The 135469-nt window shown below is 36.4% G+C and overlaps 8 protein-coding genes across 9 annotated transcripts; 5 read left to right on the forward strand and 3 right to left on the reverse strand.

Annotated features, from left to right (window-relative positions):
• Window positions 1-3251: 3251 nt before the first annotated feature.
• Window positions 3252-6491, reverse strand: LOC118646852. Its single transcript, XM_036290685.1, has 2 exons — window positions 6245-6491; window positions 3252-4994 (listed from the first exon to the last, which is right to left on the reverse strand). Exon 2 carries the CDS (start codon window positions 4991-4993, stop codon window positions 3431-3433), a length of 1563 nt encoding a protein of 520 aa, XP_036146578.1. The 5' UTR covers window position 4994; window positions 6245-6491; the 3' UTR covers window positions 3252-3430.
• Window positions 6492-12730: 6239 nt separating this feature from the next.
• On the forward strand, window positions 12731-16339 carry LOC118646918. Its single transcript, XM_036290865.1, has 5 exons — window positions 12731-12967; window positions 13574-13756; window positions 13820-13928; window positions 14355-15208; window positions 15257-16339. The coding sequence occupies exons 1-5, from the start codon at window positions 12731-12733 to the stop codon at window positions 16337-16339; spliced, it is 2466 nt and encodes an 821-aa protein (XP_036146758.1).
• Window positions 16340-16431: 92 nt separating this feature from the next.
• On the forward strand, window positions 16432-19271 carry LOC105829674 (the record flags this gene model as incomplete). The annotated part of the gene is made up of 2 exons (XM_036290692.1): window positions 16432-16620; window positions 16728-19271. Coding segments are annotated over 2 exons (1170 nt in total), but the record flags the coding sequence as incomplete, so codon positions are not given.
• Window positions 19272-38563: 19292 nt separating this feature from the next.
• On the forward strand, window positions 38564-39364 carry LOC118646919. Its single transcript, XM_036290866.1, has one exon. The coding sequence runs from the start codon at window positions 38564-38566 to the stop codon at window positions 39362-39364; it is 801 nt and encodes a 266-aa protein (XP_036146759.1).
• Window positions 39365-49677: 10313 nt separating this feature from the next.
• On the reverse strand, window positions 49678-60131 carry LOC118646854 (putative nuclease HARBI1). 2 transcript variants are annotated; one of them, XM_036290687.1, is made up of 5 exons: window positions 59011-60131; window positions 58441-58727; window positions 57763-58345; window positions 52683-52924; window positions 49678-49760 (listed from the first exon to the last, which is right to left on the reverse strand). In XM_036290687.1, exons 1-5 carry the CDS (start codon window positions 59223-59225, stop codon window positions 49741-49743), a joined length of 1347 nt encoding a protein of 448 aa, XP_036146580.1. In that variant the 5' UTR covers window positions 59226-60131; the 3' UTR covers window positions 49678-49740. The 2 variants fall into 2 exon arrangements, with proteins under 2 accessions (XP_036146580.1, XP_036146581.1); XM_036290688.1 differs by lacking the exons at window positions 49678-49760; window positions 52683-52924 and adding an exon at window positions 57150-57491.
• LOC118646858 lies at window positions 54675-57583 on the forward strand. Its single transcript, XM_036290693.1, has 4 exons — window positions 54675-55855; window positions 55976-56086; window positions 56293-56360; window positions 56457-57583. The coding sequence occupies exons 2-4, from the start codon at window positions 55987-55989 to the stop codon at window positions 56733-56735; spliced, it is 447 nt and encodes a 148-aa protein (XP_036146586.1). The 5' UTR covers window positions 54675-55855; window positions 55976-55986; the 3' UTR covers window positions 56736-57583.
• Window positions 60132-115428: 55297 nt separating the features above from the next.
• On the forward strand, window positions 115429-117076 carry LOC105840361. The gene has a single exon (XM_036290867.1). It carries the CDS (start codon window positions 115429-115431, stop codon window positions 116509-116511), a length of 1083 nt encoding a protein of 360 aa, XP_036146760.1. The 3' UTR covers window positions 116512-117076.
• A 1858-nt stretch (window positions 117077-118934) lies between these two features.
• On the reverse strand, window positions 118935-122075 carry LOC105828490. The gene has a single exon (XM_012666842.2). It carries the CDS (start codon window positions 122073-122075, stop codon window positions 118935-118937), a length of 3141 nt encoding a protein of 1046 aa, XP_012522296.2.
• Between the last annotated feature and the right edge of the window lie 13394 nt (window positions 122076-135469).

The raw sequence follows: 135469 nt of genomic DNA on the forward strand, positions 1-135469 counted from the left end.
CTGTCCATCTAATTACTTGTTAAGATTTTTGCGAGCGTTATACCGCGGGTGCGGCGGAGATCGGTGGCTATGAAGATCTCGTTGTAGTTGTCGGACGTCTCGTCTCAACGGAAAATCTTCCCGGAGATTGCAGAGGAACGGGCAACGAGGGAGTCAAAGAAGACCCTTTCTAAGCAGGGGTCCGCAGGTAATGCCGCCCTTATCTTGCCTACCGTTTGTGCCATGTAAGAATTCCGATACTGCCGCTGAATCACGCTTTCAGGACCCAGCGACGGTGCGCGATGCCGACATCCCGACGGGGCGATTGCAAACCCGATACCGCGGGAAGTCCGGCGGAAGAATCACGACAACTCAAGATACGCCGACGCCCCGTCGAGGAGGAAATGACGCCCCGATGGCGGAGGATACGCCGGGCGAGGAGAAAAGAGTCGGGCGCGCGAGAAAGCGCCAGGATTCCCGGGACCCATAATCATCGACCGCTGTGCGTGGATCGATCAGCCGGCGACAGCGTGGGCACCGCGCTCTGCGCGAAAATCGATTTTCGCGAAATCAGCCAATAAGGGCCTGTAGCGCCGGAGGCAGGGTGGGGCGCGCCGCCGAGCGGCTCCCGCGAGATCCAGGATTCCTCACTCGTGCTGCGGAAGTAGAGCTAGAAACTGTGTGTGCGTTCCCTAATCCCGAGCCGAGTTGTAAGGAAGGACGCAGGGACGGAAGCCATCCCGACCCGGAGGAGGCCAGCAGGAGAGAGGCGAAGTGGTGAGACGAGCGTCACACTAACTGTAAAGCCACCGATTTCGCGGGTTGGGCGAGCCGCGAGGAAATCGCGTACTTATCGCAAAATCTTTCGGCGTATTTATGAGAATCCCGAACTCGCGGATTCAACGGAGCATCGTCGTCTCGCCCGATCGCGCCCGTCCGCGTGATTTCGCTGCGTGCTGTGTATTTCATGATAGTTTCGCGTTGTGTGTGCGTTCCGATCCGCAGCCGAGTCAATTGTCGTTTCGTCCGGTCGTCGTGTCGCGGGTTATTCCCGCGCTGTACCTTGTCGCGTCGTGGAAAAATTTAGTTGTTACTGTTGTATAATTTGGTCGATCGCACCGTTACTGCGAGCCTCCTCGGGGAGTGTACTCTGATAATTATCGACGCCATCGTCGTATACCGCCGGACTGGCGAATAACTCATAATTGTCGCGCTTATCCTTTGCGAGAATCGTTGGAGCACGGGAGAACACGAGTCCGTCGCGTGTCGCGCGGGCTCAGAGTTGCGATCCGTCCCGTTCGCCCTTGGCGAGGTCATCCTGGCGGGAGTCGGCGTCCTCCAGCGACGCCGGGTTAAGCGTAAGACAAGTCGGAGAGTTCCCGCGTACGCATAACCCGCTCGTTCAATATACCGTTCTCGCACCATTTGATACCCAGCGGACGCCAGCTGGTAACGCGCACGAGCCACTACCGCTCCGCAGAGTCGTCATCTACTGTAATCCTTACGGTCAAATACAACTGTTACTTTTTCTGTTACATTTGTGTCGTGTACGTAATTCTCTCGCCTTCCCGATTCCATCCGCCCGCACCGAACCCCCCCCCCCCCCCTCTGCCATTTGAGGGCTGAGCAGCTGGATCTCGGAGCCGCTAACGCCCCGGTCGCCTAGCGTGTGCCCGTCTTTCCCGAGATTCAAGTATTGTAACATTTGTTTGCGAGTTGGTTCACACAGAGTGGTACGCTTAAGGCGATGCTGGACTGCCTCTCAAACTTGATCGAGGTCGATAATGTAGAGTCATTCATGCACATCATTAATGAGATTTCGTATATATCTCTTTTATAAATTTGGAAATTCTTTTCCAGAATTAAAGTACACATATTAATATCCATCTGTGAATTGGACTTTATATCGAGGACAAAAAATATATTTTTTTATTGCTCTACTTATCGACTTTTTACGCGTATATAACCTAAATTTTCGTTTAACAATTTCGTCTCAATTAGGCACTAAAATCTAATTTTCAAAACTCGACACTGTTTGTTTTCGTCGTCTACTAGTCTGTGAATACAAATTTCGTAGGTACAAACTGTAGATCTTTTATATTAAGCAAACATTGTTATGATGTGATAGCAAATTAACAATTTTTTCTCGTTTTTGGAGGAAATTTCACTCCACAGACTGATAGCAATGCGTATTCTTTTATTCTGGAGAAGGATTTCTAAATCTATAAAAGAAATAAAAAGATATTGTTAAACAAAAATTACTATCTTTTTGTTGGTAAAACAAACAACTCCAGCATCCCCTTAACGTACCTGGCGCCCAACTTACAAGGGAACGGACAGAACTGTCCCTCACCGATTTTAATGAGCTTTGGATATGTTGTAGAACATAAAAAAATATTAGACTCATATTTTTTTTTATCTGCGTATCTCGACGTTTAAGGGTTGAAACCACCCCTCGAAAATAACGCATTTTTTCGTTTTTTGCGAATATCTTTGAAAATATAAGGTTTATGAAAAAATGTTCTATATAAAAGTTTTATGGTATTTTATACTCTTTACAATAGTATATTTATATTTTTTAAAAATTTTAAACTTTTTAATTTATCCCACCCCCCACCCCCTTTTTTCAACATATAAAAAATTTTGTAAGGACAAAAATTAAAGAGCATTAAAAGCCGAATCCACCCATGTATAATAACATATGGGTTCCATCATTCTCAATTATTAGCAAAACGAGATAGTAATCTCGCGCTATAGGTGCCGCGCTAGAAGTAGTGTTGCGTTATTTCTTTAGTCGCGTCACACTCAATAACTGCCACTTCTGCGTATATTTTTATATTAAAACATAAAAATGGATTAATTTTAATTATATAATACGCAACGTATTACTCGATATAAAGCATAAATGTATATATATAACAAAATTAGCATATATATACGTATGTGCCTACGTACATTTTCATTGTTACAAATGCGAAAATAAATTAATATGAAGCAAAATATTTTTTAACATTTATAACTGCAAATACAATATAACAAAATATATAATATCAAGAGGAAAATATAAAATATAAACTGCTATTATATAAATATAATAACTATTTGCATAATTATATTATTTACACTATATGCACGTAGCACGCTCTGATAATAAAGATAATATAATATATAATTTAATAAGTTTGAAATATTAATTAAAAAATATTATTAAATAAAAATGAAAGTATAAATAAAGGAAAAGTGAAAAGAGGTTGAAATAATTGTTACAAATATAATTTTACCAATATAAAATTTTTATTAAACAGAAATAAAAGAATACCAATATTTATTGCATGGGTAAGGAAAACTGCTAAAATCTTACCAAACATGTTTATAAATGTCTTATATTTATGGCACATATTCATTACAAAGATGATGTTCGTGGAAAAAATGTGTTATACAAAGCGATTTTCTACACCAAGAACAAGTTATAAAGATCTATGTGACCTATTTCGTCACAAAGATCGCATTTTACTTTAGAATTCTTTTTAAAACAAAAGTCTACTGGTGTTTCAAATTCTATCGGTATAACTTGCAGGTATTCATCGTATGCATTCTCTACGTACCCACTTTTAGTCCACGCATATTTAAATATATTTTGAAACCTGGGCGACGAGAATTGATGGTGTGTTAATGATTGTAATTTCAAGATATTATTTCTATTATGAAGATCTAAAGCCAGATTTAACAACATAATAGTATCAGAAAAGTATTTAATGAAATTCTTCCACAATCGAAATCCGTATACGTCTAATGGTTGTATTTTTCCCGTTGTACCGGCTGGAATAGTTAGGAAAACAATATCTGTTGCAGAATCTGGTTTAGTTTCTGAAACTATGTTAGGACAATGTCCACTCCACGAATCTAACAACAATACTGATTGTGGCCCGACATTCGGAAAAAATACTTCCTTTAGCCAAGTTTTTACATGATTTGATGTTAATTTGCCTGACTTTGAAGCCGTAACAAAGATATTAGGCGCGTTGAATAATGTTTCTTGTACTCTCGGACCAAATGTTCCTGTAATTTCTTTTAATACTATGAAAAGAGGTGATAATAATCTACCATCAGCCGAAATAGTCGGTTGAATTGTATAGCTATGCGTGGTTGCTGATATAGACTGTACTGTAGATTCTACGTTTTTAATACCTTTTTGAGCTAAAGTACGACCAGAATGAAATTCTAACTGAAATCCACTCTGATCTGAATTATAAATATTTTCCACGCCAAATCGATTAATATAATATTTTACGTTTGCAATAAATGTCTCGCATTTATTTTCTAAATCAGGTTTTGATAATAGAGACTTTTTTGTAACAAATTTTGTTATTTTTCTAGATACAATATTATGTGCTTTTTTAAATCTTTGTACCCATTTCTCTGAAGCTTTAAATCCTGCCACATTTTCTTCATTTTGTGCTTGAAAAGCCCATCGAGCGATGTCAATGTCATGAATGATGATTTTTCTTTCAAGTGCTTCATTAAAATGGTCTAATGTGTATTGAGAAATTTTTTTTAATTTTTCTGGCCTACTACCACCTTGGATGAAATAGTTTTCCCATCGTCGTAATTGTCGTATCGATGTAACTTGTCTAAATTTTTGCTTAACTCCTTCAAGCGATCTTGGTTTTGTCTTACCACTTTTCCAGTATTCCACAGCTTGCCTCTTATAGTCATTTGATATTGTTTTTTCAACTGAATCACAAATAACTTCTTCTGGAAAATAGATTTTTTCTTCATCCGCTTCTAATAAATCAACTTTTTCCGCTTCTGGCACCTCATACTCATCATAAAAATCTAAAGTTTCTTCCTCTTCTAATTGAAATTGTTCTTCATTTTTTATTTCTAATAGCATATGTTCAATTTTTTCATTCACTCGTCTTTCCTGCGATGTTATCGGAGTGTTCGGATAATCCAAACCATTGAAAGTTATAGCGAGTAAAAATATCACATTATATGGATTAAATTGCAGCATTCTGAAATATTAAAATTAAATATATATCTCAATCTTTTATTATATGTAAAAAATAATACACTTCATAATCAATAAATAGAATTGTCTTCCCTGGTGGAAATATTTTTACAATTTTTTATGCATTTCTATAAAAAATTAAAATTTTTTACAACAAATCAAAACTTTCTACAAATTAATGAAAATTGTAAAAATTCATGACAATTTGTAATTAATATAGTATTTTTGAGTTTCTACAATTTTTTACGAGCACTTTCATGAGCGACGTAATTAATTGTAGAAGTTGTACATTGTTGTAAAAATCACAACTATTCACAACTATCTACAACATTTTACGAATATTTTTATGACCGCATGTAATATATATACTTATAATATTTTTATCATTATTTTTATATTTTTACAACATATCTAATATTAGAATTGAATACGTTAATACCACTAATAAAAATATTTTTTAAATTTTTTACGCAAAAAATGCAAACACCACAATTTTTATGATATAATTACAACTTTGTACGATACATTATTTGTATGTCAAACAACGCGATTTGGGCCATGCTTGTAATATTTTATAGATTTGCATAGAAAATTGTAATTTTCTATAATATTACAACGCATCTACGAAAAATTATACTTTTCATAGATGTTTGTAATTTTTCATAAATGTTTGTAAATTTTCATAGATGTTTGCAGTTTTCCATAAATTTTTCTACGTAAATCTATGAAAAATTATAAACATGGCCCAAATCGCGTTGTTTGACATAAAAATGAAGTAGATGTATTGCACAAAGTTATAGTTAAATCATAAAAAATTGTAGTCTTCGCATTTTTTGCGTAAAAAATTGTAAAAATATTTCTACTAGAATTTCTATGATAGTTATGTCGTTTCAAACTCTCTTGATAAAAAAAAAATAATAAGTCAAAATGAATTAAGTCACTAAAACTGAATAATAATTATAGGGAGACTACAGTCAAGACATTAAAATAAATATTTGACATTTAAAGTAAATAAAAAATAATTTTGTAAACGAAATAGTTGTGCTAATACAGATGATTACAAAAAATATGTAGAATTAATCACTACATCAATTACAACATTTATTGTTATGAAAATTGCTCTAAAAAATAATTTTTTTAGAAATATGAAATCGGAGAATAATATGAAAGATGACAAAAAATGAATGACAATGACAGAATTAAACGGCACACATTAAGAGAGTAAAGAGTAATAAATTAAAAGCAGATACTTACATGTTCACGAAAGAACAATACTTGTGACAATACACTATCCAATATACTTGTTCACATTACCAACTACGAACTGAAACGGCAGCTTCTCCTTTATATATTTATACGAATGTATATATGCAATACATTTTGCACACGACACCGGCGTATAAATTTAGCAACAATGATAGACGGATTGGTTGTTCTTGCGCAGGCGTGAGGCTTCAATAAAGTATCTATTAGTAATAGGAAGGAGATGTTTGGTCCCCATACAATTTTGCAAAAAATCTTACCAGTATTTATCAAATAAAATACAATATTTATAAATTATTCTATTTAATACGAGAAAATATACATGCGTGTTTAATATGTGAAATGTGTTCACGTCTTTATAAATTTGCAAAAAATTGTATGGGGATCAAATATCTCCTTCCTATTACTAATAGATGCTTTATTGAAGCCTCACGCCTGCGCGAGAACAACCGATCTGTCTATCACTGTTGCTATATTTATACGTTAGTGTCGTGTGCGAGATGTATGATCAAAGATCTCCTTCCTATTACTAATAGATATTTTACTGAAGCCTCACGTGATGCGCTTGCGCGAAAACAACCGGTCCCTTTATCAACAGTGATATTAAAGTTATTTGTCCGTGTCATATGCAAAATGTATATATACATTCGTATAAATGTATTTTTAAACTTCAAATTAAATTAAATTATATACTTATATTATCTTTATTATCAGAGCGTGCTACGTGCATATAGTGTAAATAATATAATTATGCAAATAGTTATTATATTTATATAATAGCAGTTTATATTTTATATTTTCCTCTTGATATTATATATTTTGTTATATTGTATTTGCAGTTATAAATGTTAAAAAATATTTTGCTTCATATTAATTTATTTTCGCATTTGTAACAATGAAAATGTACGTAGGCACATACGTATATATATGCTAATTTTGTTATATATATACATTTATGCTTTATATCGAGTAATACGTTGCGTATTATATAATTAAAATTAATCCATTTTTATGTTTTAATATAAAAATATACGCAGAAGTGGCAGTTATTGAGTGTGACGCGACTAAAGAAATAACGCAACACTACTTCTAGCGCGGCACCTATAGCGCGAGATTACTATCTCGTTTTGCTAATAATTGAGAATGATGGAACCCATATGTTATTATACATGGGTGGATTCGGCTTTTAATGCTCTTTAATTTTTGTCCTTACAAAATTTTTTATATGTTGAAAAAAGGGGGTAGGGGGTGGGATAAATTAAAAAGTTTAAAATTTTTAAAAAATATAAATATACTATTGTAAAGAGTATAAAATGCCATAAAACTTTTATATAGAACATTTTTTCATAAACCTTATATTTTCAAAGATATTCGCAAAAAACGAAAAAATGCGTTATTTTCGAGGGGTGGTTTCAACCCTTAAACGTCGAGATACGCAGATAAAAAAAAATATGAGTCTAATATTTTTTTATGTTCTACAACATATCCAAAGCTCATTAAAATCGGTGAGGGACAGTTCTGTCCGTTCCCTTGTTAGTGTGACGTCGGGAAACCTCGCGAAGATAGTCACCCCGACACCCGGGCGGCTCAGAGCCGCGACCAGGGACGGAGGCGAAGTTGGCCGTCGCTCGCGAGCGGCGGTTACAACATATATAATATAGTTTGTTCGTAAGATTAATAAGTATGTAAGTTATGTTGATATTCAAAAATTAAGATTTGCCTGGAATCTCTCAATTCTATCAGAAATGGATATTTTAACTAATTTGATCATTGCAATAATCTATGGTAATGTTTATCATAATAATAAAAGATATTTAATGTTTATCATAATAATAAAAGATAATGTAAAAGCGATTCTCTAGTAGAATAATAGAAAATTAATACGAGGGATGAATTTTTATAATACATATTATACTGTTAATAAATATCTAAATTCATTAATGTAAATTAACCCAAGACTACGTTTTAAAGACCGTTAATAACAGTGCGTAACTAGTTAAGCTAAAAAAAACCTTAAATTTTATGCAAATATATTATTTGGAATCTGCTATTGAATTCACCAATTTTTATTTTTTTAGACCGTTTGCAGTTTTACTTTTCTCATTTAAATAATTCAAGATATGGTCAACAATTCATAATTATTATAAACTTATAAAAATTATTATAAATTTGTATTATTAAAAAAAAATGACAAAATAAGTAATAATAAAAGTTTTATAAATAAAATATATAACGTTAAATAATTATTACATAACAATGAAAATTTTAATCAAAAATTGTATACAATTAAAATACATAGGCAGTATAAAAGACATTCTTTACAAACATTATTTTATAAATTTATGTAAATGCAACTTTTAAAAAATATAACTTTACTACTTTTGCAACTTTTACATACAGAAAATGTTACCATATTAACAATAAATTACCACAAATAAATGATATAAAAAATTTATTTGTGGTAATTTATACATTCTTATTCTCCCTATCTTGATCTTAAAAAACCTAAACAATTATAAAATTATTATAAAATTATTTATTAATCTATTCTCTTTAAAGTTTAAAGTTTCCCACAAATAAATGATATTAAAAAATATAGCTATGAAATTGGATATTTATACAAATCAAAAAGTTTTTTACTTTACTAATCTTTGCAATATTATCATTTGACGATTAACTTATTATAGTTTAACAGAAGGTAAAGAAATGTAATAAAAATAAATGTTTAAATATATAATATATACACAATATTACAAGCAATAATATGAATATTATTTAATTTATTATAAAATATAAAAATATTGTATATTGAGTGTTTTTATATTAAATTTTATATTACAATAAATTAATGTGCTTTATTTATATTGTTATTTAATGTTATATTTTAAAAATATTTTCTAAAAAATTATTTATTTTTATCTTTTACAAATTAATTATAGATAAACATTATGTGATTTACTTTGTAATATTACATTAAATTTTTTAACAATAAATATTCATACGGTTTTAATGTACTGTAATGTACATAAAGGAAAGAGATTCTTTCTTACTTTTGACTCTTCTGTAATTCTTCTCTATTAGAGGCTCCTCCCTCGCTTTATTTTTTTTCTCAAGTGAAAGATTTCTTTCTTATTTGCTTCTTTTTTTTTTAATGAAATTTTTCTTTATAGTATCCTTTGTTTTCTCTATAAAAGAAGTTGATATTATATTTTATAGTATTAAGTTTTATCAGATATTTTAAATATGTAAATAATTTACTTTATTTTACTCACACACACACACACACACACACACACACACACACACACACATGCATAATATAAAAAAATAGTAATTGAAATTAATTTATTTAACACACGCACGCACACACACACACACACGCGCATAATATAAAAAAATAGTAATTAAAATTAATTAATTTATACACACGCATGCACGCGCAGCACACAAATTAAAATTAATTACCTTTTTTACAAACTGCTATTATGCAAAATGTTTACTTCACTCACAAACAGTTATCGTCACGTTAGCACAACTTTTCAAGTAATACTGCTAATTCCGTTTTATTTACATCACGTTACTATGTTACATTGCTATGTTACCCATAAGTTTGTTTATATTTTATAATAAAAATTGAATTACTGTATTATTATACAAGGTGTCAAATAGCGCGTCTGTGGTCTAATAATATATATAAAATAATAAATATAAAATACAATTGAATCATGCACATGCACAGGCACAGCCACGCGTGCACAAACACACCCACGCACGAACTCACGCACGCACGTACGCACAAATAATTTTTTTCACAGACATACTTTGTCACGCAACACATAAACAAAATTATAATTAATTACTTTTCAATAAAAAAATAAAATTAAAATTAATTTATTTACACACGCATGCACGCGCTTGCACGCGCTTAGACACACACGCACGCGCAGACACACGCATACACACGCATACACACATAATAAAAAAATAATAATTAAAATTTCATTATGTATACACACGCATGCACGCGACGCACACCTATGAATACACACACACACACACACACACACACACAGGCGCGCATAACTTTTTTCACTCATCACGCACGCACGCTCGACGAACGCACACGCACACGCACACGCATAACGCTCGACGAACGCACACGCACACGCATAACGAACTATTAGTTACGAATTGTTAGCTGTCAAAATCAATCGCGCTGTCAGCTTCTCTCTCGCAACACGAAGCGAGACGACCAATCGGCGTCGCGGAAAAGCGGCAACAATACCGCTCGACCACGAGCGAACTTCTCGCGTCTTCACGGCCTTTTTTATTATAGATTATGGAATGGATATGGATTAATACTTTTAAACTTTATTTATATATATATATATATATATATATATATATAACATTTAAAACTTTTAAACTTTAATTAAAAAATCACAACTTTTATTTTTATTTACAGTTGGCATGAAATCATTACAATCAAGAATGTCAGCAAGTAAAACTGTAGTTGGATCAACTGTATCCAGAAAAGGCAATCATATAGAAAATCATGAATTACTCAGTACATTTACTTGCAATAAATCACAAACTTTAAAACCATCTGATCTATCTGGTAATATGTATTTATGTTACATTCTATTTTTATTTCTGCTAAAAAGTTTGTTACATACATTTTCGTTCTTTAATGTATATAATGATTTATTATTTATAATTATGTTTACAATATATAAATACGTATATTAATTAATATATTAAAATATTTTACGTTTCAGATGACAATTTTAAAAGACAGGTTTTACGACAATTGCAAATAATTAATATAAGACAACAACAAATTTCTGAAGGTCTCAACATTTTATTAATAAAAGCCAATTCAGAGAAAAACGAACCGATTGAAGAATTAAATGAAAATTCTATATTAAAAAATTTTAATTTTCCATTAAAGGAATTACAAGAATTAGAGGCGCTGGAAGAATTTTTAATCCAGGAAAATAATTTTAAAAATTTTGTACGTAAAAATTTATTAGCAATATACTTTTTATTGCATTGTTAGTTTTTATTTTTGAGCTTTGTTCAGAAAATTAAAGGACGCATATGCATGAGAAGGTTTCTATGTAGTTGTGTACATTCGTACATGATTGATACCGAGGACGTTGACCGACTCCTCGACGCGACTCACGTCTGATCTTGCTTTGTTTGACCCAATTTCTCTTGACGACGCTACAAACAGACAGTCAGATTTTCATTTATTCTTTCTGAGACGAGCGTCGGAGTAAGACGTTCATTGAGATTACAATACACACGTATTGTAAAGGTTTTCGTTACGTGCCACGTATCTCGTGCAAATTGGTTGCACATTCAAAGTAGAGACTTACCACGGCCAAGTACACTGCATAATCAGTTCCTGCAGACCCTACGGGTTGCTGGAAGATAGAGTTCGAGTTCAATTCCTGCAGTCACCACGGCGAGCAGAAAGAGTGAGAGAGAGGGACATTCGACCCTAAATTCTACGGCCTACCGAGAGAGTGAGAGAGAGGGACATTCGACCCCAAATTCTACGGCCTGCTGAGAGAGAGAGACCAGGAGATCGAGCTCCAGGTACACGGAACCTCTGTAGAGAGTTTTCAGTTGAGTTCTTGAGAGAGATTTCATCCTGTTTCGGATTAGCACGACGGCTAACCGACAGGACAGAACTCAACTCAGAGGTTCCCATTCAGCTGTACTATTCAGCAATTATTCAGAGACATTCTCATACCGTCGTAACTTTCGAACGTAATCTATTCAGATGCGTTCACATGTTGGCGTCACTATCAGACGCATTCAATCAACTGTTTAGAGACATTTTTTGATAAATGTTAAACATGTATGAATCAAAAGTTTCAGTGTGACCTTCTTCTGCATATGCGTTAATTACTTGAAACATTGTCAATTCATTTGAAATACTATTGATGTAAAAATCTAGAATTATTGTAATGTTCCATAATTCTCATTACGCTTATCATTCTCAAATAATTTGATGATTCATTTGTAAATATTACGATTATAATATAATTGCATAAAGCTCATGGTATGGAATGCATGATTATTAATTTGACTAACCGTTTAACGTTATTGTATGAATAATTTTATAATTTATTAAGCCTAATAATTTCTGATTGTTGTGTATTCTTATATGTATTCTATTCTATATGTGTGTAATTCCATATGTGTTATTTATTATATTTGTTATGAACGTCCGTCACTAACCGAATTGTCATAGACTAATCAGAATTTTCATAGATTATTCAGACTTGTCATAGATTAATTTTTATATTCTGCCAAAATTATTTTAAAGTTATTAAATTTTTCTGCCACCTTTAATTGACTCTGTAATCATTTTCAACCGGCGTGCTTGTTTATTAAACATTTTTTGGTCCTTCGAGCCGGATATACAAAAAAAAAAAGAGAGAAGAGAACGGAGAATTATTGAAGATGAGGCTCAGCCACGTGCAAGCTCACATCGAGCAACAGTTTATTTTATCTAAATTCATAACGAAGGCATATGATAGTTTTGTTGGTGACGGATTGTCAGATGTTACTACGAATAGAGTAAAGTCTTGCTTGTCGACCTTGAAAGATGACTGGGAGCGTTTCTGCTTGGAACACAAAGCAATATTAGTAGCAATGCACGAATTAAATGACGATGATCGTCTTGTTATTCAAAGTCACGTATATTTTACTACAAATCTTTATTCTCAAACTCATGAATATTACGTTAATGTAGTTGACAAAATAAATTCTTTACTCGAGTCTGAGCAGAAAGGCGTTCCTAGTACACCATCTACTCAGGTCGCATCATTCTCCTCTCCTGAAATTCCGGCATTCTTTCATCATGCGCGTCTCCCACGACTTGATCTCCCAAAATTTAACGGAACTCCGTCGGATTGGCTTTCATTTAAAGATTTATTTCAATCGCTTGTTATTTCAAATCCGACATTGTCATCCGTAGAAAAGCTTCAGTATTTGATAATCAGTCTCACTGGCTCCGCCGCCTCAATATTAAAAAATACAACGTTATCAGCTGAAAATTTTTAGAGATCATGGGATGCACTAAATTCATTTTATGAAAATAAACGTCTTCTCGTTCACGCAGCAATGAATTCATTGTTTTCAATCAAGCGCATGACGAAGGAATCTGCCGTGGAACTAAAGAAATTATATACACAAGTTATGCAAATTTACCAAAATTTCGAAAGTTTAGAACGCCCTGTCTCGACATGGGATAATTTTCTTATTTTTGTCGTGGTGCAATGTCTCGATTCCGAATCTGTTAAGGCTTTGGAGAAACAATTAGGATCATCCAAGGAGCCGCCTACTTGGCAACAATTTAGTGAATTTCTCATTTCTCAATTGTTAACTTTTCAAGCATTTGAAAATTCTCGATCTGGTTTACTCCCACTACAGCCAAATTCAAAAGCAGTCAAATCTCATTATCAAGGAAAGTCAACCGAAAATAAAGTAAATAGTTCATTCACCTGCCCTATCTGCTCATCAAATCATTATGTATCTAAATGTTCACAGTACACTTCGAAATCTGTTCCACAAAAAGTCGCGCTTATCAACAAGCACAAATTATGCTTCAATTGCTTAGGAACGCATCGAGTCTCGGCCTGTCAAATAACAAAGCGCTGTCAGAAATGCGGACGGCGTCATCATACATCAATTCATAAAGAATATAATAAGTTTAATTCATCTAAACACGACACTACTAAAAAATCCGTCGAATCATCGGATAGTTTGACACCTTCAATTTCCTCTGAAGCTCAGACTCTTCATTCCAGTTGACTAAATAATAACATTCCGTGTGTTCTTCTTGCTACGGCGAGGGTGCTGGTTATATCACCTACCAAAGAAACCTTCGAAATCCGAGCCTTACTTGATCAAGGATCGGAAATCTCTTTGATTTCAGAACGTATCGTTCAGCAACTTCGACTTCCTCGAAGTCACTCATCAATTTCTTTGGTAGGAATCGGTGCACAACATTCCAATAAAACTAAGGGTGTCACAACTATTAAATTAAGAGATCGTTTTAATAAGTTTGATTTTTCAATTCAAGCACACATTTTACGTAAACTTACTACATCAATTCCTTCTACTCAAATTAACAAACCATTATGGCCGCACCTGAAAGGACTGCAATTGGCAGATCCGAATTTTCTTTCCTCTCAGTCCATCGATTTAATTTTAGGCGCCGATATATATGGACATATTATTGAAAATAAAGTTATCAAGGGACCCCCACATTCACCCACTGCTCAATTCACAAAACTTGGATGGATTGTGTCCGGTCCAACAGACACTAACGTTTCTAGTAATACCTCGCACAGCTACCATGTATCTGTCGATGATGAACTTTACAGATTATTACATCGTTTTTGGGAAATAGATGAGATTCCTTCCGTAAACACTTCATCTTTATCTTCCGCTGATCAAGAGTGCGAAAATCATTTCGTATCTACACACAGTCGAGACGCTCATGGTCGATACATCGTTAAACTACCGTTCAAACGGTCTCCTGATCAGTTAGGCAACTCACGAAATAAGGCCGTTCGATTAAGTACAAACTTATCCAACAAGTTTTCAACTAATTCTGTTTACGCCCAGTTATATTCAAAATTCATGTCCGAATATGAAAGCTTAGAACACATGCAAATAGTCCCTGAATCTCAACCTGAACCTCAACCTGTGTATTACCTTCCCCATCATGGAGTTATGAGAGAGCACAGTCTCACCACCAAACTCCGGGTTGTTTTCAATGGTTCCAGTCGAACTACCTCCGGCGTATCGTTAAATGATCTTCTTCACACAGGAGCAAAACTCCAAACAAATCTATTTGATGTTCTCGTGTGGTTCAGGAAATTTCATTGTGTCTTTGTCTCTGATATGGAGAAGATGTACAGGCAAATCAAGGTTCATCCAGAAGATTGGAAATTCCAACGTATTCTGTGGTTCAATTAGAGCAACTGTCTTCGTACATATGAACTAACTACCGTCACATATGGACTAGCTTGTGCTCCTTTTTTGGCACTTCGTACTTTACTTCAACTTATTGAAGACGAAGGTCAAAACTTTCCTCGTGCCATTCCATCGTTGACAAAAGGGCGATATGTCGATGATGTATTTGGAGGCGCAGATTCCATCGACGAAGTTCAACCGATCATTACTCAATTAAATCAACTCTGCATGGCGGGCGGTTTCACTCTCCGAAAGTGGATAAGTAATTATCCTTCCATTCTTAAAGACATTCCAACTGAACATCAAACGAACCTCACATCGCTAGAATTCAAAGATAGTACAGTTTTTAACGCATTAGGATTATGCTGGCAACCAGCAATTGATGCCTTTCAATTTACCTTAAAACTTCCTTCTACAAAACACATTACGAAACGATGTATCTTATCCACCATTTCAACATTGTTCGATCCCCTAGGTTTGCTATCTCCAATCACTATCAAAGCAAAAATACTCATTCAAGAATTGTGGGCCATTAAACTCGATTGGGATGACCATCTTTCTATGATGGTAACCAACAAGTGGACCACGTTTCTCAATACTCTTCAAGAAATGACTCACCTCACGTTTCCTCGTTGGCTTGGATGCAAGTCAACGGATAAAATCGAAATTCATGGTTTCTGTGATGCTTCCCAACAAGCAGCTGCTGCCGCTGTATATCTTAGATCTACAGATTCAAATGGCATCATTTCAATAAATCTTGTGGCTTCAAAGACAAAAGTCGCTCCATTAAAGAAACTTACGATACCCAGACTCGAACTTTCCGGAGCTGTTCTGTTAGCAAAGTTAAGTTCACACATATTGAAGGTACTGGAAATTGGAAATATTCCTATTTATCTGTGGACGGATTCTGCCATTACATACACGTGGATTAATAATCATCCATCTCGATGGAAAGAATTCGTTCACAACCAAGTGTGTTACATTCAGGAAACCTTACCTTCCGCACGTTGGAAATTTGTTCCGGGTAATGAGAATCCGGCTGATCTTGCTACCCGAGGATTGACTCCCATTCAATTACGGATGTAATATATAAAATTATGTAAAATTATATAAAATTATATAGAAATATACAATGTAAAACCATGTATGGATATTTTTGATACATATATACTAAGTAAAGTAATATAAATAGACTAATTTTTTGTGTAAAAGTTCCAAAGTCTAACATTTTTTTTACTGCAAATGTTATTTCGTTTCAGAATATATCATTTACAACAGTTTCATCTTCACAGAATGACATAAAAGGGATAGGTGAATCTGTAAATAGAGTTGCAGATGCAGACTCACGTGCATCATATTTATTGCAGGTATGCAATAATTTTTGGCAATTATTCTGAATTTTACATTGTAGTAGAATAAGAATCCCCGTTTTTTAAATTACTGTTTTCATTTTGCATTTTATTACTTTTTTTAGAGCTACTCTAATGGAATAAACAAAGTAATCTCTAATGTGATAGAAACAACTACAATTGATATTCCATCTGACAGTAATAAAGAAATTAGAGAGATTAACTGTAATTCATCAACGACAGATGTAGAGTATGCTTCATCATCAGAGAGGGACTCAAAGTCTACGTCATCATTAGAAGAAAATTCTTTGGCCAATGATACCTCAACAGATCCTATTGATCACATCAGTGTGGAGACAGAAAAGAAGAAACTGTCAGAGAAATTGTGCGACTGCACAAACACCACAGTTGGTGATGTTATTTTCATGTGCCTTGTGTTAGGAGTGAGGCATAATTTGTCATGGGAGGCACAACTTGATATTCTGCGAATGGTCAACTCAATTTACGGCAAGAAGGATCTTCCAGAAACAAAATACAAGTACTTTCAGCACATAGAAAAAGAAAAGAAGAGCATATCTTATCACATCTATTGCCCAACATGTGAGGTGTACTTAGGGGAAAAAAGTTATTTGCCAGAATGTGTGCAATGTTCTTATTGTGCTAGTAATGTAGATGAATCTAAGCCGTTAAACTTTTTCTTGTCCATATCATTAGAATCGCAATTAAAAAAATTAGTAAGTGATTCACGTATAGCATCTTTATTGCTAAATTACAGATTTAATCGCAAGAAAGAGCATTCTGATGCTTTTGAGGAGCAGTACAAAAAGCATTGTATTCCTGGAGGAATACTCTCTTCTCCTCTCAATTTTTCATTTTCATTTTTTACGGACGGTGTACAAACTGGGAAGTCGACCGGTAAATCATTGTGGCCTATTTATGTAACGATCAATGAATTCCCATTTAAAGACCATAGCAGATATATGCTTCTTGCTGGGCTGTATGTTGGATCTAAAGATCCTAATCAAATGGTTTTTTTACAACCTTTTGTTAAAGAAGCAAACAAACTCTCCTCCGAGAGTTTCTTTTGGAATCACGAGAGAAAATAGGTAATCAGTAAGGTCATCCCTTTATGTGCGGTAACTGATTCTGTTGCACGGTGGCAGCTTCTCAACATGCAGTCTTTCCATGCATTTTATGGTTGCACATTCTGTTATGAGAAGCAGGAGAAAACAGGCCCAAGATCGAGGTGTTTTAATGTCCTCTCTGAAAGGGCAGATGACAGAACGGCAGAATCCACTTATCAGGATGCAAGTAGAGCTCATGAAAGGAGAAATGAAACACGTATAGACAAGCGGCATTACAAAGGTGTCAAGGGCCCATCTATTTTGATGAATCTTCTCTATTTTGATTTGATTTGCGGTTTTGTCGTAGATTACATGTATGCCATCCTGTTAGGTGTAATAAAATCTCATATAGAATATTTGTTTGATTCTACTAAAAAGAAATGTTGGATAGGTATGACAGACGGTACAGCTTTAAAGAATTTGACAGACACAATAGATGGCCGTCTTCTCAGCATACAACCTCCAACAGGAATAACTAGAAGTCCTCGTTCAATCGAACATTGTGGTAAGTGGAAAGCGTCAGAATGGAGGTCGTGGCTTTTGTTTTATTGCATACCATGTTTGCAAGGTCTTCTTAAAGACAAATACTTGGCCCATTTCGCTATGCTCTCCCAAGCAACTAATACTCTCCTTCAACATTCTGTATCTCGCACTGAAATTGAGGAAGCGCACAACCTGTTCCTTCGGTATTGCTATTACTTTCAAAAATATTTTAAACCTAAACACACAATCTACAACCTTCATCTTCTTACTCACGTGTGCAAATGTGTTATTAACTGGGGTCCCTTGTGGATACACAATGCATTTTGCTATGAAGGACAAAATAGACATTTATTACAATTATATCAGAGTCCGTTTCAAGTTACTTCACAGATAGCTCGTAAGTTTCTTATGTTCAATTCACTATATACTCTATGTGAGGATATTGTGTCATCTAAAAGTACTATTGATTTCTCAGAAAGAATTTTGAATAAGAAGCTTAGATATTTTGTGCGTTCTGATGGAGCACTTCTCCTAGGAAAGGGACAGCATGTTTCGATTTTGTGTGAAGAAGAGCAACAGTGCTTTCTTTGTTTTGATGCTAATTTTGATGCTAAGAATTTAATTTTTTTAAATAGATTATTATATAATGGAATTAGGTACACCTCCTCTCAATATGTTGATAAGAAGAAGAACAACGATTCTTATGCTATCCTAAGAGATGGGAAAATTGTACAAATAAAATACATTGCCATGTCGCCGTTGGGTGAAATTTTACTTCTTGTGCAAACAATTAAATGCTTTAAGCGTTTATTGGTTTAAAACGATTACGTGGCTCTAAAACATATCCTCAAAATGAAAAGAATTGGGAAAATGTTATGCATCAAACTGTCACTCATCAAACAACCCTGTATTGTGATGAATTTACCCACTAATACCTATCTGTGTGGTCTGCCTTTTGGCTGTCATGGAGATTGAAAATAAAACTTTAATTGATGCGTATTTTGCAATATATAAGTTTTACACTTTATTTGGCAAATAAAGTATTGTATTTAATTTTAGAATAAATAATCTCTTTCTTTTACCTTGACTTTGTCTCCTCCCCTCTCTATATGAGTAAAAATTAGAAAGAGGTTTACTACATAAAAAACGAAAAGAGAATGTTATTATAATTTAAATATGTATATAGTATATGTTTAAGCTGTACTGGCAGAAAAGCGTTTTTTAAGCAATCTCAAACCGTTTGCACAAACGCCCTATACTACAATTCGCCGCAAATTAGAAGAGCGTTTGTTGAGCAAAGGGAAAACGTTTGTCTTACAGCGTTGAGAAAAACGTTTGATAAACGTTTTTAACGTCTGACAGCAAACTCTCTATACAACGTTGTATCAGCGTTCACTAAGCATTCTCTGAAAAGCGTTGACTTAGCATTACAGAACTTTCACGAAACGTTTTATATAGCGTTTGATACAGCAGGAAAAACGCTCGTGTTCAGCGCTGGATAAAGCGTTTCTTAAGCGTTCTCAAACCGTTTGCACAAACGCCCTACGATTCGTCACGAATTAGAAAAGCGTTTGCTGAGGAAAGGGAAAACGTTTGTCTTACGGTGTTGGGAAAAGCGTTTGATAAACGTTTTAAAGTCTGACAACAAACTCTCTATACAACGTTGTATCAGCGTTCACTAAGCAATCTCTGAAAAGCATTAACTTAGCATTACAGAACTTTATCGAAACGTTTTATACAGCGTTTGATAAGCGTTCCAAAAACGTTTACAACCCAAGAGCGTTGTATAAGCGTTCTTACAACGTTTGAAAATATATAAACGCTCAGAAAACCCTTACCAAACGTTTGTCAACGCTCTATAAAGCGTCTTATTTTCGTCAGGGATGGTGAAACGCGTATTGGCAAGAATAATGTTGAATGATTTATCTAAGACCTATAGTTGGATTGGATTTAAAGAAAAACATAATTTTTCAAGTCTTCGAATTTGCTCAGCAATATTAATTGCTACACAGAAAACACATAATTGTTCAGAAGCAATGATAAAAAATGCAATAAAATATTGGTTGGTAAAATCCACTGAACGACAGAAGCAATCAGTAAAAGAAAAATTGTAAGACGTCTTACTCCAAGTAAAAAAAATTATTTTGCTTAACGATTATCAAGTATATTAGATTAATAACAACTTTCCTTTGTTTTGTTTAAAAAATACATTTAAAGTTTGTGCAATGTTCTTAGTTGTTAGTTATGTATTTTAATTACATTAAGATTATATCTAGAAAATCATATTTCTCTATTTTATAGAATGTTAATTGACGAGCTTTATAAAAAAATGTATTTAAAATACGTAAAGATATATAAAAAATACATAAAGCATTCCTTTAAATAATTTTGTGATATTCACCAAATACTAACAAGGGAACCTCGCGAACCCGAAAATTCTGATTTTAATGAAACTTGGCATAAATGTAGAAGGGGTAAATACATGAATTTAGAAATTAAAAGTTGGTGCTTATAAACGGTTTAAAGAGTTGAAACCACCCTTTAAAAACATTGAGTTTTTGTCTTTTCTCGATATATCTCGTAAACTAAACAAAGTATTAAAAAATGTTTTATACAAAAGTTTTACAGTATAAATACCTCTATTTAACTATGCTATTTATTTTTAAAAAAAATTTTTTTTTCAAAAACAAATTTTTTTTTTAAATTTTTTTTGAAAAAAATAAATAACACAGTTAAATAGAGGTATTTATGCCGTAAAACTTTTGTATGAAACATTTTTTTATATTTTGTTTAGTTTACGAGATATATCAAGAAAATGCAAAAATGTCTCAACTTTGAAGTGTGGTTTCACCCCTTCAAACCGTTTTTGAACCAAAATAAAACATTTCTAAATTAATATATTTATTTCCTCCACATTTATGCCAAGTTTCATTAAAATTGGAAAATTTTTCGTTTGGGCTTATAAACGGTTTGAAGGAGTGAAATTACCCTTTAAAGGTTGAGATATTTTTACTTTTTCTCGCTATATCTCGTAAACTAAACAAAATATAAAAAAATGTTTTATACAAAAGTTTTATAGCCTAAATACCTTCATTTAACTACGCTGTTCATTTAAAAAAAAAAAAAAATTTTTTTTTTTAATTAAAATAAATTTTTAATAAAATTGACTTTTATGTATATAGCATTTATAAAATAATTATACACTGGAACCCCTCGTTAGCGTACTCCGCGTTAGCGGAAACTATCCCCTCCATATGCACTCGGCCCACATGAGTAGCGTGTGTGGGGGATAGCAATGAGCAATGCAGTCGCGTATTTCACGGAGTGGGAGTGAAATCAAGCAATAGGAGATAACCCCGCGTTAGCGGACGAAAGCCCCGAACAGTCCGCTAACGCGGGGTTCCAGTGTACTATCTTATACTACGTTCTATTTATATCATCTATGTGTATATTATGTATGTTATATATTATCTATGTTATAATACTATACATTTATATTATCTGCATCCCTATATGTATTAGTTTTCATCTAACAGTTGTGCAATATTACAGTAGTCACGTTGCTTTCACACAGTTCATTCTGTCTACGTCACATATTTCACATTCAAGTTTTATATTCGTCATATCACGGTATATATCATATATGAAATGGAAATCACGTATTAAAGTTTGATATCTTTATTAATGATGTTACGCGTCATTTTCACATCTGTATCAAGTCTAACGTGTGCTCGATCAGTACATCAGTATCACATCTGACGTGTGCTTGATTTTTCTGTTAGATTATTTAATTAAGCGAAGCATAATGTTACACGTAAATGTTGCGAATGTTCCTAATATGTTAATTATTTTATTTCAAATTATACATATTCCACTTATAAATGAAAGAGAAATACAATTACGTGATGTGATAGAGAATATTATAACAAATGATATTATAACAGTGAATGTGATGTATTATTTGATGTACACACTGATACTCTTTAGAATTTTAAAATTATTGGGAAGTGGATTTACTTGACATAGAATATGTAACAAATGATGAAGAAGAATTTTTTTTTAATGATAATTGTGGTAGGGACTTCACCTTTCTGTAGCGACTTTGCACTCCTGAAAGAGAGTATGGGCCTTTTTTTCCACTTTTCCAATATTCGACGGCTTTTCTTTTACAGCTACTATTTAAAATTTCGTCTTCTGGTTTACAATTATTTTCATTATCAGGTTCAAAATCGTCATTATCATTTTCTAAAAATTCTTCCTTTTCATCTGATACATATTCTATGTCAGGTAAATCCACTTCCCAATAATTTTGAAATTTCAAAGCAAAATGAGTGTGTACATCAAATGATAAGACATTCACTGCATTTGTATTAATATCCTTTATCACATCACGTAATTGTATTTCTCTTTCATTTATAGGCGTTGGTAGAATATGTGTAATTTGAAATAAAATAATTAACATATTAAGAACATTCGCAACATTTATGTGTAACATTATGCTTCGCTTATTTAAAAACAATCTAACAAGAAAAATCAAGCACATGTTAGATGTGATACTGATGTACTGATCAAACACACGTTAGACTTGACACTGATGTGAAAATGACGCGTAACACCATTAATAAAGATACCAAACTTTTATTAATACGTGATTTCATACATGATACATACCGTGACATGACAAATATAAAACTTGAATGTGAAATATGTGACGTAGAGAGAATGAACACTGTGTGAAAGCAACGTGACTACTAATATTGCGCAACTGTTAGATAAAAACTAATACATACAAGGATGCAGATAATATAAATGTATAGTATTATAACGTAGATAATATATAACTGTGACGTGACGCGTCCGGTCGCGCTCGTCACAAGGGCGTAAGCTCGACCGAGGGGGTCGATTTGGGGCTCCTCCTCGCCGAGCCGAGGGGGATGCGACTTCGTTTTACGTTTGTTTCTTTCTTTTTTAGTTTCCGCGTTACCGTGTCAGATTAATTAGGGTATTTAGGACTAAGGCGCCAAGTGAGGGCTTGATTTTATTGTACCACGAACGGAGAAGGAGCAGCCATCGGGGGAAAAGTATCGCGAGCAGTCGACAGTAGGCGAGGTGTCCCGCAAAGAGTTTCCCCGCCGAGCCGTGCGGCGAGCCCGGCTGATTGTTACCGCCCTGAGCCGCAAGGATACCGTCGCCGTAAGGATACCGTGGCAGAAATATACCGCATGGCAACATGAGAGATTCCTGAGAGGAATCACGCCGAGGGCATGCCACCGGGCTGCAGACCGGGGGAGCGACCGTCAAACTGTCAACCGCCCGCCACGCAGATCGGTTCGGCCACGGCATGGCCAGCCGGGCCAATCGAAAATGGCAGAGCAATAGCACTCGCATCGGCGGAAGTCGTCACGCGCGGACCACGAGGCAATTGGAGAGGCGATGCGGCGCAGCATGGGATCGAGGCGTGCGGATCGACCGAAAATTGAAGCACGCGCATGCGCGGCGGCTCGAGCCGGCCGGCGCGGGGCCGGGGCTCCTCACTGTTCGGCACGCCGTGACTGTGTACACTTGCAGAGGACGAGCCCCAGATACCGAGATCGTTACCGAAGACTTCAAGGACCAGGACTCCGTTCCTTATTGTAAGGCCAGCACTCGGCAGCCATCGATTAAGTAAGGTTCGGAAAAAGCGGTCAACCCTCGTGCGGGACCGGATACCGGATACCGTTTCCACTGAGGACATCGGTCATCCGAATCCGATATTATTAGTGATATTAGTGTGTAAAGTAACTCGAAGAAAGAGTAGAGTTGTGTGGCCGCACGAGGGCTCGGACCGACCGGCCCCGAATAATTGATACCGCGAGTACGTCCCTCTCGGACTACGCTGGAGCCGACAGTCATAGGATTAGAATCATTGTTACCGCGACTTGTTTCAGCCATTCGTGCTTTTGTCTTTGTTCGAGCGGAGAGCCTCGTCGACCTCCCGCCGCGTATTATCAATTCTATAGTTTCCGCATTTCTTGTATCTATAATTCGTTTCCGTCTTTAGTAAAGTTATAGTCGTGAATTAATCGTGAAAATTCCTTGAGTAAAGCTCATTGTCGCCTTGTTACCGTTCTCACACTGTGACTACAGAAATACAATATAACTCGTTAATTGTCTACCAAATTGAGTATCGAATCTTTATACGACCTGCCTCGATCCGACATCTCCACACCGTCCGTCTCAATAAGAACCACGCCACTCTACCGTCTCGAGAGTAAACGAGCTACCGACACTTGTAGCGCTTTCTAGTTAGTTACCGTATTATCGTTGCTTATTGTGTGGCGCGAAAAGTCTGGCGCCCAACAATTTAGAGTATTGGGAAGTTACCGTTCTTGCACGTTACCGCTATCGTATCGAGAGCAATCTCGATCGATATTTGGGGGATACCGTATACCAGATACCGCTATCGTGTCGAGAGCAATCTCTTCCGATATTTGGGGATACCATCTGCAAGTTACCGTTCTCGCTTCGAGAGAAATCTCAAGCGAGTGGGGGATACCGTATGCAAGCTACTGATACCGTATCGAGAGCATTCTCGAGAAATACTGCAGCTATCGTCTCGCCAACTATCGAATCTAACTAGAAAAGCGTTACTCGTTACCACATATACAAAGATTTCCGTTTAATTGGGCGTAGCCCCCTCGGATCTGGCGTTCCCGAGGGAAAGCAACGTTGCATAACATATAAAATATACACATAGATGATATAAATAAAACGTAGTATAAGATAGTATAATTACTTTATAAATGCTATATACATAAAAGTCAATTTGAAAATTTATCTTAATTTAAAAAAAAATTTTTTTCGAAAAATAAACAGCGTAGTTAAATGGAAGTATTTATGCTACAAAATTTTTGTATAAAACATTTTTTTATATTTTGTTTAGTTTACGAGATATATCGAGAAAGGGTAAAAATATCTCAACCTTTGAAGGGTAGTTTCACTCCTTCAAATCGTTTATAAGACCAAACAGAAAATTTTCTGATTTTAATGAAACTTGGCATAAATGTAGAAGGGGTAAATACATTAATTTAAAAATGTTTTATTTTGGTTCAAAAACGGCTTGAAAGGGTGAAAGCACGCTTCAAAGTTGAGACATTTTTGCATTTTCTCGATATATCTCGTAAACTAAACAAAATATTAAAAAATGTTTCATACAAAAGTTTTACGACATGAATACCTTTATTCAACTATCATATTTATTTTTTCCAAAAAAATTTTTTTTAAAGAAAAAATTGTTTAAAAAAAAAATTTTTTTTTTAATAAATAACATAATTAAATAGAGGTATTTATACTGTAAAACTTTTGTATGAAACATTTTTTAATATTTTGTTTAGTTTACGAGATATATCGAGAAAAAGCAAAAACCCAAAATTTTTGTAGGGTGGTTTCAACCCTTTAAACCGTTTATAAGCACCAACTATTAATTTCTAAATTCATTTTAACCCCCTCTACATTTATGTCAAGTTTCATTAAAATCAAAATTTTCGGGTTCGCGAGGTTCCCTTGTAAGTTTATTTTTAGTTATTTTGTATGTTAAGGTGATTGGATTTTGTTTATTTTATACTGTATGCTTATTTTATACTTTCCTAATTATATGTATAAGTTTATAAGATATAAGCAAAACTAATGATAATGTTCAATTATTAAAAAATTTTATACTTTTTGTATCCCATATTGCCGAATTAATAAATATATTAATACTAGTATTCAATTCATGTATTATTTACTTTCTCTCTCTTTAATATGGATATTTATGTAATTACAATTGTAAATAACGTAATAGCATTTTCAAAAACAGTTAAATTTATTTTTTACAAATAGGACAAAATTAAAATAATAATACATATTAAAAATGTACGAATATATTAAATAGTTAAAAAATTGATAATTAAATTTTAGTTAACAGATATTTATAACAGTAATATTAATATTTTAATAATACCTCTATTTTTCTAAATTGTTTTAAATTTTACTTCTACAAAAAATAAATAATGGATTTAGCCGCTATTGAAAATAAATAGGCATTTTCCAGCAAGCAACATAGATGATACAGTGTAACCTTGTGTATTCATTAGGAATGGAACACTTTTTTTCTTACACTAATGAACACAGTGTTACATATGTGTCATCTGTGCCGCTTACTGAAAAATGTTTAATAACTTATATGTTCATAGAATATGGAATATCCTATAAATATGCATAGAATATTCTGCAGAATATACATAGAATATTTATCGAATATCCTATAAATATGCATAGAATATTTTCAGAATATACGATAGAATATTCTATTCACACTTAGAAAATATATATAGGAGTGCCATTCGAATATACTATGAACATACGATGAATATGTAAGAATGTAATTGTTACGTCCAGCCTTATGGGATTTTACTCTTTATTCGGTAGGAAGGATATTTCAGGGAGAACAGGTAAGGCAGGGAAGAACGTAACAAAACGTGTAGAATTCCCGTAGGCACACAGTTTAAGGAGGATATGTGCCTCGGGTCGAACGCACTTTTTATGACTCAAAAATATAGGTCAACGTGCCGATAGGCCCGCTATAACACGTTTCGAGTCGTACGTCCGTCGGTCCAAGTTTCGAGTCAACGAATTGAATCGCTTTAATTCGGGATCGGACCAGGTGCAGTCTTTGTTCGGGATAGACGAGGTCGTTGTTAATTAAAATAAATGATAAAGTTTCACATAAAATTAACAAAAGTATTTATTCTAATAACAAATAAAAATGAAAATAAAAAAAATACAAATAAGCGCTGAAGTCGTGATTTGACAATTTTTTAATAACGATATAATTAAATTTAAGACGCATAGTGAGTATGAATATAGTTGTACAAATATTAAATAAGTATAGTGGGGGGAGAAAGGGAAACAAGAGATTTTTGTTTTTTTAATTCTACAGTATTAACGGTAAACGCAGAGCAAAGAAATAGACAAAGGGTTTATTAAATGGTTAGATGGGGAAAACATAGATGCTTGGAGCCATAAGAGGATAAAGCATAGCGGGGAAGAGTGGGGGTGGAATGTCTTCGGATTCAGTGGAACTTATGGGAGAGTAACTTGAAGAAGGAGGAGGTGAACTAGAAAAAGAATATGTTGGGAATATCTGAGGAACGTGTTCATGTTCTTCAGTAATTGGAGGCAAAGAGAAAGGTCGAGGAACACTAAGTTCTTCGAAGGTGGTAGCTGGAGGGAAGAGTCGAGGAACACTAAGTTCTTCGAAGGTGGTAGCTGGAAAGGAGGGTCGAGGAACACTAAGTTCTTCGAAGGTGGTAGCTGGAGAGAAGAGTCGAGGAACACTAAGTTCTTCGAAGGTGGTAGCTGGAAAGGAGGGTCGAGGAACACTAAGTGGGAAATTATTTATAAAATAATAGGAACGTGTCTTAAAAAATTAAAACGGAAGGAAATAGATGAGTAACGTAAAAACAAAGAAAGAAATTGTGATTGTAGGACTTACTCATTACTGGTTCTCGAATAAATCCGTTGGAATCGAAGGGATTTCTTGACCGGATGGAACGGCACTAAAGTTTACTTGCGCACTGATTCTACATGATTACTAACTAACTCTCTTATTAACTGACTAAAAACATAACTGAACTCACAACTAACTACTCTCAACTAACTGATTATTACAAACTATTACTACTACTACTATTATTACTGACTATTACTGACATTATTACTGACTGCTACTAACTGACCGCTCAACTATTACTACTACTCTCATTACTCACGACATTATATATACTGAGTCTTACAAGGGGAGGATCCAGATGTAGGTGGTTCAAATATTCTAACTGGTAGGACTCTTTTTCAGGATTGTGTGGTGGGTGAATTCTAAGTTTTCTTATTGGAGAAATAGTTTTTCCTTTTTGACCAATCATATGTTGGGTACTTTGTCGTTTCTCTGTTTCCTCCCACATTCTTTTAATTTTATCGAAGGGATCCGACCTATCGCGTAGGTTATCTTCCCTTTGGGTTTAAGAGATAAATAATTTTTTTTCTATCGTGCTAGACGTGCTACGGTATGGGTTGCAGATGGAGGAAACGGTTATTTATTTTTTGCTTATGTTTAGATACTTTATTGCTCATTTTTTTGTGAGGAAACGTGAAACTTTGCTTAGATCCCATGTTTGTTTTTGAATTTCTATCTTCAGAATTTATGATTTGTTGACTCAATATTCAAAAGGAGTCGGAATTATCTACTTGGTCGTTTCGTCCATCTATGTTTGTCATTACGTTTCTAACAAACTAATCCTAGATGCAATAAAAATTATCGGAGACCGTTGAAACGGAATTTCTTTTGTAAATTATTAGTTTTTCTGGCGAAGGGAAATCGTGGAGTCTGCCGGACGTAACATAATATAGAATATTCGAAATATTCTTAAAGAATATTCATAAAACGTTTATAGAATATTTAAGTGTTATCTGGGTGTATTTACCATTGTTTATACGTACGTAGTACGAACGCCCGGTTGAGACAACACGCGCGGATGCGGAACGTTGATCGCGAGAATGTTTCAGAAAAAAATGGCGGATGATGTCGCACAACGAACTACTCGCCGTAGAGCCCGGACGCGAGATTATACACAAAATCGTAACGGCAAAATCGCGAACGTGACCGTGAGGATGCCCACGCGATTCACTATCCCACTTCTGAATATTTTAGCTGTAAGGACTGGAGACTAGATTTAAGTCTCTCGCCTACAGCTAGGTAATAAGAACTCGCAGAGGTTACTTCTTTTTAGATGGTTTATTCCCAAAACGAATTTTACAAGTCCAAAATGCCGACGACCCAAAACCGCCACTATTTATATCATTCCTTAAAACGAACGAACACACATATATATTACGATCGACAGTGCAACTAATCGAACTATCGACCGTAATTCACGGACCAATCGGAGGTCCTGTAGGCCCGAGGACCAATCACTATGCACGCCTACGGTGGCGCTTGTGGAGAACACTATCAAAGCGCCACCGCCAACAAGGCGCGAAAATCAAATCACAGTTACTTCCTTACAATTTAGAAAAAATATTTATAAAATGTTTATTTAACGTTTATTTAATATTTAAAAATAATTTTTTATTAAAAATAATAGTTTAAGAAAATTATTTACGCAAAATTTATTTAATGTTTATTTAATATTTATTTTATATTTAAAAAAATATTTAAAATGAAACTTAAAAAAATATTTATTTAATATTAATTTAATATTTATATTTCAATCATTAATTATTAAAATAATGATTTAGGACAAATATTTATATAATATTTAATTAATATTTATTTAATATATTGACTTTACATTTTAATAAATCGTTCAAAATAATATTTACGTAACAGGAGAGTGAACGGAGGAGAGGTCTTCTCGCGGAAGTGTGTGATAATAGCGGAGGGATAAGAGGCGGAGGAGTGAGAAGAGCGATATGAGAAGAAAGAAGAAGTGAAAAGGATGACCGGACATTGGAGGGAAGTGAGCGGAAGAGGTAGAAGAGGAGACAGTAAAGAAAATTTGGAGTAGGTATAAGACAGAAGAAGATGCGGAGAATAGAGAAGGAAGGCAGTGCGCAAGCGCGACTGGAGTGTAAGAAGAGACAGGAAAAAGGAATAAGAGCATGAAGGCGGGTGACAGCAAAGGTAGTGGAGAAAGACGTTGGACTTGATATCGGGTGCAGGGATTGGTGGATGTTGGTGATGCAGGAGAACGGCAGATGGCGTCAAATGATCGAAAGAGGAGAAGGATGCAGAGCGAAGAGAAGGATGGTGGTAACGGGTTTGGGAACGCAGGCGTTCACAAACACGTAGTCCGTCGGGAAAGAGCGAAAGGAAAGATAGTAAGAAGGAGGGTGTAATAGTGGAGCGAGATCTCGATAAATCGATAGGAAGAGGAAGAAGGAGATTGGTAGAGAGAACGAAAATAAAAGATGGAGAGGAATATTGAGCATCGAGACGGAGTAGGGTGAAGTGCCAGAGGTACCGAGAAAGAAGAATGGACAAAAGGAGACAGAAGAGGGGAGGAGAAGGACGGAGGGGAGAGGAGCCAGAGGAGTGCAGGAAGAAGGAAGAATGGAGGAAGAGGATAGACAGGAGGAAGAAGATAGAGGAGAGGATGAGGAGCAGATTAGATGAGAGAGAGAGACGGAGGACAGGAGGGAAAGAAGAGGACAGGAGAAGAAGAGAGAAAAATGTAGTGTGGAGAGGGGTGAAAGGGGAGGACGAAGAAGAGAGGAAGTTTTTTGTGGAGGGTATTATGGAGAGGGTGTTGGAAAGGAGGGTGGCTTTGGACACGGTGGAGGAAAGGAAGGGGGAGGGGGAAGATAGGTATTGATAGCGGAAATGGAAAGGGAGGTGAATAGAGAGGAGATACTGGCTAGGGGAGGGGAAGTGAAATGGGGGGATAGGAGTGGATGAAGATTTGACGATGGAGGAGAGAAGAATGAGATGGAGGATTTTAGAGGTGGCGAGAAGAGAAAGGGCGAAGGGCAAAAAGGTGGAAGTTACAAACAGAGGGTTGTGGGTGGAGGAAAGGAAATGGAGTTGGGACGGAGAGGGGGATAGATGGAGAGAGGAGGAAAGGGACTAAGAAAGAAGAAGGGGGAAAGGTGGAGATAGGGGTGTAGGCGTGGGGAAGGGAGGGAAGAAGAAGTAAGATGGGCAAGTAGCAGGTCGTGGTACAGGATAGAGAGAATAGGGGGGAAGAATAATCGGTCAAATAAGAATTAAAGTTGATTAAGAAGGTTTATAGATAAGCAGGTGGCGGAGAGACGGAGGCCGGAAGAAATTTAAGGAGGATAGAGAACAAATGAGAGAAGGAAGAAGCGAGAGGAGAGACAATAGATGGAGGAAAGGAGAGAGTAAGAAGGAAATGGACGACGAGGATCGAGGAACGTAAAGAAGGAAGGAAAGAGGATGAGGAGAAAAGGGAGAAAGAGAAAGGATGAACCAGGAGAGGAGGGAAAGGGGACTTTAAGGACCTAGTGGGGACGAGAAGGGAAGGGAGTTAAAAGTATGTAAAGGTCGCACAATGGCCAGGGCGCGTAGGTGGGTCTGTGATACGTAAGATGTATTAAATCGTAGATGTGGATTATGATATTATGACATGTATGATATTGGTTGAGTCTGCAAACCCCGAGGGGACGCAGTTAATAAATATCTATCTAATATTTACGTAACATTATTTATTTAATGTTTATGTATAATATTTATTTTATCTTTAAAATAATATTTAAAGTAATACTTTAAAAATATTTTTTAAATATTAATATAATATTTATGTTACAATGATTAATTATTTGAAATAATAATTTAGGACAAATATTTATATAATGTGTTTAATTTATATTTATTTAATATTAATTTAACAATTTAATAAATCATTTAAAATAATATTTATAAAACATTTATTTAATGTTTATGTTATATATTTACTTTATCTTCAAAAAAATATTTAAAATAATATTTTATATTTATTTATCTAATATTGACTTAATATTTAAGTAATAATTATAATAATTTAGGACAAATATTTATATAATATTTAATTAATGTTTATTTATTATTAATTAATATTTTAATAAATTGTTTAAAATAATATTTACGTAACATTTATTTAATGTTTATGTAATAATTATTTTGCATTTAAAAAGTTGTTTAGAATAATATTTCAACAAATATTTAAATTATGGTTGGGAAGCTTCACTAATTATGTAGCGTAAATCAAGTGTAAAGAGGAAGTGAATCTATGTAATAAAAGAGTCACAAAAGCGTATAAATAAAATCTCTGAGGCACAAATTAAAACATCGGAACATAAAGAAAGTGGAGATTAAGACAACATTGCATTTATTGAAACAATATGGCATGTTAACAATACTCAAAAATTATAAAAAAATGACATTTATTTTTTATTTTTTTACGAACAGAGCAAAAATAGACCTTTTCATATTTCACATACTATTTCGCATATGTGAAAATCAGTAAAAAATTGTAATACTTTATATTTATTTATAAAGATATAAGTTAATTATACATGTTTCATCCTTCTGACAACATATATTGAAATAATGTATAACAAATATGTATGCGTTAACATAAAGTATTTATGGATCATCACGAAGCATTAGGATGCGTACGGTCTTCGAAGTCAAGCAACGGGAATGATTGACATTTTGATGGGTGACCGTTTTTTCAGGCGTAGAAATTAAATATGTTCTAACAGGTACTGTGGCTTGACTGAAACATGTATAGTCTTCTCCCCTTTACAAAATTATCGTAGAAATTTATTAGATTGATGAGATTACGTTGAGTTTATAAAAATTATTTAATAATGCAATCAATTTTTTGCTTTTATTGTAAATATGTTTAGTAAATATTTAAAAAATCATTTAGCAAATGTCAAAAAAACATTTTCCGTGACCATTCCGAACGTGGCCAATTCGAACGTGGTCAAATTTACGCGTGACCATTTCGGACACTCCCATTTTTGTTTCACGACAGACGAGACGCGTATCAAGTATGCCGAGCGCCGTTTGTCGGATGCCGCAAAAACTGCTCGAATAATTATATGGTGCAGGCATCGCTGCTCAAATAGCACCATACGTCTTATGGACATCCGTTTTACATCCATTTTTCGACCATACGTCCATGAACATAAAACGGACGTTTAATGAACGTCCATTCTAAGACATATACTGGCTAATAATAAACGGACGTCCAATGGACGTCCATTTGCTTCCTCTTTATATAATTAATTAATATATGAATAAATATTGTATGTCTAATGAATGTTCGTACCTGGATTCGTTTTTATCCATTTTTTCTTCTTAAAAAAACAGAAATCTTTCAAATTTTGTATTGTATAATTTATCATCTATTATATTCAATGAGTATTTTATGAAACATTAAACATAAATTTTATAAGCCTATGAATTTGCCAGAAAGTCGACTTTATATTATTGACTCACAAGAGAACCTCGTGAACCCAAAAATTCTGATTTTAATGAAACTTGGCATAAATGTAGAAGGGGTAAATACATGAATTTAGAAATTAAAAGTTGGTGCTTATAAACGGTTTAAAGAGTTGAAACCACCCTTCAAAAATTTTGAGTTTTTGTCTTTTCTCGATATATCTCGTAAACTAAACAAAGTATAAAAAAATGTTTCTTTAAAAAAAAAATTTTTTTGAAAAAAGTAAATAGCATGGTTAAATAGAGGTATTTATGCCGTAAAACTTTTGTATAAAACATTTTTTTATATTTTGTTTAGTTTACTAAACAAAATATAAAAAAATGTTTTATACAAAAGTTTTACAGCCTAAATACCTTCATTTAACTACGCTATTCATTTTTCAAACAAAAAATTTTTTTTTTAATTAAAATAAATTTTCAATAAAATTGACTTTTATGTATATAGCATTTATAAAATAATTATACTATCTTATACTACGTTCTATTTATATCATCTATGTGTATATTATGTATGTTATATATTATCTATGTTATAATACTATATATTTATATCTGCATCCCTGTATGTATTAGTTTTCATCTAACAGGTGCGCAATATTAGAGTAATAACGTTGCTTTCACACAGTTCATTCTGTCTACGTCACATATTTCACATTCAAGTTTTATATTCGTCATATCACGGTATATATCATATATGAAATGGAAATCACGTATTAAAGTTTGATATCTTTATTAATGATGTTACACGTCATTTTCACATCAGTATCAAGTCTAACGTATGCTTGGTCAGTACACCAGTGTTACATCTAACGTGGCTTGATTTTTCTGTTAGATTCTTTTTAATTACGCGAAGCATAATGTTACACATAAACGTTGCGAATGTTCTTAATATGTTAATTATTTTATTTCAAATTATACATATTCCACCAACGCCTGTAAATGAAAGAGAAATACAATTACGTGATGTGATAAAAGATATTATAACAAATGCAGTGAATGACTTATCATTTGATGTACACACTGATACTGCTTTAGAATTTCAAAATTATTGGGAAGTGGATTTACCTGACATAGAATATGTATCAGATGAAAAGGAAGAATTTTTAGAAAATGATAATGACGATTTTGAACCTGATAATGAAAATAATTGTAAACCAGAAGACGAAATTTTAAATAGTAGCTGTAAAAGAAAAGCCGTCGAATATTGGAAAAGTGGAAAAAAAGGCCCATACTCTCTTTCAGGAGTGCAAAGTCGCTTCAGAAAGGTGAAGTCCCTAACACAATTATATCGATGGGAAAATAATCTACAAAGAAGAGGTAATCGTAGAGAAAAATTGTTACTTATATCCCAATATGTTTTAAATCATTTTAAAGACGCTAATGATGAACAACGGATTATTCATAACTTGGATCTGCGACGATGGGCGTTAGAAGCGAAAAAACAAATAGATCTTCCTTCATTTAAAGGAGCAACGTGGATATTAAATAAAAAAAAAAAAATATGGAATTGTATCCAGGAAAATACAAAATTTATAAACCGTTCTACAATAAGAGACAAAGAACAATTAGAAGCCGCATGCCAAGAATTTATAATTACTGTAAAATCCTTTATTGGCCTTTTTGGAATAGAAAATATATACAATGCTGACGAAAGTGGATTTAATTTGGAGATTCATTCAGGCAGAACGCTGACCACACAGGGTGTTAAAACAGTTGAAACTCTAATTCAATCAACGTCAGCAATAACACATAGTTATACAATAATGCCCATAGTTTCTGCAGACGGAAAATTACAATCACCTCTCTATTTGGTTTTGAAAGAAGTTAGTGGAAATTTTGGTCCACGAGTTGAAGAAACCTTGTTCAGGCCTGCAAACATTTACATCGCTGCATTGAAATCGGGTAAATTAACTGGAGAATACTTTCAATCTTGGTTTACAAATGTATTTTTACCCATAAGTGGAAGCTTCAGTGTGCTATTATTAGATTCTTGGACCGGACATTATCCAACCTTTCAAGAATTTATGCCATCTGATAAAGATGTGCGAATTTTAACTATACCAAAAAAGACCACAGGAATGATTCAACCTCTTGATGTTTATGGGTTCAGAATTTGGAAAAATTTTGTAAGAAAGTTCAGTGATCGTGTCGTATTATTTAATTACGATATTAATTTACACTTGAGAAATAATATTATAAAATTGCAATCTTTAACTCATATACAACTATCTTCGCCGCGATTTCATAATCTTTTTAAGTACGTCTGATTCAAGAGTGGATATATCGAGGAACGGCCATCACAACATATTTAACCAAATTCGTTGTGTCAGTTATATTGTGTAAAAAAACAGTACAGTTAAAAACTTTCAAGAAATAATCTCTCCGAATATACTAAATGCGCACGTGATTTTTTACGCAACGTTTTTCAAATTTTTATTAATAGTTGATAATGACAAACTAATCTTATTTACGTGTAGAAAACTTCTAAAATTAGACGTAGATATAACTGACGTTTTTTAGACGTAAATAAGATTAGTATTAACATACACTCGCAAATTATAAATACATTCATTATTATATTTACATTTTTTATTGTTTTTATTACATTTATTTATGCAATTTCAATATGTAATACGCCCCGAGACATAAACAAGATAAGTAGATATAGAATGTATGGACAACGCTTTGAGTCATGTAACAACATGGAAATATCGTGTGTAAATTGTAGTGTACCTCATAAAATAAAGGCGCCTTAAAAAATATTTTATTAATTACTACTAATAACTAATAATTAAACTTTATAATAATAAATAAATATTACAAACTGTTGGTATTATTACTTTCTTTTTAACCATTGAGACAACTGTAGAAGAACGAGCGACGGTAAATATAATAATGTTATGTATAATTAAATAATAATTAATTTATTAAGAGAAATTATTTTACAGTCTTATGCAAAAGTTTATTAGTTTATTCAGAATAAAAATATGTTATACCTTATAATGTTTTAAGATATCCTATAGATTATACACATAAAAATCACAAGTAGTATGTAACAAGTTCAATTAAAAAAATTATTTTTTCGAAAAATAAACAGCGTAGTTAAATAAAAGTATTTATACTGTAAAACTTTTGTATAAAACATTTTTTTATATTTTGTTTAGTTTACGAGATATATCGAGAAAAAGCAAAAACCCAAAATTTTTGAAGGGTGGTTTCAACCCTTTAAACCGTTTATAAGCACCAACTTTTAATTTCTAATTTTATGTATTCACCCCCTCTACATTTATGCCAAGTTTCATTAAAATCAGAATTTTCGGGTTCGCGAGGTTCCCTCCGAAGTGTGTCCATTAAATGTTCGAATTTTGTCCATAAAGTGTCAAAAATTCGTCCATGAACGTCCAGTGAAAGATGTCTTATGGATGTCCAGTGCAGTTGCAAATGGATATACAGTGGACGTCCAATGTACACAATATGGATATCTATTGGACGTACACAAAGTCTGGAATGGACGTCCATCGTACGTACATAGGATGTACTTGTGCTATCTGGGTGATTAATGGTAATGTAACCTTTTTCCCGCTTTTTATACTTAAAAAATCGTTACAAAAAACTTTAAACGCGTTTTTCTCGAAACAGCATTTTTCAAAACGGTGTGCAGCCTAACGTCGCCAATTTTTATCCGATTGAATTTTTTACCAGATCTCTATTTCAATATTATCTAAAGCGCTACATAGGATTTTTGCGATATCTTAAAAATTTTTGCCGCTATCGCTTTTATTCAAATTTTTTAAGCGAAAAATGGCTTTTTTTTCAAATTGTAGCTATTTTAATAAAAATGTATATTTTTCAAAACGGCTATGTGCGCTACTTTTTTTCATCATGTAGAAAATAAATATTTTTGGTTTTTTGTTCCAGGCCTCACCACTGCGGAGTAATCGTGCACACCGTTTTGCATGTCGAGCAAAAACCATGTACGGAAAATGGCCGTCGCGCACTCAATATTTATATTAAAATCTTTAAAAAATATTTTTTATATTCTTGAATGTAGAATAAACGCCCAAAAAATTTTTTACCTGCACAGTGTATTTTTAATAGAAAGAATTTTCAAAAATGTCTTAAAATTTGAGGTATCAAGGTGGCCTTACCGCTTAAATAAATTTATATAATATTAATATTTAGTAGAATTTTATAGAACTGTACAATGTTATATAATAAAAAATTTCTACTTGTTGAAATTTTGTGATATTTATTGCCGACAGATTGGAAGAATTTAATAAACATTTATACACTAAACATTTTTTAGATAAATTTTTTATTTATACATACATTTATAAAATTATTTATATAAAATTAATATTTAACTTTAATACAAAATTAAAAAAGTAACGTATTATAAAATTTCAAACAACGTAATGTATCAGAAAATAAAAAAAGTAATGTATCATACAATTTAAAAAACATAATGTATCAAAACTAAAAAAACAGATATAGATACATTATACATTGCGTATACATGCACTAAATATATAATAACATGAATCATTTATTTTCGTTTTCTTCGGGAGGATCATTTACATTTGCATGTATATCATATTGTTACGCGCGCGCTCGCGGAAATGAGGAAATACTCTTTTAACTCTCAAAACGAACGACTTTATTAGAAGCGTTTACAACTAACGACCGAACTGGCTCGATGCCTCTTAACAACTGTTTGTTGATTCCCGTCAATTCCGTTGCCCGGTTCCAGACAGCTGACCGCCGCCGCCGATCGACATCGCCGATTTGACAGCTGACTCGCGGCCGGAGAGTATACCGGTCAGCGCGCGTAATATCTATACTTCTGATCTCTTGAAAGACGTAATTTACTAAGTCTGAACCACTCGCTCACAGCCTTAGAAAAATGTATTTCTTGAAAATTGTTATATATTGATAATACTTCATCTAAAAAAAATCAAAAGCAAAAATATAAGCAATAATATTAACAATTGTGTATGTAGACATTTTGTTGCCGCCGCCAATGAATGATCTGAAGATTGATCATGATTAATTTAGCAACAAAACCTTTCTTTATTCCTTGTTCTCTGTTTCCTAGCAACGTTGATTCTTTCAATCTTTTGAATATTCATATTCATTCATTCCATTCACTCTCACGCTTGATCTTCTAATTCACTTTATTAATTTAAATATTTATTTCATTAATTGAGTTCTTAATCTAAACGATTATAATTAAATACGAGCACACAAGTATCAGTCTAAGGTGATTGAAGAAATACAACAGTGGCGACGAGGATTCTGGAATTAATTCGTTTATTGCTTCGTCTACAAAATGGATGTTTTCAAAGAAGCATTAATGGCTCTTGATCATCAACAGCAACAGCAACAACAGTTATTTATGCAACAGCAACAGGAACAGAAACGCCAGCAAGAAGATTTTATGAATCAGATCTCTGCATTTCTGGTCATCCAAAGGCGCGCCGCAAAGAGAAGTAAAAATGGAATCATTGGCCAGCTCTCGGAATTCACTTATGATCCGGAGAATGGACTTACTTTCGACGCATGGTTTGTTCGTTACAAAGGATTATTCCAGGTAGATGTTAACGATTTAGATGATGCTGCAAAAGTAAGACTTTTATTACGACAGTTAAGCACAAATATTCATAAGCAGTACGTAGATTTTATTCTTCCTAAAGAATATAAAGAATTTGATTTTGAAACTACGATCGCCAAACTTACACATATGTTTGGAAAAAAAACTTCTTTGTTTCATCAAAGATTCAATTGTATGAATACTTTGAAATCATCAAATCAAGATTTCCTAGCTTACGCTGCTTTAATTAATAAGCGCTGTGAAGAATTTAAGATCTCTACTATTACTGCTGATCAATTTAAATGTTTGATTTTTGCATGTGGTCTTCGATCTCCATCGGATGCTAATATTCGCATGAAGCTACTCAATCTTATTGAAACCAGGCCAGACACGCTTACTACAGAGGATCTTGCAATTGAATGTCAAAAATTAATCAATCTGAAGCACGATACATCTTTGATTCAGAATCAAAAATCAGAGATACCTGGTACCGTTGCATTGGTAAAATCTAAACAAAGCAAACCCAAGATCAGTACTTAAAAGTTTAACAGGAATTCTCATGGTAAGAAGTTCATTAAAAATTCTTCACCTGATAAAGATTCTATTCCTTCTACGCCTTGCTAGTTCTGCGGAAACTTACTGTTACGTTCGACGAAAATTATTTAATATATCTTTCCATCTCACTCTTCCGCGCCACGCTCTCGCTCCATCGAAAATCGCCGAGCGCTCCCCTCTCCGCGAATTCACACGCACGGGGTACCAGCGTGTACGCCCTACTATCGGTATTAAATTAACATTATCGCGTATGTAATAAAACTCCTGTTGGGAAAGCTCGAACCCCCTGGATTGCAACAGTAATAATTAAAGGTTATCTTTAAAAGTATATTCTTTTCATTCCGTTCTCTTTTTATTATTAAGGCGCTAAGACGCTGTCACCCCTCGCGCTCTCTCACTAATTATATTATCATAGAATTTAAATTATTGCAATCACACACTCTCACAACACGAGCATCCCTCTGCGGAGCGACGCGGAGGAGCGAGCGAGAGCTCGAGCTCGAGAGCGCCCGTCGCGCTCGAGGAGAGGAGTCAGAGGAGGCGAGATTCCCAGAGGAGAGAGCGAAAGCCGCGCGACACTCTGAAAGTCCCGAGAAATCCCGTCGGCGCCAGAGACGGAATCCCCCAGGGACAAAGATCCGCTCTCAGCGTCGAGCCGCGCCACGCGCCCTCTCCTGCGCCGCGCCCGCTCCCTCTCCCTCACCCGCTCTTCTCCCCCTCCCTCTCCTCTCCCTCTCCTCTCTCCCTCTCCCTCTCCCGCTACCGCTCCGAGCCATCTCCCCTCTCCCTCTCCCTCTCCCTCTCCCTCTCTCTCTCTCTCTCTCTCTCTCTCTGTCGGAATGGCTTCCGCCGTGAGTGATGTTGCTCAGTCGAGATTGCAGGCGCATGTCGCCACTGATACCGTTGCAACAGACACTTCTGTTAATAAGCTGCTGATCAAGTTGATGGCTCAACTTAAAGAGACTGATACGAGATTTGCAGCTTTCGTTGAAAACAGCGTAGTACTAATGACTAACTCAATAATAAACTTAGTCAGTTAAACAGCATTGCTAGCAGTGTCGAGCGCAATAGTCAGCAAATTGCGGTATTGGAGCGGCAGAGTACCACTCTTGTGGATGAAGTTCGAAATTTGAAAAGTGAGATCAAGGCCCATCACTCTGCATTGAATCATACCGAGCACTTGCTTATTGTTTCGGGTATTCCGGCGGCAATGTCTGTGTCGCCTATGGCTTGCGCACGTAATATTTTCAAGACCCTTGACATACCGAAATTATCCTGCCACATTCTGGATGCAAGAACTGTTGTCAGAAGGACTCTATCAGTGGCATCCAGCGATCAACTGTTGCCTGCATCATCCACAACTTCAATTATTGTTGCTCTAACCTTGCGCTCCGTTCGAGACGTAGTTATAACCAGGAAGCGTGTGCGACGTACGCTTGTTCAGGGCGATATTTGTAGTAATGGTTCCGATCGAAGGGTTTACGTAAATGAGTTTCTCCCTAAAGTTACTTACGAGCTGCTCCAGCTCACAAAGCGTACGGCTAAAGAAAGATCTTATGCGTATGTCTGGGTCAATGACGGTCACATCCAGGTCAGGCGCTCTGATGGTGACCCGATTATTCGCATTGACTCCAAGAACGATCTTAATATGTAGGCTCATTTGATGTACACCCTCTGTTCGCTCTTTGACACCTGTCTCGCATGGTAACAGTGATTCTCGGCATTTACTTTGCATAGCTCAATTTAATGCGAATTCCCTGCGGGGCCACATAGATTTCATTAGAATACATTTTAATACTAACTTTTATCATATCATTTCTGTTTCTGAAACTTGGCTGAAAGAAGGCATCTCTGATGATTTAGTGGCCTTAAATGATTATTTCTTAATTCGCAATGATCGTGTGGGCCCAATGGGTGGGGGGGGCTTATTACGTACATAAATCACTTAAAGCTTCTATTGTTTCTATGTCGGACGGTGATCACATTAACGAACCAGAATATTTGATTATTGAAATTTGCTTACCTAATAATGAATCTTTGTTGTTTGCATCCGTTTACAGAAGGCCAAAAGGCTACTACCTTAATAAATTTGTTGCGTCGCTCACTTGTGTTTCTCATATGCATAAAAACGTAATTATCGGAAGTGATCTAAATTGCAACTTGTTGACCAACCAATTCGAGGCAACTTATTTACGGAAACTTATGTTTGGCCTATCACTTCATATTGTCTAATCTGAAGCCACCTTTCATACAGCTACCTCTAATACATGACTTGATGTCTTCATAGTTGATGATTGCGAAAAAATTGTATCTTTTGTGAAATCTTCTAGTCCTTTTATAGCCGGTCATGACCTTCTGTCTCTCGCCCTGTCCATAGGATTTCAAGCTGACACTGAGCATCTTATTAGGAGGAAAGGTAACGGGCGTATAGTGGACTCTGAATTTCTTGAGCTTCTTAACGTTGAAGTTGACAGTGCTTCTACAGTCGTTAGCAATTTATCTCATGAATCTTATGTTCATGAATCTAGTGCAATGCTGACCCGGGTTCTCTGCAATGCACTTGATGTTTGTGCTCCGGTTCGTACTTTTGTGGTTAGAAGGCCGCCGGCGCGATGGCTTACTGAGGATTTGAAGAAAATCCTACGTGCTCGCAATACTCTATTCAAGCAGGCCAAGCGTTCTAACAGTCTGCTCGGATATCTTAGATATAAACACTTCAGGAACCAATTGAATTCTGATATTAGGCGTGCTAAGAACGAGTTTCTTCTTGCCTCCCTTGACAATATTACTGATCCTGCCAAACTATGGAGGGAACTAGCTCGACTTGGTCTCGCCAGGTTCACCTTTGGTTCTCCACTCAATTTTTTCACCTCATCCCAGCTAAACTCTTATTATGTTTCTTATTATGTTTCTTATTATGTTTCTGTTTCTTCTGCTTCGCCGCTATGCTTTGCTGACTTTACTTCTGCCATCTCTTCTTTATCCTGTCCACCTTGTCGCCTTGAATTTGTGTTCTCTCCTGTCACATCTAACAAGATCTATAATCTAATTGCTCATAGCCCCTTTCACTCTTATGCGTCGGGCGCTGATGGCATTCCACTTTGTGTTCTACGTTTAGCATGGCCTCGTATCTCGTCCTGGATTGCAGATCTATTTAATAAGTCGTTGGAACTCTTTGTTTTTCCATCTCACTGGAAGCATGCTCTCATCCCCTATCCAAGATTAGTAATCCTAGGTCCCCGTCTGACACTCGACCGATTGCCAATTTGCCGGAAATGTCCAAAATCCTTGAAAGGTTAGTCGCTGGCCAAATTGTTGACTACTTAAATAACTATAATCTTTTGGATCCGAGGCAATCGGCATATCGGTCCAAGCATAACACCCAATTCGCTCTACTACGTGTTTGTGATGATGTTAAGGATGGATGCCGGACTCATCACTATCTTAGTCTTATTCGACTTCAGCAAGGCGTTTGATACTGTCCCACATCTTACCAAACTAAAAGTACTTGGTATTTCTGATTCAGTTGTCACTTGGCTTTACTCATACTTAACCGGTCGATCTCAGGCTGTAATAGATGAAGCCGGAAATCGCTCTGAATGGCTTCCAACTTTCCTTGGTATACCTCAAGGTTCTGTATTGGATCCGTTGCTATTCTCACTTTTCATAAATGATATTGGCAATGTCTTGTCATTTTCTAGTCATATGTTGTTCGCTGATGACCTGCAAATTTATCTTTCCTGCTCTCCTATGAATGTCCTTCGTGGCCTGGAATTGATCTCTAAAGATGCTAATGCTATATTTGAGTATGCAAACAACAATGGTCTCAAAATTAATCTAACTAAGTCTAACGCAATCATCTTAGCTAGTCAACCTCACACTATAAACATTGACATCTCTCTTCTCCCTCCTATTATAGTTGACAGCACTCCTTTATCTTTCGTTAGTGAGGTGAGGAACTTGGGTGTCATTTTGACATCAAAGCTCTCTCTCTCTCTCTCTCTCTCTCTCTCTCCCTCCCTCCCCCCCCCTCTCTCTCTCTCTCAGTTCATGTGCTCCCGGTCCGCGTATTATAGTATACCGGCGTCCGTATAACACGTGTAAGATTGATAGAAGGAGAAGCCGAGTCGATCTCTTGCTCATACTTCCACCCCGTGGGATGGATCGGGCTGCCTATTAGAGCGCTTGCCCTCCACACTAACCTTTTCACTCCGTGGACAATGGGCTCGCTTACTAGGGCGCATTTCCCCCGCGGACTCTTTCAACAATAACCTCTATAGATCCTCTCGATTTCTCATCTAATCCAATGCGGTGCTTAATAGAGATCACACAACTTCCCTTTCTCGTAATTAGCCGAAATATATTAACGGAGAAAGAGAGAGATTCGAACGGGAAACCCTTAAGAAAAAAAAAACATTACAACATAATATATACTCTATAGCCACGCTCACGATCCTTCTTAAAATCTGTCTGACACGTGCTTCCTATCACAACTATGGGGACCCTAATAACCCATTCACTTAACTTGACTACAGTACATCATGCCGCGGTCCCGGCGTGGGGGAAGGAAACGCCAACTGAAACGGCTCAAATGGCGCCTGATCGAAGCAGGGACGTTTGATCCAGCCATTTTTGATCGACCTCCACCCCCCGGGACATCACCAAGGAGGCACGAGTCCCCGGGGCCATTCAATCTGGCCCCTCCACTCCCGAGGCCTGCACCCCAGCCAGTGTCCCCGGCACAGCCCTGTCGCGTCCCACCTCTACCGATCCCCGCTCCAGTTAAACGGCAGCCGTCCCGGCCACCCCCGGGAACGGACGTGGCTCCTTCCAGAGCCCCCACGCGGCCTGTAAGATTAGACCGCCAGGTCCGGCCGCCCCCGCGCCAGAGGCCCCTCATTACGGGCGACGAATTGGTTATCGGCTCGCTTCCGAGACTGATCTCGCCGCGGCAACCCCCCGGTCGACAAAGGCCTACAAGAGGCTCGTCAAGCCTCACCAGAGATCACTTCTCCCCGAAACCGAGCAGATGGGCAAAGAAAAAAAAAAATAAAAGAACAAAGAAATCTATACACAGTTATGTAAACATATTCCGTACAAATATACATATATACTCGTACAATAATATTCTCCTTCTCGCCTCATCCTCATAACGTTCCCTCCCGAAAGGCTTGCCTCAACTAGTTACGCTCCTGGGAGAATTACGGCTCCCGCTCGGCCCCCGCACACTCCCCTTAGGACGTAACACTTACATTATGCAAAGGATTGCACTTTTAAAACACATAAATGTCAGAAATGTAATATTGTCAGACATAAAGACGGATATTGTGCTTCCAGCAAAAAAGTTAAATCTAAAACAAATGAAACAAATCAAAATGTTAAGACTATTCAAGTCAATCAAGTCGCTTTAAATAACAGACGTAAATTTATAGACATTTTAATCAATAATCAGTCTTTCAAGTTACAACTTGATACCGGGTCTGATATTACTATTATTTCTGAAAAAAATTGGCTTAATTTGGGAAAACCAAAAAAACTTACTTCTCATATTGCACGAGATGCTTCAGGTAATCAAATCAATTTCAATCGAGAATTTAATTGTATTGCAACCTTGCAAGGCGTATCCAAAGAACTCAAATGTTTTGTCACGTCAAATGCAAACCTGAATATAATAGGTCTAGATTGGATAACAGCCTTCGATTTATGGAATCAACCATTCAATAATCTTTGCAATCAAGTTCTCAAAAAGCTTCTTTGCTTTTCGATTTAACAATTTTTAAAGAAAAGTTTCCGAATGTTTTTTCAAATGATTTGGGTCGTTGTATAAAAACTAAAGTCAAGTTATTTTTGAAACCGGATGCCCAGTCAGTTTTTAGACCCAAAAGACCGGTAACTTATGCTATACTTCCTCAAGTTGAACAAGAACTTTTACGTCTTGAACAAAATGGAATCATATCTCCAATCAAATATTCAAATTGGGCTGCTCCTATCGTTGTTGTTAGAAAGAAAAACGGCAAAATTAGGATTTGCGCAGATTATTCTACGGGACTCAATGCATCCTTAGAACAAAATCGCCATTCTTTACCATTACCTGATAAAATATTTTCACAGTTGGCAAATTGTAAATATTGTAGTCAGATCGATTTGTCGGACGCCTTTCTACAAATTGAAATTGAAGAAGAATCAAAGCATCTTTTGACGATTAATACTCATCGTGGTTTATTTGTTTATAATCGCATGCCGTTTGGAGTAACAATTGCCCCAGGAGAATTTCAAGCAATAGTTGATTCCATGATTTCAGGCTTAAAAAATGTATTTGCATACATAGATGATATTGTAGTTGGAGGAGCTACAATTCAAGAACACAATTTTAATTTAACGAGATTCCTTGAAAGAATTTAAGATTACGGGTTCCATTTAAGAATGGAAAAATGTAACTTCTTTACAAATAAAATCAATTACCTTGGTTACATTATTATTAGTAATGGATTACATCCAGATCCAAAGAAAGTTGAAGCAATCATAAATATGCCTTCTCCTCATAATATAAGCACTCTAATAAGATCATTTCGTGCAATCAATTATTATAGTCGATTCATTTCAAACATACATATTCTTCGTCGACCTCTTGATCAATTATTAAAAAAAAAAGTTAAATGGAATTGGTCTATTAAATGTCAAGAATCTTTTGACAAATTCAAAAAGATTCTAAGTTCAAATTTATTGCTTATGCATTATAATCCAAAATATGAGATTATCGTTGCTGCAGATGCTTCAAATGAAGAACTTGGCGCTTGTATTTTACATAGGTTTCCAGATTTTACAATCAAAGCAATCAGTCACGCATCTCGAACTTTAACAGAAACAGAGCGCAAATATAGCCAAATTGAAAAAGAAACTTTGGCAATTCTTTTTGCAGTAACGAAGTTTCATAAAATGATTTTCGGAAGGAAATTCATTTTACAAACAGATCACAAACTTTTATTACAAATTTTTGGTAGTAAAAAGGGAATTCCTGCGTATTCAGCTAATCGTCTTCAACGATGGGCTCTTCAATTATTGTCATATGACTTTAAAATTGAATACGTTAGAACTACTGAATTTGGACATGCAGTTTTGTCTAGATTAATCTGTCAACATCAACGTCCAGATGGGGATTTTGTGATCGCTTTAATTCAAATGGAAATGGATTTAATTTCTGTTTTAAATGAAACAATTAAAAAAACTCCAATTACTTTCAAACAAATTCAAGATGCATCTAAAGAAGATGTTATCATTAAAAAGGTCATTAATTTTACCTTAAATTCTTGGCCTTTATCTGTTGAAGAAGAATTTCAAGCATATTTTCGACGTCGACAATTTTTAACTGTAGTACAAGATTGTTTGCTTTTCAATGACAGAGTTGTTATTCCGGAACAATTTTATCAAATTATTTTGAAACAACTTCATAAAGGTCATCCTGGTATAGAGCGAATGAAAATTATTGCACGCTCATATGTGTATTGGCCAAGAATAGACCAACAAATCGAAGATTTCGTTAAGAAATGTAAAAATTGTGCTATTAATGCCAAAACTCCAATCAAGGTTCCTCTTTCAAGTTGGCCACAGCCGACAAAACCTTGGGAAAGAGTACATGTTGATTTCGCAGGACCTATTGATGGAGAATATTTCTTTGTGTTGGTAAATACTTTTTCTAAATGGCCAGAGATTATTCCTACACAGCCAATTACAGCGCAACGAACCATTTCAATTCTACAACAAATATTTGCTCGTTTTGGAGTACCTGAAACAATTGTTTCTGACAATGGAACTTAATTCATTTTAGAAAAGTTTCAAGATAATTGTCAATCTCAAGGGATTACTCATTTACGTAGTCCACTATTCTATCCAAGCTCTAATGGACAAGCAGAGCGATTTGTAGATACATTTAAGCGTGGACTATCAAAAATTCAAACAGAGAGGAAGATATCGGACCATCTTCCTTTCTTCAATATTATAGGTCAACTCCAAATCCAAATGTTTCCTTAAATGTTTCTCCGGCAAAAGCTTTATTTGGAAGACCGATAAGAACAACTTTGCATTTTTTAAGGCCTTCTACAAAACCAATCAAAGAGCTTGATAATAAGAAGCTTAAGCAAGAAGCACAGTATAATCGTAGACACGGCGTTAAACCTAAAGAATTCTCTGCTGGAACCAAAGTCTTTGTTCAAATTCATGCTAATAACAAGTGGACTTGGATTCCTGGAGAAATAATAGAACGAGTTGGCAAAGTTTTATATAACGTTTTTGTCAAAACTCGAAGCCGTTTAGTAAGGACACATGCAAATTAAATTAAATTACGAATTGAAGATCTTGAGAATGCTGAAAAAGATTCAACTGTACAATTACCTATTGATATTCTAGTCAACGCCTTCGATCTTGATTCTCCACTACAAAATTTCTCAAATTTGGAAATTGGACAAAACAATTCCGAAACAGAACAAGAAATAGAACTCTCTATTCAAGGCAATTTGAATCTCAATTTTCAACCTCAAGAGTCTTCTGCTCAAGAACAACTTCAAGAATCTGAGGAAACACGAGTTCAAGAACCTTTACCATTGCAAATGGAGATACAAGAATTGGAATCAGAGCGTGTTAAGCGATCACAACGCCTCAAGCGGACTCCTACTAATCTAAAAGTTATTACCGTCCAGATCTTAAAAGGGGGAGGTATTGCCGCCGCCAATGAATGATCTGAAGATTGATCATGATTAATTTAGCAACAAAACCTTTCTCTATTCCTTTTCTGTTTCCTAACAACATTGATTCTTTCAATCTTTTGAATATTTATATTCATTCATTCCATTCACTCTCACGCTTGATCTTCTAATTCACTTTATTAATTTAAATATTTATTTCATTAATTGAGTTCTTAATTTAAACGATTATAATTAAATACGAGCGCACAAGTATCAGTCTAAGGTGATTGAAGAAATACAACAAAAAGCAAAAATATAAGCAATAATATTAACAATTGTGTATATAGACATTTTAGAATAAATAAGCAAAAATAAAAAACATGCCTTTCATTATTTCTGTTATCGACAAATTGCACATTTTTAAATTATTTTGTCAACCTAACCAACCTAACCAACTGCATTGTGTCCCAAGTTTGTTGGTAAAAATCCTTTTTAAGATTTTTTAAATGTTGTCTGTTACGTTATTGCCACCAATACGTTTAATAAACGTTATTTGAAAACAGCATTAATTTAGAAAAACACTACAATTTTGCAGTTATAATATATATATATATATATATATATATATATATATATATATATATATATATAAAAACATACAAACGCTTTTTTAATGTTTTCGTTCTCCATACTCTAATCAAAATCCAATATTTGTTCAATGGTTTTTAAAGGTAATCGGTTTTGTATTATTTTTACTTCATCGCAAACATTAATTTTTTCTTTTATTTTTCCCCCCTTTAAACATTTTAACCGAATATTAATACTTTTTGTATACATTTTTATTAATGTGCATTCTTGTAGAATACGTCGTTATATTTCGTCTGCACCATGTATATAAAATTAATATACAACAAAAAGGTTGTGTTAATTGATGTTTAAAAAAATAATTGAAAGTTCTTTTTTACTATAATCATCTGAGGTAGCACTTGCAACTGGTTTTTTAATATTAGACACAATTTCTTCATGATAAGTTGCTATTAAATCATAAAAACAAGTATATGTACAATATAATACAAATGCATAAATACATATGCACATATACATGAAAAAGAAAACGTACCTGCTGTTTCCAGGTCTGTATGTGTCGAAGGTGCTATTATAGGAAAATCGTTCACTGATGTAACATTACAGTTATTTTTATTATTTTCGTTACTTGGTATTTCTGTGTCACTAGTATTTCTTACTGATGAAGGCGCACAGTCCTTATCGTGCAACTTATTAAATATGAAAATTTTTTGTTGTTTATTAGATTTTGTTTTATTTTTTTTTCGATAATATTAACCAAGGAGGAGGCTCGTAATCTGTAATAAAATATTCATATTAATTCATACTTATATAATATTTAGTTTTGTTATTAAACAATTCTAAACGTCTCATGCTTATTTTTATTAATTGAATTATTTCACAAACTTTTAAAAATAATAATAAAGAAATAATCGTTTTTTAAAATTACATTTATATAATAAGATTTTATTATTTTTTTATTACTTTTTTTACTCACCTTTTGATTCTAAATCTCGAGAAGTTTCACTGTCGCTCAAAATTTTCTTTTTTTTTTTATTGGCCTTTTCCACGATAAACTATTTCTTCGGTAGATGTGCAATTACTATCTTCAGCCTTTTTTCATGTTAATTGCAAAGTTTCTGTAAAATATATTAACTTATTTGCATAAGAAACTTATTAACTTATTTACTATCGTAATGAAGACTCTTGAATAATGACTAATCTGGCAATGCTTTATTAGTAATTAAAGAAAACATAACGTTTCGGCCAGACGATTTTTGGCTCTTATCAAGTGTATCTATAAAAAATATATAATTTTCCTTTTTACACAACGATTTCACAAAATTCACTTCACAAATTAACAATCATAATTGAAAAGGCTGTATAAATACTTTGTAATATTAATATAAGAAAAACTTATTTTTATATTTTAAAAAATCGTTATTAGTAAGTATATCGCACTTCAATTATAAACAAACAGTGTTGTTTCGAGAGACGTGTTGGAAGGCACGTCTGCATTCCGCAACCTTTATCAGAGAAAAGAGAAGAGCGCTGAAAATATGAAAGTCATTTTAAACAACAAATTGAGTAAGTAAAAATATGTCACTAGTCGAAAATCATTAAGTAATGCTTATAACTCTGTCATAAAGTACGTTCAAATTGTCCGTGTCTTTCTGTAAATTGATATTATTGTTACATTTCTTGATGAAAAACATCTCAGCCACCTCTCTCTTTCTTTTATGCTTTTCTTTGTGTAAAGTATTAGGTTTAGACCAGTCGAATTCATGTTGCATGCATAGTCGGTGGTCAGTGACCACAGTGCATGTGTTGCGCTGTCGGACTTTTTGTTATTTCTATTTTCTCTAATTCTCGTCTTTAAGTGTCGTTTTGTTTGTCCTATGTATGCCAAATTACAATCCTGACAATTAATTTTATAAACAAACTCGGTTGTCGAGGTATTGTTAATTCTATCTTTTCCTTTTTTTATTAGAATATCTAACTTTTTTGGTATAGTGTAGCGGACATCCACAGCTTTATATAGTATGCGTCTCACATCCTCACTTAAACCGCTTTACATAAAGTAGTACAATTATTCTCTTATTGTATGGTTTATTATCAATTAAATTTACTTACCTAATTCATTGTTTAAAATGACATTCATATTTCTACCGCTCTCCTCTTTTCTGTGACAAAGGTTGCGGAGTGCAGACATGCCTTCCAACACGTCTCTCGAAACAACATTGTTTATAATTGAAGTGCGATATACTTACTAATAATGATTTTTTTAAATATAAAGATAAGTTTTTCTTATATTAATATTACTCTTACGGAAAAAACACTAAAAATAACACTTAAAAAAATACTCAAGTTGAGTATAATTTGGGACAAGGGATATACACTCAATTCAGTGTAAATACTCAACTTGAGTGTTCGCTCTTTAATTTACTTTTAATTAAAGTTTAATTAGAGTTATTACTCTCAACTTAAATGTTCGCCATCTAATTGAGCGTTAATTTCAATGTTAATCCTAAATTTAAAAATAACACTAAAATTAACACTCAATTAGATGGCAAACGTCCAAGTTGAAAGTAATACTCAAATTAATACTCAAAGTCAGCTGAACACTCTAGTTGAATGTTTATTTTAGATATTCGTTTTATGTCCATTTCTACCAATGCAGATTAATTTTAATCTCAGTTGAACTTGCTGTTTTTGCTTTTGTTTTTATTTAATATTTTCTAATCCAATGTTTGAGAGTGCACATTCAATATTAAGTGTACTTTCAACCGATAGATGTTGAGTGTACATCCCCAACGTTTCAGTGTTCACACTTTATGTTGGAAGACACTCATTTATTGTGTGTTATATCCAAATGTTGAGAGTATACTTGAGGAGAACCTCCTCGCCAGAAATTAGACAAGGTCAACTTTGTTTTTTATATTTATTTATTTTTTGAAATAAATTTTTATTGCTCAAGTGCGCCTTTCGGCGCGAGAAAAATGTATTTAAATTTTCTTCTCCCTATAGGAGATGTGAGGCTTGATTAATGTGACCAGGATCGGCCCGTATCTCTTTCTTCCTTTTTCTTCCTCTTCTGTCGAGGTTTCTGGAAGATAAGCCTTTTTCAGTTTCTTCGGAGAATCTGCTTCCTCCGCTTGTAGTTCCAGGAATTCGGTTTGAGTTTCAAGCCTCTTGATAAGTTGTCTGGGTTGAGGCGTCGATGTAGAATCTCGGCTCCGGTAGATCAATTAGAATCAACCTCCAAGGTAGGTATTCGGAATATTCGCTCGGTCATGGAGATCTTCGCTCTAGTTGGAGCCAGTACTACATTTGCTCGATGAGCAAAGAGACGTCGATTCGTCCCTTCTTATATATTATCTGATTAGTCATCTTAATTGCGAGTTAATTCATAATGCGACGTCTGTTGGCAGGAAGAATTTTCTCAATCTACCTGAAGTCAATTTCAGACAGAATGAAATTCGGAACATGTGCGGCTGTCAACTGTCAGCAGTCATAGCCGCCACAATACTTTTAAATATTTAAATCCAAACTTTAGTATGAACACTCAATCATTGGGTGTACACACAAATGTTCGAGTATAAACATTCAATCTTTAGTGTAAATACTCAAGATTTGAGCGTATACACCTAAATTTGGGAGTAAACTCCCAAAATCGAGTATTAACACTCAATTTTGAGTGTAAACTCTCAAAATTAGAGTGTTTTTTCCGTAAGGGTACAAGGTATTTATATAGCCTATTCAATTAAGATTGTTAATTTGTGAAATAAATTTTGTGAAGTCGTTGTGTAGAAAAAAAAATTATATGTTTTTTATACATACACTTGATAAGGGCCAGAAATCGTCTGGCCGAAACGTTGTGTTTCCTTTAATTACTAATAAAGCATTGCCAGATTAGTCATTATTCAAGAGTTTTCATTACCATTTTTTGATCGCTGGCATATCGACAATTCTATTACTTGATTATTTACTATCATTAATAGCATTTTTACTTTAATAATATCTATATAAACATATCATATAAAAGGTGTATACATACATACCATAAAATCCTTTCAATTCAATGTCATGTTTTTTCCATGTTATTGGGTCAGGTATCACACAGCGATTAATATATTGTGATACATTTTTAACATTAGGCCACCAGCATTGGTCTTTTTCGTCACTAACCCATGACGATGGTACCTCTAAGTAATCATCATCTTTTATAAAGCGCACAACGGCATAGGAAGTCATTTTTTTCTTGTGGCGTTTCTTGTGGCTTAATTTAAACTCAGGATCCAATCTGACATATATTATAAATTTACAGTATACGTATAAAACAAAATAATAAAATTATATATAACATTCGACAAAATAAAACGTATTTTCTTGTCAATAATGAATACGAAATAGAATATTTTTTTAACCACACAATGTTAACAATTTATATATAAAAGTTTGTATTACTTTTTTTATTAGTAAAATTTTGTACTTATTTGAAAATATTATGTTAATTATATACATTATGTATGAAAGGTAATATTACGAGATCTTTAGTGCATATTTCAATAATAATTCCCTTTTTACGTATTTGCAACTTATTACCTTTTTTACAAAAAGGTAAAAAAATGGCGCCAAGTGTTCGTGCGCGCGCGTGTGTGTGTTAAAATAAATTTAAATGTGAAATTACACGAAATTGCCTTTCAAAATAAAAGGACAAAAATTTTGTCTTTTCTACAAAAATAATGATATAAAGTAAATGTGCCAGTTATAAGAACGGATATTTATATAAAATTTATTTATTACCAGACACCACAGACGCACGCTTCGCGCGCGCTATTTGACTTTTTGTTTTCTACTTTTTAAAAATAAAATTGCAACGATGATTATATAGATAGATAACCATCTATAGAAATTTGACAACTACAAAAATTCAATGTGTTTAATATTAATTGTAACAAATTAAATGTAATTTATTTAACGTTGTTTTTAACGTTTTTAATTTATATAACATTGTTTTTAATAAACAGTTTTTAATAAACACATAAAAAAATTTACAGAGTCAAAAGTAAAAACATGATGAAATTATACATTCGACGGGGTCGAAAATTTTAATATAAAATTATATATAACCAATTAGGAACAAAACCAATATTCTTTAACTTTGCTTTGAATAGTCAAATTTCAATTCAATCTCAATCTCAAATCTGATATGGCATCAAGATTGTCTTAAATTTATCTTCAGATACAATTTTGTTTAGTAAGAAGGTTATTTAAAAATAATTTAAGAAAATTTAAAACACAAGATTAAACTATAAATATTAGCCTTTCGGGTATTAAATTATTGGCTGCTATACGCCTAGAAAAAACAATTGTCAGGAAGCATATTGGCAAGAAATAAAGGAGATAATATTGAGCTGGCAAATAAGTTTTAATACAAATAAATTACAAATATTACAAATAAATATTTTAATACAAATAAATATTTTACTACAAAAACTTTACACTGCTAAGCTGAATAATTTTCCAGTTCTTTCCAGTTTTAAATTTAAGACAATTTTGAAGCCATATCAGATTTGAGATTGAGATTGAATTGAAATTTGACTATTCAAAGCAAAGTTAAAGAATATTGGTTTTGTTCCTAATTGGTTACATTTCAATTTAATCCCAATATCAATCTCTAGTTAGTCTGATGCGGACTTAATGAAAAATCAAACTATGAATGCCAATTAAAAAATAAACATCTATTTTTATAGATTGGCGCATTTTTCTTAATATAATTATTTTTGTAAAGAAAAACTTAACACTCTTATTTTGTAGCGTTTATTCTTATAATATACCATTTCAGGAATGTATATTACTTATATGTATATGCAGAACCGTATTATTGATTATAACATTTTAATATTAAAAAGTAATAATAAATAAATTTTATATCCGTTCTTATAACTGGCACATTTACTTCATATCATTATTTTTGTAGAAAAGACAAAATTTTTGTCCTTTTATTTTGAAAGGCAATTTCGTGTAATTTTACATTTAAATTTATTTTGACACACACATACACATACACACACACGCGCGCGCGCACACTTGGCGCCATTTTTTTACCTTTTTGTAAAAAACGTAATTCTATTCGGATATCACTTATTTTGTTGTGGTTAGGCATCTTATTTAATCCACGAAGCTATAACATAACTTTTATAAAACAAAACTTTTCCCTACTTTAAATAAGTGTGAAATTAAAGCGGAAATTTTGTAATATACTATAGGAAACTGTCTTATGACTACATTGACTATCTTTATTAACTTGAAGTAACAGACATTTGTCGACTTATATCACTAAATATATAGAAAACGCTTATTCTTTACTTAAAATATAAAAATATATATCACCTCAGAAACATTATTTATTGCACTTTTGCAGTTAAATACACGTATAAATTATTACATATTATAAAACATATAACCATAACTATACAATTTATAAAGCACAGTTTTATTATATAGAAAGAGTTTGTAAGCTGCGGTATTGTTGTAACAAACTTTGTTCCAGCAAAAGGTGTAATATGTAATTAGTTCTCTAAATTTTGGATCTTTCTCTGGATAAGTCATATGAAATCAGAATTAAAGATAAAACAATGCATTATGACATTTAGGCCCAGTTTCACCAATTTGAGTTTAAACTAAGTTTAGCAAAACTGCCGTTAAATTTAACGCTATAGTTAAACCAAGTTAAACTCCTGTTGCGTCCCACAACTCATTTTTAACGAAACGTTACCTAAACCTATAATCTATTCGAAGAAACTCTGCAGTATAGAATATGATTGGTCAATTTCCAATATAAGGGAAAAGATCGAAGAGACGGAAATATTGTTATTGCACGTAATAGTGAGGTTATAAGTTGTATGAAGTTGTGAATATTTCATTATATTTAGTGTTATTAAAAATGTCCGAAATAAAAAAAAGAGAAAGACTTCCAAACTTTTCAAATACTGAAAAGCTCAAAGTAATAGAATTAATAGAAAAATATAAGAACATAATAGAAAATAAAAAAACGGATAACATTAATTTGAAAGAAAAAGAAAAATGTTGGCTAAATATATCAAAAGAGTATAATAGTATAATAACTCAATATATAGAGATGTAGCTTCCTTAAAAAGCTGTTGGGATAATTTAAAAAAGAAAACACGAAAACATTATGCTGAAATTAGAAATGAAGTTTTCAAGACAGGTAAGAAAAGTGTTATACATATATAGTATTAATTTTGTTTCTTAAATTTATATTAAAATATATATTAAAAGTACTAGATTGTTGTACACATGTCACATTGAATAATTTTTTTTAATACAGGTGGTGGAAAGATGAACATAAATGATGATCCTATTGCTGAAAGGATTAAAAATATCATTCAGCCATCAATAGAAGGTTTAACAAATAACTTTGATAGCGATAACATTACAGGTATGCTATAGAATAATTTAATATATTTCTTATAACATTTTAAATTAATACGACATGTCGTTTTTTTAATAATGAAAATAATATGTGTGTATTATTCAATTATGTAAATAAAAGATATCTTTTTAAGTAATAACTAATAAAAAATAACATTAATTTTTTGTTAGTATTAATTTATATATGTAATTAATATATATTTGATATTTTAGGCATCGCAGAAACAAATACATCACAATGCAATGAAGAATCAGAAGGTGAAAGCTGTTATCAATATGAGGTACGTACATCTTGTTTAAAATTATTTATTATCTAATATTTTAAATATTATAGAAAAACTATTATTTAAAAACTTATATTTATATTTGTCTCACAGATACTCGAAGATTCAAGCAATTGGACTGATTGGACACCAACAAAGTTGTGCTCTGAGAAGAGTAAAGAGTTGCAGGTTTCGGACAATCTTGAAACTGAAGAAACTGAAGAATTAATATTTGAGGATGTTGAAAGTGTTTTCGATAAGGAATCTTCAAAAGAAAACAATCCAGTAACGAATAAGTTACCACAATCAAATTTAAAGTATAAAAAATCGAAAAAGACCAAAGCAGCTGCAAAAAAACTAATGAATTGGATATTTTGGTACAATCCAAAGTAGAACTAATAGAAATAATGAAAGAAGAAATTAAAAAAAAGTCAGCTTTAGAAATAATTATCTATAAAACGTTGTTAGAAAAAGAACAGCTTAATATTAAAATTCTGAAAAAACGGTTAAATTCTGATAAAGATTAAATAAAATAATTTTTTCTTTAATTCTCATAGTTCTAGTTTGGATTGTGCCAAAATAACCGAATTGTATCGAAAGCTGCAATTTTTTTTTTAATATAAAAAAGTTTATATATTCGTTGCAATATTTTTTTCTTTTTTTTTATTAGAATATTTTATAGCAGAGATCACAATATTTGTTTTTATGAAACCTCTGAGGAGAGTCGCTTAATTTTATTGTTAGTATTAAATTTGTGTATGTTCCTTTTATATAGTTCCTAGTTTTTTATTTTTTAATTTCATTTTGTTTTTTTATATTAGATTTTATTGCAGGGATTGCAATTATTTATGTTAGTGTTAAAGTTCTGAGAGTCATAAAATGTAAGTATATAAGATTATTTATGTATTCGTAGAAATATTCTTTTAATTTGGTTTTTGCTTTATTCTTTATTTTTAAAAAATTTTTTATTAAAATATAGGATGAAGGAATACAATTACATTATTTGTATTAATATGATAATCTCGATATGATAAAGAGAGTCGCATCTTTGGTTTTTTTATTCCTACTAACATAGTTTTGTAGACTTTGTTCACTAAATGAGAAGTCGAAGGACTTTGATCAGCAGCAAAATTGGTTGCTTACATTAAACTAAAAAAAATAATGTGTTATAAAACATTAATATTTTATGTATTGATTTTTAAAGAGTAAATTATAACATAATTTTTGCAAATATAAAAAAATTGTTAATTTATTGTTCCTATAATCTAATTTTAAGAAAAATTTATATAGAAAATATGTTTATTTTATAAATATATATTTTATTATTATATCTACACCCATTTAATAATAAAATATTTAAAAAATTTTAATCACAAAGATAAACTATTAGTAATACATAATTTAATGGTTTTTTTCTTACCTTCGGAAATAATCGTTGATTAATAGACGTTGTATCTCATTATTACCAGGTACATCATTTCTATAAACTATATTGCCTTCTTGTAATATATTTTCCCATGGGACGGGCAATTGCAGTGCAGGATCGTTTGGTGGTAATGCATCACCGGTTTGCCGAGCAATATTATACAACACAGCAATTGCAACAATAACGGGTAAAACTTTGTCTACCTTTTGAAATCGAGATCCAACTGCTAAAATTGGAAATCTTCTTTTCCATATACCGAATACACGCTCGATTGTATTCCGTGTTCGTATATGCGATTCATTATATAGTTGCTCCATACGAGTGCGCGGATTTTGTAAAGGAGTCATAAAATAAGGACGAAGAGCATAACCACCATCTCCTAATAGGAAAGAATTCCCAAATGTTCCAGCTTCGAATAAAGCGCGTATTCTGCAATTATTAAATATTGTGGCATCATGCACTGATCCTTGCCATCGACCCACAATATCAATTATCTCTAAATTTGCATTACAAATTGCTTGTACATTAATGGAAAAATATCCTTTTCTGTTTCTATAATACTCTGCATCATTTCCACCTGTAATAAGTGCAATAAATAATTTATTAATAAAAGTAAATAAAATATATATAAAATATATTAAAAATACATTCTATGAACTATATTTTACTAACCAAATGACTGTACTTTTACATGAGTACAATCAATGCAGCCTATTACTCTAGGAAACCTTGCAATATTGAAAAATTCAACTTGTGTTTTTTTTATTTCCTCAGGCAATATAGGAAATTTTATATAACGTGGTCGAAGACGAGCAATAGCTTTAGTCACTCGATGAACAATTCTGTGACAGCTTGATTTACTTATTCCACCAAAATCCGCTGCCGTTAATAAATGACATCCCGTTGCATAAAACCTTAACGTCAAAAGAAGTTGATTCATTGGAGCTATAGCATTGTTTCTATAGTAAACAAAAACAGTTTTATTATAATTTATTAATTATTTTAACTTATTGTTTATTTTTAGTAGTATAAAAAACGACATTCTAAAATTCTAAAGTAAATATTATACATAGGTTATAATATACTTTATATATAATCATAATAAATAATACTCAATTGTTTAATATAATTAATTTTTAAAATTTATTACTATTTTTGTTATTTGTTATTCTTTTTATAACATTATCTGTCAAAATACAAAAGTCTGATAATATTTCACATATTAACTTTATATATACTCACAGTTCTCGTTGATAAATTTCTTGTTCGATTTCTCTCAATATTGTATTAACTGATGCTTTTGATAAACGAAACCGAATATGAAAATCGACATCATCCAATTCTTCAAAATATGATGGTCGTTTCTTTATTTTTCTTGGTCGTCGAAGTCGTCGAGGTCGTCGATTGACAATGAAATTTTCTTTATCAGATGATGATAGTATATACGCTAAAGCCATAATTTTAATCAATACACATATTTTTATTTGTCACTTACAAATTTTTAATTACTTGATTATTTTTCTCACTAGCAAAATAACAATGCTATATACATAACCTAAACCTAAACAAATTTTTGACACTGAAATAAACCTCGTTTAGATTCCTAAACGCCCAAAATTCACCGTTTAACTTTAACGTAAGAAATCGATGTTAACGTAAGTTTAAAGAAGCTGTGGAACGTAATATTTTCTTTAAACCAAGTTTAATGACTTAAACTCCGGTTAAACTAAGTGGTGAAACTGGGCCTTAATATAGCAATAAACTTTGTTAAAAAGTATAGATCGATATGTAAAAACATTTCAAAATGCATATTACCTGTAGTTTATTATAAGGTTCTTTTGGAGTTATACAAATAAAACCATTCAATTTTTCTTTTGTGATGTTAAATCATGAACATTTTCAATGTTTCCTGTAACGTTTCATGTTAACAATTTGATTGATGCATAAAATGTCCCTATTTCACATACATACAAAATTGCAATTTATTATATTGATACTATAATGAAATTTTTGCCCCGCTTATATATTTTGTTTTAAATTTAAATAATCTAAATAAATAAAGGAAACTTTGTTATAAGCGGTTCTCCTACATCACGATACTTTCAACGTTTTTTTATGTAGTTTATGGTCTTAATACAATCATAATCACATCTCCTCTAACACCTATATAGTGTTTTATCCATCCGTTTCATCGTCAATACCAGTGCACATTCTAATAAAGTATTTATTAAAGATTATTTAATTTAAGTTATTCAGAGTATCTACAAACAGCAATACCTTAAAATTTTTAATTAAATTAATAGGAATGTATATTGTTAAAAACCTGCACAAACAATGTAATATTCAGATTAAAAAATACACATTTTTATGCGTGAATTTTCAAAATGTCAAATTAATTTTTATTTAAAATTATTTTTAATTTAAGTTGTTTAAAGTACAGCAAAATTAATAAAATATTAAATATATTTTTATTATGTATATTAAATATATGTTTATTATAATAACTATATAAAGTATATGTAATTATCAATGATTAAACAATAAATAAACACTAATGAATTTCTAAAAAGAATGTGATTGTAAGAATAGTACATTCTGAACCATATTAATGGCATGTAAACAGTAGTCAGTGTTTATCAATCATAGGTGCTAAATACAGAATACCTAGTGAGAAATGAATTCTCGATTTGACATCGATATGACGTCGAATTGTTCATCGAAAACTGATCGAAATACTCACCGATTTCGATTCGATTATGGTCACGGTTTCGATGACTAGCATCGAAACGATAACGAATTGATAAAATTTTGATGTCTTAAAAAAAATGTCAAACTTACTTAACGTCCTAATACTAAATAATTATTGTAAATAATGTGTATTTTTAAAAACCTTTATATTAAAAAACTCATCGAAACGCATTGTCATTTTGAGTGATATTTCGATTTGATGAAATATCGATGACTTCGACGTCGATTCGATGAGTCGTTTCTCACTGGGTAAAGTCTTTCCACAGTATCAATAACATTAGATGGAGATTTCCACAGCATAAAACATTTCATCCATCCATCTCATCATCAACATCAACGCATAAAAAAATATGTACAGGTAATTCAGAATCAAATTAATTTTTATTGAAAATTTATACTTAATGCGAGTTATTTACAGTCAAAGTCATCACAACATTTTTGCAAGTAAATGTAATAAATATTAATCTATATTATTGTGATAACTCTGCATTGACTTTCTGAAATCCGATGATACTAGTTCTTATCCCAAGTTCGTATCTTCAACCGTTCCCGAGATATGCATATTTCAAAATTTAATTAATTATTTATTTATTTAATTAATTAATCCGAAAACATCCGATAATACTAGTGCTTATTCCAAGTTCGTGTCTCCAACCGTTCTCGAGAAATGCAGATTTTAACATTAATTAATTAATTAGTTAATTAATTTTAGATGCGTATTGACTCTTTAAAGTCTTCCAAAGGTACAGTGTTAATGTCAAGTACGCACCTCCAATCGTTCACGAAATTTTCACGTTTTAAAATTTAATTAATTAATTAATCCGAAGACATTTAATAATACTAGTGCTTATCCCAAGTTCACATCTCCAACCGTTCTTGAGATATGCAAATTTTAACATTAATTAATTAATTAATTAAATTTAGATACGTATTAACTTTTTGAAACTTCCAAAAATATAGTGCTTATACCAAGAACGCATCACCAAACATTTTTGAGGTATGCATGTTTTAAAGTTTAAATATTTAATTAATTAAAATTTAATTAAATAATTAATCCGAAGACATCTGATAATACTTATACCAAGTCCGTATCTCTAACCGTTCTCGAGATATGCATGTTACAAGGTTTAATTAATTAATTTTAGATAAGCATTGACTCTCTAAAGTGTTCCGATGGTACTAGTGCTTATTCCAAGTTCGTATCTCCAACCGTTCTCGAGATATGCACCTAAGAACAGATTAGACGAGCGCCAACTAGCGTAAATAGTATGAATTGGACATAGAAAATTTCTAAATGAAAATTTCACATTTCTGACTTTGCATTGCGATATCTCCACTCGTAAGACACATAGCAAAAAAATGACAAAAATTTTCTTATACAAATCAAACTCAAACTTTTGATTGAGCCTAATTAGAATTCAATCGGTTCAGCCGTTATTGAGATTTGATAAATTCAGGTGCTCGCAAGTCGCGTACTCGCGCTGCGCTTTCACTTGGCGCAAGACACTACCGTGTCTTTTGATATTCACTGAATCGATAGCAATCATGTCAGTTTTAGATATTCAAAAAATAGACAAGTTAATAGAGTAATGTACTGTAAACACAAAATGTACTGAAAAATGATTTTTTTTTTTTACAATTTGCTTGAGAAGAAAATATGATATGAAATTTGTTCTATAAAGATTATCGAGCCATCATGTAAAATACAGCAATTGTCAAATTCTTTTGTAGAAAGACTGAATCCTGCCAACTCTATTTTGTAGATAACGTTATTTTGTGCATTTGTGAAATAAAAAATAGGGTATACTTTCATTTCATTTTTTTCTACAATTTGACTTGCTTCATACAATCTGTTGCTTACTTGTTCCAAATAACTTATTCCCGTATGTATTTTACTCTTTAATTTATATAAGAAATTTTCAAACTTGAATGCACTAAACGAATCTAATGGATCAAACAAGGGGACATCATTTAAAAGATGTACAAGATTATGTATGTACATCACATGAAATATGTTGGATACCATACAATTCACCAAAATTTTTAATAAAGTAAATCAATAATTCATGTGCATATTCTCGCTGATCAATACAGAGACGCGTGTGACAAAGTATTCTTATCGCTATACTTAAACATAAAAATGTTCATAAATATGCAATGATAAAACATTTTCTAATAATATTGGTCCTGTATATAGTAAAAACAAATGAAATTCAGTAGCTTTTTATCTGTCAATTTCAAATATACTTCGTGGATATCTAGCAAATTCTTTAGGTATAAATTTTCTCATATTTACATATTTATTTGAAACACTTTTTAGTAAATCTGATTTTATTCGAACATGCATTTTGCCTCGAATCCAGAATTGCAATAGTTCTTTTATCACTCTTAAGCATACTAAGTGCGTGTAATCCAGAGGTAATTTAAACACCATGCCAATGTCTGTATCTTCAAGTATAGATGTCAAATTATGATGTTTAGATTTTATTTTTGAAAGAAGCATCTGTTCGAAGAGAACATTTCAAATTTGGAAAAACAACTCTATTTTCTATAAAATCACCTTCGCAAATACATTTTGTACAGGCAAAAATCCTGTATGACTTAATTCCAGCAATAAAAGCTCTTGCTGGAGCATCACATATGAATTTATTTTTACAAGAATAAGTTTATCATTAATATGTACCACAATTGTTCTTTATACGCAATATATCTGTAACTAATGGTTGTAAGAAAGTATTTACATCTTGTGGTTTTTTTATACCATAATAAATTCTAACTGGAAATGGTTCTGTGTATAAAGTATTATCCACTATAGCAGCTAAAATAGACCAAATTGTCTAGAGAAACTTTTAAATACAGGCAATCCATCTATATTAAAATTTAAATATATTTCTTGTGGCAAATTGACATAATATTTATATATTGAAGCTTTGATGTTTTCTTCTAAATCAAAGTGTACATATTTTTCTTCTTGGGAAAGATGTAAAATATTTAATTGTTTATTTCGTGGTGCTTTTATCAAAGATTACATCTTTTGGCAAACGTTTATGATTATGTTTCCTTAAAATTTCTGGAAGATGATTTGCTGCTGCACGAGTTATAGTATGTTTTACAATCCAGAAACGTATATCATACCCGATATCAAATATTTTGTTTTGTATATTAAAAAAATTTTTTTTCATCATTTTCAGTAGATGCCCAGATAGAAAAATGATATCATTGTGCTCAGCATGTATACATATATTGATATAATATGATCTCAAAAATGCATACAGATGCGTGCGTATATGCTGCTCAAAACGCAGTCACATTATAACGCCAAAAATATATCTCATGTGATAACATTATGATAACAAAACTTGACACACAATACATGCATTTATACATCATTTGAGCTCATAACATGTTCATCACAATGATCTTCAAAAAGATATTACTTTAAATTTCACGCATTTCTAACTATTTTATAGTATACAATAAATAAAATTACACAAAATTAATTTGTACATAGTAGTTTAATCATTTTAGTATTGAGTTTTTTAAAAATATAAAATACGCGCGCGCGTGTGTGTGTGTGTAATTTTTATTACAACTTATTTAACATAGATATCATAGCATAACATAGATATCATAGATTTATATGCATATATGTTACACAACATAAACAAAGATATAGATTCATGCATGTTACACAACATAAACAAAAGAACATAAAATTTCTGTAGATAAAATATAAAACGTAATATCTATATATCCTCTTATAAAATAGCCATGTAACCCTAAAGTTGCCTGCTAATCGCGATTGCATTGTTGCCTCTTTATTCCGATCGCGATTGGCTGTCTCGCGCTTGACTCGCTTCGTTCGTGTGTGAAGTTTGACAGTTTATAGTTGACAGTTTTTGACAGTTTGACTGTTTAACGAGAGACGGAAAGACACAAAAAGAAGCAAGAAAAATACCGGGAAAAAATTACTTAGACTGGAAGATTATAAAATAGCAGAGAGTATTTGTTTTGAATTGCAGATACGTTTAACTGATGCTTAACAAAGTAAGTTGAAATTTAATACAATATATTATGACATATTTAATTTAATATAATAATATTATGATATAACCATTTTTGTATCACCATCGCTGTTAGAAGGGTAAGGAAGAGACGTTGGACGCCACGACAGAAACACGTATTTATCAAGTAATTCTTAATTATCTTAATTATTTTTTTTGCCAATACATTAAATATAATTATAATTTTTTTATTTGTATTGATTAAAAAATTGATATATTGTTATGTAAATGTATGTATATTAATTAAGTTCTTATTATAATAAGTTTAAATATATAGTTGACAATTACAGGCATTACTGCTAAAAATATTGTATGGCGAATTAAATAACCTCGCAGTTGAGAATATAAAATTAAGAAAAAAAAATTGTGTGGTACGAAAAAAAGAGAGAAAGAGAGAAAGAAACGGGAAACAAGATAAGGATCAGGATTAAAATAAGATAAGAAAAAAGAAGGTATAAATATTATGTTATTGATATTGATAAGTATACAAGAATATAATTAATGCTACTCGAACATGTTAAGTTTTTGTTTCAATATTTATAATTGGTAAACATTTTCATTTCTTAAATAATTTTCGAATAAATTTTTATTCTTTGGAGGATTTTTCGAAGTTTTTTAAATATATTTGATTAATTTTATTGATCTTGTACTGATTTTTGAATGTGTATGTACTTGACGTTTCTTTTTTACTTTTATAAGGTAAAAATATATTTTGGTTATATTTTGGTAGAATTTATCTTCTTTTTGTAAAAATCAAGTGATAGTTTGTTCCTTACATAATTTTATTTAAATTGATTTATTTATTATACATTATTCATTTTTTAATTATAAACATATGTAGATGTACGTAACATTATTAATATTTATATTGAATATACATGACTATACGGCAATCATATTTGTTAATGCACATATGTATAGATTTTAATAACAATATTAGTAAAACACAATATAAACACAACAAATAACATTAATATAATTAAAATTATATATGTATATGCATATATACAGGGTGACAGCTAACCGGCAGCCAATCTGTAATAGATAGATATATGTATATATATATATAGATATACTAATAGATAGATGTATACAAATATACTAATAGATATATTAATATACAAATAAACGTAAATATATATATATATATTTATGTTTATTTCTATATTAGTATATCTATACATCTATCTATTAGTATATCTATATATATCTATCTATTACAGATTGGCTGCCAGTTAGCTGTCACCCTGTATATATGTGTATACATATATAATTTTATTTATATTAATGTTATTTGTTGTGTTTATATTGTGTTTTTACTAATATTGTTATTAGAATTTATACATATGTGCATTAACAAATATGATTGCCGTATACATGTATATTCAATATAAATATTAATAATGTTATGTACATCTACATATGTTTATAATTAAAAAATGAATAATGTATAATAAATAAATCAATTTAAATAAAATTATGTAAGGAACACTATCACTTGATTTTTACAAAAAGAAGATAAATTCTATCAAAACCTTATAAAAGTAAAAAAAAAAAAAACGTTAAGTACATATACATTCACAAATCAGTCGAAAGATCAATAAAATCAATCAAATATATTTAAATACGTCATATATAATTATATCTAAATTATTTCTTCATAAGATAATATTAATGTGAGTTTTTAATTGCAATCAATCCAATTAAATCGGTACATTCAATTTTGAGATATCAAGATTTCTTTCTCGTAAAAGTTCAATAACATTATTTTCTTCAGATCAGATTCTTATGTAATATACACACATGTAAATCCAGTTTGCCATTCAAGAGGCTTTACAATGTGCCTACATACAATTTCATTTTACTAAAACAAAATTATTATGTATAATGTAAATAATGAATTTACGAGAAAGAAATCTTGATATCTCAAAATTGAGTGTACCGATTTAATTGGATTGGTTGCAATTGAAAACTCACATTAATATTATTTCAGGAAAACATAATTTAGGTATAATTATATATGACGTTATATATAATTATATGTAATTATATATGATTTATATATACCAGCATATATAATTATATATAAATTATTTATGGGCACTATATATAATTTATATATAATTTATATATATTTATATATATTTTTATATATGGACTCCATTGTTCTTGCCGGCTTATATCTGAAGAAATGCAAATGCTTTATATGATTATAATAATATCAGGTCATATCTGATTGTACCTATTGAAGTTGAGTAATCATATATAGATATATATATAATCCTATAAAGTCATATATAGTTTCATATATGAAAGAATAAGAACAACTGAGTCTATATATGAATCTTTCCGAGAAAAAATAATTATATACAATTATATCTAAATTATTTTTTCATGAGATAATATTAATGTGAGTTTTCAATTGCAACCAATCCAAATAAATTGGTACACTCAATTTTGAGATATCAAGATTTCTTTCTCGAAAAAGTTCAATAACATTATTTTCTTCAGATCTTCAAATGACATTATATACAATCATATAAAAAAATGGCATTATACAATCGTATACGATTGTATGTAACCATATATAAACATATATAACCACATAGCCATATATAATTATATACAACCACATATAATTATATATAATCATATATGATTATATATAATTAACATTATATACAATCAGATTGTATGTAACCATATACAGATATATAAATATTTATATATAAATAACCATATATAGATATTTCTAATGAGTAAATCATAAAAATAGTGGCAGTCCTCTTCCACATCAGACAGGAACAAGAAGCTAATTTTTGCTTGCCTTAACCACGCTACGAGTGATCTTTATGTAGCCGATCGACTGCACTTTGCTCCTGAGAGAGTACGCCGCCTATCGACGGCGCCGCGCTCTAACTAGCGGGCAAGTCTGCATATCTAATTGTATATGGCGCCATATATAATGCTATATATAATTATATATAGGATGCTCACATAGCATTATATCTGGCGTCACATACAATTATATAAAATTAGATATGGTGCTATATCTGATTATATATGGACCCAGATTAGCCACATTAATATATATGGCTATATATGACTATATAGTTGTATATAATGCTATATATAATTATATACAAAATGCACTACTAACACAGCATTATATATGGCGCCACATACAATTATATACAATTAGATATGATATTCAGTTAAACGTACCTGCAATTAAAAATATACATTTTACATAACGATATATTAATTTTTTAATTAATACAAATAAAAAAAAGAATTATAATTATATTTAATGTATTGGCAAAAAAGATAATTAAGATAATTAAAAATTACTTGATAAATATGTGTTACTGTCGTGGGGTTCAACGTCTCTTCTCTATCCTTCTAACAGCGATGGAGTAACAATATAGTACTGGCACCCGTAATAGTTCTAGAGTTCCTGATAGATTTCAGCAATAGTTCTGTACATTAAATATATTTAAATAGTTTTTTAATTTGGCTGTTGGCATTGCACTACAAGAGTTCCGAAGCTATTTGCAAGTTTCGTCGACATATCAGGTTTTTAAGCATTTTTAAGCAATTTTTTTATTAGACGGCTGGCACCGCACTACAAGAGTAAATTACCATTTTATAGCGAGTTCCATACGAATACATAAAATATTTAAAAAAATAAAATTAAAAAAAATGAGGTGCTAACTTCCAGTGGCACCTCATTAATGAAAATTGAACATTTTAACAGCAGTTCTACTTGCACCCGTAATAGTTCTAAAGTTCCTGATAGATTTTAGCAATAGTTCTGTACATTAAATATATTTAAACAGTTTTTTAATTTGGCTGTTGGCATTGCACCACAAGAGTAAAGTACCACTGTTTGGCGAGTTTCAGTCAACTTTATGACATTTTCTAAAAGTTCTGCAATAATGTCAAAGCTTTTGTAGATTTCGTCGACAGTTCCGGTCTTTAAGCATTTTTAAGCAATTTTTTTATTAGACGGCTGGCACCGCACTACAAGAGTGAACTACCATTTTATAGCGAGTGCCAGACGAGTACATAGCATATTTTAATAGTTCTGCAATAGTTTCAAAGCTTTTTGCAGGTTTTGTCGACACTTCCGGTCTTTAAGTATTTTTAAACAATTTTTTAGTAGACCGCTGGCACCGCACTACAAGAGTAAACTACCATTTTATAGCGAATTTCAGAAGAGTACATAGCATGTTTTAATAGTTCTGCAATAGGTCCAAAGCTTTTTGCAGATTTCGTCGACAGTTCCGGTTTTTAAGCATTTTTAAACAATTTTTTTATTAGACGGCTAACACCGCACTACAAGAGTAAATTACCATTTTATAGCGAGATCCAGACGAATACATAACATATTTTAATAGTTCTGCAATAGTGACAAAGCTTTCTGTAGGTTTCGTCGACAGTTCCGGTCTTTGAGCATTTTTAAGAATTTTTTAATTAGACGGCTGGCACCGCACTACAAGAATAAATTACAATTTTATAGCGAGTTCCAGACAAGTACATATTTTAATAGTTCTGCAATAGTGACAAAGTTTTTTGTAGGTTTCGTCGACAGTTTCGGTCTTTAAGCATTTTTAAAGAATTTTTTTATTAGACGGCTGGCACCGCACTACAAGAGTAAACTACAATTTTATAGCGAGTTCCAGACAAGTACATAGCATTTTTCAATAGTTCTGCAATAGTTTCAAAGCTTTTTGCAGGTTTCGTCGACAGTTCCGGTCTTTAAGCATTTTTAGGCAATTTCTTTATTAGACGGCTGGCACCGCACTACAAGAGTAAACTACCATTTTATAGCGAGTTCCAGACGAGTACATAGCATATTTTAATAGTTCTGCAATAGTTCCAAAGCTTTTTGCAGGTTTCGTCGACAGTTCCGGTCTTTAAGCATTTTTAGGCAATTTGTTTATTAGACGGCTGGCACCGCACTACAGGAGTAAACTACCATTTTATAGTGAGTTCCAGACGAGTACATAACATTTTTCAATAGTTCTGCAATAGTGACAAAGCTTTTTGTAGGTTTCGTCGACATTTTCGATCTTTAAGTATTTTTAAACAATTTTTTTTATTAGACTGCTGGCACTCCACTACAAGAGTAAACTACCATTTTGTAGCAAGTTCCAGACGAGTACATAGCATTTTTTAATAGTTTTGCAATAGTTCCAAATCTTTATGCAGGTTTTGTCGACAGTTCCGGTTTTTAGCATTTTTAGGCGATTTGTTTATTAGACGGCCTGCACCGCACTACAAGAGTAAACTACAATTTTATAGCGAGTTCCAGACAACCACACAGCATTCTCCAATATATTTCTGCAATAGTTTCAAAGCTTTTTGTAGGTTTTATCGACAGTTCGTTTGACAAACAATGGTATTTATAAGTAACCTCTTTCTAAACCTCTAAGGATAAGTATTTATACATGTCATGAATTACTGGTTAACAATAGAGCGACATTGTAAGTTGATTTACAAATAAAATATTATATTAAAATTAAATATATTTGACAAATAATATTGTAATTATGTTGGTAATTTAACTTAAACAAATCATATGACTTTTTAATTTAATATAAAAAAGTTTCTCAAAATTAACTTTTACTTTAACTAGAAACAAATTAATCTTAACGTAAATTTAATAGAATTAGTATTTATTTACGTAACTTTTAACATAATAGAATTCATTTCATAATCAATTAAATTTCATTAACGTAGTTAAAAATTAGATTAACTAACCCAACTCTAAAATTTAAAAAATGTCAATTACATTACTAACACATACCTATCAGATACCATAAAATTGGCTGAAGTTTAAATACCATAGCGTAGTATTCATATCTGATAGTGCGAGACAGGATCAAATAAAAAATTGTTTAAAAATGTTTAAAGACCGGAACTGTCGACGAAACCTGCAAAAAGCTTTGGAACTATTGCTGAACTATTGAAAAATGCTATGTAATCGTCTGGAACTCGCTATAAAATGGTAGTTTACTTTTTTAGTGCGGTGCCAGCCGTATAATTAAAAAATTGTTTAAATATATTTAATGTAGAATACAGAACTATTGTTAAAATCTATCAAAAACTCTAGAACTATTACGGGTGCAAGTATAACTGCTGTTAAAACGTTCAATTTTTATTAATGAGGTGCCAGGGGAAAATAGCTCCTCATATTTTCAAATATCAATTTTTTTTAAATAAATCAACGGAACTATTTCTGAAACTTATCAGGAATTCTATGAAAAAACTTTATGTATATACATAACTTAGTTAGAAAAATAACCCATCAAATTGATATCAAATTAAGGGAGAATTGATATAAATTGCATTGATCAAATCAAATTGATGTCGATTTGATGGTTATTTCTCACTGGAAGGGTTAGAAAGATAAACAGAGACGAACAAAAACAAGGAAGATATGAAAAAATAATATGGGCAAAATATAATAGAGTGTACAAAGAAATAAAAATAGATGAGAAGCTTTTGTATATTTTAGTGGGGTAAAATAAGAGTAGGGAGTTAGTCTATGATAGCGAGATTTAAGTGCGGAAACGAGGCATTAGGGAATAGATATTGGAAAAAGGAAAAAGTGTAGGCTATACAATTTAAAAGTAGAGACTTTAGAACCAATATTAGAAGAATTTACAGAATTGCGAAGACAAAATTTCTCTGTTAGGAAAATGTTATCAGAGGTGGATATAGGTACAAAATGGATGAAAAATGTATTAAAGACGAGAAATGACAAAGAAAAGCGTAAATAGTCATTAAGAGTCCTATGTTATTATGTAATTAAGCTATGTAACCTTTTTTCAAAGGCCGAAATGTTTAAGAAATAAACGAGTTGTATATATGTTATATGCAATAGTAATTTTATGCAGGGTGTAATAACAAATAAAAAAATAACAGTTGGCGCGCGCGAAGCGCGTGCATGTTCTAGTCCTTTTCTAAAAAAGATATGTTATTTATTTATCGAATGTATCGAAGTCATCTCGAAAGTCTCGAAGAATTGTTGCCTTTAATCCACGATGCTGATTGGTTCTTTCGCTGAGCATTGAACCGCATGCTTCGTAGTGTTTGACAGTTGTGTTTGACAGTTGTGTTTTCAAATCAAAATTGGTTATATCAAAAGTGTGTAAGTAATAAGGTAAGTAATAAAGAGATATATTAAGTAATAATATAATCTCTCTCTCTCGGAAATAACAATAATATCTTTAAAATTTTATAATCTTTTAGAAAAAAAGAAGGAAAGGAAATAGATTGGTAGGAGAAAGAGAGTTTCGACTTTTGTTGAAAAAAGAAGCAGAAAAGAAAACAGAAGGAGAAACAGCGACTTCTATAGAAAGAAGGAGCAGAAAAAGAGAGAGAGAGAAAGAGAGTGTAAGAAAGAAGAAAAAGAAGAGTGTTAGAGCATTAACAGTAAATATTATTGTAAGTTAACAGCTCGCAATTACATATATTATTGGCTATATTTTTTTCTGTGTGTGTATATTTGTGCGTGCGCGCGCGTGTGTGTGTGTGTGTGTAAAATTATGTAAATTTATAAATAATTACATAATATTATATAAAAATATATTTTATTAAAAATTATTATTTACTTAATTCTTTTAACTTTTTTTAAAATAAATACATACATATATGTGTGTGTGTGTGTGTGTATTTATAAAAAAAAGTTTAAAAAAAATATGTAAATAATTTTTATTAAAATATGTTTTTATATAATATTATGTAATTATTTATAAACTTACACTTACACGTTTTTTATTCAAAATTGCAGAAGATAGAGGATAGATATAGACAACATAAAAATATGATTAATAATTTGTGTTGAGAGAGAAAGAGAGAAAGAGAGAGAGGGAGAAAAAGAGAGTGAGAGAGCGTGAGATAAAAAAAATAAAAATAAAATTTAAAATAATTAAGTAAATAATAATTTTTTATAAAAAAGGATAGAGGATTAAAGAAAGAGAAAAAGATAAAGAAAGGAGAGAAAAAAAGAAAAGAGAGAAAAGATTCAAAAAGCATAATTCTTTTAAATTAATAAACATTAAGACATTTCATAAAAAAGCGGAGAGAAAAAAGGAAGAAAGACGAGATAGGTATTTAATAATTGTTTAAAAGCTGTAAAGCTTGTTTTGTCAAAATTTTGAATTTTTAATGACTTAATTGCGTTTTTATTTTTAACATATATAAATGTTTTTATTTAAGGTTAAAGAAAATAAACATTATATTAAAAAAAGAAAAAAAGAAATAAAGGAAGCAGAGAGTAAGAAAAGAAAAAAAGAAATATTAAAGAGGTATATACAGAAAATAGAAATAAAAATTTACATAATATTAATGAATGTCAGGGGTAGAAAATCAATATATCATTTGGTTGTAATTAACATTGACTCCAAACTGGTAGATATATTGATTTTCTTATAGCTGTTTCAAAATCAATTAATATAGCTGATACGGACGTAAAACCATATATACACTGCAAAAAAATGTAATGTATCCAATGAGATATGTAGTTGAGGACTGCCTACTCAATGCAATACTATATGTTATATTAGCACTTAACAAATCAAACTTTCACCTAGGGATTCTCAAAGTAGAGTCTTTGCCCTTTAATTTAAAAAAAGTACATGTAATTTAGATGATTTTTCGCAAAGTTGCATCACTTTGAAGATTGCCTAAAAATCGGTCAAAACTTTTGTCTCGTTTTCTTTTGCGCCAGTGTTTATATAGATATTTATAAAAAATAAAAAGTTTAAAAAAATTGCAAGAATTAAGTGATAGGTAGAAGAAGAAGAGAAAGAGAGAGAAAGAGAGAGAGAGAGAGAGAGAGAGAGAGAGAGAAGGAAAGAGAGAGAGAGAGAGAAGGAAAGAGAGAGAGAGAGAGAGAGAGAGAGAGAGAGAGAGAGAGAGAGAGAGAGAGAAGGAAAGAGAGAGAGAGAGAGAGAGAAATTAAGTAAATTTGAAGATCTTATTAAGAGAGAAAAAGAGAGAGAGAGAGTGCGAGATTTCGGGAAGGTAACATTTGCGTTTTAAATATTTTGAAAAAAGGAATCTTAAACTCTTAATTCTCATTTCTTATTAATTATCATTCTCAATAATTATCAATTTTTATTAATTATTATTATTCTCATTAAATATCATTTGCGTTTTAATTATTTTGACATTTTGTGTATTTTAATAGAAGAAAAGGAATGAGATTAAAGAGAAAGAATTGAGATCGAGAGAGTTTAAAAAAGAAATCCAGAAAGTGAAAGTGTTGAAATTTGATTGAAAATTATCAGGTAACATTACGTATAATATTATAAATTTTAATTTATTTAAAAATTTAAATTTAATGTTGTATTATTAAGGCATAAGATTTAAAAAATTTAATTTTAAAGTTGTTGGATGCTTGTTGTCAGAAGTTGTTGAAATGGTCAGAGAGCGATAGTGAGTTTTATCGAAAGAGATTAGAAAAAGAAAGAGATTAGATGAAAGGAAATTATAATTGAGAGAGATTAAACAAGAAAGCCAGAAAGTGAGTTTTGAAATTTTATTGAAAATTGACAGGTAACGTTACATATAATATATTATAATTTTTAATTTATTTAAAGGGGATTAAGTATGGAGGTAAAGTGTGTAAGAGATGATATTAAGAAACATGCAAATATAATATAATTAATAATTTGTGTTTAGAGAGAGAGAGAGAGAGAGAGAGAGAAAGAGGTGGGGAGGAGGGGGGAGAATGAGAGAGCGTGAGAGATATAGAAGAGGATTAAATAAAAAAGTAAAGTGTGTAAGAGTAATATTGAACAATATGAAAATAATATAATTAATATAATTAATAATATAATTAATAATTTAGAGAGGGAGAAAGGGAGAATGAGGGAGCGTGAGATAGAGAAGGGCATTAAATATGATAAAGTGTGTGAGAGTAATATTACAGAAGAAGAATAAGTGCAATGTTCAATATAAAAATGCTAAGTGGCGCGCGCGAAGCGCGCGCAATGTTGTGTTCTAGTAATATATAAAATTTAATACGTTGCAATGTTTTATAACACGTCTGGTATTAAAATCTTTGGTTAATAATAAAATAATCGAGAATGATGATATAATAACAAATAAAACAGTTAAATTGTTTAATTATTGTCATCTGATGAATCATCTGGGAACATAAGATCACAAGCTTCATAATCAGAACCGTCAGTTTCGTAATTACTATTTGATCGAAGTATCTTCAATATTATTTGTGCTGCTAGATACACGTTTTTCTTTCGATCGTTTCGAATCAGTTGTAATAGTATAACGCTGTTTCGCTGTTCTGAGCACCTCCATAATTTCAGTTTTAAACTCAGAAATATTTCTTGGTCCTTCAAAACTTTGGCATTCTGTTGCTGCAACTAACATAAAATAATAACAATTAAAATAATTAATATTAAATATCATAGAAACTTTTAACTTAGAAATTTAATTAATTTATTTAAATAAATATTAAGTTTTAATTATATAAATTTCATAAAAAATTCTATAAGAATAATATAATACAAATATAAATATAATTTTTACAAATATTGTTATTTAAAAAGCAAATCTATTAAAAAATAATATTTACGGAAAAACACTTTAGCAATTTTTGTGTTGTAAAATGGTATGGAATTAGCTGTACGACCCCAATAAGTAAATTTGGATGTTAACTCATCGGTCATCGTTTCTTTTTGAAAACGGTGTAAAGCTTCTCTCAACTTAATACCTCCAAACAAGCGTAAATGACGTTTCTATTAAAATGTATAAATATATAAAAATTATTAAAAATTTTTTTTAATTATTAACAATCAGTAACTAACAAACTTACTAAAGTAAACGATTTTTGTCAGAATCAAAATTTTTTAATTCCTTCACTGTAGCTAACGGAAGACCTTTTGGACGACAGTATAGGTTCTGTTCTATTGTCTCCATTTTAATGATTGATTGTAATGATTTTATATGAGACATTATATTTTGCTCTGATACTTTGCTGCAAACAATTGATGTACATATTATTTATTCTGCAATATTATAACTTTTATTTTGTAACTTACTTCAGAAGTTGAATAACTTTATTTTAAAAAGAAATATTCTTCTCTTCATTAGTGTCTTTAAATGATTTATTTAATACGTTTTCTAAAGACTCTAAAAATTATTTTGATTAATTTATTTTGTAACATATTTACCATAAAAGAATTATTTTTCTACAATTTATGTATATATTTTTACCTGAATGTTGTGAAATGTGAGTAGTTATTGGTTTTTTATATTAAGTAGCTTCATTTTTATTTTGATCAGAAATTAAAAATAATGCATTGTTTTCTTGTATCAATATAATTATTATTTGAATTAATTATTTTCAAAGGGTTTTTGGTAAGTCAGCAAAACAATTAGGTGTTTTTAAAATATTCAAGATAGCATCATATTGAGTATGATTAATATCATATTTTAAAAATACAGTTCGTAATGCCAAAATAAATAATAGTTTCGAATTATAATTAATGTTTCTAATGTAATTGACAGTATTAAGATTTTCACAATTCTTTTCTACACTTTGTTTTTGTATTGTCATATTATTGTTAAATATTACTTGATCATCATCACTATATTCACAAAATAAATTATTATTTATATTTGTATCCCGGTATTCAATGTTATTTAAATTTGATTCATCATTTATGTCCAGTCAAATATTACATATTATACTGTCAGTTTCGTTTTCAGCATCATTATTTTCATATTCTTTCGTATCAAAATAAAAATCATCATGCTTTGAACTATTAAACTTTAAACGCATTAATGTTAACTTTCTTCTCTTATACGATTTACTAAAATTTGTAAAACGCTTTTTATATTTTCGACATTGTAAATTTTTATTTACGATTAAATTGTTATCCTAAATTTGAATTTGTGCAATATATGTTATCTAAAACAAAAAAATTAAATATATTTAGAACAAAATATACAAATATATATTATCATAATAAAATATATATTGTTAATTAATATTTTTCATAATAATATATTATTAATAATTAATAGTTATTAAGTAACAAATCGTTACTGATATAAAAATTTTAGTGAAAACGCGTTTAGGATACATTCAAATATATTCACTATCATTGCAGTATAAAAAAATCTAAAAGTTCATATGTTTATCGTATTCCAAAATTACACGTTCCGAAATCTTACTTGAATATTACCGTTGAATGTCAAATGGAATTGTTACGTTCGACGAAATTTTAATAAATTCCTTTCGTTTCACTCTGCAGAATCCCTGAAGGGAAAGTTATAACTAAAAAAGTATCAATACGGTTACTTGAGCTACCGGAGACTACGCATGTCAGCGTGCTCTCCTGTAGACTCCAAATAGAAAACATAATACGGAATAATGAAAAAATTAAGCGCAACCGATTCTATTTGCCATGCAATCTTGCCGATTGCGCTTACCTGCACGCTCACAAAAGGCTTCGCGTCGGAAATATAACTCTTGACAAATTAAAAATGAATGTTGTAGTAATGTTGTAGTAGAATAGTAAATTGCTACCTCCTAGCAATCATGCTCATTTTTTCTTACCTACGTCTCCAAAGACTAATATCAAGAATATTGAAAGCTATATATATACAGCATTTAACCAGAATAAAATCAAGGTGAATACGTTGAAAAATAAGATTGCCCTCCCCCACGGGATTTGCGAATATTCGACATTACACTACGTAGACGAGGAAGGGTACCATAATTATTGGTCACCCATATTCCACAACGGTTGTCATACTTCGCAAAATATTGTTATACACCGCGGTAACGCAACGAAAATTTATTCCGACGCGCGCTCCGTCGCATACTTAGTGCCATTCGTTGATAAGAATCTTCTTGTATTTGTGCGTGAACGACAAGATATCTGCAATACCACTGTGCTACAAACCGAATACCCACGATTGATTATCACCATGGAGAACATCACCACATCAGCCAATCCCGTGCCATACGACCAACCGCACCCTGTTACGAATCTCACGACGTCGTATCATATCATCAGCTGCACTACGGAAACGTCTAAATCGGCCTACATCAAAGCCCTACTGGATAAGTGCGAGAGGAAAAGGATCGTGCTACAAATCGCCGCACACACCGCTCTATGGGATCCTGATCAATTTGCCTACGCTATAACCGGCAGACCAGGACATTCAGCCCACATCCAAGGCGAGGCTGCGCGGGTGTATCGATGCACACCCGTGCCAGTACAAATAAGAACCACAGATACGTGCTACAAGGAATTACCAGTTATTGCCAACGGTGCTCCCGGATACCTGGCACCAAGGACACGAGTGATCTCCGCGTTTGGCACCGAGGTCGAGTGCAATTCGGAGGAAGCCATCATCTTCCGCCTCGGAAATATCTACGCAGTTCCAGCCAAGGCTGCCAGTTTTGATGCTCTGCCACCTAGTCGGTGTGACGCAAAGCTGTAGTGGTGGCAACACACACGGAAGAAGCCGTGTACATGTGAGCGCCGAGCAGCACACGTACACAGTTTCTTCCGTGTGTGTTGCCACCACTACAGCTTTGCGTCACACCGACTAGGTGGCAGAGCATCAAAACTGGCAGCCTTGGTTCCAGCCCCACCGGCGAAATGTTATCACCTCCACCTTGCCGGAACTAAGCCACCTGCTTTGGAGATCACCTCCTCCGAAAACAGAATACGAAACAGCAGGAAACATCGCCTTGGACGATGCCCAACAGAGCACTCCATCAGAACGAGATACCTCCCATATCCAGCTTCATAAAATTTGTTGGATAACCATCTCTTTAATCAGTCTGTACTGATAGTAAGGCGGAGACGCTACAGACGAAAGAAATTGCACATTAATTCACCAGAAACTTGGCCTCACCGCTATATCGAAACTGTCGTACATCCAAAGATTATGCATAGCAGAATCAAAGGAACGAAGTAGAGAGCCATACTCTATTCTAAACCACCGTGCATGGCTCCTTCAAAGACCAGACAGTCCTAGGACCCGACTACCATTACCTACACCTCGCCGAATTCAGCCTGAGATATTCAAGGAAATGACGGCGATCTCTCGATCCCTCGATCGTTTGGAGAACCGGATAAACGAATGGATTCCCACGCCTATCGCCACAACAGCAGACATGGAAAATTACAGTGGATAAAACAGACAACAAATGTGCATAAGTGCCCCGCGAAGGGGAACGTGAAGTGAATTACATTGCAACAAAAAGAAAATACGCCTTGTTAGGTAATTTCTTATGTAAGGAGGAAAAGAGTAGAATTTTTTTATAATAGTAATAAGAAGGTAACGTAGAGATAGTAACGTAACAGAAAGTTTTCATTATAAAATAATAGACAAGGTTGACAAAATAAATAAACCAAATTACATCAAAAATCCATTAGAAAAAAAAAATTTAGGAGAACCACTCTCGTATCTTCTCTTTTCCCCTCACAATTGTACGCCTATGTGCTATACCTTCGTTTTTTTTTTCTATTTTTCTATTTTGTTCATTCACGCAATCCATGATCGACTTCCTCTTATTGCGATTATTGTAGCCATCTTTTTTTTTGCTATCATTATCAGTATCCCAGCTAGCCAGGCCTGTTAAAATCACATATCGTGAAAGCTTTACAGCAAGGATTGTTTCAATTTTGACAACAATTTTATGACAAGTAATTGTCTGTTGCTTTGTTTTCTAAAAGTTTCGAGCAAATTTACGGCAAAAGTTTTCATCACACGATGCTGCAAATAACAGAGAAAGACTTGTACATAAATATTACGTATAGAAATTACAAGATTTGTTCCGACACGATAAAGTGCAAAATTTAAGCAAATAACAGAGCAAACCTTGCTACACGACATGACAATAAATTTATTGCAAAAACAGGAAATCTTGTTAGGTACTGAATAACGGCAAATTAGTAGCAAGAACAAAATAAAACTTGCCGAGCATACTTTCGCAACAAAATTGCGACAAGGTGTGTCCGTAAACAGCTTAGTTTTTGTTGGCAAAGCTTGTCACAAATAGTATGACGCACATTTTATGCAAATAACAGGGTTGCATTATCGAGTTTTAAACTTTATTTCTGACTTTACTATCTATCTCGAGATGGCGCATTTCTCGTGAAAAAGATTTACCTACTGGATTAATAAAAGGGGCTCGTCGAGAACAGAGAACCAAGTATGATTGCACCATTCACATTTGATATTGGACTAATCAGTCTAATATTTCAGTCTAATAATCATTTTTGTTGATCTAAATTTCAACAATATTTGTCCTGTTCTTGCCACAAATTTGCTATCATATTGTGCATAGCAAGGTTTGTCTCGTTTTTGCCACAAATTTGCTATCATGCTATGTACAGCAAGGTTTGCTCTATTCTTGCCACAAATTTGCTATCATATTGTGTACAGCAAGGTTTGCCTTGTACTTGCTGTAAATTTGTTGTTATGCTTTACTAGCAAATTTTACCCTGTTATTTGCATTAAATATGCGTCATACTATTTACAACAAGCCTTGCCAGCAAAAGCTAAGCTTAATGCGGACACACCTTGTCGTAATTTTGTTGCAAAGGTTTGCTCAAGTTTGCGGCAAACTTTGCGCAAAGTTTGCGTCATTTTGCTAGTTGGGATCATAATTACCCCTTTTTCCCTCAACGTATTTACCTTATTATTTTGGCAGGAAAACAACAGTTTTCCACAAATCTTCCGGGACTTAAAGGGAGTCGCTCTCTTTAAAGATCCAAGCGACTTCCTCTAACTCCCTTTGCGTACACTGGATCACGAGATCTCCTTCTTTCTCTAATTGTAAGTCAATAGATATATATATAATAAATAAAGATATAAAACTGATCACTATAATGTTAAAGATAGTGATCTGTAGGAAAATTCGCGTTACTATTAAAATGAGTAATTACTGTGATACACAAGGATATTATATGTCTTCAGTATTATTAATATATTATTAGAATGCTATAATAATGTTAAGAATGAATTATTGGGTCAATCAAGTGTTAATGTCTCCAAGAACAAAAGAGAAAGATATATGTATGTATATATGCACGCATGTACGTACTGTGATGCTTGAAAATAATATATATATTGTTACGTGCGCTGCCCGGTATACTCTGCGATCGCGAGTCAGCTGTCGGATCGGGAATATCGATCGGCGGGGGCGGTCAGCTGTCAAGAGCCGGGGCAACGGGAATAAACAAGGAATAAAACAGTCTGAGAGCGACCTTGAGCTTGTAAAGACGCTTTGTGTTAATTGCAATAAAGCTGTTCGTTTCTTTCAGTTAAAGAGAGTGTGTCTTATTCCTTTTCCGCGAGCGCGCACGTTACAATATGTATCTTCATTAATAACGCTACAAGTACTCAGTTACTGAAATCACTAAATTTTAAATATATTACAAAAACACGTTATTATAGTATAAGTACTACATGCCGGCTACATAATAGAAAAACATTAAAGCCTTATTAACTCATTAAAGAAAGTCTTGACAATTCTCAAGGAATAAAATCAAGTGCCATTAACTCAATCAAGTATTAATGCACTTAAGGGATCTTCTTGTGATATCAAAGAATACTGTATTCCCAGTATCACTAAATCAAATAAGAAGTATATACATATATTGGGGACAATAGCCCATCATTGATTTAAGAATCAAGCTTTCCTCTTGGAGAGATTACTACTATTATTACTTGGGGATAATACATACATAGTTAAGTCTTAACTGACACAATTAAAGATTATTAAATGTTAAAAGGACTGTTGAAAATACTGGTATAAGATATATTAAAAATCAAGTTGTAATTAATATATAGTATAACATAACTAGCATAAGTATAATTAGTATAGTATAATTAGCGTAGAGTGAATTGCTTATGTGGTAGTATCATATGGCGTATTATTACACGGTTATGTAATACAGTATGGTACATCGCATATACTGTCAAACGTCATCACCAAATATATATATTTTTTTATTATTAGGTATTAAGTGACACACGCTATATAATTGTAATTTGTGATACGTCATTATCAATCGATTCAACATTATAAAGATTCTAATCATCAATAGAATAGTGATCGAGTGCTTAATATTGTAAACGTAAGTTATTTTGTAAGTGCGTTGTATTTGCCTCCTTCGAGTCGAGCGAAGTCGTAACGTTTTGGCGCTGTCTCCCTCGCGCCATTGTCCTTCCTTCAAGCAACAACAGTCTTTTCTTCTCTTTTCTTTTTCTTTCTTTCCTTATTTTTCACGACCGTAATTTTGTTCAAATAAATTAAATTAATCTAGTTGAGTCGCGACATCTCCGATTTCGCTCCACTATAAGGAGGGGGGTGTTACGTTCGACGAAATTTTAATAAATTCCTTTCGTCTCACTCTTTCGCGTCGTGCTCTCGCATGCTGCACCAAAGCGCGCGCCTTGCCGAGCGCTCCCCTCCCCACGAATCCGCACGCATGTACGGTACCAGCGTGTACGGCCTACACATACTATCTGCGTTAATTTTATAATATCGCGTATATAATAAGATCTTTTATTGGGAAAGCTCAAACTCACCGAATTGCAACAATAATAATTAAAAATTATCTTTAGGAGTAACATTCCTTTCTTTTTGAGTGTTGCCATCATTAAGACGCTAAAATGCTGTCACCATCCCTCGCGCTCTCTCACTAATTATTATAGGGTTTAAAATTTCGCAGCCACGCTCTTGCTCTCTCTCTCTTTATTAACTAATAATCCAAAAGTTATCCATACACGCGGTTCGCGCGTGGCACCCTCGCGCTGCCAAAAGATCGGTCCAGCCGCGAGCCGCGTGTTACCTGAGGGGGATAGCGATAGCCTGAGCATTGCCCCAGCCGAAAGATGCGAGGGAGACAACAATGGTGAAGCAATTGCGAAAGAATGCGTATTAATTACTCCGCTCACAGAGGTGATAGGAGGGAGGCGAAAGAAGATCTCAAAGGCTTACCCCCCTGGCTACCTCTTGACCAAAAATTACGGCACTCTGAATGAAAATTAGAAATTATAGATTTTCAAAAAGAATACATATTTGTCGCGGAAAATCCCCGGAATTCGAGCTTCCCCACACCCGCGTACCCCTAGAACCCCCTAGTTCGGGGGTATATAAGGAGCACGAGAGCCGCAGAAATCAGCATTCTCGCTCTGGCAAGACGTTACGCTGCCCAAAAGTACTCTCAGTAAAATTACCATAAGCCATCGCGCTCTTCGTAAGAAGTTTCGATACAAGCTACGGTACATCCGAGCATACCACACTGTGCATATTAGCACACGGATCCTTTCTCGATACGAGAATCAACACTACTATCCGTAAGTAACACCTCTTCCATTGCCGCGCTGTAACTTCATCATTATAAAATTGTTGTTCTAGAATTCAATTTATGTATAAAAACTCATTCTGGGTTATTTGAATAAACATTCACTCTTCTCTTGTTATGTTCAAAAGGTTCTGTTAACTTTTCAACACAATGAAATAACTACCTAATACTATAATAAATTCTACGTCTAGTGAATAAAATTCTTACTTATTGTGTCCCACCCTACTGTGCGCGAGAAGTGTTAATTCTAAGATAATTAAGAAGAGCAAAACACGGGGCAAACCATCCACGGTGCTCCTAAATTCCAGAGCGAAAAAGCGACTTCCCTGAATCCTCATCCTGGAGGCTGGGCGCTACGACTCAGGCGCCTGCTTCTTCCACGAACTTCGGACCAGGGGCGTCTACCGGGGCGCTTGAGTTAGAAGGTGTCCAGGGGACAACGGGCGCCTATTAAGGCGCTTTTCACCCCCTACGTCGTCCCTCCACCTAACAGTGTACCACAGGGTAGCCCATAGGGCGCTCTCAGTCACAGACACCCATCTTTCCTCCGCGTGGGATATGTTGCGTCCTCCCTGGGCGCTCCCCCTCACGCTCTCTACACCTTGTCGCTAACAGCACGCTCTTCCTCCCACTCGCGCTCATTCGCGCATCCGAGAAGTACCCACAAAAGGAAAGAGGTGCTTCCCCCCCCCCCTTTTTTGTCTATCTCTCTCCCTAAAGCACCGCTAAGAAGCGCGTCATTCTTCTAATTCACGTGACAGGCAGTAAGTACGCGAATAGTGGCAATAGCTACCAATCTTCTCTTCTCTGTCTCTCTCTCCCTCTGTTCACGTGCTCTCGGTCCGCGTACTACAGTATATAGGCGTCCGTGTAAAAAGGAATAAGAAAGAGAGCCCGAGTCGATCTCTCGCTCATATTTCTTTACTCCGTGGGATGGTGCGGGCTGCTCACTAGGGCGCTTACCCCCCCACACTCCCCTATTCACTCCATGGGCAATGGGCTCGCCTATTAGGGCGCTTTATCCCCGCGGACTCCTTCAACTATAATCTAGACAGATCGACTCGATTTCTCATCTGACCCAGCAAAGTTACGCCGATTAAGACGCTTAGTAAAGCCTACACGACCCCCCCCCTTTTTTTCTTTCTTTTCTCTCAATTTCTCTCAGAGAGAGAGAGAGAGAGAGGGATCTGAACTTTAGTCCTCTCCGCTAAGGCGACCCCTTGGTCAACGGAGACTTTCCAGAGGCTCCTCAAGCCTCTCCGAGGAACACAGCCTCTGAAAGCGAGAAAGGGGGCGGAGAATTAAAAGAAAGAATTTGTATACCTAACATGTAAGCATTAGAATAAAAATATATAAATATATATATATATATATATCCATACACTGGCTCCTTCCTTATCATCGCGATTCCTACCCAAAGAGGCTCACCCTCAACAAATTACGCTCCTGGGGGAACCACGGTTCCCGCTCGACCCCCGCATACTCCCCCAGGACGTAACAAGAATGTTAAATATTCTAAAGAATGTTTAATTTACATGCAAGTAGCCCAGACAATTATATAATACACAAGAAACGTTTTGAGATTCTTCTAAGATTTTTGGACTTCCTTAGATAAAAATTCTGAACCAGAGACTTCCAAGTTAATATCTATAATAAGAAGAAAAACGAAACTCTATTTATAATCATTATCAGAACGAAGAAAATCTTACATAACCTCTAGTTTTTATACTAAATTTGTATTTTATATGATATAGTAGATTTTATTTAAATCAATTCCCACATAGAAATTGGCATCCAGTGGATGTCCAATGGACGTCCATTAAACCTCCATAGATCTATCTGACTTCCACAATGGACATAGACCATGGACCTCCATTAGAGGTTTAGTAAACTTTCTTAGCTTCATTGGACGTTTATCTCCATTGCGGAAGTTAGATAGATGTCCATTAGGGATCCAGTAAACTTCCATGGCTCCATTGGAGGTTTACCTCCATGATGGAAGTTAAATAGACGTCCATTAAGGATCCATTAAACTTCCATAGCTCTGTGGAACATTTACTTCCATGATGGAAGTTAGATAGACGTCCATTAAGGATCAATTAAACTTCCATAGTTCTATGGAACATTTACTTCCATAGTGAAAGTTACCCAAACAACACACGCTTGCCAGAATGAAAACTTCAAGAGAACTTTTTTAAGAAAACATTTACATATCTTAGAAATGATGTCAAAATGGTAACATTTATCAAAGACGTCTACTGAGAGAGGTCTTTGAGATATCTCATTGAAGAGTTTCATTTAAGTTTCTTGAAAATGTTATCCTTATAACAGCTAAATGATATCAGCTTAATGTCTCATAAAAGATATCACAATGCTGTCCGATTTTTGAACCGTCCATGCTCATCGTAGTTGACTCAAAAATCAGACAACATTATAACATCCTGAATGAGAGATCCTTTGATATTAAAAAAAATTATAAAAATAATGTTTTCAAAAATAACGGTTTGTCTACAATTATTGCGCACAAAAAAATGCACAAAATCTAAATTTATCATGTACTGAACAAAAACAGGATAATAAATGTTACTATACTATTCAATTTTTCTTAGAATATATGATCAATATAGTTAACTATCTAATTAACCATTTAAACGCTTCAAAGTATTAATGTTTAAATAAATCGCAATTTCCATCAAATTATTAAAGTTATGGAAAAAGATAAACTTAACAATGAAATTAATAAGTAAATAAATTAATGCTATTTATTTTTACTGTTTTGCAAAATTTAATTGCTTTTATAAAAAATAATATAATTGCGTCAGTTTATAACATATAGGTATATATAGACAATAACATATACTCATATCGATGAGTCAAATTGGCATAGCAGATAGAGTACAAGGTTCATAATCCTAAGGTTCCGGGTTCAAAACCTACCAGCGGCAAATAAGAATAAAATAAAATAATACAATTTAAATTTAATTAATTAATAAAAATTTGTTCTAAATTTAGTATGTACTGTTGATAAAAATAATTTGAAAAAATTAAATTTTTATTTTAAATTTTTATTTCGTCAATCATCTATCGAGATTCCATGAAGCCTCTATTAATGATCCACAAAACATCCGTCGAGGTTCTGTGAAGCCTCTTTTAATAATCCACACAACGTCTAATAGACCTCTTTGACGTCTAATGGAGGTCTAATAGACGTACGCAATGCGGAACTGTGGATTTCTAATAGCTCTATATTGGACGTCTAATGAACATCCACTGGAAGTTCAAACTTCCATCGCAGACGTCTAATGGACGTCTATTAGAGGTTTCATTTCTATGTGGGTTCTCTATATAGTATAGAGATTATAATAATCATTATTTGTAATATTATTATGGACCTGTTCTACCAAAATTAGTATATTATTTCTCGTATATTCTTAGAATTTACTTTTGCAATTTAAATATCTTTTAATGTTTAATGTTTATTCTCTAATAGCACACGAAGATTTTGAGAACGTTCTGAGAATATCGCAAACGTATATTTGCGGTATTCTCAGAACAATCACAATACGCACTGCGATTGACTAAGTACGTTCTGCGTATGTACTTATGTCCGCAGTAGCATCTCCCATAGAATTTCGCTGCGAATGTCTGTAGATGTCGTCGCAATGATGAAAACGGGAAGGGTTTAGTCGATCACGTACAGGCACACACATTTACGCAGTGGGGCGCGCGCGCTTATATATCGATTAGAATTAGGTTAGGGTTATTGCGCGTTCAAGATGACAAAGCAGCTAGCCTGCTCGCCGAGCGATTAAATATGATTGATTTTTTCTTATAGATGCAATCAATCACATATTCAACCACTCGGCGAGCAGACTAGCCGCTCTTGAACACGTTAGTCTTGAACACGTCCATTAATTTGATAATTTTACATTATAAATTTGTTTTTATTATAATTTAAATATAATACTTGGCAAAGCTTGTTTATAGCGAATATGGCTTGGTGTGTCGCGAATTTAATTTAAATCAGGTTATATCTTTTATGTACTGCCCTCCTGTAGGCTCTTCCCGGGCAATACTGACACTGCACACCATGCGAGTTTTGCCTGTAATAGATATAAATTGTATAATTAGTTAACAAATTCAAATTATATCTTAAAAAAAATATGATAAAACTAAATTAATTTTAAGTTTATGTGTTGAATAAAGCATACCTGTCACATAAACTTCTACAGCGTAGAAACAGCAGTAGATTGTCAAATAGTCAGCGGCCAATCCAAATAACAAAGAAATTGAACCGCAAAAGCAAGCACTTCTGAAAGCAATTTCATGTATTGTTAATGTTATAAGACATAATTACCAATATAGTAATAAGATTCGCGGGACGTTCCGGACATTCTCACAAAAATAATAACAAATACAACAAAGACGGTTGATTGTATCAGTATAACCTTCAAAAATATATAAGTTCAGACAAATATGCTGACCGTATCACTTCACGTTCGCGACACTACTTAGAAACTGTATGTATATCAAATAAGATATTTAATGCAAAACGTTTTAATTATTATAGTTTTACATCTTTTAGCATGAATAATACCTTTGCTAAATGCGGCTTTGTGACCAATGATAACCTCTTAATCAGAAGTTTTACGAAGTTGTACAAAATATTAAAAAATATAATTTATATTATGTAACAATTGTTTCGCTAACTTCATTCAATATTTTATGAAATAAAAGTTATAAAGAAAAATTACCTTTATATCAATCACGCTTCAATATAATTAATATATATCATCATGCGGGTCCGTAGAAAAGAGACTGGAACAGTGATGACGAGTGATGATTCGACGTATGCAGATGTCGTTAGTATACGTACCGTTTCCGTATCTTGAGTAAAACCTGAGTATGTACGCGCGCGATAGAAAGGCGTACGTATCATTTGCGTACGTTGAGTACAACTTGAGATTATACGCGCGCGAAAGAAAATCGAATAATACTGTAAAAGATATTATAGCGATGATCTCAACATTCAAGATGATCACAGTACATTGAGTATTAAAATGGGATGATACGTAGGATATCATGTGCTGTTAGGAGAAGAATCAATGCAATGTGAGACGGTGCATTATCGTGGTGCAAAAACCAAGAGTTATCTCGCCACAATTCCGGCTTCTTTAGGCAAATAGCTTCACGCAAACAACGCATAACGCTCAAATAATATTCTTTGTTGACAGTTTGACCCGACGGAAGAAACTCAAAATGCACAACACCACGATAATCAAAGAAAACAGTCAACATGACCTTATTTTTGAGCGACTTTGGCGCGGTATTTTTGGTCTTGCCTCACCTTTAGCACGATATTCACTTGATTGATCTGTTGTTTCCGGATCGTAAGCATAAATCCATGTCTCATCTCCCGTAATAATGTGTTTCATCTTGTTCTGATACTCAGAAAGCATTGTTTCACACACTTCAACGCGACGATGTTTTTCCAAAAAATTCAGTGTTTTCGGTACCAATCGAGATTTGACGCGTTTGAGGCCCAAAACATCCTTTAAAATGGTATTGACTGATCCTTTTGAAATGCCAACATCATCAACAAAATCTCTAATTGTTAGTCGATAATTTGCAAGCACCACATTTTTTATTTTTTGAATGTGAGCTTTGCCGGTTAAGGTTGATGGTCGTCAGGGACGCTCTTCGTCTTCGACACGTTCTCGGCCTTTTTGGAACTCTTTATACCACTTGTAAACATTTTTTTTCGACAAAGCTTCATCACCAAAGGCTTTCTGCACCATCCTCAACGAATCAGCAGCAGAAAATTCATTCCGCAAACAAAATTTAATGCAAATTCTTTGCTCAACAAATTTAGACATTATAAAAATCGAAAAATTCACTTTTAGCAGCTCACAAAACGAAGCGTATCTCAAACACTAATGAATATTTTGATGTGAAACTTGGCACGGATGTGAAAGGCAGTCCTACCAACCTAAAAATAAAAGCAATTTCCCAAATCCATTTTCGCGCGCAGTTTAAATTCAAATGTCACCTTACTTTTTGGACACAGTAGTATATGTATATCATTCCGCAGCAGCCGCGAGTATCGCTGCTAGGCGAGGGCGCGGCGTTTTTTCTTCTCGTGAGAAAATTTACACCTAAAGGCTTATAAAAGAAAACCACCCACAGCAACAAGTTATCTCTCGATGTGTATAGTGAGCTCAATAGGTTAGGTCAACCTAACAGTAAAGTGTAGTATCATTTCTGTCACTTGAAGAAAGTCCCTTGGGCCTCGGCAACTTGAATAGAGCTTCCGAGAATTGAGAAAATATAAAAATAAAATTCTAATCTTTGATCCATGGTTTTATGCAGTGGCCAGGAAGGAGCGAGAAACACTACAGCTACTTCCTGGATAAATTATATGTTTAGGGGCTAAGATTTAGAAGGTTTCATATACAGCTTTTTTTACTACTAGCAATTTTTTTTTTAGATAAATGCTAGACAGAATCTAGAAAAACTGTCCAGAACCTAGCCATATGCAAGGCGAAATTTCCACGCGGGTATTGTCATTGTCATCGTCGTCGTCACGCGATACCCAGTTAACATAATATATCGTCCATATTTTATCATTCTACTAGTGATATTTTTGGTATTTACTGCAAAATATTCTGAGTATATTCTACGAAGCAGAAAAAGGCGGAAATAGGAATGTACTCAGTATGTTTTCAGTAAATAGTAGTACGTATCTCGAATGTTCTCAGAATTTACGCAATGTACTGCTGCGATATCCTTCGAACATCCTTAGCATCTACATGTGCTGTACGGGTATATACTTATACCTATAAGAGAATATTATAAACTAATTTTATGAGTATACAATTATTTAACAACGTGTTACTCGATCATTACATCTGACTCCTGCGATATTCCATATTGCGCACACTCGCACAATATACAAGCGCGTGCACATATGCTTTACGGAACGCAATCTCACTAACCAATCACGCAGCCATTTCCTTAGAAGAATGGAATGACTGTGATTGGCTATAATTGATTAAGTTATATACTGCGACGTGATTTTCGTTCGCGTCAACAACTTTGTCGTGCTCAAAAATCTCTTTAACTATTAGTTGGGCGCCAGGCGCGGAAATTCGCGCCGCACAAAGTTCACAAAGCACTTGGTATTTTACACGACGGCTAAATGCCTGCTAGCCCGTCTCTACACGAAGTGGCAGAGGGGCGAGGTTCTTGCGTTTCGCGGAATAGGAGAGGAGATGTCTCGTATTAAATACTCAATGAATTAATAAATATAAGAATCATATATTGAAAGTCGAATATTAACAGATTTAGACGAAGGATACATAATAGTCATCTAACATTATTCTCGCTTACGACTGTCTCGTAACTCGACATAAGATTCGCGATATACGGAAAATTCCATTCTAAACGCCATACTCGAAATCTATCGATAATTCTAGTATTAATGCAATGCTGTAGGCTTAAACGGCGTCCGGGATAGGTCTTCGACTCAATATGCGTCTTCTTCGTAGAAGCTCTCGTCTACGGAAGTTCGCCTCAGTAAAAAGCACATGGCTCGTACCCTCGGTATGCTTGCGGCGAGTGAATTCCGACAATATCTCCTTACGTACTATCCCGTCGCTAGACTCTACTTTATACACAATTTGACTGTCGGCTCGACATTTTCCCCGAGGGAGGATACAATAGGCGAATATATTATATCTAGGAGACGGAGATCGACACGGCCCTGCCACACGGTGACTCTAACCTTGGTAATTTTATCCCGGTTACTATCAATTCTCCCACCAAACGCTCGGTAGGGTAATTATACAACGATTTCTCGCGAAATGCCGGGCCGGTCGTCTCCGTCCTTACCGCGTGGTCAAAGTGGTGACCTTACAGACTATGTGACGTCGTCGATGTCCGTGGAACCGCTCTCGTCGTAGTCTCACCGAACAGTGAGACGGCGTAAGCAAGCGGGGATACCGCGGGTATCGATCAGGATCTGCGCATTGTCCTTGCGCATCGATCCGCGCATTGACTCGCGCACAGGGATCACAACGTCGATAGGACATCGCTTATTCCTTTCCGCTCCTGCGGGCCGAGGGCGCCTTCGGTCGTGACGCCGCGCACTTTGAAGGCCGCTGATCTTACGGAGCCGATGGCCTGCTGCGAGATCTTCATCTTCTGCTGCGGTTGGCTCGGGGTTGATCAGGCCCCGGCCTTCCGATGTCGGCCTCGACTGCCGTTGACCGCTCCGGCGGGAGCCCTCCACCTGGCTCCGCGGGGTGCGAGGGCGAGCTCTAACTCCCCCGACGTCGATCTCCGGAACGCCCCTCTTCTTTTGGTCCGCTTCCGCCTTTCCGATCCCCTGAAATAAGCCGACATGCGGTAGCAACCGCCTCACGACTTTCCTCTCTCCTGACAAAATAACTCGGCTGTATATTTGCCCTGTGGCTATCCGATAGTCCGGGGTCCCGCCACTTAGCCGCTCCTGTAATTCTTCTTCAGTCCCTCGATGACTGCTCCTCTATTACATAAGGTATCGTCGGAACACCACTTCTCCCGCGAGTCGCGCCTTCCGCTTGTCGGGTTCCTAAGTATCTTTTACTAACTAAAAATATTAATCGGAAAAGGTGAGGCCGCCCTCTCCCTCGGGGTAAGGAGCGGCCCCAAATAACCTTTCCCGGGCCATTCGGCCCTTGTGGGAGACGAAAAACGTCACGTCATAATACATAACCAGGGTTAACGGTGTCACTGAAAAACGCTTATGTATGTATAATAAAGATTTTAAGGTTTGTTTTTTATTCCTGCACTGCTGCACTAGTGCAATAAGTTAGAATGAGAAAAAATATATTTGTCTCATTCTAACTTATTGCACCAGTGCAGCAGTGCAGGAATAAAAAACAAACCTTTAGACTTCAGACTTAAGGTCCCCGCACACACTTTTGCATAACGCATAACGTTATGTACCATAGACATAGTATATCTAGACTGAGCATTCTGGGAGTAGGGGTAAAGTTCAGAGGGAAAAGGCTAGCATGCTTTGGGTCATACCTTTCTCCCTCGTTCACGCATGCTTACAAGTGCAAAAGGTGGACCGCGGACCATGGAGGAACGAGGAATATGAAACGAGATACTGGAACTGAAAGAGAAGGGGATGTGAGTTTTGGTGAGACAATGAGACTGGATGTGGATTGGTAAAATCGCTTGAAACTGGAAGTTGTAAGTTTTAATTATACATTTATTTTCTCTTTATTACGTATTATTATTATTATTTTACTATTTATTTAAGGAGAAGAAACGTATGTACAGGACGATTCGACCTGCGCGGACGAAAGAGAGCACGTATATATACATATAGTGAGTATAGCTTGATTAGATTAGGTTAGGTTAGGTTAGGTTATAGTCTGTATTAACCCTTTGCGGCACGGTGGTCGATATATCGACCACCTATCTTGAAGTCATTTCTTTAATTTTTTGGACACCAAATACTGTATTTTATTACTTTTTTTGTAATTTTACTTTAGTAAGAGTCTTAGTAATATTTAGTAAGATATAATTTTCCTTTATCATTAGTTAATTTTGTTATATAAATAAATAAAGTGAAAAAAAGTGTGTTTTTTACAAAAAATGTATGTCAGAAAGAAGGAAGAATCATAAAGCTGTAAAAATCAGTATACAGAGGTTTTTTGGGTCGCTGATTACGAATCCACCATCAGATTACGACGATTTTTTTTTAATGACGAATCCAATATGGCGACTTATGATTTGAGTATTTTTTATCGGTTTTTTATGGAAATTGGTATACAGGGATTTTTCAAAATGCTGATTACGAATATAAAAATTGATTTGCTGTGCTAACTGTAATAAAAAAAGTACATTGTGGAAAAAAATAAAAAAGTAAAAAAAAATTGTAAAATACAAAAATACAAAAAAAGAGAAAATGGAGACAATGACGTCACGTCCACGTTCGTGTCTCTGAAGTAAACTAAGTGCGGTTTTTTTTATGAAAAAATTTTATGTTCTATGTACCATTGTCAAAAAAATGAAAAAATATAAAATCTAAAAAAAAAACATTTTTTATCACCCATTATTTGAAATTTCCCATATTTGAATTTTAAAAATCTGATGACCTACACATAATCAACCTAAAAAAGCTAGTTCTGTACATCTGTTCTTGTAAAAAAAAAGTAAGAAAGTCCGAAATTTTGCAATATTCCGACCCTAAAAAATTCAATATATCAATTTCCATAAAATACCTATAAAAATACTCAAAATCGTAAATCGCCATATTGGATTCGCCATTTTGAAGAAGAATCGTCAAAATCTGATGGTGAATTCGTAATCAGCATTTTGAAAAATTCTTGTATACCAATTTCCATAAAAAACCAATAAAAAATTCTCAAAATCATAAATCGCCAAATTGAATTCGCCATTAAAAAAAAATCGTTGAAATCTGATGGTGGATTCGTAATCAGCGTTCTGAAAAATCCCTGTATACCAATTTCTATAAAAAATTGATAAAAAATACTCGAAATCATAACTTGCCATATTGAATCCGCCATTTTGAAAAAGAATCGTTGAAATCTGATGGCAGATTCGTAATCAGCGACCCTAAAAACCTTTCTACACCAATTTTCATAAAAATCCGATTAATAGAAAAATGTGTGCCGCAAAGGGTTAATTAAAATAATTCCTCATTTTTTTCTTATTTCTTATCTTTAGCAAAATAGTTATCGACAGAGTGTCGACAGATAAAAGAAAAAAAGATATATCTAGAAGAAGAAAAGAGACAAATTGGTATATATCCAACGCCTAACGTAGATATCGAATCTTATCAACATTTTCCTCAATTGCAATCAGAGCTATTGTTCAACAAGTGGTGTTCAATATGTGGTGCAAGGATTTTATTTAAGCAAACACAGAACATTGCGGCATTTTTGTAATATTGCTGTAATGTTGATACAATGTTATAATATTGCCGCAATGTTGCTACTATGTTCTGTATTTACTGGGAAAGAATATACATATGTAAACTAAATACATTATATATTTTTCGTACAATAATTATACATGTTACATAGAGCATATATAAAGTTATATAATGCAAAATAAAAAAAAAATTTTAAACATGTCAACTTTATATATATATGTGTGTGTGTGTGTGTGTGTGTGTGTGTGGAAACGAGAGAACGATAGACAATGATATCACTTCTTGAAATTCTTTTTTTTTCAGACAAGTAATGGATTACGAAAGAGAAACCAATTAGATTTTTGTATTTTTCTTGATATCTATTCTGGATCAATCAGTAAAAATCTGTCGTAATTAATAATGTAATTAAAGATAAAAGAAATTCCGAGTTCCCTATCGTTATGAAAGAAAAACTCTTCGTTATATTAATAACATTTGATATTGAACATCTCTAAGCATAATTATCGTAGAAGGCATAATCTATTGTGAAATCGTTACATCAAGAGATATTTTTCTATCGTGTTATGAACAATGAGTGTAACATATTATATGGATATATCGCGCATTTTATAATTTTCTAATTAAATATTTACGAAATGAGAATGTATGAAGAATCAATCGTAGATATTAATTGTGATAAACCTTTGTTAATTTAACATTCCATGGAAAAAAAAACAATAAGAAACGATGAGAGAATTTGATGCGGCAAATATTATAATACACTTATAAAAGAAAATTATCACTTTAAGAATCAATTGTAAATTTATGTTAATTTTGTAACCGTGAATCTTGTATGCCTATTGGCTACGGATAGCCGCGAGATTCAAAGTCCGGGCGGCGGGCTCGAATAAGTGAGAAGACGGTGTGTGCGGTGTAATGCTATGTTTATTCAATAGTTCCTTATGCTACTATGTACAATGTCTTACGCTATTATTTACATGGATGTATTCTCGTCGTGCGAGGTATTCGTGTGTGTGGTGCTGGCGACAGTGTCGCGGCGGACGCTGGTGTGTCTGCGTGCGGCGCGGTGCCCTGATTGGCTGTGCAGTGTGCGTGCCGATCGGCCGGCGTGTAGTCAGTGATGGCGGCGGATCGCGGCGCTATGATTGGTCGCGTGCGGTGCGGCGATGTGGCCCTAAGGCCCGGCGCTAGCGGCGCGGCGGTGTACGGTGGCCAGCCTGGCTGGCGGCGCAGCGGTGTGTAAAGCGGTGCGGTTGGCGGCGCGGTTCGTTACCCGGTCTCAGCTGATCGGCGCATCAGCTGTTCGATCGCGCTGCCGTTGTCACCCCGCGTGGTGACAGTCGCGGCACTGGTTTTTCCTCAGTACGAAGTCCCCAGGACGGAGCGACGCGCGACCGCTCAGTGCGCGGCCGAGAGCTCGGATACGGAGCGTGGCGGTGTACGGCCCCTCAATACGCGGCCAGGAAGGCACTCACTGCGTGCCCGGGTAGGATCGCTAGGTTAGGTGACGGCGCTCAATATGCGCTCGAGGATGCCTGGCTCAATTCGCCAGGAGGAACGGTCTGCTCAATTCGCAGGCCGGGGAAGCTCTGACTCCGGTCTCGGGTGGAGGGCTTATATACCCTCCACTCGGTGGTGAGGGAAGACGAGAAGAGCGGAGGGAACCTGCGCGAGGTGGGGGTAACGGCCTTACCTCCGCTCTAGCGGCAGCGGAGGAACGACTCGTTACAATTTTTTATTAATGTTTTCATCAAGGATTTAACAGTACGACACAATTCGATAAGAAAGTTAGAATTGTATAATACTGTAAATAAGATATTTAAGAAAAAGAAAGAATCTTTCGTGAATGTACGAAAAACTTTTATTAATTTACTTATTCACAATTACGATAGAAATTAGATTATTTGTAGATTCCATAAGTATCTATCGCTTTCGCTCTTTCGACTTTCTTAATCACAGCAGTTTATTACGGTTTTAATTTGTCATATCTTTGCTAACTGTCCTAATTTGTCAAGTAATCGCAAATGTGCATAGCTGCCATCGCCACGAGTGTTAGCGCGGTGCGGTGAGACGCGAGGGCGGCGAAGCACAGGCAGCGGCACTGCTTCTCCTTCTTCCCCCCGCCGCCGGCAGCCAATGCTCGACACAGTGGGCCGCGCTACAGCTCGAGCGTCTCGGCTCTTCACACGGCGCGCTCTCATTCGTACAATTTGAAAAATTTATATCTCGATTATTGATAGACCTAACTCAAGACAATATTGGACTTTTATGTTCATCTCGATCCCGTCTATCTTTCCATTACGGGATGGCTTCCGATTACACTACACCCTGTATGTGTGTGTGTGTGTGTGTGTGTGTGTGTGTGTGTGTGTGTGTGTGTGTGTGTGTGTGTGTGTGTGTGTGTGTGTGTGTGTGTGTGTGTGTGTGTGTGTGTGTGTGTGTGTGTGTGTGTGTGTGTGTGTGTGTGTGTGTGTGTGTGTGTGTGTGTGTAATGCATGTATTAGATATAAATTACATTAACACATGTATAGAAATTTAAATATTATTGATTTTGAAAAAGCGTTAATTTATTATTTTTTATTCTTACTCTTTGGATAGAACTTGTAAGTTTTGTACTTTCATATTTTAGACGTGTGTTAAAAAACGTTTCCAAAATTAATTTTATGATTTGACTTCGATGATCAAATAATGGAGACTGATCATAAATATGATCATTCATATTAAATATATACGAAGGAAGTGAGTTTAAAGATTCACATATCAAAACATTTAATATTTTTAGTTTTAAATAATTTGTCTTCATTATGTCTTAAAGTTTTTTCTGCATTCTTACATGTTATAATAACATCAGGAGATGCTTGATACAAACCACTACGATTTTTTTGCTGTAAAAGTTTATCAGAACGGTATACGTTTGACTCTTTTTGTGCTTCGCTTAAAGTGAGCAATTGTTTACAAAAGGAGCAATCTATTTTTTTCGTAACAATTTTGGCAACGTAACCAGATATATATATAATAACTTCAGCAGCATATTCAGTTAAGCACCAGCTGTTCTGTTAATAATAATTGTGATCCGTAAGAATAACATGTATATCTTGTGAATAAATATCTGCTTTTTGTTGTACACTATGTTTAATAATGTCTTCCTTATTTGTGATAAACTCATTAAATACTTGAAGTAAAACAGTGTCGTCTTTGTGGAACGCAATTTGCACTCAAAGGAACAGATACATTTGCAAAATGCAGTACTTTTCTATAAGATGCTCTAAACTGTTTGGCACTTGGATTATTGTTCCAACCATTCATTCTTCGAATTAAAGAAAAAAATGTTTCCAGATGATCTTGGGATAGTTTATATGTAAGCAAAAACTGTGTTATAGTTTTATTAAACAACTGTTCTGCTAAAGCTATACTGTTACGTAGATCAATTAGTAATCCAATAAAGCCTGTTTTTTGAGTGCTCTGAAGCACAGGAATGTTTTCTATTTTTATAGATTTTATATATAAAATAAACCTATCAATCTTATCTCTTAGAATAGATATCTTATTTTTAGTTATTGCTCCTTTTGTTTCTGTTTTATTATATAAATTTTTGAATTTAACAAATCAAATATGTCATTGAACATCTTACAAAACATCGCAGTTGCTGAAGCTGCACGAAAATCAGATAATTGTAAGTCACGTTTTAAAAACGTTAATGCATCACTTACTGAAGTACTGAGAACTTGTACCGCTAAATTTACCTTCATCTTTTCATTTTGTGAAAGTGCACATGTCTACTTGTAATTTTAGTTGCAAGATGTAATTTTTGTGTGTCTTGTAATGAAACTAATTGCTGAATGTATTTCCAACTAATTATCTGATTTTCGTCGCAACTTAAATCCTCTTTACTGATAGTATTTTTAACAAGCTTAATCATATGACACGCGTCATAAAATATATATGTACGTTTAGATTCATCAGAAGGATGGAAAAAATGTGGTACAAGTATTTCAATTTCAATTGATTTCAAACGTGCACCTAATTCTTCGCACATAGATATATTCGAATATGCCCTATCAAATGTAATGCTAACAATATCTATATTTTTTTCATAACATGTACATAAAATAGCCTTTAATAACTTTGCTTTTTCAAATCCATTCAATTTATTAGTAAAATAATATGCAATTGGAAGTTTAAAATTGTGATTTACAGCAACTAACATAAAAACGAGAACTTCGCTAGCAAGCGGCAAATTATCAGTAACACGAGCACCAATATCAACAAAACCATGTAATTTTTGTCCATCCCAATTTACTTTTTTCTTAATACTCATTTCATCTAAAGTTAAATTAAACACTATCCTTTTATTTTTTTCTCGAGCTTGGATAATTGATTCGAATACAATTGTTAATGTCTGGTCAGATATACCAGGATTACAACGAACATTTTGCATCCACTTTCGGAGAGTCGCTGGATGAGGAAGACTTTTTAAGAACATTTTTCTTACAAATGAATACGCCGCAGAAGAATGAAAATGAAGCGGAGAAGCAAACTTTCTTAAACTTTGCGGTTTTTTTTTTTTTTGTTTAGTAAGAAGTTTTTGTACAGGATACGGCGCTGCATCCTATAAAACATTACATTACATTTATTGTTTTATTTGTTATAAATAATTAAATTTTTTTTTTTTCATGTATACTTTTCAATATATTAATTTTCCAGTCGTTTTCCATTAGTTTTCCATTAGACTAAAAAAAATTATATTGTTTTATTCTTACTATTTACGCTTTATATTTACACTTTATTCTTACATTTACATTTTACTCTGTGTGTGTATATATACGGGAGCGTCCCAGATGCACACAGATCGAAACAGACACCAATCAAATTGCTAAGTTAGAGTTAGGATAAATTTATGGATAAATTTGATTGGTAGTGTCCGTTTTAATCTGTGCGCATCTGGGATTCAGGGTGCGCATCTGGGAAAGTTTGCTTCTACGCTTCATTTTCATTCCCCTGCGGCGTATTCATTTGTAAAAAAAATGTTCTTAAAAAGTCTTCCTCATCCAGCGACTTAGGTGCACGTTTGAAATCAATTGAAATTGAAAAACTTGTACCACATTTTTTCCATCCTTCTGATGAATCTAAACGTACATATATATTTTATGACGCGTGTCATATGATTAAGCTTGTTAGAAATACTATCAGTAAAGAGGATTTAAGTTGCGACAAAAATCAGATAATTAGTTGGAAATACATTCAGCAATTAGTTTCATTACAAGACACACAAAAATTACATCTTGCAACTAAAATTACAAATAGACATGTGCACTTTCACAAAATGAAAAGATGAAGGTACATTTAGCGGTACAAGTTCTCAGTACTTCAGTAAGTGATGCATTAACGTCTTTAGAACGTGACTTACAATTATCTGATTTTCGTGCAGCTTCAGCAACTGCGATGTTTTGTAAGATGTTCAATGACATATTTGATTTGTTAAATTCTAAAAATTTATATAATAAAACAGAAACAAAAGGAGCAATAACTAAAAATAAGATATCTATTCTAAGAGATAAGATTGATAGGTTTATTTTATATATAAAATCTATAAAAATAGAAAACATTCCTGTGCTTCAGAGCACTCAAAAAACAGGCTTTATTGGATTACTAATTGATCTACGTAACAGTATAGCTTTAGCAGAACAGTTGTTTAATAAAAATATAACACAGTTTTTGCTTACATATAAACTATCCCAAGATCATCTGGAAACATTTTTTTCTTTAATTCGAAGAATGAATGGTTGGAACAATAATCCAAGTGCCAAACAGTTTAGAGCATCTTATAGAAAAGTACTGCATTTTGCAAATGTATCTGTTCCTTTGAGTGCAAATTGTGTTCCACAAGACGACACTGTTTTACTTCAAGTATCTAATGAGTTTATCACAAATAAGGAAGACATTATTAAACATAGTGTACAACAAAAAGCAGATATTTATTCACAACAAGATATACATGTTATTCTTACGGATCACAATTATTATAAACAGAACAGCTGGTGCTTAACTGAATATGCTGCTGAAGTTATTACATATATATCTGGTTACGTTGCCAAAATTGTTACGATAAAAATAGATTGCTCCTTTTGTAAACAATTGCTCACTTTAAGCGAAGCACAAAAAGAGTCAAACGTATATCGTTCTGATCCCGTGGGTTGAGTGCCTAGCGGGCGCGTCTCCGGGTGGCGGATAGGAGGACGCCCGGGTGGGAAACCTCGGTCCGGGCCTAAACCCCCGCGTGCCGGGGTGGACCGCCCGGGTAGTAACGGTTATAACCTGCCCCGGCGGTCGTAAAATCCTGCCCAGGGGGGGGGGAAAGCCGATACCGCGGACCAACTCGACCCAAGCCAAGCTGGAAGCTATCGTGGCGAGGGCTGCGTGACACTGGGGGAGCAGTGTCTTGAACAATGCCTCTGGGGAACCAGGCAAAACCCCAGAGTATTTAGCCTTACCCACGCATGCGGGGATCTGTGTGGGTGGACCGTATATTTCCCTAGCTGCTCGTGGGAACAAAATGGAGACTGAAATAAATAACTTAAAACTCACCGAGGACACCCCGATGGAGGTTTCGCCCGAGGACTCCAGAAGGGTGGAAGAAGCGGGATCGGGAGCTGAACGGACCCCTGGGGGCACGGGAAGCACCGAGACCGCTGAGGGGGGGGCGGTTTCGGGTGCCGAGCGGGCTTTTGGGGGCACGGGAGGCACCGAAGCCGCAACGGACGAACCGGCGACGAAAGAGGATCTTCGCAAGAAGAAACTCTCCGGAGCCGCAAAGAGGAGGGCTCGGGAGCGGAGGGGGGGGGCTCAGGCCCAGGCTCAGGCTGGGACTGGGATTGGGCCTCCGCCGGCCGTTCCGGGGACCTCTTCTTCCTCGTCCTTAGCTATCCCCCAGACGCCGGTTGGGGGGCCTCAGGGGAACTCCGGCAATAAACGTCGGAAGGACCCTGATGGGACCCCACAATCGGCGGAAGGGGCGAAAAAGAAGCAGAGGGTCCAGGGGACTCATGCTTACGTTGACGCCGCGGACCCCCTGACGAGGGTGATTGTCGAGGAGGGGTACCCTGATGCTGTGATGACTGCTGAGCGGTTAGCGCAGCTGAGGAGTGCGGTCTTCAAGGAGATCCAGGGGATCCGAGAGGGTACCCTGCCCAGATTTGACAGCACCACTTTGAGAGGGGGGGCTGCGGTGGTGAGGTGCGCGGACACGGAGTCCCTGAAATGGCTCGAAAGCCGAATCGGGGGCATCGTGCCGTGGGAGGGCGCCAAGCTCAGAGTGACGGGACTGGAGGTGCTGCAAAAGCAGTACAGGGCTGCGGTGTGGACTTCCCGGGACTTCCCGTGGGCGCAGCTGCGGTTCTGGGGCTGCTGGAGCGGCAGAATCCGGGGATCGTCACTTCGGGCTGGCGTGTTTATGCTGAGAATGTGGAGGCTACCTGCGAGGGTAGAAACTTCATTCTCGGCATCCCCCAGTCCAGCGTCAATAGGCTTAAGGCGCTGGACTTTAGGCCCCATCTTGGGATGGACCGGGTCACTTTTAAAGTGACCGGTCCATCCCAGGAGCGGGCGGGAAAGGGTAGGGAGGAGCCCGATCCAAAGGTCTCGTCTTCATAGTGGGCCTGACCGGGGTGGGCTTCACCCAAATCAACTTGCACCACAGCAAAAGAGCTTCGACTGTTCTTGCCAGGCGCCAAGCTGGGGTGCACACAGCCATATCACTAATACAAGAGCCTTGGCTAGCCCGAGGCTGTATTAGGGGTCTGGCGGGGTGTGGTAGGCTGTTTAGGTCACCACACGAAGACCGGCCTAGGGCCTGTGTGGCCGTTAAAGGGCTGGAGAGCCAGCTATTGCCAGATTTCTGTTCCAGGGACTTGGTAGCAGTTGTGATAGAGGACGCCAGCGGGACCGGGATCAAGACAAGTATGGTAGTGGCGTCGGGCTACTTCCCACATGAGGAGGACGATCCGCTGCCATCGGACCGGGTTGTACGACTGGTGGAGTTCTGCCAAAAGGAGCAACTTCCCCTTATATTGGAATGCGATGCGAACGCGCACCACACGGTGTGGGGGAGCACGGACACCAACAGGAGAGGCGAAAAGCTGTTGGAATTCTTGGGGTCCACAGACCTAGAGATTTTCAACAGAGGCAGAGAGCCTACCTTTGTCACGGCGGTGAAAAGGAAGGTTCTGGACCTAACTATCTGTTCAAGACAGGTAGTGCGGGAGGTGACCGGCTGGAGGGTCTCTGACGAGCTCTCATTGTCGGATCACAGACAGATCACCTTCAGGCTGGCTAAAGTGCAAGCGAAGGTAAGAACAGTGAGGGATCCTAGGAAGACGAACTGGGACTCGTTTCGAGAGAACCTGGCTGTCGGTCTTAGGGAGTTTCCCAAAAGACATGGGACTCCGCAAGAGATCGAGCTGTGCGTCGAGCACCTGCAAAAGGTTCTCGTCGGCAGCTTTGAGGACAACTGTCCAGAAAGGACAGTGAGGAATACTAGGGAAGTCGCCTGGTGGAACCCCAAGCTGCAGGAGCTCAGGAGTGTCGCACGTCGTGCCTGGAACAGGGCCAGGAACACGGGCCGCCAGGCTGACTGGGACCTTCACCGAAGGGCTCAGAAGGCCTATAGAGACTCTGTAGTGAGGGCTAAAAAAGAGAGCTGGAGGAGATTCTGCGAGTCGGTAGAGGGGATACCTGAAGCCGCTAGGCTCAGCAGAATCTTAGCCTGAGATCGAGACGCGGCTCTGGAGGCCATTCGGCTCGATGATGGGACGATGGCGTCTGGAGAGCGATGCCTAAAACACCTGCTGGAGTCGAACTTTCCGGGCTTCCGCGGAGGCCCAGAGAGAGACGTCCACCAGGGAAATTCAAATCTCCGTAGGGTACAAGGAGAAGACTGGTCTCTTGCGGCAAAAATCGTTGGGCCTGACAAGGTCAAATGGGCCGTAAGAGGTTTCAAGCCCTTCAAGTCGGCTGGGCCGGACCGGGTCTTCCCGGCCCTTCTCCAGGAAGGGCTGGAGCAGATCACCGGGCCGCTCACCCGGACGCTAAGAGCTTGTTTGGCACTGGGCTATACACCTAGGGCTTGGGGGCAGGCGAGAGTTTTGTTCATTCCCAAAGCGGGAAGAACGGGGTAAAGCTCCGCCAAGGATTTTCGTCCAATCAGCCTGACGTCTTTTCTTCTCAAGACGCTGGAAAGGCTGGTGGATGTCTACATACGCGACGTGGTTCTACTGCAGCACCCGCTGCACGTGAATCAGCACGCGTATCGCACGGGATATTCCACAGAATCGGCGCTTCACTCCGCTATATCGTTTATCGAGGAGCAATTGGAGAGGAAGGGCTTCGTAGTTGGCACCTTTCTAGACATAGAAGGAGCCTTCAACAACACACCGCACGAGGTGGTGTGTGAGGAAGCTTCTTGCAGGGGCGTGCCGGAAAGGATCGTGGATTGGATCAGAGGCATGCTCGGGCGGCAGGTAACGGCCTCATTGGAAACAGTGAAGGTCAGTGGATGAGTGAAGAGAGGCTGCCCGCAAGGGGGAGTTCTCTCTCCACTATTGTGGTGTCTGGTGGCGGACAGACTGCTCAGGACGCTGAACGAAAGGAGCTTCTTTACATTAGGATATGCGGATGATCTGGCTATCCTGATAGGACCCTTTTTGGAAACGCTTCTGAAGCTCACGCAGAGAGCCTTAGAGGTGATTGAGGAGTGGTGTGGCGAGACTGGTCTGGCGGTGAATCCACTGAAGACCGGGCTCGTAATCTTCACTCGCAGGTAGGCCCGGTGGAGGGGCCGGTCCTTGGGGGAACGAGATTGGTTCCAACCGTATCGACTAAATATCTGGGAGTGATCCTAGATAGGAAGTTGGCATGGAAGGAACATCTCGAGAACCGCTGTAGGAGTGTGTGCTCCTACTTCTGGATATGCAGAAGGACATTCGGGCAGACCTGGGGTCTCAAACCGAAAATGGTCCACTGGATATACACGGCGATACTCAGACCTAGGCTGCTTTACGCGTCTGTCGTATGGTGGCCAAGGGTGCTGGGAAAGACCGCTAAATTAACGTTGGAGCACGTCAGAGCTCTAGTTTTAAGAGGGGCTCTGGGGGCCATGCGGACCACGCCGGTGGCGGCGATGGGAATGCTGCTTGGCTTTGAGCCCCTCGATCGGGTGGTAGTGGCGGCTGCGGCGGCGGCGGCCTATCGCCTAAGGTGTGAAGCAAGGTGGAAGGCAGGAGCCCTCCACACGAGATTCCCTGAAGGAATTCTATCGGGCACCATTTTTGCAATGGGACAGGATAGGAGGCCAGTGATTCGTACCTTCGAAAGAGGGTACAGAATAAGCTTCCCCGGGCGCTGGAAATGAAACGGCTCTAAGGGACCGGTTCCTCGGGACGGGGACGTCTGGTTCACGGACGAGTGCGGGCTCTGGAGCTGGTCTTTACTCCCAGCGCGACCGGGCAGGAATCGTCGTTCCGCTTAGCAAGCACGCTACGGTTTTCCAGGCGGAGGTGTTAGCCATCATGAGATGTGCCCAGAACCTATTAGAGTCTGATAGGGTAGGAAGGCGCATCCGGATTTGTTCGGACAGTCAAGCGGCGCTTAAGGCGCTTGAGGGTCCAAGAATTAACTCGCAACTGGTCTGGGACTGCAAGTGCGTACTGGACGAGTTGGCGGAGAAGAATGATGTTGGCCTAGTATGGGTCCCTGGGCACGCGGGGATCAAGGGCAACGAAATGGCGGACCTGCTTGCTAAGGAGGCGGCCGAAATAAGGTTGTTGGGACCTGAGCCGGCTGTTGGGATCTCCTTCTGCCTAGGCAGGGGGAGAATCAGGAGCTGGCTCCGGGACCAGCATTGAATACTGGAAGAAAGAAACAGAGCAAATGCAGACAGGCTAGGGTCATGCTGGGGGAATGCCCTAGCAGGGACCTGGCCAGGAGCATAAGATCTCTGGGTAGGAGGGACGCCAGACTCGCGACACAACTGCTCACGGGCCATGGTGACCTTAACTACCACCTGCACAAATTGGGTCATAGTGATACGCCCAGCTGTAGGTTGTGCGGTGAAGAGGAGGAAACTAGCCTCCACATTCTTGGGAACTGCCCAGCATTGGTCGGACCAAGAATACGCCTGCTGGGCTCAGGTTTTCTGGAACCGAACCAGGTGAGGCAGCTGCCTGTGGGGGATTTGCTCCGCTTTTGGAAGGAAGCGGGGCCCCGCTAGGGCAGCTAATAACGGGGAGGCACAATAGACTCGGTCTGAGTGCCAAAGTGGGCTTCGCAGGAGGACCGCCCCCGTCACCATTATTATTATTATTATTATTATACCGTTCTGATAAACTTTTACAGCGAAAAAATCGTAGTGGTTTATATCAAGCATCTTCTGATGTTATTATAATATGTAAGAATGCAGAAAAAACTTTAAGACATAATGAAGACAAATTATTTAAAACTAAAAATATTAAATGTTTTGATATGTGAATCTTTAAACTCACTTCCTTCGTATATATTTAATATGAATGATCATATTTATGATCAGTCTCCATTATTTGATCATCGAAGTCAAATCATAAAATTAATTTTGGAAACGTTTTTTAACACACGTCTAAAATATAAAAGTACAAAACTTACAAGTTCTATCCAAAGAGTAAGAATAAAAAATAATAAATTAACGCTTTTTCAAAATCAATAATATTTAAATTTCTATACATGTGTTAATGTATTTTATATCTAATACATGCATTACACACACACACACACACACACACACACACACACACACACACACACATATATATAAAGTTGACATGTTTAAAATTTTTTTTTATTTTGCATTATATAACTTTATATATGCTCTATGTAACATGTATAATTATCGTACGAAAAATATATAATGTATTTAGTTTACATATGTATATTCTTTCCCAGTAAATACAGAACATAGCAGCAACATTGCGGTAATATTATAACATTGTATCAACATTACAGCAATATTACAAAATTGCCGCAATGTTCTGGGTTTGTTTAAATAAAATCCTTGCACCACATATTGAACACCACTTGTTGAACAATAGCTCTGATTGCAATTAAGGAAAATGTTGGTAAGATTCGATATCTACGTTAGGCGTTGGATATATACCAATTTGTCTCTTTTCTTCTTCTAGATATATCCTTTTTTCTTTTATCTGTCGACACTCTGTCGATAACTATTTTGCTAAAGATAAGAAATAAGAAAAAAATGAGGAATTATTTTAATTAATACAGACTACAACCTAACCTAACCTTGCAGCCGACGGCTACAGCCGCCAACGCACCGATCCGAGATCTGTCCATTGCCATCACAAGGATGATCCCGACGCCGACGAACGGGCGAACGACGGGAGACGACGGAGCTCAACCCCGATGCAGAACATCGCCGACGTCGCCGAGAAAGCGAGCGAGCGAGTCAACGCCGACGCCGAAGGTGACGGATCAACCGAGCGAGCAGGTAGCCGAGCCGGATGACTCACATCCGCACCCGGACACCGAGACAGCCACCCTACGAGGGGGACAGCGAAGTGACAACAAGGAGGAATTACCCCCCGCATCTCAGTTCATCGAAATGTAACGAAAGACTTTGCGAGCGTTACATCCCGCGTACGACAAGCGCAATATTTAATTATGTTATTTTGTAAAAGATTTTTTCGTTTCTTTAATTATATTTTAAGTTTAGCTACGCGTAGAGGCACCGCGTAAGACGCCGAAGCCGAGCGAGCGAGCATGCGTGTGTATGTGTGTGAAACCGCGTATGTAAAGCGCTGTGCGAGATAACGTTGTAACGCGAATATCATTATTATTAAATATATATATATTTTTATACGTGTGTGAAAAATATCATATTCCATTACTATAGTTAGTTTCTTACGCGAGAAAGCGTTTATTTGTATTATCTACATTCAATTATTAAGATAAAGATACAGTATGTTACTCTAAACAATATTATTAAATATTATAAATATTCCCGACCCGCATTGCAGGGCGCGCGACAAATTCAACGCCGTGAGACGGACGACGTCGCGAAGGACGCCTTACGAGCAGGCAACCCGACTTGCCTCAAGTGACAGGTCGAGGTTAGGTTGCCCATGGTATAGAGACGGGCGAGATAACATGTACCACAGGCGCATTGCGGAGCGCATAATCATTGAGATTCCAGCTTCAGTAACGCTGTATTTTACAATACAGTGGTTTAATAAAGTTTATCATGTATTAATAATTATTACAATCTCAGAAAGACCAATGGGAATGTCAGTGATTACGTGGGAAGTATACGATATTACCGTGGATAGCACGGGATAATTATTATTCATTTTGTGTTGTATCGAGTCTACTTAGCTCGAATATTAATTACTTTATTCATTTAATTAAGCTTATGAAGGCTCAGGTCCGTCAGCCAATCAGAACGCTCATTTTCTTAAATGAGTGATTACTCCCGTTAGGAGAGCGATAATTACAATCGCTTAAGTAACTTTTCTTAATAGATGCTACTTGTTATAGCGCACATGATTTCGACAATATACGTCGAGATAAATAATTAACGCAAAGACCTGAGGCTTTAACTTTGCGTTCAAACATACCATAAGGTATAGAACGCCATGGTGTCGATATGCGCATGCGACCCCATGGCGTGCGAGCGAGAGGGACGCTTTGTATGAGTGAGATAACCTCTCGACGCTCGCCGATTGGCGAAAGAACAATGCATGGTAACAACGAGCCAATCGAGGAGCATCGAAGGGGGGAATGAATGTGGAAACAGCGGCTTGGCGTCCCGATTGTAAAAAGTTTGCCTGGAGACTCGAACGAGCACGGACGTGTCTCTCCTCGAGTTCCCGCGTTATTAATACGCATACCTCGTGTGATAGTAATAACGGGCGCGTAATTAAAAGAATTTCGCGACACAACCCGCGAGCTATCGCCAATAGGCATTTTTTCCGCGTAATATTCGCGACGCGTTAATTATTGCGAATTTCCGACACCGCGTTGTGCGAGAGGCGCGGCCGGAAGCAATACGTGCGTGCGATGCGTGAAAGGGCATAGCCACCGCAATTATGTGCGTGCGTGAATAATCTATTTGTGAAATAAAGCAGAGTAAGGTGCAAATCAGCAGTGTGGCATATTTAGTTATTGTGCAACCCTACATCCTTCCCGGGCGAGTCCATTGTCTAGCGTCGATTGCATCATCCCACGCGGACGAGAGAGAACGTGATCCCGAGGACTGGACGAGATCTGCGAGGTACCCGAGCGACTCGACAGCATACGAGCGAGGGAATACTCGGACTTTTGATTGCATCAGACGGAATTCCGAAGCGGCCGTAGCGAGGGCAAGGCCGACCTTCCACCTTGGCGGCGAGGTAAAACACCGACCTGGCGACCGTGATTTCAACATAAAAGTAAGATTTCGATATTAATTCCGGGATTTCTATAATTCTGAGTGCATGTCCGGTCACAACCTAATCTGATCAAGCTATACTCACTATATGTATATATACGTGCTCTCTTTCGTCCGCGCAGGTCGAATCGTCCTGTACATACGTTTCTTCTCTTTAAATAAATAGTAAAATAATAATAATAATACGTAATAAAGAGAAAATAAATGTATAATTAAAACTTACAACTTCCAGTTTCAAGCGATTTTACCAATCCACATCCAGTCTCACTGTCTCACCAAAACTCACATCCCCTTCCCTTTCAGTTCCAGTATCTCGTTTCATATTCCTCGTTCCTCCATGGTCCGCGGTCCACCTTTTGCACTTGTAAGCATGCGTGAACGAGGGAGAAAGATATGACCCAAAGCATGCTAGCCTTTCCCCTCTGAACTTTACCCCTACTCCCAGAATGCTCAGTCTAGATATACTATGTCTACGGTATGTACATGAGCAAATTGATTGACCCATAAGCAAAGTGCATAAAAAATTCAACCAATCGAATTTCTTATGCAGTTATGTTATGCGTTATGCAAAATTGTGTGCGGGGGCTTTTACTTAAGCTTTAAATCACATAATTTAAGACATTGACCTAGTTTACCCCCAGCCGTCCAATCCCGAGTCACTCCGAAGTGAACTGTATTTAGGGAACGTTTACATTGGTTTGATCTTACTCATAGTAAGAGCGGAATAAACGTAAGAAGTAAGTAACCCATTTACACTCAAGAAATTTCAGTTCTCTCCAGAGTGATGTCATCGGAATCAACCTATTAGAGTGCGTTGGTCTGCTTGGGTTTACTCCCAGTAGACCCAGAACCATAGAGCTTGTATTAATGAAGGGGCCTTGGTGCATCGCGACGCACGCGGGAGAATCAACAGAAAGGTGGATATATTCTGTCTTTTTTCGTGTGGGAACAGGTTTGTAACTATACAATCTGGGGCCCGATCAGGCCCAATTCTCGAACTCGTACGAAAACAAATTGCTTACAAAGATAACATTGTGCATTCATTAAGTGATACATAATTTAGAATCTAAAAGATGCATGCCAATCAATGAATGCACAGTATTACTTTCATATGTAAAAATTTTTTGTACTAATTGTAACAGCCCAAGGCCCAAGTAGGCACTAAGTAGGTAGGCTCGTACCTGTCGTACCGCTCGTATGTGCGCTTCTTTCCTTCTAGAAAACGGAGTGGTGGGGATGTCCAACACGAAAAGAGACAGAATATATGAGAATATATTCATGTCTCTGTCAATTCTCCCCGCTCCGGCATGGCCCCTCCATTAATACAAGCTCTATGCTCAGAACAAACAAAACGAACAAGGCTATTATACGTTATGTTCTTCATGTAATGACCTTCAAAAAGGTATTAAGTTGAAGTTATTAGTATGACAATCATATTATGATGAAACGTGATATGATTATTGTATAAATCATACACATTTGTGTACATTTTGTGCTCATGTTATGTTAACCATGTAATGATCTTCAAAAAGATATTAAGTTAAAGTTACTAGTATGACGATCATACTGTGATCATCATGTATTTCTATCTGGGTGTATCATCACTATTACTTGCCATTTTATAAACATTGAAATCAATTTCGTGTGATATATCTTGACTATTTTCAGTTTCAATATTATCGTTATTGTTATTAAGAGTTGATATAAAAGAAGCATTACTAAAATCTGTCGATACATTAACGTTTTCTGCGTCAAATTCTACAATCTTATTTGTAAGGTTAAGAACACGTCGACGCTGTTGCCGGATAGATAAATCACAGAAATCTTTCCCACATAGAAACAAAACTCCAAATGGACGTCTATTGGACGTCTGTCATGGAAGTTTGAAATTTCCAGTGGACGTCCATTGGACATTCAATACAGAGCCATTGAAAATCCATAGTTCCGCATTGCATTCGTCCATTGGATCTCTATTGGACGTCGTTAAGGATGTCTACTGGATGTTGTGTGAATCGTTGATGAGGACTTCATGGAGCCTCAATGACGGATGTTTCGTGGATCATTACGTATAAAAAATGTATTCTTAACAAAATGCAAAAATGCCTTTATTCAAGAATATTTTATACTTAAAATAGTGTTACGTCCAGGGGACTTCACTTTTATTACCCGCTGACCTTTTCAGAGATAAGTAAGCCAAACAAAATTCTGAGACTTATCTGCGGTCAAGTGTCGCGGGAAGGAAAATTAAATAAATATCTCTGGACCGCGAGGGCGTCTGGTTCCCATAATCAGAGGAACCCAAGACATTAAAAGCCCATAAAATTCGGTGGGGATTAGGCCCCGGCGAAGTTAAAATTCAAATATTTGCCCTTAACGGACTAAGGGCACTTACAGAATTCTTTTACGACCGCAGATAAGTGCCAGATGGAAAGTTAGATTACTCGAAAGGAGGCAAGGGCACATTTGGTTTTAAGGGTAAAAACACTTTTTATTTATGGGCGAAATGTTATCGAAAGAGAGCCAGACCACCTCAAATGTCAAAAGAACTATAAAATTTTCCTTTGGAAGTCAGATGTGCCTGCCACCCCTGGGAAATGCGCGGGCCGGGAAACATAAAATTTCCTCTCCCTATTTAAGATAAGAACATCTGAAATGTTCTCTTTTTGTTTCAACTCCTCCCACCTACCAGATTTGAAAAAGTTAAGCGGAGGGAACCAACGAACCAATAGCCAAAAAGCCTAATGAACACCACCCCAAGACCATAAAACCACCTAACCAATGAAAACCTTAAAATTTAGTTCCCATGCATTCCCGCCAATTAACATCCCCAAAACACCCACACCCAAAATTTTATCTTTTGGGGAGAGTGCTATATAAACCTGTACTCCAAAAAATCAGGCAGTTCCTGTCTCAGTTACGGTTCAGTCACAGTCACTGTCTCAGCCACTATTTCGTTCGCTGTTAGTCGTTTTTGTGTCACAGTCACAGTGGCCGTCGTGTTCGACTAACGTTGTTCTATTCGAGACTACGCATTTTGCAACAAGTGAGTGCTGAACTTAGAACCTAGTGTCAGGTGCAGTAGTGTAACTTAACTTAGTGTTAACCATCCAGCCGACACCTAACACCGACTTTTAACTGCTGGATCCAACGTGGAGCCTGACCACCGGACTTCTCCTTGCTCTACCAAACTCGGAACACTTGACCAGATCCTAAAGGAAACAGCAAGTAGTAAGTCTCAGCAATTCAATCTTTCATTCCGAGTTCCCAATTGTTCTAACCCCGATTACAATTATAGTGTTCAAATCACCCATCCGCAAAGTAAACCGGTCTAACGAGAGACGGAACCGTCGGAGAAGGGCCAGGCGAGCTCAGCTTTTGTTAAACACAGGCTTCCCGCGACTTAACTCGCCGTTACACGAACCCGAGGCTCCCGCGTGCGAACCTCATACACGCACATACGAACCCGAGACTCCCGCGTGCGAACCTCATATACGTACATACGAACCCGAGCCTCCCGCGTGCGAACCTCATATACGCACATACGAACCCGAGGCTCCCGCGTGTGAACCTCATACACAACCACAATTACACGAATCTGAGGCTCCTGCGTGTGAACCTCAGATACACGCACACCAACACGGAACAATACAAGAAAACCAAACTCCTTATTCACCCGCTCTAGGGTCAGTATCCCCTTCACCTCCCTCACCACCTCCACCTCCCTCACCATCTTATTCACCCATTAGCTCACCTGAAATTATAGAAATACCACCTTCTCCTTCACCTTCTTCTGACTCTGACATACAATACATATCACCCTCAGGTTCTCCCTCAGATGTAGAATTTATAGCCGAACATCCTCCCCCTTCACCCCCTCCCCCACGTTTTTATTATTATAATGGGACCCAACAATCCCTAATAGAATTGTTAGAGCAGTTTCCTCTTAAAACTGACCCCCTACTCCTGCTCCATCGTGAGTTTGCCCTTATCCCCGAGGCGATCGACCCCGCGTGCTTATCCGTTATAGTATCCTCTCTCCCTCCCACAGACCGCATTCCTGTCTTTACCCCATATTATCGAGATCCTTTTGCCGTCCCAATAGATTTTTTATACAATTTCTTTCCCCCTCCTTCCACCCTCACACTAGAGGAAATTATATAACAACACAAAGTCAACTGTACATTTAAAATATTGTAAACATCGTAGAATTAATTAAGATCCCTAACATATATTTAAGTAGATATAGATCAAGCGTTAGTAACATGGCATTATATTAGAACACAATAGAAATAAATATAAACATATCACTGCAACACCAAAATTTTACCTGAACTGTAAGACCGTATATCACACGATTAGCCGACCTCTACATTAAATAAATTTGTACAACTACATACTTATCAACTGCAATACCGCCATGGCAGAATATAATAAATAATGTCCAAAAATGTAAAAATTGCTTTTCAACCAACTAGTTTATCGCTATACAATAAATAATGTCAAACAATCACGTATCACTCACAATCTTACCGCTATGCCTATATTTAATTCTGAATAAATAATTTTGTTAGTAATAAATGAATTAACAGTTGCTTTAATAAATTCACCCTCCTCATTCTTCATTAAGACTGCATCGAGTCCAATCCCGAGTTAAAGCAATTAAATTTGCTGACTCAAAATTAGGACCAACGGACGCACGGCTCGGAGATCGGGTTACAGTGAGCCTACCGGCACACTGACCCACGTTTCTAGCCATAAGCAGTGCGTTCGCCCCTAAGGCACTTAACCTTTCCTCGAGCGGGTGCCGTCGGGAGTAAGGTTTCTTACGCCCTTCCTCGTTTTCTTAAGATACCCAGGGAAATACCCGATCCTACCGAACATTCCTGTAACCCTGGACGTAACAATAGCGTTGAGTATAAATATTTCTTGATTAAATGTATTAATATGTTTTCCATGAATATTTTTTTAAAAATCATTTTTTGTAAATAAAAGTTTTTATTTTGTCATTCTCATTTTTATCAATTTTTTTTACAGACTAATATAATTCATCAGTCTTGTACAATATGTCGATGGCAAAATCTTACTTCCTTCTGCGACAACCCCCTTTTATTCACTTAAAAAGTGCATTTTACTCACAAGAAACACACGCCACGTAGCGGTGAGTAATAAAGGTTTTACAGAAGTAGGAATACCAGGCCGGTTCTAACCCGGGAGCTCTGAGGGGGATGCGGGTGTGCGGGGAGGGAAACTTGTGGGCGCAGGGGGGTGTTACGGCGGGGAGGGGTGACGTCACCCGGGGGCTCCGGGAAGAACCGCTTATCAGAAGTAAACTGATATCAGACGTAAACTATTTTGCGGTGCCTTTGAAATACTTGATATGTTTTTTATTAGGGGGTATAAAAAAAATACCGCTTTCTACCCCCCCTCCCCTTATGTCGCGGGAAAAAATCTCGACACGCGTTCTCTCTTTCACTCCCATTGCGCGCTCTCGCTCCCACCCATGGAGTACTTACTATCGTGCTCATGATATTTTAATAAGGGAAGATATGTGGGGAAGGGAAAATAAGTCTTTGAACCCCTTCGCTATCAGCGGTAGACAAAATGTGTCGCTCGGCGGCTAAAAAATTTGTAAACACGATTTGAGATCGCATTTTAGTGCCTTACGATTTGCAGGATACAATTCGCGATCTAGCGCCTATATCAGGCTGCTCATAGAAGCGGCTCGCTTTGAAATTGTATAAGTATAAACAAAAAATGACGAATGCTCCGGTTGAGACAAAGAGACAAAGGGTTATAGATGAAATATATAATTGGTTGGGAAGCGCGAGGTACCACAGTCGGTGCGAAGCTTACGATGCGTGCGAATCGTACCTAAGTATCGTGAATACGATCGATCCTGTTAATAACCGTCGTGATTGTTTCAAACGATGAAGGCATCATGATTGTGTCTGACGATGAAGACGTTATTATGGACAATGAAAATTCCGATGAAGATATGATAAGCAACGAAGACGGATTTTCAATTATTAGTGATTCCGCAAGTTATTCCAGCGAAGGCTTTATTGACCACGTAGAAAATTTTGTATCACATGCGGATCTTCTTACATTAAACGAATGTACTAAACATTGTGCAATATTTTTCTACTATTCTACGGGTGGTGCTCTAGCCTTCTGTACCGAATGTATAATTGATATGTGGGACATTAGAGAGGAAATGAGTGCAATTAGGGAGCATCAAACTGGGGATTCATCTCGAAAATTTGAATTATCGGGCTTGCTCGAACTGTCGTCAACCCGTGTATGTAATAATTCCATGCAACATGTGCCCAGAGTGCGCACTATACAGACTTTTAGTATGAAACCGCACAACATAGATGAGGAGGACATTGAAGATATCAGATATGTTCTTAACAATGAACCGCTAGAAGATTGGGAAGAAGAAGAAGACACGGATGTGCGACGAATATCACCGTGCAATTTATACGTGATCGAGAACTTGGTATAAGTGGAACGCACAACTTGAACGCGTTGCGATACATAGAGTGTATATAAACAATGAATATATTTATAACTGGCCTTATCACGTGAGGCGGAAAATATATATCATGATATTAAATCAGTGTCGGAACTATAAAATCGTGTATCCAGAACATTGTAATCGTTATTGGGCAAAGCAAGTCGCTCAAGAAATGCTATATACATCCGATGCTATGTACATTAAAATTCCTGCTGGTATTGGAAGGTGAATTGGTGAAAAATAACGTGGCTAAAGTGTCTTTTGAAAAATCCTAAAATAACAAATATGCTGTGCACGTACAAGGAGTTTTTTTATGCTCACAATCATTATGATTATAAAAACGATGAGAATAATAATGATAATTTTGAGCATAGGATTAGAGCATATTTTTTCATTTGGCGCGAAAGAGAATGCAAGAAAATGCACTATCAAGCACAAAACTTGGTGCGATACTGCAAATCATGTGGACGCGTCACGTGCAAATACCCGGTGAAGAATGTGATGTAATTTAAGAAGTACGAAAAGACGCTTAAAAAATGGAACATTTTGAGCGCGAGCTGTTGGACCAAATTGACAGGGTCGCTACCTTGAGCGAGTGTTTCGAGTGGTTGCAGCGGTGCGACGAGTGTATCGAACGACTGGAGGAACATAGCCGCGTCAAGCGCCCTCGACTCAACGTTGGACAAAGACAATCTTTGGTGGCAAGAATCGCGCGACTCGTGGGTGAAAAGACACGACTGCAAAGACGTTTCGTGCACGTCGGTGGTAATTACGCGAGTGACAACGCGGACAGACTCGTGTGGCGAGAGATTGACACTGCGTTTGAGTATCGCGTTCTGACAGGAGCGGTTGTCAATGCGAATTATATTGAACTGCGAAAGTTTTTAGAAGACGCTGGTGGTATAGTACTCGAGCGAGTGCGGGACGCTATCGAAAGACACAACTCTGTGAAAGTGAACACTGCGTTCAATGGCGTATTTGTAACGGGCAACAAACGCGCTAATAAAAGTATTACCACGAAAAACAACGATCTCTTTAAAACATCAGACTTGGATGAGTGGTACGAGCGGTGCGTTATCGAGCCCACGTTAGCATCGCTCGAGGAATTTCAAGAACGCGATAGTGGGTGGGCGCTGTCGCGTATACAGAATTTGACTGTAAACGTGAATAAGTACAATTCTATGCGCGCGGGATGTAACGTGACATTACCGCGGGAAATAATGACAAAGCGTGTGGTTGTTAACGTGAAATTGACGGACAATGCTTGCTTCGCGTGGTCTGTGGTAGCCGCTCTATATCCCACACAAAGACATAGTGACAGGGAGTCATCGTACCCACATTATACAAACGTTCTGAATTTCGATGACATTGAGCTTCCAATCGCGTTAAAAGACATTAAAAAATTCGAGAGGCTAAATAATATTTCGGTCAACGTCTACGAGATCCAAAAGGATCAAACTGAAACCTATAAAATTCTCCCGCTGAGACTCTCCAACGACAAGAAGGAGAAGCATGTTAATCTGCTATACGTGCAAGATCCACGCGAAGACAACGTGGGGCACTTTGCATGCATCAAGGATCTGTCTCGCCTAGTGAGCTCACAACTCAGTAAAAAGTAACACAAAAAATATATTTGTGACTGGTGAGTAATAATTTTATAAATGTTATACTAATTGCATAGTTGAAAAATAAAATTTACGCTATTTTTTACAGATGTTTACATTACTTCAGTTTGGCGGAAAAGTTGGATGTCCACAGCGTAGATTGTTAGAAAATGAACGACTGTGCCATCCAACTACCTGCTGAAAACGAGAAATGGCTGAGCTTCCGCAACATTAACAATAAGAAGCGCGTGCCGTTTGTCGTCTATGCCGACCTGGAGTGTACATTGGAGAAGACGGAGAAGGAGGATATGGAAATATCGTACTAGCATCATCATCAAGTATTTAGCTTAGGATATTATGTACACTGTTCGTACGATGATGCGTTATCGGGGTATCGGTTTCGTCGCGATAAGGATTGCGTCGCGTGGTTCGCTAAACAGCTAGAAGAATTAGCGCATCGTGTAAAATCAATTTTATCTGCTAAGGTCCCCATGGAAACTTTATCGAAAGAGCAATGGGAGGCATATCGTAACGCGACGCGGTGTCATATTTGTGACAAGCCGGATTCACACCGGATGATACACGAGTGCGAGATCATTGTCATCTCACCTGTCGTTATCGCGGTCCCGTGCATTCGCTTTGCAACTTGTGTTATCAAAATGTGTTGTACATACCGGTTATTTTCCGTAATTTATCCGGATACGATTCACACTTTATTATCAGGGAAATAGCCACAACGTTCAAGGGAAATATCGATATGCTCCCCGTCACAAAAGAAAAATATATTTCTTTTACGAAGCATGTCATAAGTACCGCCGATGAATTAGACCCACACAATCACATAAAATTACGATTCATAGATTCGTATAAATTTCTCAATTCTAGTCTTGAAAAATTGGCATCATTTCTCGGTAAAGAGAAACTAAAAATTGTACGGAAGGAATTTTCGAATTTATCTAACGAAGAATTCGATTTATTGACTCGTAAAGGCATATTCCCATACGAGTATGTTGACTGTATCGCAAAATTGAAGGAAACGCGTTTGCCATCGCGCGAATTATTCTTTAGTTCGTTGGGGGCGATACCGTGTCCGAGAGCGATTACGCGCACGCCAAGAACGTATGAGATCGGTTCTTTATTTGAACGCTGGGCGAATACAGCGATCTGTATTTGAAAACTGATGTATTGTTGTTAGCCGACATTTTTGAAAATTTTCGTGACATGTTTTGTCGGGATGAAAAAACTAATCTTCACTCCGTAATTTCGCGTAACAGAATATCAGTTTATTTCAATTCGTGATACACTTTACAGATATTGGTTCGCACACGATAGCGCATTTACTTTCCGAATATAGCGTTCGAATATTGGCTCGAGAGCGTCGTACGTTATGGCCACGTGTGGTGACGGAGCCTGTAAGTCCCGGCTCCTGGATCACTTATACACGGGCACTGCGCGTTCTCGACTGATTGGCTGCACGTAGAGTTCGTCGTACGATACAAAAACTGTGTTGTTAACCGCTCGAGTATCCCGACAGGAGTGACGCTCGTCTCACCGGTCCCCTCTTATATACCTTGAGAAGGATTTCGGGAAGATTCTGGTGGTCTCGCGACGCGTCACCGGCCTGCATCGCACGACTTGCCCATGCATGTCCGTTCACGCGAGAACGTTTGATCGTCCGACGCCTCGTGTATAATATGCCTGAATATTCTTGTATTGTTGGACGTGCGTGATCATCGACGCAACATCCTCCCCCCGTTGAGAGGGTATCGATCAATAAGTTGTGGATCCACATCGCATATCGCTTTAATATGTAAGCGCGTACACTCGCATTTATTTTATTTTGAAGCAATTTTATGCACTTTCCTTACGCTCCGGCAACGCCTAGGAGATTGTACTCCGGGCCGACCTGCGTCGACGTTTGGAGACTTTCTCCTTGCGTCACATGACTTCGCTTGAGAAGACGACTTCTCTGTCATGTAGGATCGTGCGCTTCGTGATCACTTTAATATCGAATATGAATATGATCGGAGCTCCTACATTTGTTTGTTTGTTTGTTTGTTTGCGGCCGCAAGTTACATTATATATATTATCTAAGTAGATTTTTTTTTTTTTAACATATAGGTGACAATGCTATTTGTATACGCATACATACAATGCAAACTGAAATTTTATAATGGTATCGCATAAGGCAGCGGGCATAAGAGCTTTGTCGCTCTGTGTAGATTCCCGCTCGCGGTTTTGATTGTGGCGACCCGGTTGACCCCGTCTTTGCCAGGATGCAATTCTATAATTCGCCCCAGTAGCCATTGTGTGCAGGGCAGGTTTTTGTCCTTGATGAGGACGATTGTTCCAGTGGAAAGGTCCGGGCCATCCTTGATCCACTTCGATCGCTGCTGCAATTCGTTCAGGTATTCGAGTTTCCAGCGCGACCAAAAATCCTAGCGGACCTTGGTAATGTGCTGCCAGGTGGACAGGCGGTTGGTGGGAATTTCCGTCAGTCGGGCTTCCGGCAGAGCCATGGTCGCTCGACCGATCAAATAGTGCGCAGGCGTTAACGCCAGTAAGTCGTTCGGATCCGAAGATGAAGGCGTGATCGGTCGGGAATTCAATATCCCCTCGATCTCTACGACAAGGGTGTTGAGCTCCTCGAACGTAAACAAACTGTCTCCAACCACCCGTTTAAAATGATGTTTGAAGAGTTTAACCGACGCCTCCCACAATCCCCCGAAGTGGGGAGCATATGGTGGCGTGAAGTGCCATGTGATTCGGTGATCATTCGCGAATTTAGCCACGTGTTCCTTATGTGTGTCGGAATTTAGGAGGGCATACATTTCTTTCAATTTGTTATTCGCGCCTACAAAATTGGTACCATTGTCCGAATGGATATGCTCCGGCATCCCTCGTCTAGCTACAAAACGCCGCAACGCCGCTATAAATCCGTCAGTGGTTAAATCGCTTACGACCTCGAGGTGTATGGCCTTTATAGTGAAACAGATAAACACGCAGATGTAGACCTTAATTTTCGCTCTGTTTCGAACCTTTCTTTCTTTGATGTAAAATGGGCCGCAAAAGTCTATTCCCGTTTTCGTGAAAGGAACCGCTTCGCGAACACGAGACTGCGGGAGGTCGGCCATTTTGTATTCGTTGGGAACTGCGGAGAAACGAAAGCACCGATGGCAAGTGCGTATGACTTTTCTCACCTGATTACGTCCGTCGAGTAACCAAAATTTTTGTCGAATAAGATGTAATGTCATTTGTATGCCCGCATGATAATGCTTCGCGTGGGTCTCTCTTATAATGTTATCTGTGACTGGATGATAGCTCGGAAGTAATATCGGATGCCTTTGGTCGAATGATGCGTCAGATAAACTGATACGTCCCCCTACTCGAATTAGGCCGTTTCCGTCTATGAATGGATTTAATCGATCGATTTTATGCCTGCGAGACTCAGGTGCTTTATTTTTTACATGTTTGAACTCGTTCGGAAGGCCAATCGATTGTAAAAGCCTTAACACGCGCGTTTCGGCCACCTCGATTTCCTCTACGCATAACGGGCCGGAATACTTCTGTGAGTGCAAAAAACGACAACAGTATGCCACGATTCTTAATAACTTCGCATACGACGAATACGCCCTTAGAATAGTCTCATCATAAACTATTGTAGCTAAACACGAGTTTTGCTTGACTTCCGGAATTTCGATTGGCCGCATCGCTATGCAAGGCCACTTGTGCTCGCGTTCGATTAGCCACGACGGGCCCGTCAGCCAGGTTTTGTTTCGCATGAAATTGTGAGGCAACTGTCCCCTGGATAAGGCGTCGGCCGGATTATTTTCAGATCTAATGTGACGCCAATCGCCCGCGTCGGTGAGAGTCTGTATCTCGGCCACCCGATTCGCGACGAATGTTTTAAGCACGTTAGATGGAGTTTTTATCCAGTGCAAAACTATAGTAGAATCGCACCAGAGCGCGATTTTATTCGGGGCCCTTGAGAAGGCTCGAGGAATCTCTTGTACTAGTTGAGCGAGTAATAGTGCGCCGCATAGTTCGAGACGTGGTATCGTTGTTGTCTTCAAGGGAGCGACCCGTGATTTGGCGCATAATAGTCGGACGGCGACTTGATCTCGACGGTCCTCAGATCGTATGTAAATAGCAGCTCCGTAACCGACGTTACTCGCGTCGCAAAATCCGTGAATCTGATATCCGCAATTTTCATCTATGACTAAATTACGATCGACGGCGAATTGATTAATTACGTCGAATTGTCGCGCAAACTCTTGCCATTCAGTATGCATGCTCTGCGGAACGGATTCGTCCCAATCTAACCCCGACCGCCATATGTCTTGCATTATCCTTTTTGTATGAAGAATTACTGGGCCGAGCAAACCGAGCGGATCGAATATTTTGGCAATTTCCGACAGTAATTTTCGTTTCGTTAACTTCTCCGCGACTTCGATTGGTTTAGCGCAATAGCAAATCTTATCTTCGCGCGTATTCCACGATATGCCCAACGTTTTTAACGCGGAATCTATCTTAAAAATGAAATTCGCATGTTGTGATCGTGTATCTAAATCGTTAATTATTCGCGCATCATTCGAGGCCCATTGTCTTATTGAAAACCCGCCAGCCGCGAGTAGGGCGATAATTTGGTCGCGTATGTTACGACATTCATCGATAGAATTAGCCCCGGTTAGCAAGTCGTCGACGTATAAGTGACTCTTTAGGATTTCGGCCGCCTTAGGGAAAGATGCACGTTCGTCCTCCGCGAGTTTTTGAATCGTACGTATGGCGAGAAATGGCGACGAGGATACTCCGAATGTTAAGGTATTGAGCTGAAAAGTTTCGATTTTCCCTCCTCTACGCCAGAGCACTCGCTGATACCGGCGATCATTTTCATGTACTAATACTTGACGGTACATTTTTTCTATGTCCGCGGTGACAACGTATTTATACGAGCGAAATCTGATTAAATGGGTGAATAATTTGTCCTGTATGGTGGGGCCGACCATTAACATATCGTTCAAAGAAAGGCCGCTACTCGTGGTGGTTGAGGCATCGAACACGATTCTAACCTTGGTCGTATGACTGGAACCTTTTATAACCGGGTGATGCGGCATGTAGTATCCGTCATCGTTTGTATTCGTTACTGGCGACATGTGTCCTAATTCTAAATATTCTTCGAATATGCGAGTGTATTCGGTATTCAGCGCCGCGTCCGCGTTAAGTCGGCGTTCCGAAGCTATTAAACGTTTACTCGCTCCGGGCCGCGAATTTCCTAAATTTTGATCGCTCTTCCGAAATGGCAAACGGACTGTATAGCGTCCCGATTTATCACGTGTAACGGAATCTACGAAGCGTGCCTCGCACTCCGCTTCTTCTTTTGATCTTGGCTTATCGTCATTACTACCTTCGATGGCCCAAAACCGCGTTAATAATTCTTCTAAATTAACTAAGTGACAGCTCGAAAATTTCGAAGGTTTGTGAGTGGTCGTGCTTCCAATAATTATCCAGCCTAAACGCGTCTTTTGCAGACATAAATCATTGTCATCGCGCGATAGATCGATTTGTCCGACGGAGAGCATTGTGACCGTCGCGCCGGATCCGATCAATAAATCTATTGGACGAGGTAGATGAAATTCTGGATCGGCCAAACGAATATTCGATGGTATGTTAATCGTCTCACGAGGGAATACTTCAGAAGGTATCAAATTGGCTATGTTTGGTATAATGAGGCACGTTAGGTTCTTATGGAACTCGTCGTGTATGGACCGTATCGTGATTGAGACTATTCCTTTCGATTTCGTACTCAATGAATCTATTAACCCGACCGGCAAAGAATGCGAAGTTACTGACAAGCGTAGCCGCCGGACGAAACGTTCCGAGATAAAATTGGCCGTTGCGCACGTGTCTAAGAGAGCGCGGCCTTTAACGAGATTATTCCTGTTGTCCTTTACGAATATTGAGGCGCTCGCTATTAATTGTGGGAACGTCGCGGTCGGTAATGGAGACGGATTAGTCTCGTCGCTGCCCGAATTTCGTTGTCATTCTTTTTTCGCGACGTTCGCGGTTGAGCTCTCGGAGCTACCTGCGTTCGGGTATTTTTCTAAATGCAGCAACGTGTTATGACGCTTTCGACAAGTTGAACAGCCCGAGAATCTACACGGTTTGTTTCGGTGAGAACGCAAACAATTGTAGCACAGCTGGGCGCCTTTGACTAATTCGATACGCTTAGGCACTGCCAATTGCTTGAACGCGTCGCACACGTAGAGGGGATGTGCCTTTGTCTTACACGCCGGACAATTCCCCGCTGTATTCGTCACGAAGGCTCGGTTACCTGAAGTTCTTTGTCTTTTTCTCGTTGATGGGTTCGAATCGTCTTTCTCGTTTTCGGATAATTTCGCTCTTTCCCGTTTCGACGCGCTCACTGCCGTTTTGTATAAAAATTCGTACGTCGAGTCGATGCTAGGGAACTCGTCTCTTTCCAGCGTCGCCTCCCACTTCTCACTCGTACGCTTGGGTAATTTTCCTTCGAGCACGTGGACTAGCACTTCGGACGCGATGTGAACGCCTAATGCCTCTAACGATGCGACATGCTGCTGCGTCTCGTCCGCGAGTTTTGTTAGGCCGCTGGTATCTTCGCGTTCTAATCGAGGCGAGTTTATCAACAATGAAAGATGTCGTGACACGAGAATTCGCTTTACCTCATACGCTCGCTCTAACGTTTCCCATGCCCTCGAATAATTTATTCCGTCTATCTCGAAAATCTTTACTTTGTTGGCCGCTTCGCCGATTAAGGCCGCCTTTAAATATTGTAATTTATCGATATCGGACAGGTCGGTTTGCGAGTCTATCATATTTCTAAAGGCGTTTTTAAAAGATAGCCAACCCTCGAAACGACCATCAAATGTCGGCAATGGAGCTTCAGGCAGCTTGGTCTTGCGTTTCCTCGACGGCGAGATCGATCTCACGTCGTCGTGGTTCGACGTGCTGCCCGACGCGCTACCGGTGGATGCTAATGCATTGTCTGCATTCAATATATCCTCAATCCGAGTTGCTAACGCGTAAAACTTATCTTGTATTGCCGTAAATTCGTCCGCATGCCCTCCGTTCGCGTCGGCTAATATGAGTTCGTCGTTAGACTCTTCGAACGCGTGGAACAACGTGGTTAATCGCGCGAGGCGTAATTTTAATGCGGTTTTTTCTAATCTACCTTGATCTAGAAGGTTCGTAAGATTGGTTATTTGTGATTTTAAAGTGGTTCGCTTCTGTACGAGGAGCCTCACCCTATCCGCCATAATTGATCGCAATTGGTAATTATACGGATCGAACGACTCACTTCTTTGCTGACTTGTTTATATGCGCTCGCCTTGGACGCCTTGCTGTTCCTCTGTCTTTGGACGGCCGCTTCCGGTTGCGTGAATGATGTTGGCAAGACCTCTTAATTCACCATCCACGTGTTCGTACGTGTGGGGTGCGGCTTCCACACCTCACAGGAGGCACCAAATGTTTTGTCGGGATGAAAAAACTAATCTTCACTCCGTAATTTTGCGTAACAGAATATCAGTTTATTTCAATTCGTGATACACTTTACAGATATTGGTTCGCACACGATAGCGCATTTACTTTCCGAATATAGCGTTCGAATATTGGCTCGAGAGCGTCGTACGTTATGGCCACGTGTGGTGACGGAGCCTGTGAGTCCCGGCTCCTGGATCACTTATACACGGGCACTGCGCGTTCTCGACTGATTGGCTGCACGTAGAGTTCGTCGTACGATACAAAAACTGTGTTGTTAATCGCTCGAGTATCCCGACAGGAGTGACGCTCGTCTCACCGGTCCCCTCTTATATACCTTGAGAAGGATTTCGGGAAGATTCTGGTGGTCTCGCGACGCGTCACCGGCCTGCATCGCACGACTTGCCCATGCATGTCCGTTCACGCGAGAACGTTCGATCGTCCGACGCCTCGTGTATAATATGCCTGAATATTCTTGTATTGTTGGACGTGCGTGATCATCGACGCAACATGACAAATGTGTCGAAAGTTATGGTCTCGACCCCGCACATTACTATACATTACCAGGATTCACGTGGGACGCAATGCTTAAATATACGCGTGTCAATTTCGAGTTGCTCACCTACATCGATATGGTAATGTTTATCGAGCGCGGTATACACGGAAGTCTGAGTCAATGTTCCGGCAGATACGCGCAGGCTAACAACAAGTAAATGCAGACGTACGACCCATCGAAACCATCGTCGTACCTTATGTATTTCGATGTGAATAATTTGTACGGATGAGCAATGTGTCAGCCGTTGCCCTATGGAAAATTTCGATGGGTTGAAGACGTTTCAAATTTTGACGTGAACGCGATCGCTGTTGATTCGCCCACAGGGTACATTCTCGAAGTCGATCTGGAGTATCCGCAACATCTGCACGATCGACACACTGACCTACCGTTCTGCCCGACGCGCGATAAGCCGCCTGGCAAGCGAGAATATAAACTTTTAGCGACCTTGCACGATAAGAAGCGGTACGTCATTCATTATCGCAACCTGCAGCAATGCACTCGTCATGGTCTCCGCGTAACACAGATACATCGTGTATTACAATTCGTTCAATCCAGTTGGCTCCGCGATTATATCGAGTTAAACACACAATTTCGTACCCTTGCGAAAAACGATTTTGAGAAAAATTTATATAAATTGATGAATAACGCCGTATTCGGAAAAATTATGGACAATGTGCGCAATCACGTAGATGTAAAACTTTTAACAAAATGGACAGGACGGTACGGTGCAGAGGCAATGATCGCTAAACCAAATTTCCACAGTCGCAGTGTTTTTGCAGAAAATTTAATTGCAGTCGAACTCCGAAAACTTGAGGTGAAATTCAACAAGCCGATTTATGTAGGTATGTGTATACTAGACATATCAAAAATTTGCTTGTATGAATTTCACGAGTACATGCTACCTTTGTACCATGACAAATCTAGAGTCATGTACACAGACACTGATAGTCTCGTGTACTACATTGAGTGTGACGACCTATATGAAAATATGAAACATGATATTACAAGGTTCGACACGAGTGATTACCCGACTGGTAACGCGTACGGTATGCCTCTTGCGAACAAGAAAGTTCCCGGGCTAATGAAGGACGAAAACAATGGCGCGATAATGACCGAGTTCGTTGGACTCTGAACGAAAATGTACGCGTTAAAAGTGGATGGAAAGAATGACACTAAAAAGGCAAAGGGTGTAAAGTGTAACGTTGTCGCAAGAACGACTACACGCGGTGTCTGCAAGATGAGATAGAGATGACGCGTCATCAGTCGTGCATACGATCTAAATTGCATGAGGTATACACGGTACGTGAAACGAAAATAGCTCTGAGTCCATACGACGACAAGCGGTATCTTGTACCTGATTCGGTAAAAACGTTGCCGTGGGGGCATTATCAAATATCTTTGTAATATATTTTTGTATTGTACAGGCATTTTATATTTTATGTATTTTATGTACTTTACATTTATTTTTTAATGTCACATCTTGCGTTTCGCATATTTTATAGTTTATATTTTATGTATTTTACGTGGTATGTATTTTTAAAAATTATTTGATAATTTATGTGCAACGTTAGAAATGGATGATGGAAGGATAATAAAGATGCTTCATATGTATGTCACAAAGAAATTATATATTTTTTATATAATGTATGCATTACATTTTTTATATGTTTATAATAAAAAACAATTTTTATACTGATTAAATAACATTGTCTTTGTGTATCCATGAATTGTGTGATCCATCGAATCCCAACCATTTGACATAAACCTCGTCTCCTTTCCTGCGCAATACTTTCTCTACCAGAAATACGTCCGGGTGAGTTGCGCGATGCAACTCATGCTCGTAGAACGCTCCAGCGATAGATGTTCCGCGATAATTCTCGAGTAAATAAGTTATGGGGTTGGTACGCTGCACTTTAACGATCTTGAACACCTCGGTTGTCCAATTTGGTGTGTAACCTTTCTCGAAAATCGTCTTGTACTTGCTCACGCGTACAGAGTCACCTACTTTGAATTTCGCTGGACCAGCAATCTTTATAACGCCGTATACCGTATCCAAGAGTCTTTCAGCCATCGTGGGAGTTACGTCGACGGGTCGCACACCGATCGTTCGGTGCTTTCGAACGTTGTAATTCGACACGAGACGTGATAACAGGTCGATCCACTTGTAATTACCGTTGAGCGTAAACTGCTTCCACATATCGTTCTTCAGCGTGCGATTAAAGCGTTCGACGACCGACGCCTTCATTACCGAGTACGTGGAATAATGGTTAATGTCATGTTTTTGCAATAGTTTCTGCACGTCGGCGTTGTAAAACTCCTTCCCCATATTGGTTTGTAAATTTCTCGGACGTCTGCCGCTCTCTCGAATTATCTCAGCGATAGCGTCAGCTGTCTCGCTTCCACCTTTGCTCTTGAGCGGTATAGCCCACGCGTACTTGCTCAACACATCGATGACGGTGAGTATGTAGTGGTAACCTTTGTTGAAACGTGAATACGGAATCATCTCGACAATATCGGTCTGCCACAGATCATCGTATCCTCGAACTATGACGTGTCTCCGTGGAAAATTTTTTCTTGCTGAAGCGTGCAGTTCCTCGACGAGTCGTCATTTTTCGGAACTAACATTAGATTTCGGTAATTTCATATTTGATATGATGTATTAGGTGACACCATTCAACTGGTTCGTTTTGATGATACGCGAGTTAATTTATAATAAGACCTGCCTCGCGAAGTTCTTCGATGATGGACAGCATCTCGTTGTCGTGAGCGTTATGACCGGCCCGATGCGAGGCTTCGAGCAACCGTAGACGATCCACCAGTTCGTTAGGATCGTCCTAATGCACGTAATCGATCATGTTGTCGTTTAGTGTCATAGCGCGAGTTAATTCCTTTCCGATTGCATCATCGTTTGGTGTCATAGCGCGAGGTAATCCCAATCCGCTCGTAAAATCATATTTTAATAACGATGCAATTATATATTTATACTTGTATCCCTTATTGGCTAATAATCGGCCGTGTGTAACGTAATTACGTTTATGCGCGTTTGTAGCCAACAATATATCTTTGTACTTTCGTTTATCGTTTTCCGTGTAGACTGAATCATTGGGATATCGTTTAAAGATCAGTTCGTAAAGACCATGTGTACCAACGTATTTTACATCACCGATAATTATGTGATCACTACTGTTGACGTCGAACGTTTTATTACTCAGCATCATACCATCCTTCTCTAAACGAACACTGTACACGGTATCCATAATTTCCTTTTTTCACCACGACCGCTGAGGAAATCTCCGATGTACTTTTGACCCAGCGGCCCCAAGTGCTGGGATAACGTTTCTATACCTTCTGACGTTTGTAATCGATTTCGAACGGTTGTTGCAAACGAATCGTCGGCAGATTCAAAAACAGTCTCAAGAACCTTGTTTAACGGTTTCAGAGCTTCAATCGTTGATTGTACAGCTATTGTACGCGGTGTGGACGTTATCGCTGACGGATCTATCGCGTCGTTGGACGTACGTTGCACCGACGGCGATGGTATATCCATTGCATCGTTTAACGTATGCTGCACCGACGGCGACGGTAAATTCATTGCCTCGTTTGACATATATCGCATCCATTTGTTCGATTCATTTAATGCATGGTCCACTGAACTGTCTTTTCGTTTTCTCTTATTTTGTATCACATTCTTCTGGATGAACAATGTTTCGATGCCTATGTCATCGACACGCGGTTCTTCCTTTATCACGCGGACGCCGGAATTATCAACGATCTTTTGCAGCGGCTCGATGAGCGGCTCGAAGTGTCTCTTCGCCGCGATATTCTCCTCGATCCTACCGGTCTTCAAAGCACGATGTTTCTTACGAATCGATTCGCTCGTTTTCTCAATCTCCTTCGCGAATTTTCTCGCGCTCGCGCTCGCGCATATCGTTGTTCATGTTGACAGAGAGCGTCGATCGCTCACGTTTCATCCCCAACGAAGTATTGATAACGACTAATCGCTCCGCAGCACCGCGAACTCTTTAAATCCTCTTCTGTATCGTCCGTTAGTAAGTGAGCTATCCTTGTCTATTACTAGGAATCCATTATCACGCTGCCAACAATCGTGACATAACGTACAAAAATCATCGTACGACATATCGGTGTTAACATGATCGTTGTACACATGCTTTAAGTTGGTACCATCCTGTTTAAACAGGATCAGCAGGTTTGCGTTGTTGCGTATAAGATGTTTAGGTATTCTCGCATACGATTGACAAAGATAAAAGCAATTTATGTTCGAGTGCCGACCAATCGCAAAATACTCTCTCACGGCATCCTGCTTGTCGCACGCAATATCGTCGAAGACGAAAATTGAGTTTGGACGCGCTTCACACGGCGGAATGACGTCACAGTTATTGGAGAATGTAAAATAGTTAATTTCATTCATCGATCTTAACAAATTCTCCAAATACCAATATTTCGGCTGTTGCAAAGATTTCGAGTACACGTCACGTTCTCGAAACGTACACCGTGCGGACATTCCAACAAGTTTATCATAATGTTGGTTTTACCGCATTTCGATGGGCCACAAATAATCGCGCGTATGGTAGTAGGCAGCATCGCGCCATGCTTGCGCCTCTCTCCGTCATCCCCCATTAGTCGTAACTTGTCATCGTAATTCTTAACGCATATCGTCAACGGCTGTCGCACAAATCTCATATTTTCGGAATCTAACTGTATGGTGGAATCGAACGCCCTATTTATAGGCGAGTAAGTGCAGCGTATGTTGTATATGAGTATGTGTGCGTGTGTGTATGTGAATGCAGCATACGGATAGAGAAAGCGCAAAGAAAGAAGATAAGCTCGTCGCGGCACGTATCAATGGCCGCGCGAAGAAGAAAGATAAGCTCGTTGCAGCGTGTATCAATGACCGCGCGGGCGTGACGCTATACCTTGCAATGGCTGGGCGTGATCGCTGTGTTTATCAATAGTCGGGCCCACCTTATCGCTGTGCGTACTAATGGGCGATCTTATTGAAGACAACTGCTAAATTAATATTAAATTAATATTAAATTAATATAATTCAACATAAATTAACATACATACATGTTTTTTATTGTATAAAATTAATATATTACTACATGCGTTTAAAAGAGTTAGCAACGACTGAACGTTTTATTCACGTTATTAACGTTTTAACATAACTTGTAACGTTCGTTCATGTACTTCTTACGTTCGTTCACATACTTTCCACGTTCGTTCACATACTTTCCACGTTCGTTTCACGTTTGTTCATGTACTTTCCACGTTCGTTTACGTACTTCTTATGTTCGTTTCACGTTTGTTCATGTACTTCATACGTTCGTTCACGTACTTCATACGTTCGTTCACGTACTTCTCAAGTTTGTTCACGTACTTCTCAAGTTCGTTTCACGTTCGTTCACATACCTTTCACGTTCATTTCACGTTTGTTTTAAACATCTTTACGTATATGTATAACCGTTTTTATGTACATATGTATAACCATTTTACGTATGTTTAACATCTCTCTTATATTTTTTGCTTTATTCAGAACGAAACATGCCGCGATATATGCCGGGACTATTTATAGGCACGTAACATCGCGCATTGCTCAGTATCAAACATGTATCTCATACTGTCACATCCCTCCGATATACTCGAATTGAGCGCCGAGCAGTTACAATTCGTGCCGAAACCTATTTTGCTACGCGTGTGTGGCAACTATATCGAACACGTGTGGGACAGACTTCCGGAACATATAAGGGCTGATCCAGAGATTCAAAGTTATCGTTGTTGCTACGAGCATTACAATCAACCGTGGCAGCGGACGCACATTGATGGACCCGCGCCGTTGATCAGAAATTGTGTCGAATGCCAGCTGTCGCAACAGTAAAACGTGGCTGTGGTCAACTGCTGAATCGCGCGATAAACGCTCTTCCTTTCGAACTACATATTCCCGGTTACCAGTTTTGCGGTCCGGGTACTCGGCTGAAAAAGCGATTGGCCAGAGGTGACCAAAGTATAAATCCGCTCGACGCGGCGTGTCGCGAACACGACATTGCGTACTCCCAAAGCAACGAGCTCGCCGACAGACACGCGGCGGACAAGATACTCGCGGACAAAGCGCTAAAACGAGTAATCGCGAAAGATTCACCTCTCGGGGAAAGAGCAGCAGCTGCTGCTGTCTGGGCAGCCATGAAAGCCAAGATGAAAATCGGTATGGGTATGAAAAAGAATTCAACGAAAAAATTGACGAAAAAAAAAACGTATACTTCAGACTGCAAAACGAGGCGGTGCATTACCGATTTTACCAATATTGGGTGCACTCGGATCCTTGATTGGTGGAGCGGCTGGTGTGGCAAAGGCGGTGAACGACAACAAAGTTGCGCGACGTCAGCTCGAGGAGTTACAGCGTCACAATCGCGCGATGGAAGGTCACGGCTTATACCTCGCCCCGTACAAACGCGGACGAAGACTGTATCTCGCCCCGTACAAGCATGGAAAAGGTGTACAGAAGAAAAAAAAACGTCGAAGAAACATTAACATTACCCGCAGGTGCGACGATGAACGTACAATTGACGCAACTGGCAAAACGTGCGCGTATTCCATATTTCAGAGGTGTTTTCATGCGTAATGCGTTACCGACAAGTGGTGCACGTCTAAACGAGAGTGGTATCGTAAATTTGGACGATACGGCAGGCCCCGGTACTCACTGGGTGGCGTACGCAAAGAGGGGTAACCGCGTCGCGTATTTCGACAGTTTCGGCAATCTTCGACCGCCTAGAGAACTAGTGCATTATTTTGGGGGCGGAGTGACAAGGATCGAGTACAATCGAATGTCCTATCAAACGTACGATCAGAGCATTTGTGGACAACTCTGCCTGCAGTTTCTCCAACGCGTGTGAATTTAAAAAGCTGAACTAATATCGCAAAGACTCAGTATTTCACCACCATCATGTCGCTGACGTTTACCCTGAGCGGCAAGAGCAGCGTTCTCGCGGCACACTATTCTCCGGCTATAGATTTGAGCAACGATGACTACGAGCTCGGTCTAGCAATTTTTGAAACCTATAACACGATACCGAACGTGAATGCCTCAAACAATACGTTTTACTTTGACGAAGACAACACAGAAATTACGATTCCCGAGGGATCGTACAAACTGCGAGCTATAAACAAATTTTTAAAACGCGCAATTTCGCGAAAACGTCCGCAACACGACGAAAGTCGTTCTGGTGACGTCACGCGTGGGGACAACGATGATGATGATGATGACGGGGAGTATCCGATAACCAGTGTTGGGTAAGATACTTTTAAAATGTATCTCGATACAGATACAGATACTTATAAAAAAATGTATCTAGATACAGATACAGATACACAAATCAAAATGTATATAGATACAGATACTTAGATACTTTAAAAGTATCTCAGATACGTATCAGATACTCTTAAATTATTCAAATAAAAAAATCTAAAAAATTTAAATGTTTGTGCGCAACACGAAAAGCGCATTATAAAATAAATAATTACATTTTTGTGTTGCGCATAAATACCTGTCGCTGAACTCTTACTGTCTTTTCCGAATTTTTTATTTGTTTGTTGAGTTGTTGAGTAAACTTGCGTTCCTCGTCTTTTAAATTATATTTTATTGTAATAATAATAATATTAATAATGTATGTAATATGCACAAAATCTAATGATTCTATAGACTAGATAGCAAAATTATTTTATACATAAGTACTATTTGCACAAATCTAAATGACGCTATCGACAGTAATAGCAAATCAAAAATGACCTTAAAAAAACATTTTTTTCCCAATAAAGACAAAAAGTACGTGAAAATGTATTTGAAAATGTATCTGAAAATGTATCTGAAAAGCAGTTCAGATACTGTGTTTTGTATCTAGATACAGATACAAATACTTTAATTCAAATGTATCTCAGATACAGGTTCAGATACACAAAATGTATCTCTATACATGTATCTAGATACATGTATAGAGATACTACCCAACACTGCCGATAACGCTTTGCGCCAACTACAATACGATGAGATGTGAGATTAAATGCGCCTACAGAATACATTTTAGTAAACCCAACAACATAGGATCGCTTCTGGGATTCTCACCGAAGCGCGGTGTATTGCTACCGCGAAAACGGCACGAATCGGACGCGTCGATCAACATAATGAACGTGAACATTATTCACGTTGAATGCAACGTGACTGCGGGCGCGTACAGCAAAAATAAGAGTGTACACACGGTACATGAGTTTTCACTGAGCGTGCCACCAGGATATAAAATATCGGAAAGGCCTGGGCAGATAATTTATCTGCCAATCATCGTGCGGTGCATTACGGATCTGATAATACGCGCCGTCGATCAGAACGGACGATTACTTGATTTTCGAGGATAAGAAATCACCGTCAGACTGCACGTGCGATGACGGTTGCAACAATAACGTGAACGTGAGATGCTCGTGCTAAACACATCGCAGCGCGCGAAAGATAATGTTATCTCCACACCAGTGCCGACGTTCCAACAGTCATCCGATACTCTTGCGACGACGTTTAATAATATTCAATCGTCCTGCTGTCCCGAGAAAAAAAAGCTCAACGCGTCAAACGTTAAATTTTTACAATCTCTGGGATTTGCGGTGCGAAACATCTGATAACGATGACTGACATTCTAAATATTGGGGATGAGCCAATCTTCGACGATCACATTGTCAAGATCGAGACTCATACGTACAATCCGTGTGCTAACACAACGTTCGGACACAGCGATGAGATACGAATACCCATACAGCAACAGGATCTGTACACGTTGCCATTCGAAAGTTTTCTGTACATCGAAGGAAAAGTGACGATAAAGAAACCAGCCAAGGGATTTTCGGTGGTATTGGGAAATAATTGTGTCGCGTTCATGTTCGATGAGATTCGATATGAGCTCGACGGTGTAGAAATTGATCACAACAGAAATGTTGGAATAACCAGCACACTGAAAAACTATGCAACGTCAGACAAAAACGTGATTCTGAGAAACGCCGGCTGGATTTCCGGCTGGGACGTAAATGGATATTTTAATTTTTGTGTACCGCTCAACATGTTGTTGGGGTTCTGCAAGGATTACAGACGCGTGGTGATCAACGCTCGTCACGAATTAATTTTAATACGTGCGCGTAACGATAACAACAGTCTGATGGGAAGTTCGGAGTTGGAACCCACGATTGATATATTCAAGATACAATGGCGCATGCCTCACGTGCTGCTGAACGAGATGCATAAGTTGTCGATGCTGCGTACTCTGGAGAGCGGACGGAACCTGGGCATGGCTTTTCGTTCGTGGGATCTGTACGAGTTTCCGCTATTGCAGCAAACAACTAAGCATTCGTGGGCCATCAAGACCGCTACTCAGCTTGAGAAGCCGCGATATGTCATCTTTGCTCTGCAGACGGGTCGAAAGAACATTGTGTCCGAGGACCCAAGCCGATTCGATCATTGCAAATTGACAAACGTGAAGCTGTATCTGAACTCGGAATGTTATCCGTACGACGATATGAACTTGGATTTCGATAAAAATAAATGGGCGATTCTGTACGACATGTACGCGCGTTTCTGCAAGGGTTATTATGGATACGAGTATCTCGAGCCGAACCTCACCACTTCAACTTTTCTACTTAACGGTCCATTCGTAATCATCGACTGCTCTCGACAGAACGAATCGGTCAAGAGCGCTACCGTGGACGTGCGCATAGAATTTGAGTGCAAAGAGAATGTGTCGACGAATACCACCGCGTACTGCCTCATCATACACGATCGTGTGATACAGTACAACCCGTTGACCAACGTTGTGCGCAAAATCACCTAAGTGCGGCACCACTTTTCTCCAAAACAATATCAAGATGATATAAAAATTTATAACGCGTCGAGGCGGATCACAGTATTCTCAACGACAGCTGTCACGCCTGTACCAACGTTCGTAGATCTGCAAGGTTTCATCATTGGAGGAAAATTTATCGTTAAAAAATTTGCCTTTCTCAAAGATGGATTTAAACTCACCTACTACTTGTTTACACTCACTTATCCTTGGGAATATTTTACCAAGGCAGAAAGACGTCAGGTGGCATGGTTGAAAGTGAATCATCATGGAATATCATGGGAGGATGGATTAATTCCGCACAGCATGGCTAAAGATTTAATTACAAAGGCGGTGGTGGGTACAACTGCAACCGATGATGAAATTATCGTGTACGTCAAGGGATGTGAGAAACGAGAATGGTTGCGTGATTTGCTTCTGGACGAGGCGAGACAGGAAGCTTACGTCGAGAATATCGAGACGCATTACGAAGACATAGAACCTCTAAACAAATTGGACATTATACACTTTACGATGTCAGAATCATGTGAACAACTGCGCTTTACAAAATGTATTTAAGCTGTTTAATTGGTTGTCTAAGAATAAAAAATAAATATATATATCGTATTCATTTTTACATTCTTTCATCCTCACGTATTTCCCTTTTTTTCTCCATCTCGTTTTATTTATACAATAAGTTTTTAAGTTAAAACTATATGCAGGAAAAAATAATTCTAACAATATCATTTTTTATACATTTATTTTGTTATATAAAGCATAACGTACAATATGATTCCTAACGCAAGTAATTAGCTCAGTTTACAAGACTGGTTTTCTTTACACATTTTATTTATCATATAAAGTATCATATACAATATTATCGAAAGCGTAAGCAATTAGCTCACACTCTACGAGACATGTTTTATCATATTTTTCACATAATAACTTTGCAGCGTCGCTTTTATTTATTTTAGTGATATGATTTTGACGCAAAATAGTAATAAACTTCTTATATTTATCGCTCACGCTGTACGTATGTTGA

The sequence above is a fragment of the Monomorium pharaonis genome, chromosome 8, assembly GCF_013373865.1.
Source record: "Monomorium pharaonis isolate MP-MQ-018 chromosome 8, ASM1337386v2, whole genome shotgun sequence".
In the NCBI taxonomy this organism is placed as follows: Eukaryota; Metazoa; Arthropoda; class Insecta; order Hymenoptera; family Formicidae; genus Monomorium; species Monomorium pharaonis.

Bases quoted from the DNA above. Each gene is read 5' to 3' on its own strand.
- LOC118646852 (XM_036290685.1), bottom strand. From the start codon at position 4,993: ATGCTGCAATTTAATCCATATAATGTGATATTTTTACTCGCTATAACT.
- LOC118646854 (XM_036290687.1), bottom strand. From the start codon at position 59,225: ATGGCTTTAGCGTATATACTATCATCATCTGATAAAGAAAATTTCATT. The intron at 58,728-59,010 runs GTGAGTATATAT...TGTTTACTATAG, and splicing joins GAAATTTATCAACGAGAACT to AAACAATGCTATAGCTCCAA. The intron at 49,761-52,682 runs GTATGTATGTAT...TATATTTTACAG, and splicing joins TGAATTGAAAGGATTTTATG to AAACTTTGCAATTAACATGA.
- LOC118646919 (XM_036290866.1), top strand. From the start codon at position 38,564: ATGGATGTTTTCAAAGAAGCATTAATGGCTCTTGATCATCAACAGCAA.
- LOC105840361 (XM_036290867.1), top strand. From the start codon at position 115,429: ATGGAACATTTTGAGCGCGAGCTGTTGGACCAAATTGACAGGGTCGCT.
- LOC118646858 (XM_036290693.1), top strand. From the start codon at position 55,987: ATGAACATAAATGATGATCCTATTGCTGAAAGGATTAAAAATATCATT. The intron at 56,087-56,292 runs GTATGCTATAGA...TTGATATTTTAG, and splicing joins TGATAGCGATAACATTACAG to GCATCGCAGAAACAAATACA. The intron at 56,361-56,456 runs GTACGTACATCT...TTTGTCTCACAG, and splicing joins AAAGCTGTTATCAATATGAG to ATACTCGAAGATTCAAGCAA.
- LOC118646918 (XM_036290865.1), top strand. From the start codon at position 12,731: ATGAGGCTCAGCCACGTGCAAGCTCACATCGAGCAACAGTTTATTTTA. The intron at 13,929-14,354 runs GTCAGAAATGCG...TTTCAATTCAAG, and splicing joins CTGTCAAATAACAAAGCGCT to CACACATTTTACGTAAACTT. The intron at 15,209-15,256 runs GTTCATCCAGAA...TGGTTCAATTAG, and splicing joins AGATGTACAGGCAAATCAAG to AGCAACTGTCTTCGTACATA.
- LOC105828490 (XM_012666842.2), bottom strand. From the start codon at position 122,075: ATGCTCTCCGTCGGACAAATCGATCTATCGCGCGATGACAATGATTTA.